The sequence below is a fragment of the Cetorhinus maximus genome, chromosome 13, assembly GCF_964194155.1.
Source record: "Cetorhinus maximus chromosome 13, sCetMax3.hap1.1, whole genome shotgun sequence".
Taxonomy (NCBI): domain Eukaryota; kingdom Metazoa; phylum Chordata; class Chondrichthyes; order Lamniformes; family Cetorhinidae; genus Cetorhinus; species Cetorhinus maximus.
The window spans coordinates 48238-192416 of record NC_135891.1 but is presented as its reverse complement, the minus strand read 5'-3'; the positions used below and the strand labels follow the sequence as shown (position 1 = coordinate 192416).

Sequence of the window (144179 nt, the reverse complement as noted above, 5' to 3'; positions counted from 1 at the left end):
GTTAACTCTGTTTACAGATGTTGCTGAGCTGTTGGATATTTCCAGCATTTTTTGGTTTTATTTCAGATTTCCAGCTCTTGCAGTAATAGTGAACAGTTACTTTTCAGACTAGAGCAGAGTATACAGTGCTAGACCTCAGAGGTGAACTTTAGGACACTTTTTAAAATGTATTATTGAATCATAAAATCGTACAACACTGAGTGTCAGCTTTTCTGAAGGGCAATCCAGTTAGTTCCAAATCCTCATCAGGGCTCATTCCCCATGTCCCTGCAATATTTTCATCTTCAAATGTTTATCCATTTAATTCCCTTTTGAAGGCTTCTATAAGGAACATAGGAAATAGAAGCAGGAATAGGTTATTCGCCCCCTCTAGTCTGCTGCACCATTCAGCTAGATCATGGCTGATGATCTACCTCAACACCATTTCCCGCACTATCCCCATATCTCTTGATATCTTCAATATCTAGAAATCTATTGATCTCTATCTTGAGCATACTCAGTAACTGAGCTTCCATAGCCCTCTTGGGTAGAGAATTCCAAAGATTCACCACCCTCTGAGTGAAGAAATTCCTCCTCATCTCAGTCCTATATGACCTGCCCCTTATCCTGAGACTGTGTCCCCTGGTTCTAGACCCCCCACCCCCGGCCATTGGAAACATCCTTCCTGCATCCACTCTGTTGAGTCCTGTAAAAAATCAATGAGGTCACTTCAATTCCTCTAAACTCTGGGGAATACAGGCCCAGTTTCCTCACTCTCCCCTCACAGGACAATCCCACCACCCCAGGGAACAGCCTGCTGAACCTCCATTGCAATCGGCCTATGGCAAGTATATCCTACCTTAGATAAGGAGACCAAAATTGTACACAATACTCCAGATGCGCTCTCACCAAGGCTGTATAAAATTGCAGCATGACATCTTTACTCCTGAATTCAAATCCTTTTGTGATGAAGGCCAACATTCCAGTTGATTTCCTAGTTGCTTTCTGCGGCTGCATGCTAGCTTTTAGTGATTGATGATCAAGGACACCCGGTCCCTTTGGACATCAACACTTCCCAGCCTCTCACCATTTAAGCAATACTCTGCACTTCTGTTTTTCCTACCAGAGTGAATAACTTCACATTTTTCCATGTTATATCCCATCTGCCATGTTCCTGTCTGCTTGCTTAGCCTGTCCAAATCCCCTTGAAGCCTCTTTGCATTCTCCTCACAACTCTCATTCCCACCTAGTTTTATGTCATCAGCAAACTTGGAAATATTACATTTGGTCCCCACATCCAAATCATTGACGTAGATTGTGAATAGCTGGGGCCCAAGCACTGACCCTTGTGGTGCCCCATTTGTCACAGTCTGCCAATCTGAGAATAATGCTTATCCTTACTCTCTGTTTTCTGTCCATTAACCATTTTTCAATCCATGCCAGTATATTACCGCTGATCTCGTGCTCTAATTTTGCTCTTGTGTGGGACCTTATTGAAAGCCTTCTGAAAATCCAAATACACCACATCCACTAGTTCCCCTTTACCTATTCTACAAGTGACATCCTCAAAAAACTACATAGGTTCATCAATAATGATGAACTTTCATAAATCCATGATGACTCTGCCCCAATTCTACCATTATTTTCTAACTGTCCAGTTATCCCATCCCTTACAATCTGGATCTGCTTCACTATCAGGCAGCACAGTCCAATTCCTGAGCATTGGTTGTGTAAAAAACTTTTCCTTATGCCACCTCTGGTTCTTGTACCAATCGCCTGAATTCTGTCCCCTTTGGTCATTGACACGTATGCTACTGAAAACAGATTTTCTTTATTTACCCTTTATGACTTTAATGATCTGTATCAAATCTCTAAACCTTCTCTGCTGTAAGGAGCAAAACTCCAGCTTCTCCAGTCACTCTACATCATTAATAACAAACAGAAAGCAAGTGAGTTCTATAGCCAAGAATTCAAGAGCAGAATTTAGCCGGAGCCTATTGTAAAGGGAGGTAATCGCTGGATAATGCACTGTCCTTGTCCCTCTGCCTCTGCTTATATAGACCACAGAATCATCGAATTGTTACAGTGCATAAGGAGGCCATTTGGTCCATCATGTCTGCACCAGCTCTCCATATGAGCATTGTGACTTAGTGCTATTGCTCTCCTTTTCCCCGTACCCTTGCACATCGCTCCTATTCAAATAATCATCTAATGCCATCTTGAATGCCTCGATTGAACCTGCCTCCACCACACTTCCAGGTAGTGCTTTCTAGACCCGAACCACTCGTTGTGTGAAAAAGCTCGATCTCATGTCACATTTGCTTCTTTTGTAAATCACTTTAAGTCTGTGCCCTCTTGTTCTCGATCCATTTTCAAATGAGATCAGTATCTCCCTCTCTACTCTGTCCAGCCCCCTCATGATTTTGAACACCTCCAACAAATCTCTTCATAGCTGCCTTCTCTCTAAGGAGAACAGTCCCAACCTCTCCTATCTATCTTCAAAACTGACGTTTCTCAACCCTGGAACTATTCTTGTAAACCTCTTCTGCACTCTCTCCAATATGTTCACATCCTTCCTATAATGTGGTGCCCAGAACTGTAAACAATATTCCAGCTGAGGTCTAACTAGTGTCTTATATAAGTTCAGCATAATCTCCTTGCTCTTGTACTCTATGCCCTTATTAATAAAGCTCAGGATACTGCATGCTTTATGAACTGCTCTCTCCACCTCTCCTGCCACCTTCAATGATCTATGCACATATACACCCAGTTCCCTCTGCTCCTGCATACCTTTTGGAGTTGTACCTATATTTAATATTGTCTCTCCCTGGTTCTAGAATCCCCAGCCAGGGGAAGCACCTTACCTGCATCTTACCCTGTCTATTCCTTTAAGTATTTTGTAGGTTTGAGTGAGATCACCTCTCATTCTTCGAAACTCTAGAGAATACAGGCCCAGTTTCCCCAGTCTCTCTTCATAGGACAGTCCCACCATCCCCGGAGCAAGTCTGGTGAATCTTCGTTTCACTCCCTCTATGGCAATAATACCCTTTCTGAGATAAGGGGGCCAAAACTGCACACACTACTCCAGGTGTGGTCTAACCAAGCTTTTATGCAATTGAAGCAAGACTTCGCTACTCCTGTACTCAAATCCTCTTGCGATAAAGGCTAACATTCCATTAGCTTCCTAATTCCCTGCTGCACCTGCATGTTAGCTTCCAGTGACTTATGGACAAGGACACCCAGGTCCCTTTGTACATCTACACTTTCTAAACTCTTACCATTTAGGAAATACTCTGCACATCTGTCACTTCTACCATAGTGGATAACTTCACATTTTTCCACATTATATTCCATCTGCCATGTTCTTGCCCACTCACTAAGTCTGTCCAAATCCTCCTGTAGCCGCTTTGCATCTTCCTCACAAAACACAATCCCGCTGAGCTTTGTATCATCCGCAAACTTGAAAACATTGCATTTGGTCCCCATGTCCGAATCATTGATATATATTGTGAACAGCTGGAGCCCAAGTACTGATCCTTGCGGTACCCCACTAGTCATAGCCTGCCAACAAGAGAATGACCCGTTTATTCCTACTCCCTGTTTTCTGCCTGTTAGCCAATCCTTAATCCATGCCAGTAAATTGCCTCCTATCCCATGTGCTTTTATTTTGCTAATCAACCTCCTGTGGGAGACTTTATCAAAAGCCTTCTGAAAATCCAAGTATACCACGTCCACCAATTCCCCTTTATCAATTCTGTTAGTAACATCCTCTTAAAAAAAACTCCCAACAAGTTCGTCAAACATGATTTCCCATTTGCAAATCCATGCAATCAGATCATGATCATCCAAGTATCCATTTATCACATCTTTTATAATATATTCTAGCATTTTCCCTACGACTGATGTAAGGCTAACGTGTCTGTAGTTCCCTGTTTTCACTCTCCTCCCCTTCTTAAATAGTGGGGTGACATTTGCTGCCTTCCAATCTTCTGGAACCATTCCAAAATCTATAGAATTTTGGAAGCTGATCACCAATGCATCCACTATCTCTATAGCAACCTCTTTCAACACTCTGGGTTGCAGAATATCAGGTCCTGGGGACTTACCAACTTTCAGTCCCATTAATTCCTCCAATACAAACTTCTTATAGCAATTTCCTTCAATTCCTCATTTTCCCTAGTCCCTTGGATCTCTAAATCTGGGAGATTTCCTGTATCTTCCTCAGTGAAAACAGACGCAAAGTAATCATTTAGCGCCTCTGCCATTTCTCTGTTCCCTGTTATGAATTCCCCTGGCCAGTCTTTCCTGATAATCCCTCTTCGCTTCTCTAATATGCTTTGTCACCTGCCCTTTGAACCTCCTGTATTCAGCGTGGTTTTCAATTGTATTTTCCACCTGACACCTTTCACAAGCACACTTTTTCTTCTTTATCTTAATTTCTATCTCCTTTTTCATCCAGGGAGCTCTGGATTTGTTTGCCCTACCTTCCCTGTTAAGAGAATATACCTTGATTGCGCCTGAACTGTTTCTTTTTTGATGGTAGCCCATTGTTCAGCTGCAGTTTCATACTCAGTTCTGTTGAAGGGTCATGTGGACTCGAAACGTCGACTCTTTTCTTCTCCACCGATGCTGCCAGACCTGCTGAGTTTTTCCAGGTAATTCTGTTTTTGTTCAGCTGCAGTGCTGCTTTGGGCTGCTTTGGAGTGCTTAACTTGGAGTTTGGTGAGAAAAGGACTTTTAAGGGTTAATTTCTATCTATCTTTAATTTAGCAACTAATTAAAAGTTGCTCTTTGGGTTGGGAGAAGGTGAGTCTTAGTCCAGCTTTAAAACAGGGGTTACACAGGCTCTGCTTGTAGCTACAGCTAGTTAAATAGATAGCTGGTTAAACAGGTTTTTAGAAGCTAGATTCAGACAGCATAAAAGCAAGCCATCAACAGTGCTGCTTTGGGCTGCATTAGAGTGCTTAAGTTGGAGTTTGGTGAGAGAGGGAGTTCGCTGAAGAGGGAAGGAGGGATCCCTTCATTTTCTACCTTTCCTTGGTAAGTTGGACTGGTTAGCATTTCTTCTGTCCTTAATATTCTCTAAACTAGAGGAAGTAAAAGTAAAGGGAGCAATTTAAGGGTAAATCATGGCAGGGCAGCTTGGCCAAGTGCAGTGCTGCTCCTGTGCGATGTGGGAATCCAGGGACACTTCCAATCTCCATGGTAACCACTTGTGCAGGAAGTGTATCCAGCTACAACTACTCGAAATCCGTGGTTTGGAGCAGGAGCTGTACCGGGAGTCACTCTGGAGCATCTGCAAGGATGAGATCTTCGGGGATAGCACGTACAGTGAAGCGGTCACACTGCAGGTAAAGAGTGCACAGGCAGAAAGGGAATGGGTGACTGCCAGACAGAGTAAAGGCACTAGGCAGGTAGAGGAGGAGACCCTGGCTCCATCTCCCTCTCTTAACAGACTTTTCTGTTTTGGATACTGCTGGGGGAGATGGTTTCTCAGGGGAATGCAGCTAGAGCCAAGTCCGTGGCACCACGATTGACTCAGCTACACAGAGGAGGGGAAAAAAGAGTGGTAGAGCAATAATGTTGGGGATTCTATTGTAAGGGGAACAGACAGATGTTTCTACGGCCTCAAACATGACACCAGGATAGTATGTTGCCTCCCTGGTGCCAGGGTCAAGGATGTCACTGAGAGGCTGCAGGACATTCTGAAGGGGGAGGGTGAACAGCTAGAAGTTGCAGTCCATATCAGTACCAATGACATAGGTACGTGGCATTAGGGAGCCCTAGCAAAACTGGAGTCAATGGAAACTGGGGGGAAATCTCTCCGCTGGTTGAAGTCATACCTAGCACAAAGGTTGTGGTTGTTGGAGGTCAGTCATCTCAGCTCCCGGATGTCACTGCAGGAATTCCTCAGGGTAGTGCCCTAGGCCCAACCATCTTCAATTGCTTCATCAATGACCTTCCTTCCATCATAAGGTCAGAAGTGGGGATGTTCACTGATGATTGCACAATATTCAGCACCATTCACCAACTCCTCATACTGAAGCAGCCCATGTCCAAATGCAGCAAGACCTGGTCAATATCCAGGCTTGGGCAGACAAGTGGCAAGTAACATTCGCGCCACACAAGTGCCAGGCAATGACCATCTCCAACAAGAGAGAATCTAACCATCGCCCCTTGACATTCAATGGCATTACCATTGCTGAATTCCCCACTATCAACATCCTCAGGGTTACCATTGATCAGAAACTGAACTGGACTAGCCATATAAATACTGTGGCTACAAGAGCAGGTCAGAGGCTGGGAATCCTGTGACGAGTAACCTATCTCCTGACTCCCCAAAGCCTGCTGACCATCTATCTACAAGGCACAAGTCAGGACTGCTGCTACTGTGCGTCGGTGGTGGAGGGAATGAATATTTGTGGATGTGGTGCCAATCAAGTGGGGCTGCTTTGTCCTGGAAGGGGTCAAGCTTCTGTTTTTAAAATTTATTTACGGGACGTGAGCTTCGCTGATTCTTGTTATCGCCTAAGGTACAGCCTCTAATGTGAAGATGTCCAGTTCGTTTCTACTTTCTGTCCATTAACCAACCCACAAGTCTTGCTAATATATTACCCCCCAATCCCACGAGTCCTAATTTTGTGTAATAACCTCTTGTGTGGCACCTTATCAAATATTTTTTTGAAAATCCAGATACACCACTAGTTCCCCCTTATCCTCCTTACTAATTGCATCCTCAAAATCTAACAAATTTGTCAAACAAGATTTCCCTTTCATAGATCGTGACTGAACCTGCTTAATCATTTGATATTCCATGTACCCCGTTATGACATCCCTAATAATAGATTCAAGCATTTTGCCTACAACTGATGTTGGGGTAACTGGGCCTATAGTTCCTCATTTTCTCTCTTCCTGTTTTCTGGATTGACCTCTCCACACCTAGAACTGTAAACTTTGGATCGTGTGTTGCTTGACTGGACGTAGCTGTAACATTTGAAGAAATGTAAACTTCCCAGTTTAACAGGAAGGAGAGGCACACAAGCTTGGCACTAAGACAGAGCAGTGGTTAAAAAAAAGTCTGTGTAAGGTCTATTCATAGATGTAAGGATAGACTGAACTTGAACTTGGCCGCAAAATGGCCTTGTGTCTTTGAAATGACATACACAAGGTTCAATAGGCCAGGCAAAAGGCAGAGAATTATTATTTTATTCATTCAAGGGATGTGGGCTTCACTGGCTAGGCCAGCATTTATTGCCCATCCCTAATTGCCCTTGAGAAGGTGTTGGTGAGCTACCTTCTTGAACCACTACAGTCCATGTGGTGTAGGTACACCCACAGTGCTGTTAGGGAGGGAGTTCCAGGATTTTGACCCAGCGACGGGTGAAGGAACGGCAATATATTTCCAAGTCAGGATGGTGAGTGGTTTGGAGAGGAACTTCCAGGTGGCAGTGTACCCATCTGCTGCCCTTGTCCTTCTAGATTGTAGCGGTCATGGGTTTGGAAGTTGCTGCCTAAGGAGCCTTGGTGAGTTTCTGCAGTGCATCTTCTAGATGGTACACACTGCTGCCACTGTGCGTCGGTGGAGAGAGTGAATGTTTGCGGATGTGGTACCAATCAAGCAGACTGCTTTGCCCTGGATGGTGTCAAGCTTCTTGAGTGTTGTTGGAGCTGCACTCACCTAGGCAAGCGGGGAGTGTTCTATCACACTCCTGACTGGTGTCTTGTAGATGGTGGACAGGCTTTGGGGAGTAAGGAGGTGAGACACCACAGGATTCCCAGCCTCTGACCTGCTCTTGTAGCCACAGTATTTATATGGCTAGTCCAGTTCAGTTTCTGGTCAATAGTAACCCCCAGGATGTTGATAGTGGGGGATAGAGCAATGGTAATGCCATTGAATGTCAAGGGGTGATGGTTAAATTCTCTCGCTGGAAATGGTCATTGCCTGGCACTTGTGTGGCATGAATGGTACTTGCCACTTGTCAGCCCAAGCCTGGATATTGTCCAGGTCTTGCTGCATTTGGACATGGACTGCTTCAGTATCTGAGGAGTTGCGAATGGTGCTGAACATTGTGCAATCATCAGCGAACATCCCCACTTCTGACCTTATGATGGAAGGAAGGTCATTGATGAAGCAACTGAAGATGGTTGGGCCTAGGGCACTACCCTGAGGAACTCCTGCAGTGATGTCCTGGAACTGAGAAGATTGACCTCCAACAACCACAACCATCTTCCTTTGTGCTAGGTATGACTCCAACCAGCGGAGAGCTTTCCTCCGATCCCCATTGACTCCAGTTTTGCTCGGGCTCCTTGATGCCACACGTGAGCAGGTTATTGCTGGGCAAGCGCTGCTTGATAGCACTGTTGATGACCCCTTCCATTACTTTACTGATGATTGAGAAGGTGGAGGGGCATGTTAGTGGGGTGGTGAAAAAGGCATATGGGACACTTGCCTTTATCAATCGAGGCATAGATTACAAAAGTAGGGAGGTCACGTTGGAGTTGTATAGAACCTTGGTGAGGCCACAGCTGGAGTACTGTGTGCAGTTCTGGTCGCCACATTATAGGAAGGATGTGATTACACTGGAGGGGGTGCAGAGGAGATTCACCAGGATGTTGCCTGGGATGAAATATTTAAGTTATGAAGAGAGGTTGGATAGACTTGGGTTGTTTTCGTTGGAGCAGAGAAGACTTAGGGGCGTCCTGATTGAGGTGTACAAGATTATGAGGGGCATGGATAGGGAGCAGCTGTTCCCCTTTGTTGAAGGGTCAGTCACGAGAGGACATAAGTTCAAGGTGAGGGGCAGGAGGTTTAGGGGGGATATGAGGAAAAACCTTTTTACCCAGAGGGTGGTGGCGGTCTGGAATGCGCTGCCTGGGAGGGTGGTGGAGGCAGGTTGCCTCACCTCCTTTAAAAAGTACATGGATGGGCACTTGGCACGTCATAACATTCAAGGCTATGGGCCAAGTGCTGGTAAATGGGATTGGGTAGGTAGGTCAGGTGTTTCTCACGTGTTGGTGCAGACTCGATATGCCGAAGGGCTTCTTCTGCTCTCTGAGTCTGTGAGAATAGACTGATCAGGTGGTAATTGGCCGAGTTGGATTTGCCCTGCTTTTTGTGTACAGGACATACCTGGGCAGTTTTCCGTATTGCTGGGTAGATGGTAGCGTTTGCAGGTTTGCAATGTGCTGTCAAAGGAGCCTTGGTGAGTGTGACCAATGCCCATTGAACTGGACCCCAGAGAGTGATCAGTGCCCAGCAGAGAGTCAGAATGTTTAGTGGAGGATTATACAGGAATGAATATCACTGCTACCCGAGTCCCAAGCTGTGTCCCAAGAAGATATTGGGAGCAGTGTGGAAGCTGAGAAGTCCATATTTTTGATGCCATGTTCAATGAAACTTTTCTATTGAAGGTTAGATATCATTCTTTTCCAGACAATAAACTTACAGCTGTCGCAGCTTTGGGTGATTGAGGACAGTTAGAGAAAGGGATTTGGCAATTTAAATAATCTCTGAAATCTGGGAATAACTCAACTCCTGTTGAAATCTCTCTGCTGTCTATAAGAGAGCAGTGCAAACTCAGTTCCTAGTGGAAGTGAATGGATCAAAACTGGCAGAAAATCAGCCATAATTTCATACTGTTTGCAATCTCACTTGTGCTAATAACAAGGGGGCTGAGATGTATGTGCCTGGATGCAGAATGAGGATCAGATAGGCTTTCTGTTCTTGACTGGCACCTTGTCCTTGATAGGTATCTATAGCTGGATAGGCAGAGCTCAACTGGTGCCTCAACTTAAAAGCAAAAAACTGCGGATGCTGGAAATCCAAAACTAAAATAAAAATACCTGGAAAAACTCAGCAGGTCTGGCAGCATCTGCGGAGAGGAACACAGGTAACGTTTCGAGTCTGAAAGACCCTTCGACAGAACTAAATAAAAATAGAAGAGAGGTGAAATATAAGCTGGTTTAAAGGGGGGTGGGACAAGAAGAGCTGGATAGAGGGCCAATGGTAGGTGGAGATAACATCTTTTGGCCCGCGGATGGGGCGCCAATCAAGCGGGCTGCTTTGTCCTGGATGGTGTCAAGCTTCTTGAGTGTTGTTGGAGCTGCACTCAGCCAGGCAATAGGCGAGTATTCCATCACACTCCTGACTTGTGCCTAGTAGATGGTGGATAGGATTTGGGGAATCAGAAAGTGAGTTAGTCTTCACAGAATTCCCAGTCTCTGACCTACTTGTGTATCCACAGTATTTATATGCCTGGTCCAGTTCAGTATCTGATCAATGGTAACCCATTGAAAGTGGGGAATTCAGCGATGATAATGCCATTGAACGTCATGCAAAGATGGTTAGATTCTCTCTTGTTGGAGATGGTCATTGCCTGGCACTTGTGTGGTGCGAATGTTACTTGCCACTTACCAGCCCAAGACTGAATATTTTCCAGGTCTTGCTGCATTTGGACATGGACTGCTTCAGTATCTGAGGAGTTGCGAATGGTGCTGAATGTTGCGCAATCATCAGCAAACATCCCCACTTCTGACCTTATGATGGAGGGAACATCAGTGCTGAAACCCCTGATTCCCATTGACATGAGTTTTGCTAGGGCTCCTTGATGTCAAGGGAAGTTATTCTTACCTCACCTCAGGAGTTTAGCTCGTTTGTTCGGACCAAGGCTATAATGAGGTCAGGAGCTGAATGGCTCTGGCGGAACCCAAACTCAGCACCAAAGAACAGGTTATTGCTAAGCCAGTGCCACTTGATAACACAGTCTGATTGAGAGTAGGCTGATGGGGCAGTAATTGGCTGGATTAGATTTGTCCTACTTTTAGTGTAAGGGCGTACCTGGGCAATTTTCCACATAGCTGAGTAGATGCCAGCTTTGTAGCTATACTGGAACAGCTTGGCTCGGGGTGAAGCAAGTTCTGGAACACAATTCAGAAATATTGCTGGAATATTGTCAAGGCCCATAGCCTTTGCGGTATCCTGTGCCTTCAGCAATTTCTTGATATCATGTGGAGTGAATCGAATTGGCTGAAGACTGGCATCTGTGATGCTGGGGACCTCCGGAGGAGGCTGAGATGGATCATCCACTTGGCACTTCTAGCTGAAGATTGTTGCGAATGCTTCAGCCTTATCTTTTGCACTGATGTGCTGGACTCCCCCATCATTGAGGATGGGGATGGATATGCGTGGAGCCTCCTCCTCCAGCGAGTTGTTTAATTGTCCACCACCATTCACGACTGGATGTGGCAGGACTGCAGAGCTTAGATCTGATCCGTTGGTTGTGGGATCGCTTAGCTCTGTCTATCACTTGCTGCTTATTCTTAGGCACGCAAGTAATCCTGTGTTATAGCTTCACCAGGTCAACACCTCATTTTTAGGTATGCCTGGTGTTGCTCCTGGCATGCTCTCCTGCACTCCTCATTGAACCAGGGTTGATCCCTTGGCTTGACAGTAATGGTAGAGTGGGGGATATGCCGGGCCATGAGGTTACAGATTGTGTTAGAGTACAATTCTGCTGCTGCTGATGGCCCACAGCACCTCATGGATGCCCAGTCTTGAGTTGCTAGATCTGTTTGAAATCTATCTCATTTAGCAAGGTGATTGTGCCATGATGGAGGGTGTCCTCAATGTGAAGGTGGGACTTTGTCTCCACAAGGATTGTGTGGTGGTCACTCCTACCGATACTGTCGTGGACAGATGCATCTGTGGGAGGCAGGTTGGTGAGGATGAGGTCAAGTATGTTTTTCCCTCTTGTTGGTTCCCTCACCACCTGCCGCAGACCCAGCCTAGCAGCTATGTCCTTTAGGACTCGGCCAGCTCGGTCATTAGTGGTGCTACCAAGCCACTCTTGGCGAAGGACCTTGTACATCAATGAGGACATTCTGCGCCCTTGCCACCCCCAGTATTTCCCCCAAGTGATGTTCAACATGGAGGAGCACTGATTCAGCAGCTGAGGGAGAGCGGTATGTGGTAATCAGCAGGAGGTTTCCTTGCCAATGTTTGACCCGATGCCATGAGACTTCATGGAGTCCAGAGTCGATGTTGAGGACTCCCAAGGCAACTCCCCCCTGATGTATACCACTGTGCTGCCACCTGTGCTGGGCCTGTCCTGCCGGTGGGACAGGACATACCCAGGGATGGTGATGGTGGAATCTGGGACATTACCTGTCAGGTATGATCCCCTAAGTCTGACAATGTCAGGCAGTTTCTTGACTAGCCTATGGGATGGCGCTCTCAATTTTGGCACAAGCCTCCAGATGTTAGTAAGGTGGACGTTGCAGGGTCCACAGGGATGTCTGTGGTGTTGTCATTTCTGGTGCCTAGGTCGATGCTGGGTGGTCTGTCCGATTTCATTCCTTAGACTTCCCATGCATCTACCACTCCATGCCCTTCTAGGCGGTTGAGGTCGGGGGTTTGGGAGGTGCTGTCTAAGGAGGCTAGGTGAGTTCCTGCAGTGCAGCATGTCGATGGTACACCATGCTGCCATAGTGCATCAGTGGTAGAGGGAGTGAATGCTTAACACCGTGGATGGGGTGCGAATCAAACAGGCTGCTTTGTCCTGGACGGTGTTGAGCTACTTGAGTGTTGTGGGAGCTGCACTCATCCAGTCAAGTGGAGAGTATTCCATCACACTCCTGACTTGTGCCTTGTAGATGGTGGACAGGCTTTGGGGAGTCAGGAGGTGAGTTACTCGCCGCAGGATTCCTAGCCTCTGACCTGCTCTTGTAGCCACAGTATTTATATGGCTGGTCCAGTTCAGTTTCTGGTCAATGGTAACCCCCAGGATGTTGATACTGGGGGATTCAGTGTTGGTAATGCCATTGAATGTCATGGGGAGATGGTTGGATTCTTTCTTGTTGGAGATGAGTGGCGCGAATGTTACTTGCCACTTGTCAGCCCAAGCCTGGATATTGTCCAGGTCTTGCTGCATTTGGACATGGACTACTTCAGCATCTGAGTAGTCTCGAATGGTGCTGAACATTGTGCAATCATCAGCGAACATCCCCACTTCTGACCTTGTGATGGAAGGAAGGTCATTGATGAGGCAGCTGAAGATGGTTGGGCCGAGGACACTATCCTCTTCCCAAGGAGAAAATTGGAGTAAAAAAGATATGGAGCTGGTACCGAGTTCCGTGTCTTTTCCAAAATCAGTCTCCATATTTCGGATTCTGTTTCAAGGATGTCAAACATGCTAAGGTTGATCACTCTGTGTGATGTACGAGAAAGGTTTTGATTCCAGTAAGCGCAACTCAAATTACTGAAGAGCCTGCTCTGGGGAATAGATTACATAATTCCGTCTGCGGATCGAAATGACTACATATCTTTCCTGGAAAAACCCAGCTCGAGCTGCAGTGATGCCAGATGTCAGTGTGATTCTTACTGTGTCTGGAAGTTTATCATTCTGCTACCTCTAGCATGGGGTGCACACTGGGTATAGCTTCACTAACACCCATACTCTCATTTGTTAGCCCAGAATGTGAACGAGGCTCCCTTACTGGCTCATTTATGTAGAGCTGATCCAGACAGACCATACTTGTCAGTCCTAGACTCCATCTTCAGTCTGTGCTCAGTTAACTGTCTTAGGGGAGAAACAGTGATGACAATTGGTCTAGGTGCCCTGGGTTAACGAATGTGTGCACAACAAGATCCCACATATAATTTAGGGGGAGATGGTGGCTTTGCAAGCCACTCAATTCAAGGGTAAGTAGGGATGGGCAACAAATGCTGGCCTTGCCAGTGACATCCACATCCCATGAAAGAATAAAAAGATGAATAGGCCATGAATCAGTATTGATTTAAGGATGTGTGTTGATTAAAAGATGGGGACAATTGCTTTATTATTCTTAGACATTTGTGTCTACCTGAACAGAATTAACAACTTCTGATAATGGAATGTAAATCCTACTGGCTAAAAATGTGGAAACAAATAAATCCTCAGGGGTGTCTGATCAGTGTCTCCCAGGGTTGGGTGGTCAGTGCACCTCAGAAGAGAGTGTCAGAGTGTGCTTCAAGGGAGGGTGGTCAGTCCGCTTCAGTATTGAAAGGATAAATTTGAGATTTGGATGAAGCTGAGACCATGATGAGTGCTGGGGTTCAGATTGGAAACTGCTGCTTTCCTTAAAGGTGAGTTGCTGCAGTGCATCTTGTAGATGGTAAACACACTGCTGCTACTGTACGTCGGTGGTGGAGGGAGTGAATGTTGAAGGTGACGGATGGGGTCAATCGAGCGGGCTGCTCCGACCTGAATGGTGTCAAGCTTCCCGAGTGTTTTTGGAGCTGCACTTATCCAGGAAAGTGGGGAGTATTCCATCACACTCCTGACTGGTGCCTTGTAGATGGTGGACAGGCTTTGGGGTGTCAGGAGGTGAGGTACTTACTGCAGAATTCAAAGCCTCTGACCTGTCCTTGTAGCCACAGTGCGGTGGATTTCAGCAGCTCATGGTCACTTAGTAACAGAGACCAACTTTTTATTTTCAGATCTGTTATAAATACAAAGTTTATAAGTTTGTTATTTTGGAATTGACTGTTTAAGGTAAAATGGATAATGAAGAGTGTCATATTACCTTCAAACCCTGCTTGACAACATGCCTGGATGGTGTGGTTGCTATGGGGACAGTGAGGCCCAGACTGATTTAGTGGGAAGAAGGTGCAAGAAGTTCACACCAGTAGACAATGCCAAGGGCATATGTGATGACTCTGGGTAGGCTGCTGGTCTCCAAAGTCTCATAGAGTGTTAGAAATGTCAGGTCGTGCAAACAGTTATACTTTAAACTTTTTAATTTCAAGATAGAATGGAGTTGGAGGCCTGAAGGATAGCTAATTAACATTTCTACCTGATACAAAGCCCATGCAATTCACATTGCCATGGAGGTTGGCTTTGAGAGGGAAAAGCCCATAGCAAGCCATTGTCATATTGCATCATATTGCATTCCAACAGAGGGCGCTGGTGAGAAGTGACTGAAGCATTCTGGGAGAAGTCATCGCAGCCACCGCGACTCAGGAGGGAATCGAGGAGAAGGACTCTTGCACTCAACAGGAGGAAGGGCATCCAACAGAGGGCGCTGGTGAGAAGTGATTGAAGCATTCTGGGAGAAGTCATCGCAGCCACCATGACTCAGGAGGGATTCGAGGAGGACGCACTGTCAAAGAACGGAATAGCCCCAAACATTACATTGCTGTAGTGTTTCCATCCCTCCCTCCTCAAACCTAAAAAAAAAAGAGAGCGAGGAAGAGGCAGTGCCTTCAGGAGTGCACCAGCCCTGCGAGGGACACTCTTCTGAAAGTGGATTTTGAAGAAAAAGTAGCTGATTGGTGAGTAAATCCTGGGAGCAGACTCGGAGGGAGGAGCACCGGAGCGGTGACCTCGGGGCACAGAGTAACTGAAGCCAAAACTGAAAAAATGACATCACAGGAAAGCTGTGACCTGATTGGTTGGTAGGAAATCTGCACCAAATTTGAAAAAAAAACACTGCAAAGCTAATTAATAAATTAATTAACTAAGTAGAGATGGCTGGGCAGGTGATATGCTGTAGCTGTATGATGTGGGAGCTGGCAGATCCCATTGCGAGCTGCAGTGACCACATCTGCAGCAAGTGTTGGTTGCTGGAGGAACTCCGGCTCAGAATTGATGAGCTGGAGTCCGAGCTCCGGACGCTGCGGCACATCCGGGAGGAGGAGAGTTACCTGGACGCTTTGTATCAGGAGGTGGTCACATCCGGTAAATTAAGTACCTCAAGTTCGGTCAGTGGTCAGGGTCAGCAGGGTGTGACTGCAAGTGAGGCAGGTAGAGGGATCCTGTGTTCAGGAACAGAGGAGCCTCAGCTCTTGACCTTGTCCAACAGGTACGAGGTACTTGCTCCCTGTGTGGATGAGGAACAGGGCTGTAGGGAGGATGAGCCAGCTGACCACGGCACCGTGGCACAGGAGGCCATTCAAGAGGGGGGGGGGGGAAGACAATTGGTAGTTGTAGGGGATTCTATAATTAGGGGAATTGATAGCTTCCTTTGTAAGCAGGATCAAGAGTCCCGCATGGTATGTTGCCTGCCCGGTGCCAGGGTGAGGGACATCTCTGACCAGCTTGAAAGGATATTGGAGAGGGAGGGGGAGGATCCAGTTGTTGTGGTCCACATCGGGACAAATAACATAGGTAAGACTAGGAAAGAGGACCTATTTGGGGATTATCAGGAACAAGGAACTAAATTAAAGAACAGGTCCTCAAGGGTTATAATCTCCGGATTACTACCTGAGCCACGTGCAAATTGGCATAGGGACACGAGAATAAGGGAAGTAAACACGTGGCTAAAGGAGTGGTGTGGGAAAGAGGGGTTCCATTTCGTGGGGCACTGGCATCAGTATTGGAACAGGAGGGATCTGTACCGTTGGGACGGTCTCCACCTGAACTGATCTGGGACCAATGTTCTAGCGAAAAGGGTAAATAGGGTGGTCAACAGGACTTTAAACTAGAAAGTGGGGGGGGGGAAGGGAAGGGTAAAACTCCAAGAAGTATGACTAATGGGAAACAAAGTAGCAGGTTAGCGTGTTGGGGGGTGGATTCAACTTCATGGAAAATTATGAAAAAACTGAAAAGAAAGGAGAGCCCAGGAGAGGCTATTAAAGTCTCCAGAACGCAAAATAGGACAGAGTGTTTGGAAAGGGCTAGGAATCTAACTTCAAGCACATCAGATAAAGGGACGACAATGAGAAAGGGGACGGGAAATACAGGACTGAAGGTGTTGTATCTGAATGCACGCAGTATACGAAATAAGGTAAATGAGCTTGTGGCGCAGATTGAAATTGGCAGGTATGATGTGGTGGGCATTACGGAGACATGGCTGCAAGGGGATCAGGACTGGGAGCTAAATATCCAAGGATATACATCCTATCGAAAAGATAGGTAGGTTGGCAGAGGGGGTGGGGTTGCTTTATTAGTAAGAAATGAAATTAAATCGATAGCAAGAAACAACGTAGGGTCAGATGATGTAGAATCTGTGTGGGTAGAGTTGAGGAACCGCAAAGGTAAAAAAACCATAATGGGAGTTATGTACAGGCCTCCGAACAGTAGTCAGGATGTGGGGCACAAGATACACCAGGAGATAGAAAAGGTGTGAAAGAAAGGCAAGGTTACAGTGATCATGGGGGATTTCAATATGCAGGTAGACTGGGAAAATCAGGTTGGTAGTGGATCCCAAGAAAAGGAATTTGTGGAATGTCTACGAGATGGCTTTTTGGAGCAGCTTGTGGTGGAGCCCACTAGGGAACAGGCAATTCTAGATTTAGTGATGTGTAATGAGGCAGATTTGATAAGGGAGCTTAAGGTGAAGGAACCCTTAGAAGGAAGTGATCATAATATGATAGAATTTACCCTGCAATTTGAGAGGAAAAAGCTGGAATCAGATGTAACGGTATTACAGTTGAATAAAGGCAACTACAGAGGCATGAGGGAGGAGCTGGCCAGAATTGACTGGGAGATGAGCCTAGCAGGAAAGACAGTGGAACAGCAATGGCAGGAGTTTCTGGGAGTAATTTGGGAGACACAGCAAAAATTCATCCCTAGGAAGAAGAAGCATACTAAAGGGAGGACGAGGCAACCATGGCTGACAAGGGAAGTCAGGGACAGCATAAAAGCTAAAGAGAAAGCATACAATGCGGCGAAGAGCAGTGGGAAACCAGGGGATTGGGAAGCCTACAAAGACCAACAGAGGACAACTAAAAAAGAAATAAGGAGGGAGAAATAAGGACGTGGGGAAGATGTTTCCATTAGTAGGAGAGACTAGGACCCGAGGGCACAGCCTCAGAGTAAAGAACAGAGATGAGGAGAAACTTCTTTAGCCAGAGAGTGGTGAATCTATGGAATTCATTGTCACAGAAGGCTGTGGAGGCCAGGTCATTGAGTGTATTTAAGACCGAGATAGATAGGTTCTTGATTGGTAAGGAGGTCAAAGGTTACGGGGAGAAGGCGGGAGAATGGGGTTGAGAAACTTATCAGCTATGATTGAATGTCGGAGCAGACTCGATGGGCCGAATGGCCTAATTTCTGCTCCTATGTCTTATGGTCTTATAGGGTTTTTCTTAAGATATCTCAACATCTCAGACACGGTCAGTCTGCAAGAATGAGAGAGAGAGATAGAGGCATCCAGTCTCTATTATTCAGCACACAAAATGCAAGAGGAGGCTTGCACTCAGATGGAAGAGACCAAGTTTGTGAAGATTTAAATGAGGCTGGATGATTCGCCTAGCTTTGGCTGGAAGGATGGATTCTTCAGGGTAAACATCACTGTGGAAATCAGTTTGGAGGTTAGAAGTTATCAAGCTGAGAAAGGAAGCAAGACATTGAGAGCTGAGAATCGCTTTGGACTGGTTCCTGGAGAATGAAGTGCCCACTTAAGGAACAGAGTAAACTATAACCATTGAAGGGGACTTTCAGATGTTTTAAAAGTTAATTGTGAAAACTTTTCAGTAGTTTAGAGTAGAAGCTGTTTTCTGAAATAGTGTTTAGTCACTGTTGCTTTTAGTTTCTTACATTAAAAGTTTTAAAACTTGAAATCTTGTGTGATCCTTCTCGTCAGCCATACCTTTCTGAAAGTTATCGGGCTCTACGGGGATCGTAACAAAACTGACGTTAAATTCTCTGCTGCCCACAATTTGCAATATTCTATACATTCCAAGTGGTGGACAGGGATGGGGAGCATGCAGCTAATCTGCTCTCAGGAGGCCGTGCAAGACTGTGGGGGAAAAATTTACTCTCCGAGTGGTGTCAGTTGTTAAGGAGGTTCTGTGCCTCTGTAAGGGTTTTTATTTTGAGCAAAGTGTCAGACATGTCTTCCTGGCCTTGGGGAAACCCAGCAGGTGGGAGTAGCTGAGAAGTGCCATCCACCAGGTAAGTGCCTTTCCAGCATTGCTTGTGGGCCAAGAGGATTAGAGTGCTACCCCACTGCCCCAATCCAACCTATTGCCAGCTTAATGATCCTCCCCCAAATATACACACTCACACCCCCCACCCTTGTGAACTCTTCCCTTCCCCCGCCAACAGTAGACTCCCCAACCAGATGCTCTCCCCCTCCAATATCTCCTTCCTGTAATCCCTACCCATTCCTACCTCCAAAGATGCCACCACCTCTCCCCCCACCACCACCGCCATACCCCTCTACCCACTCTCTATCTGGTCAGGTTGGTGTATGGGAAACCTACAGAAACAATTTCAGAGCTGTCATACAGGATGTCTGGGTTGTCCACTGGTGTCAGTGGGGAGGGGGCAAGAGTCAGAGATGGTGGTGTGGGGGAGGGGCAAAAGTCAGGGAACGGAGTGTGGGGGAGGGGCAAGAGTCAGGGAACGGGGTGTGGGGGAGGGGCAAGAGTCAGGGAACGGGGTGTGGGGGAGGGGCAAGAGTCAGGGAACGGAGTGTGGGGGAGGGGCAAGAGTCAGGGAACGGGGTGTGGGGGAGGGGCAAGAGTCAGGGAACGGGGTGTGGGGGAGGGGCAAGAGTCAGGGAACGGGGTGTGGGGGAGGGGCAAGAGTCAGGGAACGGGGTGTGGGGGAGGGGCAAGAGTCAGGGAACGGGGTGTGGGGGAGGGGCAAGAGTCAGGGGACGGGGTGTGGGGGAGGGGCAAGAGTCGGGACGGGGTGTGGGGGAGGGGCAAGAGTCAGGACGGAGTGTGGGGGAGGGGCAAGAGTCAGGGAACGGGGTGTGGGGGAGGGGCAAGAGTCGGGACGGGGTGTGGGGGAGGGGCAAGAGTCGGGACGGGGTGTGGGGGAGGGGCAAGAGTCGGGACGGGGTGTGGGGGAGGGGCAAGAGTCGGGACGGAGTGTGGGGGAGGGGCAAGAGTCAGGGAACGGGGTGTGGGGGAGGGGCAAGAGTCAGGGAACGGGGTGTGGGGGAGGGGCAAGAGTCAGGGAACGGGGTGTGGGGGAGGGGCAAGAGTCGGGACGGGGTGTGGGGGAGGGGCAAGAGTCAGGGAACGGGGTGTGGGGGAGGGGCAAGAGTCGGGACGGGGTGTGGGGGAGGGGCAAGAGTCAGGGAACGGGGTGTGGGGGAGGGGCAAGAGTCAGGGAACGGGGTGTGGGGGAGGGGCAAGAGTCAGGGATGTGAGGGAACAGTGAGAAATTGGGATGGTCATTAGTGAGAGGGAGAATTCAGCGGGAGGGGAGGAGGAAGAGGTCAGTTGTGGGGAGAGGTCAGCAGTGGGAGGACGAGGTTTGTGGCTGACGTAAATAAAGCTGGCTAATGATTGTCTAATGAATTTTTGCAATTTACTGACGTTTGTGATTTGATCTAACTCCCTGACAGACAATGGGTGGAGAACAGAGCAATGAACACACAGCAACAACTAAGCTGAGCCAGGAGGCAGTGGCAACAGAAAAGGAAGCAACTACTCCAGAATCAACTGCCTCTTCCAGTCAGCCAAGCCAGGCTGAAGACAGCAACATTCCCCAGATATCCCTCGGGGGCAAGATGGTGGATGACATGCGCTTCATGATAACTTGCACTAACTGGTACTGAGCCCTGGGATGCTGCAGGAGGTCATGGCGGGGGTGCATCAGGAAATGACAGAGTCCAAAGTATAAATGTCAAGAGTGGATTAGAGTTGGTCAACATCAAATTCCAGGACTGAAATCTTGCACCAGTTTGCACAGAGGAGGTTTCACATGAGGACTGGGGGCCGGGTGTACCAACAGTGTCATTTTCACCAGTGCCGTCACTCATAACTCTGACATCAGTCTACTTCCTAATATTTACATCAGCTTTTGCATTTGTAAATAAATGGGATGAAGGTTTGCTGTGTGATTTGATTGTCTTTTGGATGAAATGATCTGTCCCATGACTGAGATAACAGATTCTCTGCTCTCTAAATTAAAATTAAGATTTAACAGTGAAAAATGTGTCTTCTTCCCATTACCCTCCTTTCTTTTCGATAATCTAATTTCTCAATTGTACCTGCCTCCACCACACTCTCAGGCAGTGTATTCTAAATCCTAACCACTCGCTGTGTGAAAATGTTTTTCCTCATGTTTCCATTGCTTCTTTTGCCAATTATCTTAATTCTGTGCCCTCTGGTGCTCAATCCTTCCACTAGTGGGAACAGCTTTTCTGTATATATTCTGTTCAGACCCCTCATGATTTTGAACCCCTCTGTCAAATATCTCAATCTTCTTTTCTCCAAGGAAAACAGTCCCAACTTCTTCAATCTATCTAGGTAACTGAAGTTCCTTATCCCTGAAACCATTTTCATGAATCTTTTCCGCAGTCATTCTAATGCCTTTACATCCTTCCGAAAGTGTGGCACCCAGAACACTTGAGGCCACACCAGTGTTCTATACAGGTTTAACATAACCTCCTTGTTTTTGTACTCTATGACCCTTCTCATAAAAGGGATACTGTATGCTTTATTAACCGCGCAGTCACCTGTTCTGCTACCTTCAATGATTTATTTACAAATGCATGTAGTTCCCTCTGCTTCTGCAACCCCTTTAGAATTGTACATTTTACATTATCTGTCTGCAGTCTTCCTACCAAAATGAATCACTTCACGCATCTCTGCATTAAATTGCATCTGCCCATTCCACCAACCTGTCTATATCCTTTTTAAAATTTTACACATTATCCTCCTCACTCTTCACCGTGCTTCCAAGTTTCCTATGGCCTGGAAACTTGAAATTGTGTTCTGTACACCAAGGTCTAGATCATTACGAATAATCAGGGAGAATAGGGGTCCCAACGCTGATCCCTGGGGAACTCCATTACAAACCTTCCTCCAGTCCAAAAAACATCCATTAGTCACTACTGAGTTTCCTGTTATTCAGCGAATTTTGTAACCATGTTGCTACTGTCTCTTTTATTGCACAAGTAGACTTTGCTCACAAGTCTGTTGTGCAGCACTTTATCAAATGCCTTCTGGAAGTCCATTTACACCACATCAACAGCATTACCCACATCAACCCTCTCTGTTACTTCTGCAAAGAACTCCAGCAAATTAGTTAAACTTGATATTCCCTAAATAAATCCCTGTTGGCTTTCCTTAATAAACCCACATTTGCCTAAGTAACTATTAACTTTGCCCTGAATTATCATTTCTAGAAGCTTCCCCCACCACCAAAGTTAGACTGACTGGCTTGTAGTTGCTGGGCTTATCTTTACACCCTTTCTTGAACAAAGGTGTAAAGCCCAGTCCTCTGGCAACATCCCTGAGTCTACAGAAGTTTGGAAAATTATGGCCAGCGCCACTATCATTTCCCTCAGTATCCTTGGATGCATCAATTCCAGTCCTGGTGTTTTAAGTACAGATAGCCGATCCAGTACCACCGCCTTATCAATTTTAAACCCTTCAAGTATCTGAATTGCCTCCTCTTTAACAGCATCTTCCTTGGTAAAGACAGAGACAAAGTATTCATTTAATGCCTCAGCTATGCCCCATGCCTCCATGTGTAAATCCCCTTTTAGGTCAGTCCTTTTACTACCCCTTTACAATTTAGATACCTACAGGTTCTCTTGGATCTCCTTTTATGTTAGCTGCCAGTCTCTTTTCATGCTCTCTCTTTTTGCTTCTCTTATTTGCTTTTTCAATTCCCTTCTGAACATTGTATACTCAGCTTGTTTCTCGGTTGTATTACCTATCTGACATCTGTCATAAGCACACTTTTTCTTCTTTATCTTAATATCTATTCTTTTGTCATCCAGAGAGCTCTGGATTTGTTTGTCCTACTTCTCCATTTTCTGGGAATATACCTTGACTGTGCCCGAGCTCCTCTTTAAAGGCAGCTCATTGTTCAGCCATTGTTTTTCCTGCCAACCTTTGATTCCAATTTACCTGGGCCAAATCCATTCTTACCCCACTGAAGTTGGCTTTCCCCTAGTTAACTATACTTATTCTGGATTGCTAGTTGCCCTTTTCCATAATCAACTTAAACCTTATGAAACAACGATCACAGTCACCGACTGATGCTTGATCTACTTGGCCCACTTCATTCCCAAGAACCAGGCCTAGCATTGCCCCTTTCCCATTGGACTGGAAACATATTTTTTCGTTCAGTCATGGGTCATGGGCTTCGCTGGCAAGGCCAGCATTTATTATTATTGCCTGTCCCTAATTGCCCTTGAAGGTGGTGGTGAGCTACTTTCTTGAGCCGCTGCAGCCCATGTGGTGTAGGTACACCCACAGTGCTGTTAGGAAGGGAGTTCCAGGATTTTGACCCAGCGACAGTGAAGGAACAGCGATATATTTCCAAGTGAAGATGGTGAGTGGCTTGGAGGGGAACTTTCAGGTGGTGGTGTTCCCTTGTATCTGCTGCCCTTGTCCTTTTAGGTGGTAGTGGTTGTGGGTTTGGAAGGTGCTGCCTAAGGAGCCTTGGTGAATTCCTGCAGTGCATCTTGTCCATGGTACACACTACTGTCAATGCGTGTCAGTGGTGGAGGGAGTGAATGTTTGTGAATGTGGTGCCAGTCAAGCGGGGCTGCTTTGCCCTGCATGGTGTCAAGCCTCCTGGGTATTGTTAGAGCTGCATTCATCCAGGCAAGTGGGGAATATTCCATCACACTCTTAACTTGTGCCTCGTAGGTAGCGACCGGTTTTGGGGAGTCAGGACGTGAGTTACTTACCGCAGTATTCTGAGCCTCTGACCTGCTATTGTAGCCACAGTATTTATATGGTTAGTCCAGTTCAGTTTCTGGTCAATGGTAACACCCAGGATGTTGATACTGGGGGATTCAATTATGCCATTGAACATCAAGGGGCGATGGTTGGATGCTCTCTTGTTGAAGATGGTAATTGCCTGGCACTTGTGTGGTGCAAATGTTACTTGCCACTCGTCAGTCCAAGCCTGGATATTGTCCAGGTCTTGTTGCATTTGGATATGGACTGCTTCAGTATTTGAGGAGTCGCGAATGATGCTGAACATTGTGCAATCATCAGCGAACATCCCCACTTCTGACCTTATGATGGAGGGAAGGTCATTGATGAGGCAGCTGAAGATGGTTGGGCTGAGGACACTACCCTGAGGAACTCCGCAGTGATGTTCTGGAGCTGAGATGATTGACCTCCAACAACCACAACCATCTTCCTTTGTGCTAGGTATGACTCCAAGCAGTGGAGTGTTTTATCCTCATTCCCAATGACTCCAGTTTTGCTAGGGCTCCTTGATGCCACACTCCAAGTGCTGCCTTGATGTCGAGGTCAGTCACTCTCACCTCACCTCTGGAGTTCAGCTCTTTTGTCCATGTTTGAACCAAGGCTGTAACAAGACCAGGAGCTGAGTGACTCTGGCGAAACCCAAACTGAGCATCATTGAGCAGGTGATGCCTAATGATGCCTTCCATTACTTTACTGATGATCGAGAGCAGACTGATGGGGCAGTAATTGGCCTGGTTGGATTTGTCCTGCTTTTTGTGTACAGGACATATCTGGGCAACTTTCCACATAGCTGGGTAGATGCCAGTGTTGTAGCTGTACTGGAACAGCTTGGCTAGGGGTGCGGCAAGTTCTGGAGCACAAACCTTCAGTACTATTGCTGGAATATTTTCAGGACCCATAGTCTTTGCAGTATCCAGTGCCTTCAGCCATTTCTTGATATCACGTGGAGTGAATCGAATTGGCTGAAGACTGGCATCTGTAACACTGGGAACCTCCGAAGGAGGCTGAGATGGATCATCCACTTGGCACTTCTGGCCGAAGATTGTTGCAAATGCTTCAGCCTTATCTTTTGCACTGATGTGCTGGGCTCCCCCATCATTGAGGATGGGGATATTTGTGGAGCCTCCAGTGAGTTGTTTAATTGTCCACCACCATTCACGACTGGATGTAGCAGGACTGCAGAGTTTAGATCTGATCTGTTGATTGTGGAATCACTTAGCTCTATCACTTATACTGTTCGACATGCAAGTAGTCCTGTGTTGTAGCTTCACCGGATTGATGCCTCATTTTTAGGTATGCCTGGTGCTGCTCCCAGCATGCCCTCCTGCACACTTCATTGAACCAATGTTGATCCCCTGGCTTGATGGTAATGGTAGAGTGGGGGATATGCTGGACCATGAGGTTACGGATTGTAGTTGAGTACAATTCTGCTGCTGCTGATGGCCCACAGCACCTCATGATGCCCAGTCTTGAGTTGCTAGATCTGTTCGAAATCTATCACAACATGATGGAGGGTATCCTCAATGTGAAGATGGGACTTAATCTCCACAGGGACTGTGCAATGGTCACTCCTACTGATACTGTCATGCACAGATGCATCTGCAGCAGTCAGGTTGGTGAGGATGAGGTCAAGTATGTTTTTCCCTCTTGTTGGTTCCCTCACTACCTGCCGCAGACCCTGTTTAGCAGCTATGTCATTTAGGACTTGGCCAGCTCGATCAGTAGTATTGCTACCGAGCCACTCTTGGTGATGGACATTGAAGTCCCCCACCCAGAGTACATTCTGCTCCAATGCTACTCCCAATGCTTCCTCCAAGTGGTGTTCAACATGGAGGAGTACTGATTCATCAGCTGAGGGAGGGCGGTACATGGTAATCAGCAGGAGGTTTACCTGCCTATGTTTGACCTGATGACATGCGACTTCATGGGGTCGGGAGTCGATGTTGAGGACTCCCTCCTGACTGTATACCACGGTGCCGCCACCTCTGCTGGGCCTGTACTACCGGTGGGACAGGACATACCCAGGGATGGTGATGGTGGTGTCTGAGACATTATCTGTAAGGTATGATTCTGTGAGGATGACTAAGTCAGGCTGTTGCTTGACTAGTCTGTGAGACAGCTCTCCCAGTTTTGGCACTAGCCCCCAGCTGTTAGTAAGGAGGATTTTGCAGGGTCAACAGGGCTGAGTTTGCCGTTGTCATTTTGGATGCCTAGCTCAATGCCAGATGGACCGTCCAGTTTCATCCCTTTTAGACTGTTTGGCTGTTTGATACAACTGAGTGGCTTGCTCGGCCATTTCAGTGGGTATTAAGAGTCAAACACATTACTGTGGGTCTGGAGTCACGTGTAATCCTGACCAGGTAAGGACGGCAGATTTCCTTCCCTGAAGGACATTAGTGAACCAGATGGGTTTTTACCACAATTGACAATGGTTTCATGGTCATCATTAGATTTTTAATTCCATAGATACATTAAATTGGAGTCGGGAGTTAAAAAGGAGCGCGAGAGGAGTCGGGAATTGAAGAGGAGCGCGAGAGGAGTCGGGAATTGAAGAGGAGCGCGAGAGGAGTCGGGAATTGAAGAGGAGCGCGAGAGGAGTTGGGAGTTGAAGAGGAGCGCGAGAGGAGTCAGCAGTTGAAGAGGACCACGAGAGGATTTGGGAGTTGAAGAGGAGCGTGAGAGGAGTCGGGAGTTGAAGAGGAGCGCGAGAGGAGTTGGGAATTGAAGAGAAGCGCGAGAGGAGTCGGGAATTGAAGAGAAGCGTGAGAGGAGTCGGGAGTTGAAGAGGAGCGTGAGAGGAGTCGGGAGTTGAAGAGGAGCGCGAGAGGAGTCGGGAGTTGAAGAGGAGCGCGAGAGGAGTCGGGAATTGAAGAGCGCGAGAGGAGTCGGGAGTTGAAGAGGAGCGCGAGAGGAGTCGGGAATTGAAGAGGAGCGCGAGAGGAGTCGGGAGTTGAAGAGAAGCGCGAGAGGAGTCGGGAATTGAAGAGGAGCGCGAGAGGAGTCGGGAGTTGAAGAGGAGCGCGAGAGGAGTCGGGAATTGAAGAGCGCGAGAGGAGTCAGGAGTTGAAGAGAAGCGCGAGAGGAGTCGGGAGTTGAAGAGGAGCACGAGAGGAGTTGGGAGTTGAAGAGGAGCGCGAGAGGAGTCGGGAGTTGAAAAGAAGTGGCGAGAGGAGTTGGGAGTTGAAGAGGAGCGCGAGAGGAGTCGGGAGTTGAAGAGAAGCGCGAGAGGAGTTGGGAGTTGAAGAGGAGCGTGAGAGGAGTCAGGAATAGAAGAGTGTGAGAGGAGCCGGGAGTTGGAAAGGATCACGAGAGGAGCTGGGAGTCGAAGAGGAGCGCAAGAGGAGTCAGGAGTAGAAGAGTGTGAGAGGAGCTGGGAGTTGGAGAGGATCACGAGAGGAGCTGGGAGTTGAAGAGGAGCGCGAGAGGAGTTTGGAGTTGAAATGGAGCGCGAGAGGAGTCGGGAGTTGAAGAGGAGCGCGAGAGGAGTTTGGAGTTGAAATGGAGCGCGAGAGGAGTTGGGAGTTGAAGAGAAGCGTGAGAGGAACCGGGAGTTGAAATGGAGCTGGGAGAGCAGGGGTGACTGAGGGACTTCAGTGAGGAGGGAACGAGGTGATCCTTGGAGTACTGTGAGTACAGTCGGGTAAGTATTTACTACTTTTATCACTTGTAGTTTTTAAGGTCTTATTTTGTTGGCATCGTTTGTAAGGGCTATATTCTGTAACAACGAGGAGCAGGGAAGAAGGGCCCTAGAGTAATTGATATTATTTGATATTAAGTATCTTCCAAAAGGTTTAATTTAATTTAAAGGGGCAAGTCATGGCAGGAGAGCTCAAATCCATGGTGTGCTCCTCCTCCTCTATGTGGGAAGCCGGGAACATTTCCAGTGCCTGGGGCCAGCATGTGTGTGGGAAGTGTCTCCAGCTGCAGCTCCTGGAAGCCCGGGTTTCAGAGCTGAAGAGGTGGCTGGGGACACTGGAGCATCTGCGCAGCGGAGAGTATCGTGGATAGCATGTATAGAGAGGTGGTCACACCGCAGGCTAAGAGTCCACAGGCAGGAAGGGAATGGGTGACCACCAGGCAGAGCAAGAGGCCTAGGCAGGCAGTGCAGGAATCTCCTGTGGCTATTTCCCTGCAAAACAGATATACCACTTTGGATACTGTTGGGGGAATGGCCTCTCAGGGGAAAGCAGCAACAGCCAAATTTGTTGCACCGCGGTTGGCTCTGCTGCACAGGGGACAAGTAAAAAGTGTGGGAATGCAATAGTTATTGGGGATTCAATTGTAAGGGGAATAGATAGGCGTTTCTGTGGCCGCAAACGAGACTCCAGGATGGTATGTTGCCTCCCTGGTCCTCGGGTCAAGGATGTCTAAGAGCGGCTACAGGACATTCCGAAGGGGGAGGGTGAACAGCCAGTGGCAGTGGTACACATTGGTACAAACGACATAGGTAAAAAAAGGGATGAGGTCCTAAAAGCTGAATATAGGGAGTTAGGAAGTAAGTTGAAAAGTAGGAACTCAAAGGTAGTGATCTCAGGATTACTACCAGTGCCACGCGCTAGTCAGAGTAGAAATAACAGGATATATCGGATGAATACGTGGCTGAAGAGATGGTGTGAGGGGGAGGGTTTCAGATTCCTGGGACCGGTTCTGGGGGAGGTGGGACTAGTACAAACTGGACGGGTTACACCTGGGCAGGACCAGGATTGATGTCCGAGGGGGGATATATGCTAGAGTGGGGGAGGGTTTAAGCTAAAATGGCAGGGGGATGGGAACCTATGCACGGAGTCAGTGGAGGGGGAATCAGGGACAAGAACAAAAGACAGAAAGGGGAATAAGAAAACTGATAGGCAGAGGAATCAAGGGCAAGAATCAAACAGGGCCTCAGTGAAAAATAGTGGGAACAGGACAAGTAATGTTAAAAAGACAAGCCTTAAGGCTTTATGCCTTAACGTGAGGAACATTCGCAATAACGTGGATGAATTAACCGCGTAAATAGATGTAAACAGGTATGATATAGTCGGGATTACAGAGACATGGCTGCAGGGTGACCAGGGATGGGAACTGAACATCCAGGGGTATTCAGTATTTGGGAAGGATGGACAAAAAGGAAAAGATGGTGGACTTGCATTGCTGGTTAAAGAGGAAATTAACGCAATAGTGAGGAAAGATATTAGCTCCAACGGTGTGGAATCTGTATGGGTAGAGCTGAAAAACACTAAGGGGCAAAAAACGTTAGAGGGGGTTGTATATAGACCCCCACACTGTAGTGGTGATGTTGGGAATGGCATTAAACAGGAAATTAGAGACGCAAGTAATAAAGGAACATCTGTAATTATGGGTGACTTTAATCTGCATATAGATTGGGCAAATCAAATTAGTAACAATACCATAGAGGAGGAATTCCTGGAGTGTATACGGGATGGTTTTCTGGATCAATACGTTGAGGAACCAACTAGAGAACAGGCCATCCTAGACTGGGTATTGGGGAATGAGAAAGGAATAGTTGGCAGTCTAGTTGTGCGAGGCCCTTTGGGGATGAGCGACCATAATATGATAGAATTCTTCATCAAAATGGAGAGTGACATAGTTGGTTCTGAGACCAGGGTCCTGAATCTTAATAAAGGAAACTACGATGGTATGAGGCGTGAGTTGGCTATGATGGATTGGGAAACGTTACTTAAAGGGATGACGGTGGATAGACAATGGCAAACATTCAAAGAGCGCATGGGTGAACTGCAACAATTGTTTATTCCTGTCTGGTGCAAAAGTAAAGCAGGAAAGGTGGCCAAACCATGGCTTACAAGGGAAATTAGAGATAGTATTAGATCCAAGGAAGAGGCATACAAATTGGCCAGAAAAAACAACAGACCTGAGGATTGGGAGCAGTTTAGAATTCAGCAAAGGAGGACCAAGGGATTGATTAAAAAGGGGAAAATAGAGTACGAGAGTAAGCTTGTGGGGAACATAAAAACTGACTGTAAAAGTTTCTATAGGTATGTGAAGAGAAAAAGATTGGTGAAGACAAATGTAGGTCCCTTACAGTCAAAAACAGGGGAATTTATAATGGGGAACAAAGAAATGGCTGACCAACTAAATACACACTTTGGTTCTGTCTTCACAAAGGAAGACACAAATAACATACCAGAAATGTTGGGGAACACAGGGTTTAGTGAGAGGGAGGAACTGAAAGAAATCAGTATTATTAGGGAAATGGTGTTGGGGAAATTGATGGGATTGAAGGCCGATAAATCCCCAGGGCCTGATAATCTCCATCCCAGAGTACTTAAGGAAGTGGCCCTAGAAATAATGGATGCATTGGTGGTCATCTCCCAAGATTCTATAGACTCTGGAACAGTTCCTACAGATTGGAGGGTAGCTAATGTAAGCCCACTATTTAAAAAGGGAGGTAGAGAGAAAACAGGGAATTATAGACCAGTCAGCCTGATGTCGGTAGTGGGGAAAATTCTAGAGTCATTATAAAAGATTTAATAGCTGAGCACTTTGAAAACAGTGGCAGAATTGGACAGAGTCAGCATGGATTTACGAAAGGGAAATCATGCTTGACAAACCTACTGGAATTTTTTTGAGGATGTAACTAGTAGAGTTGATGAGGGGGAGCCAGTGGATGTGGTTTATTTGGACTTTCAGAAGGCTTTCGACAAAGTCCCACATAAAAGATTGGCATGTAAAATTAAAGCACAGAGATTGGGGGTAGTGTATTGAGATGGATAGAAAACTGGTTGGCAGACAGGAAACAAAGAGTAGAAATAAACGGGTCTTTTTCTGAATGGCAGGCAGTGACTAGTGGGGTACCGCAGGGATCGGTGCTGCAACCCCAGCTACTCACAATATATATTAATGATTTAGACGAGGTAACTAAATGTAATATCTCAAAATTTGCAGATGACACAAAGCTGGGTGGAAGGGTGAGCTGTGAGGAGGATGCAGAGATGCTTCAGTGTGATTTGGACAAGCTGAGTGAGTGGGCAAATGCATGGAAGATGCAGTATAATGTGGATAAATGTGAGGTTATCCACTTTGTTAGCAAAAACAGGAAGGCAGATTATTATCGGAATGGCTATAAATTGAGAGAGTGGAATGTGCAACGAGACCTGGGTGTCCTAGTACACCAGTCACTGAAGGTAAGCATGCAGGTGCAGCAGGCGGTAAAGAAGGCAAATGGTATGTTGGCCTTCATAGCGAGAGGATTCGAGTACAGGAGCAGGGATGTCTTGCTGCAATTATACAGGGCCTTGGTGAGACCACACCTGGAATATTGTGTGCAGTTTTGGTCTCCTTAGCTGAGGAAGGATGTTCTTGCTATAGAGGGAGTGCAGTGAAGGTTTACCAGACTGATTCCTGGGATGGCAGGACTGAAATATGAGGGGAGATTGAGTCGTTTAGGATTATATTCGCTGGAGTTCAGAAGAATGAGGGGGGATCTCATAGAAACCTATAAAATTCTAACAGGACTAGACAGGGTAGATGCAGGAAGGATGTTCCCGATGGTGGGGGAGTCCAGAGCCAGGGGTCACAATCTGAGGATACGGGGTTGACCATATAGGACTGAGATGAAGAGAAATTTCTTCACCCAGAGATTGGTGAGCCTGTGGAATTCGCTACCACAGAAAGTAGTTGAGGCCAAAACATTGTATGTTTTCAAGAAGGAATTAGATATAGCTCTTGGGGCGAAAGGGATCAAAAGATATGGGGAAAAGGCGGGAGCAGGCTATTGAGTTGGATGAGCAGAAATAATCATAATGAATGGTGGAGAAGGCTCGAAGGGCCGAATGGCCTACTCCTGATCTTATTTTCTATGTATGTTTCTATGTATGAATTTATATTCCACCATCTGCCAGAGGAGGCTGAGATGGATCTTCCATCTGCTATAGAAATTTTGCCTGAAGACACTCCAGGAACTCTTGTCCCTCTCTGCCCTTTACACTACCAGTATCTTAGTCTATATTTGGATAATTAAAGCACAAAGAGATGTACATTATGTAACTGTGTGCATAGCTCTGGTTGGACCCCATCTGGAGTAACTGCATTCCAATCTGGTCACTTCAGGAAGGATGGACTGGCCTTGGAGGTGGTGCAGCAGATTCCTCAGAATGACCCCAGGGCTGAAAGGATTAAACTGAGGACAGATTGTATTGATGACACGTGTCAAAGAATCATAGCATGAAAGAATACAGGGGGACGCAATGCACCCCATTATGTCTGTGTAATATCCAATTAATCCCACTGCCCCTGCTCTTTCCCCATAGCTGTAAATCTGTCCAATTCCCTTTGAAAGACTGAATCTGCCTCCACCACCCTCTCAGGTAGCACATTTCAAATCACAATTCACTGTGGAATCATCTCCCCCTCTGATTCTTTGACCAATTACCTTAAATCTTTTCCTCTGGTCACTAATCTTCGTACCACTGGAAACAGTTTCTCCTTACTTACTCTGTCAAAATGCCTGAATTAAATCTCCCCCTTAACATTCTCTGCTCTAAGGAGAACAATCCCAGCTTCTTCCATCTCTCCACGTAACTGAAGTTCCTCATCCCTGGGAACATTCTAGTAAATCTCCTCTGTACCCTCTCGAAGGCCTTGACATCCTTTGTAAAGTGTGGCGCCTAGGAATAGACACAATACTCCAGCTGGGGTCTAAACTGTTGTATGAAAGCTTAACATAACTTCCTTGCTTTTGTATTCTAATCCTTATTTAATAAAGCCAAGAACTAATATGCCTTTTAAATAGTGCTCTCAATGTGTCACTTTCAAAGTTTCTGTACATGCACTCCCTCATCTGTCTGTTCCTGCAGCCCATTAAAATGGTACCATTGAGTTTATATTGCCTCTCCTGATTCTGCTTGGTTTGTACGTACTGTGCAGTGCCTGTAACTAGTCTGTGTTTCACATCATTAAAACTATAAATCCTGAAATACACAGCAATCCATCACTGACTTTAATCTCCTTAATCCAAGCACTTTTAGAATAAGTATGTTTTTATTTTTAGTTATTCTGTCATGGGATGTGGGCATCGCTGGCAAGGCCAGCATTTGTTGCCCTAGTGACGTGTTAGGGCATTTGAGAGGTCAGTTAAGAGACAACCACATTACTGTGGGTCTGGAGTCACATGTAGGCCAGACCAGGTGAGGATGGCAGATTTCCTTCCCTAAAGGGCATTAGTGAACCAGATGGGTTTTTACAGCAATTGACAATAGTTTCATGATCATCATTACAGAGATTAGCTTTTTAGTTCCAGATTTTATGAATTGAATTTAAATTCCACCAGCTGTTATGGTGGGATTTGAACCCATGTCCCTGCAGTATTAGCCTGGGCCTCTAGATTACTAGTCCTGTGAATTCACCATTATGCATTTGTCTCACACAGAACCACAGAGTTCAGTCTGAAACTGCAAACTGCATCTCGCCAGACAACACTGCCCCAGAGATGAAAGGGTATTGAAACTGGAAACTGCAGGGGGTCAATCCTTGAACCAAAATGAAAAGGGACAATTTCATTTTTTTTAGTTTGTTCAGATTTGTGTTCCATTTCATAAGTCACCCATGTGTCAGTACTGAAATCTTTGGCTATCAGTTTAGATCTCCTGCCACATAGTTAATTATAGGTTCTTACATTTGTAAGAAAATGTAGTGGCCTTTGGATTAGGCTGAACCAGACATTTCACAGCCTTGGTGTCCGATTTGGCCCTGAGCTAGGCTTCTAATTCCATATCTTCACCATTCTCACCAGATTGCTTATTTTCGCCTCTGCAGTGTCATCTGTCTTCCCCCTCTGCTGCTGAAATCCTCAACCTTTGTTGACCACAATTTTAAAATTCTCATCCTCGTCTTCAAATCCTTCCATGGCCTCGCCCCTCCATATCTCTGCATCTCCTCCAGCCTCACAACCTTCCAAAATCTTTGCACTCCTCCAATTCTGGCTTCTTGACCATATCTGACGTGAATCGCTCCACCATTGGCAACTTTGCCTTCAGCTGCCTGGACCTTAAGCTCTGGAATTCCCTCCCTAAACCTCTCCACTTCCCCTTTAATATTCTCCTTTGACCAACTCTTTAATTACCAGTCTATTTTTCTCTCATTATGTTCCTGTGAAGCGTCTCGAGGCAGTTTTCTATATTAAAGCACTATATTAAAGGCACTATATGCAAGTTATTATTATTGAAGCTTACAGCACAAAAACATGCTTTTTTAAAATTTGTTCATGGGATGTGGGTCAGGCCAGTATTTATTGCCCATCCCTAATTGCCCTTGACAACTGAGTGACTTGCTAGGCCATTTAAGAATCAACCACATTGCTGTGGGTCTGGAGTCACATGTAGGCCAGACCAGGTAAGGACAGCAGATTTCCCTCCCTAAAGGACATTAGTGACCCAGATGGGTTTTTACAACAATTGTTCCATGGTCATTAGACTTTTTAATTCCAGGTTTTTTATATTAAATTCAAATTTAACTATCTGCCATAGTGGGATTTGAAACCAGAACCCCAGGAAATTACCCCGGATTAATAGTCCAGTGACAATAACACTACGCCATCACCTCCCAATTCAGTCCCGTGGCAGCTCTTTGAAAGAGCTATCCAATTAATCCCACTCTCCCCTGTCCTTTCCCAATATGCTGCAAACATTCCCCTTTCAAGTATTTATCCAATTCCCCTTTTGAAAGTCCCAATTGAATCCGTTTCCACCACCCTTTCAGGCAGCGCCTTCCAGATCACAGCTCCGTAAGGAAATGCTGCCCTCATGTCTCCTCTGACTGAGAAAACAATCACCTTCAATCTCTGTCCCTCTGGTTAGCGACACTTCTGCCACTGGAAACAGTTTCTCTTCATTTACTCGATCAAAATCAGTCATAATTCTGAACACCTCAGTCAAATCTTCCCCTCAACCGTCTCTGCTCTAAGGAGAACAATCTCAGCTTCTTTAGTCTCTTCACATAAATTAAGTCCCTCATCCCAGGTCCCTTACAAGTAAATCCCCTCTGCACTCTCTCCGAGGCCCTGACGTCTTTCCTAAAGTGCGGTGCCCAGAACTGGACGCAATACTCCAGCTCAGACCTAATCAGTGATTTATAAAGATTTAGCATAACTTCCTGGCTTTTGTAGTCTATTTACTTCTGTATTCCATTTGCTTTAATAGCCTCTCAGCTAATCCTGTTGCTTAATAGTAAGACTTAAGCTGTTAAACATCTTGCTGGCCTAGTCTGGCACCAAGCCCTCAGAGTAGCAAGTTCCTGAGTTTTATTCTTTAATGTTGTGGCCACTGCTGGAACCAAGTGCGTTGAGTTCAGGGGGAGAATTAGTCAATGCCTCCTATTGGGAAAGGACGGGGTGTGATGGGCTCAGCTTGGACTTTCTGCTATAAATACTTTCCCTCTGCTCACTGAGCACAAACACAGGGATCGGTCACTACTGAGCAGCTATGCCCCAGAGAATTGAGGCCAAAGATGAGGGGACAAAGTGGCTGGAGAAGTTAGTGAAGTGAAGTAAAAGGATGCTGTGCACAAAACTGTGGTTGGATGCAGGCTAAGCCAGGTATTGTCCAGCTTGTGGCTCTGAGCTGACTGGCCTTGCCGGGCATTACATAAGGTGAAGTGACTCATTCTTTCTAATAACAGCTGGAACATCAGCTGATTGTCCTTACCTCAAATATCATCAGACCAGAAGAGAACAACTCAGCACTCTCTCCAGCTGTCTCTCCACTGTCCATTCCCTCACTTATTGGAGAAGCAGCGATTAAAAGTCATCATTCATTTGAAAAGCTGCAGCCACTGCTCAATTTAATCAAACTCCACGGATAGCACAATTGCATTAAACTGAATTTTTTGCACCAACATTTATTGAAAGGTAATCTGCTGGTTTCACACTCACATTGACACAGGAAGGAGGTCACTGTTTTACACAACCTACTACCAACCCTTTCATCACTTCCTGTTTTGTGAAAAACTGTTTATTAACATTGAACAAAATCATTTCAATCACCTGAAAACATTACCGTGTTAGGTGTGAGTGTTCTCATCATGGCTCATGTGGTGATGCCTCTGTCACTTACTAACAAGAGAGAGACCACATTTTCACATGGGGAAAGTTTCAATCTCATTCAACAGTTTCAACAGCACATTCCAACCCCATCCTTCCAAACCCATAACCACTACCATCTAGAAGGACAAGGGCAGCAGGTAGATGGGAACACCACCACCTGGAAGTTCCCCTCCAAGCCACTCACCATCCTGACTTGGAAATATATCGCCGTTCCTTCACTGTCGCTGGGTCAAAATCCTGGAACTCCCTCCCTAACAGCACTGTGGGTGTACCTACACCACATGGACTGCAGTGGTTCAAGAAGGCAGCTCACCACCACCTTCTCAAGGGCAACTAGGGATGGGCAATAAATGCTGGCCCAGCCAGTGACACCCACATTCTGAGAATAAAGAAAACATGATAAAGAGTAGAACTGGTTGAATAAAATGGACACCAGTTTAAGATCAGCTTGACTGGTAGCACTCTTGTCATGAGGTGACAGTGCACTTAAGCCCATCATTAAGGCTGAACAGCAGTGTTCTCTTTCTGGTAAGGCATTAAACTGAGGCCCCTTCTGTGGGCTGAGGTGAATATAGAAGATCCCACAGTATTCTAGGAGTAGTGAGTTGTCCTAATAAAAATATTCCATCCTCAACTAATGTCACCAAGTACAGCTCTGTGGACGATGCTGTAGGTGGTGAAGTGGTTCTGGGAGACATTTTCTGAAGTGAGGTACTGAAACCCCAGCTGTTCGTGCCATTGCTTGAATGTTTTTCTGTTGGGCACATATCAATCAAATGGCCAACATTCTGTAAAGTTTATCCCAGCTTCAACTCATTCACAATCCGAGGATATTCTCTAATTGTCCATCCGACATTATCCATCCCAGCCCATCCATGTTCTCTGGAGTGGCTTTTCCATTTGATCATTACTTTCTGTACTCAATCCAGTCTTTCTAATTAAAGATGTCAATCCACAATATTGTTTTGTTTGCTGGGACTGGCATCCACACTCACTGAGCAGAATCACTTCCAGTACCAAGCCTGGTCTGGGATTCCTCTCCTGCCATTTGTTTGGTGTTCACAGCTCCAAGTTAAATACACTGTTGGCAGGCACTAAATACACAACACAGACCAACAACTTTGGCTGTTTTTGAAGGGTCAGTCAGAATAAGTCATCCCATCAACAACAGCTTAACATAAAACCTTTCATGTTGGGAGGCAATGTCCCAAGGAAAAGGAAAATGGACAATGAACCAAAGGAGAGTAAGTGACAAGCGCCTCCTGTCTGACTGACTGATTGTCAGGAGGTGTCCTGTTTACCCAGCCCTTCTCTGCTGCCAGCTGCCTCCTTCAACCCTCACCCCTCCTCCCCCAAATCACTGGCTTGAATTTCACACTCCACTGCCGGTGGGTTTTTAGGTGGGTGGGGGGGTGGGGGGGGGGGGGTGGGGGTGGTGGGGGGTGGTGGAGGGGGTGGGGGTTGGGGGGGGGGGGAGTATGAAATAGGAATAATGGGCTTCCCGCTGGGCTCCCACCTCTCAGCAATTTTACGCTGGGGTGGATGAAGCTTCAGATGGGCCGCCCGCCTTTGCCCCAATTGAGGCCCTTCGGCCTGTTCCTGCCCAGCCTTAATTTTTAGGCTGGTGGATGGATTTCCTGGGCACGGGGAACCCTAAAATGATCAGGTTTAGGCCTTAGGTGGGAAGCCGGGGAGGTGGGGGTGGGGTGGGGGTTTGCCTCCGTCAGAAGCCCCCTTCTAATGTCAGGCACTCCCCCTGGACCCCCCTCCCCACTGCCTCTCCCCCAACACCCCAATCACCCACTATCCACCCCCCCAGGCCTTCCCTACCCTCCCTGCCCTGAGACCCCAAAAAGCAACTTTCTGTCTAGTCCCGCGATTCAGGCTCTGATCTCTTCATGAAGTTCCTTTTCTGTCCACTGCAGAGACTAGACAGCTGCTGGCCAATCAGATTGGCCTGTGGCCAGTTGATGCTCTTTGGAGTGTGAAATGGCTGTGGGGCAGTCAGTGTTGGTGGGGTTGCATTCCCTCTCCACTCTTCAGATGGCAGGCTGGGAAACCCCCCCTGGCCACTCAATAACATGCCAGCAGCTCATGGAACTTGCAGTTCAAGATTGACACCATCTTTCCCCTGCTATCCCCCACCCACCTGCACCCTTAATCCCATTCCCAAGAAACAGTTGATCACCAGTTTCCAATTCCTGGCTCCTCTGCATCCCCAGAACTCCATGTTTCAATCACCACAATTGAGTTTCTGCTTCTTCCAGACAACCAGCCAGAGTCACTCATGACATCCTCTATAACGATAATCATTCCTTTTGACCTCTCTGCAACTTTTCAGATGATCAACCAGATAATTTTTCCCCCCATTATGCAGTTTGATGGGACTGCCTTTACTTGGTTCCACTCTTATCGATCCAATCACAGCTAGACATTTCCAGTTTCTCTTCCTGCTCCTGAGTTCTTACCTCTGGAGTCCTCTAAGGATCTACTTTCCGCTTCTGTCTCTACACTGTCCCTTGGTGATATTGTCTGTTGGCATTGGGTGAGGCTGCACGGAGATTCCCTGCTTAAACTCCTCCGACACTTCCTTAAAGCAACATCTTAAACACCAACATCTTTGACCATCAAGCTTTTATTCATCTCTCTCCTCCTGTGACATGTTCATTGCTCCTTGGGGTTCTAATGGAAAGAGCAAAGTTTCATCTTCACTGAATTGAGTTGGGTCTTCCAAACAGAAGCAATTCTGCAGGGGTTGACTATGTGGAATTGAGGAAGAAATTAAAGGAATGTTTCTTTAAAAAATTTGAGAATCTCAAATATTTTTGGTTCAGTTCATAACTAACAGATTAGTTCCTGTCCCAACGGCACAATTGAGTCTTTTTTAAAGAAAGAATTTGAACAGAATTCCTTACAGCCTATGCCTTATGTAATTTTGAAATCTGGTCAACTCAAAACCTATCTGAGACAATTATGAATATGAACTAATTTTTGGACAACTTTTCATCCCCAGGGGTAGCTCTTGTGACTCACCAAGTCAGTGAATAACTGTATCTAACCCCTACTTCCCTTAGCAATCTGGACCTGGTGACTTATCCACTCTAAACATGGGCAGCCTTTCCAGTCCATCCTACTTATCAGTTTTCTCCTGATCCATTACCTCGAACATCTCCACTTTGATCAATATTTTGTCAGCTTCCTCTCAGTAAACAACAAAATACTCATTAAGTATTCTAGCCTTGACCTGCACCTCTGAGCATCCATTACTTTCTTTGTCCCTAATAGGACTCATCCACCTCTTCCTACCCACTGATTATTCACATGCTGGTAGAAGATTTTTGGGGGCTCCCTTTTATGCTGATGATCATATTATTCTCATATTCTCACTTTGCCACTCTTATTTTCCTCTTCACTTCCACTCTTAACTTAGAAACATAGAAAATAGGAGCAGGAGTAGGTCATTCGGCCCCTCGAGCCTGCTCCGTCATTCATTATGATCATGGCTGATCCTCTATCTCAACGCCGTACTCCCACCCTCTCCCCATACCCTTGATGCCTTTGGAGTCCAGAAATCTATTTCCTTCTTAAATGTATTCAGTGACTTGGCCTCCACAACCTCTGTGGTAGAGAATTCCACAGGTTCACCACCCTCTGAATGGAGAAATTTCTCCTCGTCTTGGTCCTAAATGGTCTACCCCGTATCCTGAGATTGTGACCCCTTGTTCTAGACAGAGGAAACATCTTCCCTGAATCCAGTCTGTCCATTGCTGACAGAATTTTATATGTTTCAGTGAGACCCTCTTACTGTATTTGGCCTGGTTCCCACTTGAAGAATTTGCCTGACATGCATCATTCAGCCTTTTTTTTTGTTTCATCATATTCTCTATCTCCCTCATCATCCAAGAAGCCCTGGCTTTGGCTCCCCTATCTTTTATCCTGTACCTGAAAAATCTCATCAAGTATCACCCATTGTTGGATTACAGACTATCAGACTGTTTGTCCAACATGGTCTTGGCTGAGTCACAAATTTCCCTTTCTCAACCCTGGAGGACTAAGTCTCCCATCACACACTCAGTATCGTGGTACTAACTGAATCCAAGAGTAACCTCAGGTGTAGGCTTCTCGGAGTTCAGCCTGAGAACAGGAACCCAGCAACGTCTCTCATTTGCACCAACCTTAGAGAAGCTTTTATTGTATTGTAGACACCAATGCTTTGAGTGGTAGTGATGCAGGAAACTGCATCAAGTCCCTGATGAAGAAAACCAGGCAGGGAAAGATTGGGAGATTGGCTCCGCCCTTCATGAAGCAATTGGTGATAATGGGTGGGGTGGGGCTGTGCAATAGTGAGTGCCCCATTTTCCATTACCCAGGCCCCGAGGGTCCCGATATTTCACCCAGTGGTGGGACACGGAGTCCCCTGTTTCTCTCGCGCCATCAGCAGCAGCGAGTCCAGGTCTGCCAAAAGCTGCAGTAATCAGTGCTGAAACTCTGCACTCATTACCAGAAACTCCTGCCTCCCGCCTCTCTCAGCTGAGCCTGGCTGCAGCTGCATCGTATAACTCAGTCTTAGCATCTCCCGCCCGCAGAGAGTCAATATTAATTATAGCACAGAGGAGGATTGGCCCATCAAGTCACTTGGAGTGAATGAGTTCACTCTGGAAAGGACAAATAGCACAATGGAAATTGAGGGTCACTTTTTGCTGCCAGAAGTCACGGATACCAATTATATACTGAAATGACCGAAGTAGGAAGAATATTCAAGACATGTTTAATATGATATCAGATTTCATTTCTGTTTAAATGCAGGTTATTCATTTCAAATTTAAAATTGTCCAAATTGACAGTCGGAAACTGCAGTCCATTATATTAAGATGGAATGATTCAAGGATTCAGGGCTGTTCCCAAGTCCCACAAATCAAATCTAATCTGAACCAACAATGATGGCTTGAATTCTGATGTAAGATCGTTGACCTGACACATTGGCCTAGATTTTCATGGAGTCGAGGAGACTCCACAGGCCTTTGAAAAATGGTGGGTAGAACATGGACGTGGCGTCCCGTCCACCATTTCCAACAGGTCCAACTTTTGCCCTCGGGAGAAGGGGGCGGGTGTGACTCACACGAGGGAAACCCAAACTCAGCTGGGCCACTGGAACTCAGTGCTAAATTCGAACATTTGCTGCTGCTAAAGACTTAACCCACAGTGTCGCAGTCAAGAACATTCAGAGTAAAAGTAAATGGCATAGTGGTATTGTTGCTGGCCTAGCAATCCAGAAAATCAGAATAATGCTCTGGAGACCTGGGTTCAAATCCCGCCACAGCAGATGGTGGAATTAGAGTTTAAAAAAAAATCTGGAATTAAAAGTCCAATGGTGATCATGTAACAATTGTTGTAAGAACCCGTCTAGTTTACTAATGCCCTTTAGGGAAGGAAATCTGCTGTGCTTACCTGGTCTGGCCTACATGTGACTCCAAACCCACAACAATGTGGTTGACTCTTAACAAACAATTTGGGATGGGCAATAAATGCTTGCCTAGTCAGTGATGCCCATCCCATGAATGAAAATAACATTCTAGGAGGTTAAGCACTGTAGAACTGTCATGATCTGAAGTTATTTAAATCCAAACAGTTTATAAATTGAACAAAAATAGGCTGTGTCAGTGACAGTTGAAAAAACTGTTCTAGCAGTTACAATAGCAGTTTGTTGACATTTCCCCAAGGGTATCATAATGTCATTATGAATGCTTGGCTGCTTTTCATTAGCTATAATTTTCTCAGCAAGAAGGGTCTTAAGTTTACAGTTTTATTGACAGCGCAAAGAGGATATTAAAGGTTAAGCTGTCTTTGATGTGGGGTCATGAATAGGAGGTTGTTTGTTTTTATAAGGGATTAAGCAATTGAGGGGTTTTTAAAGTTATGAACGGACTTTCATAAATGGAGTTTTTTTTAATATAGTGAAGGTTGTGATAGATATTTAGACCTATATTTTATTTAATCTCAACATGGCTCCTGAGCTCTGCCCATGGTGGATATGGGTGATTTGGCATGGAAGGTGTAAAGGTCGAGGGTGCTGGGTAGGTAGGCATTGAGTTGGCCAAGGGCTTGGTGCTGGCATGGGGAGTAGGTGAGGGGTGATGAGGTTGAGGGGTGAGGGCTAGGGGGCTTAAAGTTTAACGAAACATGTGAACATAAGAACATAAGAAATAAGAGCAGGAATAGGCCATTCGGCCCCTCAAGCCTGCCCTGCCATTCATTAAAATGAAGCTCTTTTGAACTGCCTCCATTGCCAGTATATCCTTTCTTAAATACAGGGACCAAAACTGTACACAGTACTCCACATGTGGCCGCACCAACACCCTGTACAGTTGTAACAAGACTTCCTTATTTTTGAACTCCAACCCCCTAGCAATACAGGCCAAAATTCCATTTGCCTTCTTAATTACTTGCTGCACCTGCATGATAACCTTTTGTGTTTCATGCACAAGAACACCCAGATCCCTCTGTGCTGCACTTTTTTGGAGTCTCTCTCTATTTAAATAATAGTCTGCCCTTTTGATTCTTCCTACCAAAGTGCATGACCTCACACTTTCCTACATTAAACTCCATCTACCAAGTTTTTGCCCACTCAGCCTATCTATATCCCCTTGCAGATTCCTTATGTCCTCATCACAACATGCCCTCCCACCTATTTTTGTATTGTCAGCAAATTTGAGTACATTACACTGTGTCCCCTCCTCCAAGACATTAATATAGATAGTAAATAATTGAGGCTCTAGGACTGATCCTTGTGGCACTCCACTAGTTACGTCTTTCCAACCTGAAAAATCCCGACTCTCTGTCTTCTGCGTGTTAACCAATCCTCAATCCATGCTGATACATTACCCCCAATACCGTGAGCTCCTATCTTGTGCAATAACCTTTTATGTGGCATTTTATTAAAAGCCTTCTAGAAATCCAAATACACCACATCTACTGGTTCCCCTTTATCAACTCTGCTTGTTATATCCTCAAAGAACTGTAGCAAGTTTGTCAAACTTGATTTCCCTTTCACAAAACCATGTTGACGCTGTTTGATTGTGTTAAGCTTTTCTAAATGCCCTGCTATTTCTTCCTTAAGAATGGACTCTAGCATTTTCCCAATGACAGATGTTAGGCTGACTGGCCTATAGTGTCTTGCTTTTTGTCTCCCTCCCTTCTTGAACAGGGGCGTCACATTAGCGGTTTTCCTACAGTGAGGCAACTTTTCGGGGGCCTATAGACGACTCCCACTCGTGACTTCTTCCCCCTGCTATTATTCCTTATTTCCACCCAGACTGATTCCACATCACCATATCTATTGCACTTATATCACTACTCACCACTGCACTGATCCCTTCCTTTATTAACAAACTACCCACCTCCTTTTCCTTTTTGCTAATTTCTCCGGAATGTTGAATGCCCTTCAATATTGAGTTCCCAGTCTTGGTCACCCTGCAACCATGTCTCTAATAGCTATCAAGTCATATTCATTTATTTCTAATTGTGCTGTCAACTCATCTCTCTTGTTACAAATGCTGCGTGTATTCAGATAAAGAGCCTTAAGCTTTGACTTTTTACCATTATTACTCATTCTGGTTCTAATTTCTGCTGCACTCTTCCTGTCACACTTTGATTATCGTTCACCTCTTCATTGCCCTGCACCTCTGCTCTCTCGTTTCTTTTTGATTTTTTAAACTTCCGTTCAGTTGACCCCTCCCCCCCCAAAAACTGGGTCAAAGTCCCAGAGAACTGAGGTGGGCTCTTTCACCAGCCTGCCTTGGCAATCGGGCACCTCTGATCCGCTTTCAGGGGTGGCTGGCCCAACTCCATCCCACCCCGCTCCTCTGGATCAAAAATGAGGTCCGGCAGGCACTTTCTAGCGAGGCAGATCATCGAGTTGAGAAATTTCATGACCTGAACTATCCACCTCGGTGGCAAAAATCTGGCCCATTAACTCTGTTTCTCTCCACATTTGTGCCAGACTTGTTCAGTATTTCTAGCATTTTCCAAATTTAACTTTAATGCTAATTGGCTCCTACTAAAAACTTCTCAAGTGTGAGACTTCTGCAAATGGACAGATGCCGTTTGGATTGGGTGGAGGGACAAGTTGAAGCAAGGATCTCTGCATCCAGTCAGGTTTTGGCTCTCGCACTGTAAGTACTGCTCACTAAGGGTGAGAACAGAGATTAGAGGTTTTCACTCCCATTGAAGCTGGAGATTTCTACAATCTATTCCGCTTCCTCACCAAAAACAGCAAAATAAATTACCCAAAGATTTCAGAATTTCAAAATTACAAAAATGAGCCCAAAATGTCTGGATTTCCATTTTCTCTCCAAGGAAAGTAGAGCCTTGCATCATTGTCAGACTCTTTAACATTCCTACTACCCAATAACAAGGACTGGAAAATCGAGGGGAAAAAAAACCATGACAATCTTAAGTGAAAATTTCCATGATTTTTGTTAAACTTTGCAAAGAATTCCTACATTGTCTTTTCCCAGCATTTGCATCAATCTGTATAAGCCTTAGGCTCAGCTCAGACACTCAATGTTTCTAGTGGGGCACAAAACAGCAGATTCCATCGAACATCACCAAGAAATCAGATTCCATCAACACAAACTAACTTTAGGCCAAACCCCATGTTGATTGATGCAGCAGCTTTTGCAGCCAGTTTTAGTGCAATAGTGGCTGCGACGAGAGTGTGTGGAATGTTTAAAACAGGAAACATGAATGGATTTAACCAATAAGCACTTAAAAATTTAATAATTTGAAGTTTAAAATTCAGCTACAGCTGATCCCACCTATTCTGCAATACCTGAAGGCTGGTCTGTGAAACCAAACAGTGAGAAAATGAGAACACTCAGTGTTGCTGGAGTGCTCAAAATGAATTGAGAAGTTGTGGAAAGATTGAGCTGTCTGTGCCTCTTGACCACATAGGACAGCAACAATTGAAATGGTCCCTTGTGTAGCTGCTAACATATTTACTGTTACAGAGGAAGACAAGAGGTCAGAGGAATGGAGACCATTTACAAAATAAAAGAATAATCAGTTAATATTTAAACCTTCCAAGTGCTTATTAATGGTTGCAGCTTCAATCTGCAGCAAGACTCTGATTCAGTCACTGTCATGTACACCAGACCGTGGTAACATTATATTTGTACAATCAATTTTCACGTAAGCAATTACCTTAAACACTTTCATAAGAAGATGCATAAATTCATCCCAAAACTTACAAAAATCAAAGGGCATCTTTGATCCACAGTTTGTCTGTGTTTTGTTGAGGCATTGTTTAAAAACTCAATGAAGGGAATCAATGCAGAGTTTAAAAACATTGGACAATATCTTCAAGTGTCATAAGGTGATGGATGAGTAACCTTGGTTACCTCTGACAAAATGGCTGGCACCTCTCACTCGATCTGCACTTCCCGACAGCCCCAGTAAAAGATCATCAGTTGCAGTTTGAGTCTGTGAGAGACTAGGAAATTTTAAATGAGCCAGATAACAACTGACAACCATGGCAAAATGGTTGCTAGTCAACAATGGGTTAATGGCCAGCCATTTTACCATCAAGTGTGTTCTTATTGGAGGGTGAGAGCAGTCAGTCAGTCACAATGTGTTTCTGTGGTGCCAATCCACATAAACCAATCCTTCCAGCCCCGAAGAAACACTGTCTAAACTGCATGCCCAGTTCCAATGAGCTAATCGAAAATTTGGTCATGAAAACAAGCTCTACAATGTGTGATGCAAAACATTTCCTTTGCTTTCCCAAATATTTTAAATCTAGATTAAAAAAAACTTTCTATGAAATGGTGAACCTGTTTAGTAAAAGATTGACTGTACATCAGAACTTTTAAACGCTTTTGATTAATATCCTATTGCAAACCTCTGAAAAAACATCTGTCTCCATCAGTATCAGTGCATTGAATCGTGACTGACAGTCAATAGCAACAGCAGCTCAACTACACAAACTTTAACTACTGGTAAAGGAGCTTAATTCATCTGGAATCCTGTTTGATTGCTCTATCTATATTACGTCATTAACTGACTGTCAGTCACTCCAGTCAATTTTAACACAGATTAAGTGGTTTCTGTATAATACTGTGACTCAGCTCAGACATCATACGTCATTTCCAAGCCATTGTTCTCTTTCAGGTTCTCCAACTTCCCGCCGGTAAACCATCAAATGGCACTTCTGTTTGTTCAATGACCAAGGACGCTGGATGTGTGGCACCATCGGGTCTGGATCTACCAGTACACTAGGCAGGTATTGCTAACACTGACTGCTTAGCATGCTAGGCCTGATTAGGCCTGAATGTAATGAGGCCTCTGTTGCCATAGTCGCAGTTTCATTAATGACATACTGATGAAGGTTCACAAGGACTCGTTAATGTTGACATTCAAAGACTTGACCAAACAACTAACAAAAGAAAATGTTTTAAGGCTGTTTAACTATTGTAGGTATTTTGGCCCCCACTTATTTCAAAATACATTGAAATTTGTTAAATCCTCTGTGGATTCGTGAATCCACATTTTCTCTTTTTCCTATTGTTCCAGTTAATGTGTAATAAAATTACGCTCCCATTTTAAGAGTCAAAATCTCTGTTCAAGTAGCATTATATTTTCTCTAATCATGACCAGCAAATTCTTTTCTCATTCAACATTTCTTTCTTTGATGTTATTCGTTTTCCAGGAATATTTTGTGGTGTAAGTCTATCCCAAACAAGAAAACTTCCAACTCCACCGAAGATGTTGATTTGCAGAATGAAGAACTAAAGAGACGGAGTTTATCCTAATTTCTCCTGTGGTGTTTTCCCTCTTCACCAGAGAAGGTCCATCCAACCATGTGTCAAAACACGTGCAGACTGGCCTACACAAAATGGCACACCAAAAAACATGAATGAGGCATTGTAGTAAAGATGTGATGTGTGTGTTGCAGGGAGGATCCCAGTTCCCTGTCTGTTCCCTTGTTTAGCAGGTTAGAAACACCACAAATACCCCAAGGTTCAGAGATTGTCGGCTCTCGAGTCATCTTTCCCACGGTCAGAAGACCCTGCCTCATTCACAATTAGCCCTCATGTGAACCAATGACATTTTTAAAAGGCCTGTCCTTTTTTGCTCAGATCTTCATACCCACTCTTGCACTGAGCGTTTACAGGACACCAGGTTCTGCTGTGACCCTTTCTGTTTGAACTGAAAGATGGTGTAGACCAACACCAGGATACAGAGGGACAGGATACAAGGGATGACTACAGCGATAGCATTTACTGTACTGGGTACGTCATTGATCTGGACCATGATGTCCACGTCATCATTGGGCCGATGGCGGTCTTTGCTCGTGTTGACATCTTTGTGATTGCATCCCATCCAATCCTTGACGATTGAGCGGGGATATCCTGGCTCCACAAGTAACTTCTGGTTGTCAAACTTCCAGTACTGCTTCCCTTTGTAAAAATATGTGTAGGCTAATTGAAAAAAATAGAAAGAAAATTCAAACAGTAGGAAGATCCTTTGTATCTGCAACTTCCAATTTTTAATGCTATTTGTTGGAGTATGGCATCTTTTGTCACAGGGAATGGTTGAGACAGAGACAGCATTGCAGAGGAAGGTATAAGGCTACAGGGAGAGTAAGGCACAGTGGGATTAACTTTGGATTGCTCTAGCAAAGGGCTAGTACAGACACAATAGGTGAAAATGGCCTCAGGTGCTGCATATGTCTCTCTGGATCATTGCCATTAACTTTGCTTCTTTTTGCCATAGAATCATAGAATAGCTACAGCACAGGAGGCCATTCGGCCTGTCTTGTCCTAGCTGGCTCTCTGCATGAGCAGCTCAGTGAGTGCCATTCTCCCACCCCTTCCCTGTAGCCTGGCAAATTTCCCATCAGATAATGATCCAATTCCCTTGTGAAAGCCACAAATGACCCTGCCTCCAGCACACACTCAAGCAGAATGTTCCAGATCCTAAACACTTGCCATTGCTTCTTTTGCCAATCAGCTTAAATATAGAAGACTTTGGGATTCTATTTTATGTTAGCTGCCAGTCTCTTTTCATACTCTCGCTTTGTTGCTCCTATTTGCTTTTTCACCTCCTCTCTGAACCTTCTGTATTCAGCCTGGATCTCAGTTGTATTTTCTACCTGATACCTGTCATAAGCACATTTTTTCTTCTTTATCTTCATTTCTATCTCTATTGTCATCCGGGGAGCTCTGGATTTGTTTGTCCTACCCTTCCCTTTTGAGGGAATGTACCTTGACTGTGCCCAAACTCTCTCTTCTTTGAAGGCAGCCCATTGTTCAGTTACAGCTTCTCCTGCTAGTCTTTGATTCTAATTATCTGAGTCAGATCCATGGATAGATTGGAATTAAAGAACAGCTGACAAAACTAACTGGACAATGGGTTGCCTTTCCCCCAGTTAATTATTCTCACTCCGGGTTGCTCCTTATCCTTTTGCATAGCCAACCTAAACCTTATGATACAAAGATCACTTTCTCCTAAATGTTCTCTTCCTGATCTGCTTGGCCCGCCTCACTCTCGAGAACCAGGTCCAGCAGTGCATCCTTTCTCATTGGAAACATAGGGGAGGATTTTTAGGTCGGTGTGTGGGTGTGATTGGTGGGCCCGGGAGTGGCCGTGGAATGGACAGCTGACTGTGGTCAGCCCCCGGCTGCAATTTCACCCTGGCTGGCCAATTAACAGCCAGCCAGCATGGTGCACGCGCTGAAATGCTCAGCGCTGCTGGGGTGGTGGTGGGAGGAGGGCAGGCGCTGATGTAAGTGCGGGCGCGGGGCGAGTACAGAATGAAAGCTCCCTGAAGGCCGACAGCTGCCTCAGGGGGGCTGAAGGCTTCAAAACAATTAAACAAAGATCTAAAAATCACAAAAAAAATGTCCACGCATCAGAATCAGTCACCTGAACATACACATGATGAAAATTCTGTCCATACATTTTTAAAAATTTAATAACGGAAACCTCATCCCAACCTTGGATGAAGTTTCATCAAAAATGCAAAGTCTGCCTGACAGATTCACCCGTCCGCCAACCGTAAGACTGGATGGACCACGAAAAATCAGGAGCAATTGGAACATTAATGGGCTTAATTGCCCTCTTGCAGCATCGGTGGAGATCTTCTCCACCGATGCTGCCAGACCTGCTGAGTTTTTCCAGGTAATTCTGTTTTTGTTTTGGATTTCCAGCATCCGCAGTAGTTTTTTGTTTTTAATTGCCCTCTTAATTGTCAATGGGCAGGCTTCCAACTATTGTGCACGCCCACCGTCCGAAATATCGATCGAGTGTGGAATGATGTCGGGACGCTCACCTGATGTCACCACGCGGTATTTTACGTTCGAGCGGGTTGGACGTGTGCCTGCACACCGAACTAAAACTTCTGCCCATACTGCTGTAGAAAATTCTCCTGAACACCCTTCCTCTCTGTCTTCTACACTAGAACTATCTTAGTTTATAATCAGCTAATTAAAGTCTCTCATTATAACTTTTCTATCGCTTTTGCACCTCTGTAATTTCCCTGTAAATTTATTCCTCCATATCTCTCCCACGAGTTGGATGTCTAGAGTCTACGCCCGGTAGTCTAATGGCACTGCTATTGTTTCTTAAACAACAGAATCCTCAGTGCAGCAATTAATTGCAGAAATCAGCTCTCTGCACCTCTCCTTCCTTCAGACAGCCTCAAGCTTTCACTCCTTGGGAGACAGATATGACTGAATAAAATTTACTGCTACCCTAGAGATTGGCAGCTGATCAATGTTGGCACTCACTGACACAACCGCCCTCTGTTTTCATCACAATCATTTGTTTTTGTTCTGGTGACAGGGACAAGATTCTATAGCCTCGGCCTGATAGAAGTTGATGTCAGGATTTCTGGGTTACTGTTGAAGGCCAGAACAGATGTAGCCAACACGCCGACGCCAGACCGGTAGGAACACTGCAGATTCTCTACTACATACTCACTTCCTTCCTTGCTCACAAATGCACCCTGAGGTGCCTCTGGGATTCCCTTCCATATGGTGATGGGTTTTGGGTATCCGGGATCTGATGTCTGCTTCTCCTCGTTATACCTCCAGTACCTGTCAAACAAAAAACAGCATCATCTCACCATCCCCTCCACTGGATATGCATCAATAACATTCCTCCACAAACCACAGAAAACAAGGTGAATGAATGTCACACTCCCGATGGGACTGTACTACTGGTGGCAGGACAGCGTCATTTACACCAGGGAGGCTACAAGATTACAATGTAGGCTGTTCTGAGTTCATTGATGCCCATTTGGGCAGCTGTTGTGTTGCTACAACTGACTTCAACACATACCTAGCACAAAGGAAGATGGTTGTGGTTGTTGGAGGTCAATCATCTCAGTTCCAGGGCATCACTGTAGGAGTTCCTCAGGATAGTGTCCTCGGCCCAACCATCTTCAGCTGCTTAATCAATGACCTTCCTTCCATCATAAGGTCAGAAGTGGGGATGTTCGCTGATGATTGCACAATGTTCAGCACCATTTGCGACTCCTCAGATACTGAAGCAGTCCATGTCCAACTGCAGCAAGACCTGGACAATATCCAGGCTTGGGCTGACAAGTGGTAAGTAGCATCCACGAGATGCAAATGGCAGGCAATGACCATCTCCAACAAGAGAGAATCTAACCATCTTTGCATGACCCTCAATGGCATTACCATCGCTGGCACACTATAGGGAGGATGTGAAGCCATTAGAGACGGTGCAGAACAGATTTATGAAAATGGTTCCAGGGATGAGGAACTTCAGTTACATAGACAGATTGGAGAAGTTGGGGCTGTTGAGAGGACATTTGATGGAGGTGTTCAAAATCATGAGGGGTCTGGGCAGCGTAGGCAGAGGGAGAAACTGTTCCCATTGCCAGAAAGATCGAGAACCAGAGGGCGCAGATTTAAGGTGATTGGCAAAAGAAGCAATGGAGACATGAGGGGAAATTTTTTCACACAGCGAGTGGTTAGAATCTACAATGTGCTGCCTGAGAGTGTGGTGGAGGCAGGGTTAATCAAGGCTTTCAAAAGGGAATTGGATAATTATCTGTAAAGGAAAAATTTGCTTGGTTACAGGGAGAAAATGGGGGAGTGGGACTAGGTGAAATGTCCTTTCAGAGGGCTAACACAGACATGATGGGCTGAAAGATCTCCTCTGTGTTGTTACCATTGGTGAATCCCCCACTATCAACATCCTGGGGGTTACCATTGACCAGAAACTGAACTGGACTAACCTTATAAATACTGTGGCTACAAGAACAGGTCAGAGGCTGGGAATTCTGCAGTGAGTAACTCACCTCCTGACTCCCCAAAGCCTGTCCACCATCTACAAGGCACAAGTCAGGAGTGTGATGGAATACTCCCCACTTCCTGGATGAGTGCAGCTCCCACAACACTCAAGAAGCTCGACACCATCCAGGACAAAGCAGCCTGTTTGATTGGCACCACATCCACAAACATTCACTCCCACTACCACCGACGCACAGTAGCAGCAGTGTGTACCATCTACAAGATTCACTGCAGGAATTCACCAAGGCTCCTTAGACAGCTCCTTCCAAACCCACGACTACTACCATCTAGAAGGACAAGGGCAGCAGGTAGATTGGAACACCATCACCTGGAAGTTCCCCTCCAAGACACTCACCATCCTGACTTGGAAATATATTGCCATTGCTTCACTGTTGCTGGGTCAAAATCCTGGAACTCTCTCCCTAACCGCACTGTGGGTGTACCTACACCACATGGACTGCAGCAGTTCAAGAAGGCAGCTCACCACCACCTTCTCAAGGGCAACTAAGGATGGGCAATAAATGCTGGCCCAGCCAGCGAAGCCCACGCCCTGTGAATGAATGATTTGGAGGGTGTGTTAGTCTATGGCCCTGCACCTACTGGTGATGGCTTTCACTGCAGTGTTTCCAAAGCTGTGAATACTCTAAGTGGAGAGATCAGTATTGAACAAAAAGAGGATGTTAAATGTACTAAAACAATGATGACCAGATGACTGTCCAGGCAAATCAATATAATCCCACAAATCAGACACTGATACCCTGTCATCTTCTAATAGGACTAACCTGCATTTCTATAGCATCTTATCAGGTTTCTCAGATATGTCTCAAAGTGCTAACACAGAATAAATTAGTAGCTGTTCTCTGGCCAGCAATACTGTGCATAGCAAGATCCCACAAATAACAATGAGATCTGTCCGTGGTTGTTTTGATTGAGGCTGGAAGGTTGGCCTGGAAATTGGGAGAAACTCCCTGATCTTCAAAATGATCCCATGGCCGTGAGCATTGGGGCAGGCAGAAATCAGCAGAGTCACGTGTGGCAAAGCAGCCCTCCTGCAGTGCTGCACTGGAGTGTGAGCTGAGATTGGGAGCTCAAACTCTACAGTAGGAGGGTTAAACTTTCAACTTTAACCTTTCACCTTCTGACTCAGAGGCAAGGTTGCTACCAGCTGACCCCAGCTGAGACCAAAACTACAATGTAAGGTAATATATCTCCATGAATAACTAAACATAACATGAATATTGCTGGCGTTGTACATTGCACTTTTAGAACAGTCTAGTTCCAAAACTATTGTAGTTACTGAACGTAAACAAATTGAGATTACTTGTTTCCTTTGAAGAAATAGGTTTTTCCCACTGGTTCCCAACGCAAGGCCATGTCGATTCCTTCTCGTGGGAGTCCTTTCCCCAACTGCACCAAGGCATGGGGATATCCAGGCTCTGCAGTCACCTCCTTGAACACCCAGTACTTATCTCCTGCAAACCAATAACACCAAAGGTTAGACCATTCGTTTTAACAAAAGCAAAGATGATTCATTAATTGTTTCATTCCTTGCTTTATCATCTAGCACAAAGGAAAGCTCACCCTATACCATCCTGCTGCAATGCCCCACCCCAGGACCTGGAGGCATGTTTAATCTGGCTCGGGATGGTGCTACAGTTGGCTTCGGTGCCCTGGGTTAGTGAAAGGAGAGAGTCTGAATGTTGGACAGGACAGGAGGTGTCCCTGTTACACTCGCCACCCAGTCTGGCACCTGAAGAATGGAGATGTCAACCATGTGTCAGAGGGGGCAAACTGGATTGTGAGTTCCCCCACACTGTGCCCAGTGCTGTCAATGCCTAGTGCGGCCAGCTGACAGGTCCAGCCATTTCCATCGCATTCCCAATTCGGATTGGGAGAATGGAGACAATCCCATCCCACACTGGCCAAGAATGTAAAATAACTGAAATTAAAATAGAAAATGCTGGAAAAACTCAGCAGGTCTGGCAGCAACTGTGGAGAGAGAAACAGAATCATATGGATTCAAAACATTAACCCTGTCTCTCTCTCTCTCCACAGATGCTGCCAGACCTGCTGAGCTTTTCCAGCATTTTCTGTTTTTATTTCAGGTTTCCAACAGCTGCAGTATTTTGCTCTTATCTTGATGTAAAGTAACTGCTTGGGTGAAGGCCACATCACTTCCACCAACCCCAGGGTGGTGTGAGACTGCGCCAGATCAGAGCTGAGGAATCCGATCGTGCTAGCACCTTGTGTTAGGGGCATGTCTAGCCTATCGAGGGGGCTGTGCACCCCCACCTGCCCAGCGGCAGCCACCCTCCTTGGCATGGGGCTGAGAGACTCTGGTGTAGTTGGTCTTTGTGCAGCCAGTAAGTGCCCCAGGCTAAAAGAAATCAGGTCCAATGTCTCTGTTTTTAAAGGTACAGGGTAAGGTTTGAACCAGAAGAGGATAAAGTGCTCTCTGCTGCCTCATTGGTTGAGGAATAGCAGGTTTGTGTGTGAGTCCATCATTGTCCCACCAGCTAGGGAATGATGGAAACACCCGACTACTCCCCCTTTCTGTCATATTGACCTTGATCATGAAAAGCATAATCCCAATGACCAAATCTTCCACCAAACTGTGTGGCCCCACATATCGAGCCTATTGCTCTGAACTCCCACATTATACATTTGCTCCCAAATTAATCCCATATTCCTGGTCACAGCATTCACCAGGTTCCAGGTCACTGCACTGAGATATATTTGAGCTGCTGTAACTGGCAAAAGGAAGCAGCAAAAGATTCTAATTCTGCTCAATCCACAGATGAACCAAAGGTGACCCATCCACACAGAACAGACAGCGACTCTGTGATGGCACAGCCGATGGTAAATGCCGAGCTCTTCAAATCCCAGAGGGAAACCTGAAACAACTGTCACAACTAATTTTCAATTTGGATAAATTTCGAGATGTGTGCCTTGAATTCAGTAGTAATAAGACCACTAAGTCTTATAGGTTTCTATAAAACTAGATTAAACATTTATTAATAAGAGAAATGATTTTAAACACATACATAGATCTACAAATTACTATGATAATTTCTAAATCCCCTACTCAATTTAATCCCAGTTACAGGCAACAGTAACACATCGATTTTAAAAGGCCCAGGCAAAGAAACATGACCCTGAACAAGTCAAACTGCAAGTGAGTTTTCTCAACTTCAGTCCTTTGAAGGCAGCACCTTGAGGCATAGATGCTGAAGGCTTTTCACACTTGTAAGATCTTAAAATGCCGTCCCTTACACACATTCCTTGCTCCTTCTTTATACATATCTTCCTCTTTGATTGCAAATACCCATTGTTTCACCGTGGCCAGGATTTTTCACTGAGCGGGCAGCCATGCGCCTGACCTGCTTGAGTGTAAAATGACGCGTGATGACATCGGGTGAGCTCCCGACATCATCGCGTACTCACGCAATATTTCGGTCAGAGTGCATGTGCGAGAATTGGCTGCGCGCCCGCTGACAATCAAAAGGCCTATTAAGGCCATTAAAAGTCCAATTAATTTAAATTTTTCACTGCTCGTCCAACCTTATGGTCAGTGGACAGGTGAGAAGGCCAGGCGGCCTTTGCATTTTTTGCGAAACCTCATCCACGGGTGGGATGAGGTTTCAATCCGCCATTAAAAAATTAAAAAAAAAATGTCATCCTAATTTCTAACATGTCTCTGCTCATGTGACAAAAACGTCTTTATTTTTTATTTTGCAAACTCTTCATCCCCCTGAGGCAGCTTTCCCAGCGCACACCCACACGCATGCGTGAAGTTCATGCTCGCTCTCCTCCCCCCCCACACACAGGCAGTGCCGTGCGCTGCAGCACACCATTCATGCTGGGCTGGCTTTAATTGGCCTGCCAGTGTGAAACTGCGGTCCGGCCCCGATCGCGGGCAGCGGTCAGTTTCCCAATCGCCCCCGTGCTCCCCGCCCATCTCGGGCCAAATTCTGCCCAATGCCTTTGGACTTTATCTCCCTGATAATAAAACCCTTTAATAGCACTCAGTTTTACCAGTAACCTTTGGGAAAAATAAACACACTGATTCTAAACTTCACCTGACTAGGTGACACATTTCACCCCTCCTTTGAAAACAATCGAGTCTGGTTTATTTCAAAATGCAAATGTTCCCATTGACACCTATGTTTCTAAACTTGCCCATGTTTATCTAATTAATATTTCAAACCTAACCTCTCTTCTTAGGTCAAGGCACCCAGACTAATTCAATTAAGTCTTACACACACACACATATAGACACAGACCCCACTATTACTCTATTTTCCAATAAATTCCAATAACATTGAGAATTATCATATCTGCTTGACAACTCAGCCTGATGGGTGATTAAACAAACTGGCTCCTGCAGATAGATGAATGGGAAATGGTTTTTCTGGCTTTCTCCCTCTCTGCTTATTTCACATCTATAATTCTGCATTCTGGTTAATCAATTCTTATTTCAAAGTTAATAGATTTTAATGATCTTCACCATTCCTGCTCACAATTACCATCAGTAAAGATTGGAGCCAACAAGTTAGCACAGACTGACCGGCCAAATGGGCCACAATTGTGCTGAATTTCCTGATTACAAATATATCTTACCTTTAAAGAAAACAAATTTGCCATCTGATCTTTCATAAGCAGCATCAATCCTGGTGGGAAGTCCTTTCCAGAACTGTTCAATCTGCATCGGGTAACCCTCCTGCACACGGTTATTGCGGAGACGCCAAAACCAACGGTCCTGTGATTACAAACTCCGATTACAATCTTCTATTACACCCTTATCTTAAGAATGCGCTGAGAAGCCTTTACCTAATGATCCACTGATGAACTCCGAGACGCTCAGTGTCAGTCTGCCTATATTCAGGAGACTCCATATTGGGAACTCACAGTCACTGTGTTCACCTGTACAAAACCCATTCACCCCCCAAGCTCATCAAAGTATCGGGTCAATCCCATACCCGCCCACACCTCAAAAAATCAATCTCTTTAAACTCCATCTCCCATGGGAGATCAGCCCAATCGATTCTCACCCAACTCCAAATCCATGCTTTTACTCCTCAAATCAGGAACTAGTCACACTGTGGGTGGGAGGGGAGCCAAGGCAGGAGGAGGTGAGGGTAGGGTGGGGGGGGTTGTTGGGGGGGTGGAGAGCGGAGTGGGGGGGTGAGGGGAAGGGTGCAAGGGGAGGGGGCTGAGGGGAGGGGGTCAAGGGGAGGGGGTGAGGGAAGGGGCAAGGGGAGGGGATGAGGGGAGTGGGCGAGGGCAGGGGTTTGAGGGCAGAGGGTGGAGGGATTGGGGTGAGGGATAGGCTGGAGGAGAGGGGCTGAGGTGGAGGAGGGACAGGGATCAGGGGTCGGGATGAGGGGTGGTGAGAGGGTCACTCTGCTCTCGAGAGGAAAAGGCCAAGTCTGAGGCTCCAGTCCCAGTTTAGATGCAAAATTCCTCCAGTTCTAACTGAAACTCAGTTTATCTTATTAATATTCAGCAGCATTCACCTTGAAAACAAACATTTCCCCTCGGAACAACGCCACTGTGTTGAAATGTCCATCGCAGATGTTGGGTTTGGAGCCAGGATAGGAGGGTCTCTCCCCAGAGGGGGGTCGAGGAGGCCGGGACTGACGGTCGTGTTTCCTCTCAGAGGTGGAGTGGATCCTGCGGGCGGAGAGGGTGGGCAGGGGCCGAGTGGGTTCCAGGACTTCGGTCGGGGGACCTGCGGAAAGACAGAATGATTGATGGGCTCCCAACCTGTAGTAATTATGATTTTGTTAAACGTTGGACTGTACCTTTAAGAATAGTCCTGTGATGTAAGATCACATGACCTGTGTAAACATTGTGTTAGTAGCGCCGGCTACCTCCACAGGCAGTGTAGGGCTAGAGATGGGGTTGAAAACACACGTGTAGTTGCTGCTGGCTGTATTGTAAATAAACCTAATGTTTCCACTTAGAAAGTTATCTGCAGATCAGCTCAATTACAAATAGGCGACTCAGCCATGCTACAACATAAGGACGTACGAAATAGGAACAGGAGTAGACCATTCGGCCTCTCGAGCCTGCTCCACCATTCAATAAGATTATGGCTGATCATCTTGTGTTTCGATTTCCACATTCCCATCTACCCCCGATAACCTTTGATCTCCTTGCCTAACAAGAATCTATCTACATCCGTCTTAAAAATATTCAATGACCCCGTCTCCACCACCTTCTGAGGCAGAGAATTCCAAAGTCGCACAACCCTCTGAGAGAAAAAAATTCTCCTCATCTCTGTCCCAAAAGGACGACCCCTAATTTTAAAACAGTGTCCCCTAGTTCTGGACTCACCCACAAGAGGAAACATCCTTTCCACGTCCACCTTGTCAAGGCCGTTCAGGATCTTGTAAACTTCAATCAAATCACCCCTCACTCTTCTAAACTCCAGTGGAAACAAGCCCAGTCTGTCCAACCTTTCCTCATAAGACATCTCACTCATTCCAGGTATCAATCTAGTAAACCTCCTCTGAACCGTCTCCAATGCATTTACATCCTTCCTTAAATAAGGAGACCAAAACTGCACACAGTATTCGAGGTGCGGTCTCACCAATGCCCTGTATAACTGAAGCATAACATCCTTACTTTTATGTTCAATCCCTTTCGTATTAAAGGATAACATTCCATTAACCTTCTTAATTACTTGCTGTACCTGCATACTAACTTTTTGTGACTCATGTACTAGAACACCTGGATCCCTCTGCACCTCAGAATTATGCAGCCGTTCTCCATTTAAGTAATACTCTGCTTTTTTGTTCTTCCTGCCAAAGTGAACAACTTCACATTTTCCCACATTAAACTCCATTTGCCAGATCTTTGCCCACACACTCAGCCTATTTATATCCATTTGCAACCTCCTCATGTCCTCTTCACAACATACTTTCCTACCTATCATTGTGTCGTCTGCAAATTTAGCTTCACGTCTTCACTCCCCTCATCTAAGTCAGTGATATAAATCATAAAAAGTTGAGGCCTCAGTACAGGCCCCTGTGGGACTCCACTCGTCACATCCTGACAATCCGAAAAAGACCCATTTATGCATACTCTCTGCTTTCTGCCAATCTTCTATCCATGCAAATATGTTACCCACTACACCATGTGCTTTTATTTTCCGTAATAACCTTTGATGTGGCACCTTATCAAATGCCTCCTGGAAATCTACATACAGCACGTCTACAGGCTCCCCTTTATCCACTGCGCATGTTACTCCTTCAAAAAACTCCAATAAATTGGTTAAACATAATCCTTTCACAAAACTATGCTGACTCTTCCCTATTGCCTTGAGCTCCACACTCCAACACAACCCACATAGGATAAGGTAACGGTCAGTCGCCCAGGCCCCCAGCCCAGGCCCCGAGCCCAGGCACCAAGCCCTGGTCCCCAGCCCTGGCCCCCAGCCCAGGCCCCCAGCCCAGGCCCCCAGCTCAGGCCCCTAGCCCTGGCCCCCAGCCCTGGCCCCGAGCCCAAGCCCCCAGCGCAGGCCCCCAGCCCAGGCCCCCAGCCCAGGCCCCGAGCCCTGGCCCCCAGCCCTGGCCCCCAGCCGAGGCATTGAGCCCAGACCCCCAGCCCAGGCCCCCAGCCCTGGCCCCCAGCCCAGGCCCCCAGCCCAGGCCCAATTCATTTCCTGGAGCAGCTGAAACCAAACTGACAGAGAGGAATGAGATTAAAATGGCCGTTTGGGAGTTTTCAGACCTACCAACGCTCTCAGGGTGGAAATTCAGGAGCCACCAGGGAGACACAGACTCAAATCTCTCCACCCAGCATAAATCCCCCCCTCCGTGTACGGACCCTCCCCCTCACCAAGTACAGACCCTCTCACCGCCCCCCCCCGGGTACAGACCACCCCCTTCCTTCACTCCAGCTCCTGCAGCTCCCCCCCCACCACCACCACACTGGCACTGCCCCTCCCTTCCCCACAAGGTAGCGACACCCCCTCCCCCAAGGCACAGACTCTGTCTGCCCACCCCCATCATTCCACCCCCTCCCTCAGCCCCCACCACCTTCCCCCCCATCACCTCCCATTCTGGCACAGAGAGCCCTCTCACTCCCACCCGGCTGAAATTCTTTAGCTCCTACTCCCTCCCTCAGGCACCGATGATAAATTGTCTTTTCTTTTCATTCTAGTTAAGGCGATTAAGAAAAGGAGAGTATATGGAATTAGATCACAGATCAACCTGATATTATTGAAATACAGAACAGCTTGAGGGGCTGAATGCCCTCCCCCTGTTCCTGGACTCTTTCTAAACTGCTTTGGGGAATCTGAAGTATTCCTTCACCTTGAACAGAGAGTGGGGCAACAGGGAGATTTTATTTTATTCTTTCATGGGATGTGGGCATCACTGGCAAGGCCAGCATTTGGTGCCCATCCCTAATTGCCCTTAAACTGACTTTGCTAGGGTCATTTCAGAGGCCAGTTAAGAGTCAACCACATTTGCTGTGGGTCTGGAGTCACATGTAGGCCAGGCCAGGTAAGGACGGCAGATTTCCTTCCCTAAAGGGACATTAGTGAACCAGATGGGTTTTTACAACAGTCGATGATAGTTTCATGGTCACCATCACTGGGACTAACTTTATATTCCAGATGTTATTAATTGAATTTCAATCCCAGCAGATATGGTGGGATTTGAACCCATGTTCCCAGAGCATTAGCCTGGGTCTGTGGATTACTAGCCCAGTGAATGGGTCCAGACTGAACGATTTACACAGGGAATGGATTTCCAGCCAGAGGGAAAAGATCAGAATGCCATGTTTGGGAATGGACAGGATTTTTCCATCTGCACATTCCTGAATCTGCACATTCCTGTATTTACACATTCCTGTATCTACACATTCCTGAATCTGCACATTCCTGAATCTGCACATTCCTGTATCTGCACATCCTGAATCTGCACATTCCTATATCTGCACATCCTGTATCTGCACATTCCTGTATCTGTACATTCCTGTATCTGCACATCCTGAATCTGCACATTCCTGTATCTGCACATTCCTGAATCTGCACATTCCTGCATCTGCACATTCCTGCATCTGCACATTCCTGTATCTGCACATCCTGAATCTGCACATTCCTGTATCTGCACATCCTGAATCTGCACATTCCTGTATCTGCACATTCCTGTATCTGCACATCCTGAATCTGCACATTCCTGAATCTGCACATTCCTGTATCTGCACATCCTGAATCTGCACATTCCTGTATCTGCACATTCCTGTATCTGCACATCCTGAATCTGCACATTCCTGTATCTGCACATCCTGAATCTGCACATTCCTGTATCTGCACATTCCTGTATCTGCACATCCTGAATCTGCACATTCCTGTATCTGCACATCCTGAATCTGCACATTCCTGAATCTGCACATTCCTGAATCTGCACATTCCTGTATCTGCACATTCCTGAATCTGCACATTCCTGACTTGAGAATCTGATCTCAGAAGAATCTGAGCCATAGACTCGATTTTCATTACAGAATTGAGAGGAAACCAGTTATACTGGAGCTTCCTCTGTGATGCCTCCCAAAGCCAGCAGGACAGGGACAGTCAGTCCCCTACGCAGCTATGGGGTGTCACAGGGGATTGGGGGAATTAGGGATAAGAGCTTATATACAGACTGGTTGAGAGAAATGGAAAGGTGAATGTTTAGAATACAAACCGTAGATCTTCTGGATGCCTTGTAAATCATCCTGTGGTAGTTTGAAGTTTTCTGTGTCCATATATTGATAAAAAGGAGCCATGATGGCACTGGGGTCATTGGAGTGCTCGAGCCCTAGGGCATGGCCTAGTTCATGAACAGCAACCAAGAACAGGTCGTTCCCTGGTAAGAAAAGAAAAGCAGAATTGAGCCAAGACTGAGAATCCAATTGCTTTTCCAAACTTACCCAACCTTCCAAACAGATGCTCTGCAAAACAGTCACAACATTTCTCATTGTCTCAGGTCCCAAACATTCCTGCTGGGTGAAGCAGTGATTTATTTATACTTTCAATTTACTATATTGTATTTGTTACTGACAATCTGATCTCTACCTCGAGGTCTCTCCAAATACAGACCGGGTGATCGCTTTGTGGAACATTTCCTTTCAGTCCCCAAGCATGTGCTGAGCTTCCTGTGGCTGCATGTCCACTCTGCACTTTGCTTTCACGCTGACCCTGGCCTCTGCAATGTTCCAGTGAAACCCAACGTAACCTTGAGGAACGGCACCTCATCTTCCGATTAGGCACTTTACAGCCTTCCGGACTTAACATTGAGTTCAACAACTTCAGACCATAATCTCTGCCCCTGTTTTTTTTGGATGACCATTAGGTGATGATTCAGCTTTTCCAATTTACACCTCCCCATGACCTACTTTTTGTCTTTTTCCCTTGTCCCATTATCATCTGCTTTTGCCTCGCACCATCATCCCTTTTGTCATTTAATCTCTCCTGTCTTCTAGCCCATCATAGACTTTCCACCTGGTCCTGTCCCCCTCTCCCTGTCTCTGCTTAACATTCGTTACGCCTCTTAACTTTCCAAATTCTGCTGAAAGGTCATTGACCTGTATCAATAACTCAGTTTCTCTCCCCACAGGAAAAGAACAATTGTAGCGAGAGGGGAGCAAGAGAGAGAGAGAGAGAGAACGATACAGTGGAAAAAGGAGGGGAGATGTGAAGAAGATTCTGTGCATTTAACAGGATTGAAGAATTAACGGTAAGACCCTAAAGAAATGATTCAAACTGTAAGAGTCACATCATAACAGTGACCATGGTGGAGCTTGACCAGCGAGGGGTCTGCACCCCAGGTCAAGAGGGTCATGGGAGGAAATGAATTTTATTTTGCCTCATGTTCTGATGTTTTTCCTTTTCAGACAATGTGGAAGGAGGAACACAAACAACACAACAGAAATAAACATGACCTCATATTCCTCCAACGAGATAGCAATGTGCCAGCTCTCTGGGTATCTCCCAATGTAAGATAAACACCTGAGCTTATGTGTGAGATTTGCTGTAACCAGGATCATCGTCAAAACAAGACAGGAAGGACTGAGTAAAGAGCTGAAGTTCTCCTTGCAGCCCAGCAGTGAGTGAGGTTTGATCGGACACAGGACTAGCTGGAAATGAAGAACTGATAATGTGGAGCTGAGGCCCAGGCAGACTGACATGTTCAGCTGAAGGCCAAGAGCTCATCAAAACCCCACTGGCCAGGCACAAAAACAATAGGTGGAAGGGCCCCCGAACCCCATCAGCTCCGCCATTGCTCTACCCTAATATAACCCGCAACCCACCCATTCATTCCCCTCCCACAGCCCCATGTACACTCTCCCCATCACCCAATCTACCCACCCATTCACTCCCCTCCCACGGCCCCATGTACACTCTCCCCATCACCCAATCTACCCACCCATTCACTCCCCTCCCACGGCCCCATGTACACTCTCCCCATCACCCAATCTACCCACCCATTCACTCTCCTCAGAAACTGGTGCAAAGTTTTCCTCATTATCACCCTCTCCTCTGTAAGCAGAATAGCAGTATGCCCATTTCATTTTACATCCTGCTCTAGTGCCCTGACATTCCCATGGCTCCAGCAATTTGGGAAGCTTTTCCCAAGATGTTTAGGGTAAGAAGAGCCCATGACCCTTTCACCTTCAACCTCCCAAAGGTTCTGAATTCAGACGCCTGGTACACATGCTAGCCTAGCTTCTGCCCTGACCAATGCCTCTGGCCCCACAACAGGAAATGACATTCATGGACTGGACACTTTGGGTTATTCCCAGTGCAGCATCAGGGCAGAGTGCAAATGGAAAACCAACCCCACCTCTGTGACAAAGACAGGATTTGATAAACAAAGTCTTGGTTGAGGGTCTCTCTGTGACAGTGGGGCTCTGCGACTAAGCTGGTCTGGTAGAAATGGTGTTTTGGCAGGGAGATGTAAACTGAGATGAACAGGCATCCTGAGATAAAACTGTCCCTGGGCTGGAGTGGATGTGCTTGATGTGAATGCTGAAAGCTGACGAGAATGAGTAACCCATTAAGCTGGGGGAATGACAGCCCATCGATATCCAACAGGCAGCTGACAATGTGTGGGAGATTGGCTGGATTTGGATCCCGTACACATGGACAATATTAGCAAGGGAAGGGGCATAAATGATGGAGCAGGGGGTTCAAAGGGTGGAGCCCTGACTACACCGGGTACAGTGTGACCAACAGTGTAAGGTACAGGGTTGGATTTTTCAATCTCCAGTCAGAAGTGGGAGACCTCACCAATGGCAGTGAGAAGTCGGAAGCTCTGGTGGTTTCCTGAATAGGACACTGAATGGAATGTGTTCCATCCACTGCTGACAGCGCCAGAGAAGAGAACAAGGATCAGGAAAGTGACTGTGAGCCCAGGAAACCAAGAGCAAAGACAATTCCTGAATTGGCCAATCAACAATGAGAATAACTGCGGGAAGAGGTCAGATTGAAGGAAGGAAGATGTTAGGCAAATGGTTTATAAAACTTCCAACATTTCCTAAGGGCTGCTGAGTCCTAGAGCAACCCTTCAATTCTTCACTAATTAGGAAAGTCGCCTCTCAGTATTTAGCTGCATATGGTTAGATTCCTCTCCATCACTGAAAACTGCATTTTATCATCATCGGAACTTTGCTTATTCTCCATTAACTCCGAATCAAATCCTGTCCATTGATTTTCCAGAGTTGAATATCTGTTTTGCAGTGGTCACTGATAATCAAAGGAAAGGGATTGAGAGCTGCATCAGGCAGTGTGTCGACACCATGTGTGAGGGACAGGCAGTACCAGAGATTTCAGCACCAGCATTCTTCCTGTGTTTATCATTCACACATTCAATTCAGCTGCTCCTCCAATGATGTCATCGTCACTTGCAACTTAAACAAAAATATTCCATAAAGACACTAATGGAACAACAGAAATAAATAAGGACTTTAAATTTGACCAGAATTCACAGCAACTTTTTGATGTTTGTTTTTTACATTTTTTTTAAGGGGATAATGCTGGGTGACAACATTAAAAATAATGCACCTTCCCTCAGCACCAATTCAGTCTCCACAGAAACACATGGGTAGCTGCTGAGTGACTGAACCTTGCCACATGCCACTCCCGGACGTAAACATCTAACAGGTTCCTCACGGTCTCCCCTGATTCAAGGAACACACAGTGAACCAACCACCCACTGACCCTTAAGGCACAGTGGGTTTATATTGTCCAGCTGGTCTTATATAAGGTTATAACCATCAGCAAAGATTGAACAGGCTGAAGTTCTGTTTGTCCATAAAACAGAAGCTGAGGGGTGACCTGATAAAGATGTTTAAAATTATGAAGAGGTTTGATAGGGTGGATGTGGAAAAAACATTTCTACCCGTTGGCAGTGTAAATCTAGGGGCCATCGATATAAGATAGTCACTAATAAATCCAATCGGGAACTTAGGAAAAGTGGTGGGAATGTGGAACTGTCTACCTCAGCGAATGGTTGGGATGAATAGTATCGATACAGTTAAGGGGAAGCTGGATAAAAACATGAGGGAGAGAGGAATTGAAGGATATGGTGATGGGGTGAAGAAGGATATGGTGTTGGGGTGAAGAAGGATATGGTGATGGGGTGAAGAAGGATATGGTGATGAGGTGAAGAAGGATATGGTGATGGGGTGAAGAAGGATATGGTGATGGGGTGAAGAAGGATATGGTGATGGGGTGAAGAAGGATATGGTGATGAGGTGAAGAAGGATATGGTGATGGGGTGAAGAAGGATATGGTGATGGGGTGAAGAAGGATATGGTGATGGGGTGAAGAAGGATATGGTGATGAGGTAAAGAAGGATATGGTGATGGGGTGAAGAAGGATATGGTGATAGGGTGAAGAAGGATATGGTGATGGGGTGAAGAAGGATATGGTGATGGGGTGAAGAAGGATATGGTGATGGGGTGAAGAAGGATATGGTGATGGGGTGAAGAAGGATATGGTGATGGGGTGAAGAAGGATATGGTGATGGGGTGAAGAAGGATATGGTGATGGGGTGAAGAAGGATATGGTGATGGGGTGAAGAAGGATATGGTGATGGGGTGAAGAAGGATATGGTGATGGGGTGAAGAAGGATATGGTGATGGGGTGAAGAAGGATATGGTGATGGGGTGAAGAAGGATATGGTGATGGGGTGAAGAAGGATGTGAAGAGGCTTGTGATGAACATCAACACTCGTTTAGACCCATTGGATGGAAAGGGTTGTTTTGTTGTAACTCAATGTCTTACACTGCCTGGAAATTGTTAGAATATAAATTAGAGATAAAGATTCAGACTTGGTTTGAGTTTGCATGTGATGGAGTGGTGTGAATGAGGATGGTGGGGGTTGGGGGGAGTCAGGAAGGGAAAAGATTTCCCCCAATTTCTGACAGAGAGGAGGTAGGTCCTGCAGCTGTGGTAAGGCCAGAGCGACAGAGTTACAACAGGCAGTAGTATGTATAAATATAACCCATCTTCCAGAGAACTGCAACCTGCCCAGTCCTGTCCCTCTCTGCCCGAGTCGACTCCGCTTTCTATGTCCTAGGGGCCAGACATTTCTGGCTGTGGTTCAGGGAGACTGAACTCAATAGGATCTCTGCTGGGGCCAGTGGCTACTCCATCGCACTGGAGCAGTGATGGGTGCCACTCCCCACGGCACCCCAATACAGCTTGGCAAGTTCCCAGTAAAATTCCTGCCTTGATGGCGAGGAAAGTCCTGTTTTATAGCCTAAATCTACCTATCACTCCCTCACTTCTGCTTTCCAGAACATGGAGCTGGTAGGAATTATTTAAAGAAAGTTTTCACTTAATCATCATTAGTGAAGCATGTCTCAGAACCCTGCCCCTCAACTCCCCTTCCTGCCCTCCCTGGGCATCGAGTCTGAACTTTAGCAAACATTGGGTCAGTTCTACAAGACATGATGGGATTGAGGAAGTTCCTCAGTTCAATCAGGTTTGACTTGGTGGCTATGACAAGGAAGGATTTGGAGCTTCTGGCATTTCCCAAAGAAAGAAAATTAATTTTAAGATATCCTGTCACAAAGACAAAGGCTGAGGAAAGTCTTCACTACACATCAGACGGATTTATCTGGACAGCCCCTTCATATCCTTTGGTGAAGATCTTGATGTCTTCACTTCTCAGATCTTTTGTAATTTGTCGACCATTGTAACTCAATTACTTTGATGTAACAATGAGCGAAGTGGATGTTTTCTAACCATCGTGATTGGAATTTCCCAACGTCCAGGGTTCATCTGAGTCAAAATGAGTATCGCCCCCAATTCCTGGTCCAGGGAAGTATGCATGTGCCAAAAAACCACCTTCTCCATCGAAAGGGGAGCTGTCACCATGGAAACCCGAGGCAAAGAAAATCATAATGTCCGCTTCCTTTCTGTCACTCTTAATCTCATGATAAGGAATTTCCTCAAAAGTCAATGGAGTGACTTTCTGCCAAACATCAAACGCTCGGCGAATGGCTCGGCGAGTTTCATATTCCCCCACCTTCGGAGTGTAGTTGTGTATACTATTGGAGAAAAGAATAAAAGATTCATTGTAAGCAAATCGCACAGTTTAAAAAACAATGAATCTGTCACAAAGCTGATTTCGCCATCATAATCCAGGTAGAATCAGCCCAGCCACAGCAACCAGCAGGAAGAGAGAGTGAGGCAGTAACAGAAACTGGTTACTGTTCCCTCAGAGGGTTGTTAATCTTTGGAATTCTTTATGCAGACAGCAATAGAAGCTGGGTCATTCTCTAACCCAGCCTTGAATACATTCAGATTTTTCATAGACAAGGGAGTCAAAGCTAATGGAGGGGGAGGTTTGGGGAACAGACGGGAAAGTGGAACTGAGGCCACAACCAGTTCAGCCATGATCTTATTGATTGGTGGAGCAGGCTCAAGGGGCTGAATGGCCTCCTTCTGCTCCTGTTTCTTATGTTCATATGTTAGTTGAAAATAGGTGAATTCAGTGATGGAGTGGATATGGGGTCAGAAGCTCATCTCAGGGTCAAATAGGACGTTGAACTGTCTGGTTGAGTCTCTGACCAGGGAGGGGGATGGAGTCAGTGTTGAGGGAATGGAGTTTGTGGCAAAGACTGAAGACAATATTACCAATGAACACACATAAAGCTAAAGTCAGCGAGGTTCAAGAGAAATCCATCTTGGCTGGAGTCACAGCTGAAATAAAGGAAGATGGCAATGATTTTCCTCATTGGAACCTAAGGACATTTGTGAGTGCCAGGAAATGGTTCCCACAGTGAGAGGAACACCCTTGGAAATATATCGCCGTTCCTTCACTGTCGCTGGATCCAAATCCTGGAACTCCCTTCCTAACAGCACTGTGGGTGTACCTACACCACATGGACTGCAGCGGTTCAAGAAGGCAGCTCACCACCACCTTCTCAAGGGCAACTAGGGATGGGTAATAAAGTTGGCCCAGCCAGTGACTCCCAGGCATGAATGAATTAAAAAACGACATAACATTACAATCGAAGGACAGCATCACCAGTAATTACACCCCAAACAAACCAATGAATTATCAGAAATAAGTAATCTCCATATTGATTGACTGAAAGGCTTTCTTGAGTTAATCACAGTGGCTACAACAAAGGATTTCACTTTAATTTTCTACCTTTCCAACAAGCTGATAGGACTCTATGGATTGACTCATATTTGATTCTTGTTATTAAAACCTTTGTCTGTCTCTGTCACAGTGAAACCAGCTGAGCAGAGCTGTTATAACACAAGGGAACCTCCCTGCGGAGAACTTGCAGAATGAACCCCAACCATCTGACCACATCTGCTCTAGCATCAAGATACATCAAGCCCCTCAACAGCACTGAGCTGTGTTGGACTGTACCTGTATGTAATATGTTTCTGTCTCCACTTCTGGCCTGTTAGTGCATAGCGTTTTCTCCTCTGTCTGTGAGTGACCCGGGGTTGATCAGGGACTCCACACCGAGGCTTTTTCATCCACCTAACAGAAAGTAAACAAAATCAGCACAGAATCGTCCATCAAACCAACATCTCCCACAAGGATTTACTCACTCACTCACTGATTTCCAAACTGATGCATAGGTTTCCTGCTCAAAGATTTCTCCAGTGTTTGGGATTGACACAGAGGCTGTCCCATAACCTCACCACTGACCTGCCGCCTTCCCCAGCCCTCGCCAACAACAGCATTCAAACCCCTGGCAGCCGCCCCACAGAGAACCTGCCCCCCTGCGAGAAACCCCCCCCCCCCACAGGGAACACTCCCCTCACAGAGAAACCCCCCCCCCCACAGAGAAATCCCCCCACAGAGAAACCCCCCCACAGAGAAACCCCCCCAACAGAGAAACCCCCCCACACAGAGAACCCCCCACAGAGAAACACCCCCCACAGAGAAACCCCCCCCACAGAGAAACCCCCCCCACAGAGAAACCCCCCCCACAGAGAAACTCCCTCACAAAGAAACCCCCCCCACACAGAGAACCCCCCACAGAGAAACACCCCCCACAGAGAGAACCCCCCACAGAGAGAACCCCCCACAGAGAAACCCCCCCACAGAGAAACCCCCCCACAGAGAAATCCCCCCACAGAGAAACCCCCCCACAGAGAAATCCCCCCACAGAGAAACCCCCCCCACAGAGAAACCCCCCCACAGAGAAACCCCCCCCACACAGAGAAACCCCCCCACAGAGAAACCCCCCCCACACAGAGAAACCCCCCCCACACAGAGAAACCCCCCCACAGAGAAACCCCCTCACAGAGAAACCCCCCCCACACAGAGAACCCCCCACAGAGAAACCCCCCACAGAGAAACACCCCCTGCAAAGAGACCCCCCCACAGAGAAACCCCCCCACAGAGAAACCCCCTCACAGAGAAACCCCCCCCACACAGAGAACCCCCCACAGAGAATCCCCCCACAGAGAAACCCCCCACAGAGAACCCCCCCCAAGAGATCCCTCCCCACAGAGAAACCCCCCACAGAAAAACCCCCGCCACAGAGAAACCCCCCCACAGAGAATCCCCCCACAGAGAAACACCCCCTGCAAAGAGACCCCCCCACAGAGAAACACCCCCCACAGAGAAACCCCCCCCAGAGAAACACCCCCTGCAAAGAGACCCCCCCACAGAGAAACCCCCCCCAGAGAAACACCCCCTGCAAAGAGACCCCCCCACAGAGAAACACCCCCCACAGAGAAACCCCCCACAGAGAACCCCCCCACAGAGAAACCCCCCCACAGAGAATCCCCCCACAGAGAAACCCCCCCCAGAGAAACCCCCCACAGAAAAACCCCCGCCACAGAGAAACCCCCCACAGAGAAACCCCCCCACAGAGAAACCCCTCCACAGAGAATCCCCCCACAGAGAACCCCCCCCCACAGAGAAACCCCCCACAGAGAACCCCCCCACAGAGAAACCCCCCCACAGAGAATCCCCCCACAGAGAAACCCCCCCCAGAGAAACCCCCCACAGAAAAACCCCCGCCACAGAGAAACCCCCCACAGAGAAACCCCCCCACAGAGAAACCCCTCCACAGAGAATCCCCCCACAGAGAACCCCCCACAGAGAAACCCCCCACAGAGAAACCCCCCACAGAGAAACCCCCCCACAGAGAAACCCCCCCACAGAGAAATCCCCCCACAGAGAAACCCCCCCCACAGAGAAATCCCCCCACAGAGAAACCCCCCCCACAGAGAAACCCCCCCACAGAGAAACCCCCCCCACACAGAGAAACCCCCCCCACACAGAGAACCCCCCACAGAGAAACCCCCCCCCCCACAGAGAAACCCCCCCACAGAGAAACCCCCCCCACACAGAGAAACCCCCCCCACAGAGAAACCCCCCCACAGAGAAACCCCCCCCACACAGAGAAACCCCCCCCACACAGAGAACCCCCCACAGAGAAACCCCCCACAGAGAAACACCCCCTGCAAAGAGACCCCCCCACAGAGAATCCCCCCACAGAGAAACCCCCCACAGAGAACCCCCCCCAAGAGATCCCTCCCCACAGAGAAACCCCCCACAGAAAAACCCCCGCCACAGAGAAACCCCCCCACAGAGAATCCCCCCACAGAGAAACACCCCCTGCAAAGAGACCCCCCCACAGAGAAACACCCCCCACAGAGAAACCCCCCCCAGAGAAACACCCCCTGCAAAGAGACCCCCCCACAGAGAAACCCCCCCCAGAGAAACACCCCCTGCAAAGAGACCCCCCCACAGAGAAACACCCCCCACAGAGAAACCCCCCACAGAGAACCCCCCCACAGAGAAACCCCCCCACAGAGAATCCCCCCACAGAGAAACCCCCCCCAGAGAAACCCCCCACAGAAAAACCCCCGCCACAGAGAAACCCCCCACAGAGAAACCCCCCCACAGAGAAACCCCTCCACAGAGAATCCCCCCACAGAGAACCCCCCCCCACAGAGAAACCCCCCACAGAGAACCCCCCCACAGAGAAACCCCCCCACAGAGAATCCCCCCACAGAGAAACCCCCCCCAGAGAAACCCCCCACAGAAAAACCCCCGCCACAGAGAAACCCCCCACAGAGAAACCCCCCCACAGAGAAACCCCTCCACAGAGAATCCCCCCACAGAGAAACCCCCCACAGAGAAACCCCCGCCACAGAGAAACCCCCCACAGAGAAACCCCCCACAGAGAAACCCCCCCACAGAGAAACCCCCCCCAAGAGATCCCTCCCCACAGAGAAACCCCCCACAGAGAAACCCCTCACAGAGAACCCACACAGAGAACCCCCCCACAGAGAACCCCCCCAGAGAAACCCCTCACAGAGAACCCCCCCACAGAGAACCCCCCCACAGAGAACCCCCCCAGAGAAACCCCTCACAGAGAACCCCCCCAGAGAAACCCCCCACAGAGAAACCCCCACAGAGAAACCCCCCCCACAGAGAACCCCCCCCACAGAGAAACCCCCCACAGAGAAACCCCCCACAGAGAACCCCCCCACAGAGAACCCCTCCCACAGAGAAACCCCCCACAGAGAAACCCCCCACAGAGAAACCCCCCCACAGAGAACCCCCCACAGAGAAACCCCCCACAGAGAACCCCCCTACAGAGAACCCCCCCACAGAGAAACCCCCCACAGAGAAACCCCCCCACAGAGAAAACCCCACAACAGAGTAAACTCCCCCCACCCCACGCAGACAAACACCCTGCCCCCTCCTGTGCCTAACCTCTGCATGGTGACTCCCCCACCCAATCACAGCCTCACTAATTGTTGGTGTTTCTTTCCCGGTTTTAAGGGGCGAAACAGGATTTTTTGATTGGTTGTCTGTCAGCTAAAGAGACAATAATTTGAGAAATCTCTCATGATTTAATATCAGACAGATATTTACATTCAATTCATTTGCATCCAAACACCTCTCGAGGAAGAGCCACAGTTCCCAGGAATGAACAATAGCATCTCTGTCCCTTACAGTGCTGGTGGCCATTCGGCCCCTTGTGTCTGTGCTGGCTCTCTCCTACCCTGTAACTTCCTCTACCACAAATATTTACCCAATTTTCCCTCAAACAACGCGACCAACTCTCCCTCAAGCAGTCCCTGTGGTAAACATTCTGTGACCCAACAATCTTGTGGAAGAAAATTTCTGCTAATCCCCTTCCTTACTCAAAGTATTTGAAACTGATCATCTCTCGTTACTGACCCCCTCTCTCCAGAAGAAACTCTCTTTCCATCTCGACTCTATTAGAAGCCTTCAGAATGTTACAAATCTTGACTGAATTTCCATGCTCCAGTGTGAACTGAACCAACTCTCACCTCCTCACTACAGATTCCCGTTTCTGGAATGATCCTGGCTGAGCCCGTCAGTCTGGGAATATCAGGGGTCCCGTGAAATCCTCAAGGCAGAGATCAGTTGATGGAGTTAGTGACAGGCAACAGGGGATATGGAGGAAAGGTAGGCAAATGAAATGATTTAATCGCATGGTGGAACAGACTCAAAGGGCTGAATGGCCTCCTCCTATTCCTATACTCCACAGGGGATTCCCTCGGAAAGAGTTCAGCCCAGTGACTGATCAGCTCAGATTCTGCTGATGTTTTTCAGAACCATTTCTTATTCCACAATTCACTTTACTAATTGTTCCATCATCTCTTCTCGTACATCTGCACCATCAACTATTAAATATATCTATCTTCATCCTTCATTTGGCCTTGCTCTTTCAGGCTCACCACCAGCTCTCAAGGACAATTTGGCATGGAGAATAAATGCTGGCCTAGCCATGTGACTGTCTTACCCAATGGCTGTGTAGCACGGGCTACAGTGTTAATCAGTAGTTTAGAATAGGGTCAGGCTACAGAAGCACACATTGTGTTAGCACTCTGTTACTTGTGTTAATAAACAGCATGTGCTTCATCTTACATTAGTCTCTGTGTCTGCAATGTCTCGTTTACCAACTCACTCACCAGTAGATAGGTGTGTAACCGTGTTCGCTGAGCAAAGCGACCCGACAGAAGGAACATAACAACTGGCGATGAGGCAAAATACGACCAGTCGACGACACTAAAGAAAGCCGCAGAAATTCAACAGAAGTAAATCAGCCATACCTTGCAAGGTGCCTTTAAGTACAGCCTTCATCACAGTTGTCTAGTTATCTCCCTCCAGTCTGCCACAGTTTGGCTGTATCGAGCCGTTTGATCAGACCACCGATCAACGGTCACATTATATTGAACGCCTCACATTCTTCTTTTTGGCCAACAACATATTGGGGGAGGAGAAGAGGCGAGCGATCCTCTTATCGACGTGTGACAGTAAAACATACGGCCTAATTCATAGTCTAACAGCCCCCAACGCCCCAGATTCCAAGAGCTTTGATGAGTTGGTGAATCTTGTGAAAAGCCACTTCCAGCTGAAACCCTCAGTAACAACGCAGCGATTTAAATTTAATTCGAGGTGTCGTGCCCCTGGAGAGACAGTCGCTTGCTATTAGCTGCCTTAAAACAACTGACAGAGCACTGAGAGTTCGGGAAGTCGATTAACGACATGTTAAGAGACCGATTACTATATGGAATTAATGAAGACACCATTCAAAAAAGGTTGTTGTCAGAAACAGATTGAGAGTTCTGCAAGGTGCTGGAGTTGGTGCTCGCAATGGAGATGCAGTCAGGGACTCAGAAGCAATCAAGGGAGCACAAAATGGGGCCGTCCTTCACAGCGGGAGGGAGGCACCGGTTAGAAATGGCGCAGAAACACAGGGCTGCGCAGAAAGGTGAGAAACAGCCGCCATTTACAGACCAGCATAAAGCAATGGTTTAACAGAGAAAACCCACAATAATGACGGCAGAAATTAATAACAGCCTGCAAACGAACAATTTAAAAGAATCGAGTGTTTCTACTGCCATCATAATGGGCACATTATGCGATATTGTAAAGACAGATTAAGACAAACTTTAAGCAGAAAGGTAGAATTTGTGAAATCCACATAATAGAGGAACCAGAAGAAACAGAGTCAGGTATTTACTCACTACACAACTTAAAAATGGGTAAAACAGAACCAATCTACGTGACAGGGAAAGTCAATGGAAAACCCATCCGAATGGAGGTGGGTACAGGGGCATCCATGACAGTCATCAGGGAACATACTTTCAAATATCTGAATGGGGGAGACCACCCATTACAGCTGGAAAATTCAGATGCTAAATTAAAGACATATACTGGTGAAGACATACAAGTAAGAGGTATATGCAAGGTTCCAGTATAGTGTGGAAATCAGTCTGTTAATTTACCCCTGATAGTGGTAGCAGGGGAGGGTCCAAGTCTACTTGGCTAGAACTGGCTGAAGGAAATAAAGTTGGAGTGGACTACGATTTTTCAACTCAGAATGAAAGATCTGCAAGTGCTATTACAGAAATATGCTTCCGTTTTCAGGGAAGAGCTCGGGAAGATTCAGGGGCTGCAAGTGAAAATCCGCCTGGATCCCAGGGTGACCCCCAGATTCTTGAGGGCGAGGCCTGTTCCCTTTGCACTGGGAGAGAAAGATGATGTCGAATTAGACAGGCTGGAAAGGTTGGCAGTCTTACAACCTGTACAATTTTCCAAATGGGCAGTACCTGTGGGGGAGGTGAGACGATGGTATTGTCGCTGGACTCATCATCCAGAGACCCAGGGTGATGCTCTGGGGACCCGGTTCGAATCCTGCCACAGCAGATGGTGGAATTGGAATTCAATAAAAATCTGGGAACTGAAAGTCTGATGACAACCATGAAACCAATGTCGATTGTTGTAAAAACTCATCTGGTTCACTAACGTCCTTTAGGGAAGGAAATCTGTTGTCCTTACCTGGTGACTCCAGACCAGACCCACAGCAATGTGGTTGACTCTGAAAAGGCCGAGCCAGACACTCAGCTACAATAAGGTCACAAAAAAGGAATGAAACTGGATGGACTACCCGGCATCAACTAGAGACACTGGAAACGACAATGGCAATCTCAGCCCTGTCGCCCCTATAAAGTCCTCCTTCCTAACATCTGGGGGCTTGTGCCAAAATTGGGAGAGCTGTCTCACAGAATAGTCAAGCAACAGCCTGACATAGTCATCCTAACAGAATCATACCTTACAGATAATGCCCTAGATTCCACCATCACCATCCCTGGGTATGTCCTGTCGACCCAGCAGAGGTGGCTATACAATTGGGAGGGAGTTGCTCTGGGAGTCCTCAACATTGATTCTGGACCCCATGAAGTCTCATGGCATCAGGTCAAACATAGGCAAGGAAACCTCCTGCTGATTACCATGTACTGCCCTCCCTCAGCTGATGAATCAGTGCTCCTCCATGTTGAACATCACTTGGAGGAGGCACTGAGAGTGGCAAGGGCACACAATGTACTCTGGATGGGGGACTTCAATGTCCATCACCAAGAGTGGCTTGGTAGCACCACCGCTGGCCGAGTTCTTAAAGGACATAGCTGCTAAGCTGGGCCTGCAGTAGGTGGTGAGGGTACCAACAAGAGGGAAAAACATACTTGACCTCATCCTCACCAACCTGCCTGCTGCAGATGCATCTGTCCATGACAGTATCGGTAGGAGTGACCACCACACAGTCGTTGTGGAGACAAAGTCCCATCTTCACATTGAGATCCTCCATTGTGTTGTGTGGCACTACCACTCTGCTAAATGGGGTAGATTTCGAACACATCTAGCTACTCAAGACTGGGCATCCATGAGGTGCTGTGGGCCATCAGCAGCAGCAGAATTGTACTTGAACACAATCTGTAACCTAATGTCCTGGCATTTCCCCCATTCTACCATTACCATGAAGCCAGGGGATCAACCCTGGTTCAATCAGGAGGGCATGTCAGGAGCAGCACCTAAAACTGAGGTGTCAACCTGGTGAAGCTACAACACAGGGCTACTTGCGTGCCAAACAGTGAAAGCAGCAAGTGATAGACAGAGCTAAGCGATCCCACAACCAGTGGATCAGATCTAAGCTCTGCAGTCCTGCCACATCCAGTCGTGAATGGTGGTGGACAGTTAAACAACTCACTGCAGGAGGAGGCTCCACAAATATCCCCATCCTCAATGATGGAGGAACCCGGTGCAGAAGATAAGGCTGAAGCATTCGCAACAATCATCAGCTAGAAGTGCCGAGTGGATGATCCATCTCAGCCTCCTCCAGAGGTCCCCAGCATCACAGATGCCAGGCTTCAGCCAATTCAATTCACTCCAAGTGATATCAAGAAACGGCCGAAGGCACTGGCTACTGCAAAGGCTATGGGCCCTGACAATATTCCGGCAATAGTACTGAAGACTTGTGCTCCAGAACTTGCTGTGTCCCTAGCCAAGCTGTTCCAGTACAGCTACAACACTGGCATCTACCCGGCTATGTGGAAAATTGCCCAGGTATGTCCTGTACACAAAAAGCAGGACAAATCCAACCCGGCCAATTACCGTCCCATCAGTCTACTCTCCATCATCAGTAAAGTATTGGAAGAGGTGACAAACAGCACTATCAAGCAGCACTTGCTTAGCAATAACCTGCTCACTGACACCCAGTTTGGGTTCCACCAGGGCCACTCAGCTCCTGACCTCATTACAGCCTTGGTTCAAACATGGACAAGAGAGCTGAACTCCCGAGGTGAAGTGAGAGTGACTGCCCTTGACATCAAGGCAACATTTGACAGAGTGTGGCATCAAGGAGACCTAGCAAAACTGGAGTCAATGGGAATTAGGGGGAAAACTCTCCGCTGGTTGGAGTCATACCTAGCACAAAGGAAGATGGTTGTGGTTGTTGGAGGTCAATCATCTCAGCTCCAGGACATCACTGCAGGAGTTCCTCAGGGTAGTGTCCTCAGCCCAACCATCTTCAGCTGCTTCATTAATGATCTTCCTTCCATCATAAGGTTGGAAGTGGGGATGTTCGCTGATGATTGCACAATGTTCCTCAGACACTGAAGCAGCCCATGTCCAAATGCAGCAAGACCTGGTCAATATCCAGGCTAGGGATGACAATTGGCAAATAACATTCACACCACACAAGTGCCAGGCAATGATCATCTCTAACAAGAGAGAATCCAACCATCCCCCCTTGATGTTCAATGGCATTACCATCACTGAATTCCCCACTATCAACATCTTGGGGCTACCATTGACCAGAAACTGAACTGGACTGGCCATATAAATAATGTGGCTACAAGAGCAGGTCAGAGGCTAGGAATCGTGCAACGAGTAACTCAGCTCCAGACTCCCCAAAGCCTGTCCACCATCTACTAGGCACAAGTCAGGAGTGTGATGGAATACTCCCCACTTGCCTGGATGAGTGCAGCTCCAACAACACACAAGAAGCTTGACACCATCCAGGACAAAGCAGCCCGCTTGATTGGCACCACATCCACAAACATTCACTCCCTCCACCACCAATGCACAGGAGCAGCAGTGTGTACAATCTACGAGATGCACTGCAGGAATTCACCAAGGATCCTTAGGCAACACCTTCCAAACCCACGACCACTACCACCTAGAAGAACAAGGGCAGCAGATACATGGGAACACCAGCACCTGGAAGTTCCTCTCCAAGCCACTCCCCCTCCTGACTTGGAAATATATCACCGTTCCTTCACTGTCACTGGGCCAAAATCCTGGAACTCCCTCCCTAACAGCACTGTGGGTGTACCTACCCCACATGGACTGCAGCGGTTCAAGAAGGCAGCTCACCACCACCTGCTCAAGGGCAATTAGGGATGGGCAATAAACGCTGGCCCAGCCAGTAAAGCCCACATCCCGTGAATGAATTAAAAAAAGTTGTAGTACTAAAGCTTGACCAGAGTATGTGAATATGCGGGGATTGCAAGTTGACCGTTAACAAAGTGGCCAGACTAGACAGACATCCCATACCGAAAATTGATGAATCATACTTCAAGCCGACAGGGGGAACCGCGTATACGAAGCTCAACGTGAGCCACACTTACCAGCAAGTCGAGCTAGAAAAGGCCTCTTGGGACTTTGTGACTATCAACACACATACTGGGATAGACCAGTATACCCGCTTACCCCTCGGAGCCTCATCAGCGTGTGTCATTTTCCAATGGACAATGGAAAATTTGCTTCAAGGTTTGCCCCATGTTGTGGTTTATCTCGATGATGTCCTAGTAACAGGCCTGACTAATGAAGGACACCAGGCTAACCTGGAAGAGGTGTTGAAGCATTTCTCATAAACCAGAGTACGTTTGAAAAGAGCCGATTACCTCTAAAAGACGGCAATGTGAATGTCCCAATTCCCCAAGAACTTGTCTTGTTATTAAACTTTCTGGATTCGTCACCAGGACATGCCAAATAAATAAGAGTGGACAGACCACGATCCTGTTTTGTCTCACGTGAGGGAACAAGTCTTACAGGGATGGTCTAATGAACCAAAGTCTGATGAAATGAAGCCCTATTTTAATAGGAGATATGAGCTAACCTGACAGGATGGCATCTTGCTGTGTGGGGGGAGGTGAGAGTCATTTTGTCTCCGAGACGAAGGAAGCCATTGTTGACCGAATTGCACAGCGCTCACCCCAGCATCTCTAAAATGAAAATGTTGGCGCATGGCTACTTATGGTGGCCCGGGATGGATATGGAAATCAAAAACTTAGTCAAGAGCTGCATACAGTGCCAACAGGTATAGAAATTGCCCCTTTCGGCTCCATTGCATCCCTGGGAATGGCCTGGAAGGTCATGGGTCCACCTCCACGTTGACTACATGGAGCTGTTTTTGGGCACAATGTTCCTCTTGATTATAGACGCTCAGTCAAAGTGGATGGATGTCTATGAGGTGAGATCACCCACATCTGCCACCACCATAGACAGATTGCATCAGAGTTTTGTGATACACGGTTTACCAGAGATAATAGTGTCTGATGATGGAATAGCATTCACCAGCGGGGAATTCCAAAGATTTGCGAGTCTCAATGGCATAACACATGTTAAGACCTCGCCATAACACCCTGCGTCCAATGGTGCGGCCGAGAGGGCAGTCCAGACCTTCAAGTCTGAAATGAAAAAACTGGATGGAGACTCTATTGCAACTCGATTATCACATTTCCTACTCAGCTATAGGACTACGCCACACACGACCACCGGTATCGCCCCCGCAGAGTTATTGATGAAGAAATGTCTCTAGACACGTTTGAGTCTCATAAGGCCAAATTTATTGGGGAGGGTAGAGAGAAGTCAGGAGGCCCATAAAAATGGACACGATGACCACAGTCATGAAAGAAACTTCACTGTTGGAGACACAGTTTTTGCAAAGAATTTTGGAGATGGGCCCAAATGGCTATCAGGTGAGGTTAGTGCAGTCACAGGACCCCTTTCCTGTCACATATCAGCCAAAGGTCAGATAATTAGGAGACACGTAGATCACCTCAGGAAAAGGGAAACAGATCTACAAGAAAGGATCCACCAAGCATTCCCGTTGGAGTCTACACCACATGTGGGAGGAACTCCACTTGGTTTGGAAATACCTGTAGGATCCACTGAGCCTGAGAGAGTCGAAGAAACAAACTTACAGGTTCCTGCTGGAGAGCCAAGTGGACAATAACTCCTGAGAGGGAGGCATTGGATAAACCAGCCGAAGTTGTAGAACTACAACATTCGACACCTTTGAAGAAGCCTCCAGAGAGACTGAATTTGTAAATAGTTTATATGTTGTGAAGGTTGTAAATTGTACTTTCGAGTATTGGGGGAGGGGTGTGGTAATCTGAGGTGCAATGCACCTTTAAGAGGATGTGAGCAGATTGACCACGTGACTGTATTACCCAATGGCTGTGTAGCGCAGGCTACAATGTTAATCAGTGGTTTCGAATAGGGTCTGGTTGGAGAAGTACACATTGTGTCAGTGCTCTGTGACTTGTGTTAATAAACAGTATGTGCTTCATCTTACATTGGTCTCTACGTCTGCAGTATTTTGTTTACCAACTCATTCACCAGTACAGGTGTGTAACCGTGTTCACTGAGCAAAGCGACCCGACAGAAGGAATATAGCATGCATGAGGATAGAAGATTTTTAATAAGATAGATTTTTAGCCTTTGCTTTTATCGTCTATTTCTTTTTAAAGTTTCCTAAATTACAACAGTGACTACACTTCAAAAAAGCACAAAATTGATTAAAGCTCTCTGGGACATTCTGGTCTTGTGAAAGGCTCTAAGTCTTTCTTTTTGAGATTCAATTTAGTTTCAGAACTCTCTCCTGTTCACCTTCTGGGAATTCAATACTCCAACCATTCATCTGATTATATTTTTTATGTGTTCTTCGGATGTGCACGTCACTGGCAAGATTCTGAGGTGGTGCTTATAGCATTTGGGTGTTCAGGGCTGAGAGAGTTAATGTGTGAGATTGGAGAAACAGTACCGCCCACATGATGATGTAAGAGAGTCACATGACTAGGAGTCCAGTTGGGGAAAGCTCATGGTTTAGACTGAGTAATACCTGCAGTCTTGTATACCTGTAAACAGCCATTGTTCAGACATCTATGTCACTGAACCTGTTTCTTAGCCAATTACAACCAACACACAGTGGTGCTTAGCCTGATCAAATGGACGAATAAATAAAGTTTGAGAAATTATGACTCACTTGGTCACCCGGGAGATTGCTAAGAGTTAGTGTTGTGTGTGTTTGTGAGTGAAATCAGGGAGAAGAACAGCTTCTCTTCCCCAAAGAACATCAGTTAACTTGTTGGGTTTTTAGAAGCTGCTCCTTTCTTTTGATGTAAGATTTATTAAATCCAATTTCATAACTTGGCCTAGTGAGAAATAAAAATTCAACTCACAACCTGATCAAGTTCTTTGAAGTAACAGGGAGGGTTGGTGAGGGGAGTGAGGTTGATGTTGTGCTGATGGACTTTCAAAAGGCATTTGATAAAAGTATCACAAAATAGGCTCATTAGCAAAACTGAAGCCCACGGGATTAAAAGGACAGAGGCTTTGTGGATATGAAATTGGCCGAGTGACAGAAAGCAGTTTTGCAGACTGAAGGGAGGTATAGAGTGGTTTTCTCATGAGTTGGTGTTACCACCACTGCTCTTTCTGTTATATGTTAGTGACCTAGAATTGGGCAGACAGGGCATCATTTCAAAGTTTGCAGATGATAACAAAATTCCAAAATGTAGTAAACAGTGAGGAGATAGTAACAGACTCAGGAGATAGACAGACCAGTAAATGGGCAGATACATGGCAGATGGAATTTAACAAAGAGAAGTGTGAAGTGGTTCATTTTGCTAGGGAGAATGAAGAAGACAATATAAATTAAATGGTACAATTTTAAAGAGGTTGCAGAGAGAGAGACCTGGGGATATATTTACACAAATCATTGAAGGCGGAGGACAAGTTGAGAAGTTGTTAAAAAAGGCTTATAGGATCCTTAAATTTATAACGAGGGGCATCGAGTATAAGAGGGAGACAGTGGTTAGCAGTAATATCACCGGACTAGTAATCCAGAGACTCAGGCGAATGACCTGAGGGCATGAGTACAAATCCCCCAAGGCACCTCGTGGTATTTAAATTCAATTAATAAAATCTGGAATATAAAGTTAGTCTTAGTGATGAGGACCATGAGTGACTATCGCTGATTGTCATAAAAACCCATCTGGTTCATTGACGTCTTTTAGAGAAGGAAATCTGCTGTCCTTACCTGGTCTGGCCTACATGTGACTCCAGACCCACAGCAATGTGGCTGGCTCTTAACTGTTCTCCAAAATGGCCTAGCAAGCCACTCAGTTCAAGGAAAATTAACGATGGGCAACAGTAACACCCACATCCCATTAAAGAACAACAAAAAAGCAAGGAAATAATCCTAAATCATTATAAACACTAGTTAGGCCAGTGGCCAACTCTGGGCTCCACACTTTAGAAAGGATGTCAAGGGCTTGAAGAGGTGAGGAGGAGATTTAATCGAATGGTACCTGAGAAGAGGGAGCTCAGTTAATCTGGGGAAACTGGGATTCTTCTTCTTAAAGCTGACAAGGTTAAGGGAGATTTAACAAAGGTGTTAAAAACCACAAATGGTTTTGATGAGTTTTCACTGGCAGGAGAGTTGGTGACCAGAGCGACACAGATTTGAGGGAATTGGCAAAAGAATCAGAAACACAATGAGAATTTTTTTTAGTCAGTGAGTTATTACGATGTGAAAGGGCAGAGGAAACAGATTCAAAGGGCAATTGGGTAAATATTTGAAGGGGAAACATTTACAGGGCTATGGGGAAAGAGCTGGGGGAGTGGGACAAATTGGAAAACTCTTACACAGAACTGACACAGACACAATGTCCTCCTTCTGTACTGTAGTTATCTATGACCTAAACTGCTTTATCCATTGGCAAGTCAGCACCATCCATATGTTAATTTTCTGTTCTGTTAATTTGGACCAGGTCTTGTCAGTTCACTGAACTTCGACTTTAGTCCAGTCCCTTCATCTTTGACTCTTTTGTACTTTATCATTTCTTAACTGATTCCAGCTACCTTGTGGTCTCAATTTTCCAACTTTCCTTCATGTCTCAGTTATTGTCCCACATCATTTCCCAGAAATATGCACAAAACATTAATACACAAGATAAGATCACATGGAGTTAGGGGTAATATATCAGCTTGGATAGAGGATTGGCTAACCAACAGAAAGCAGAGAGTCAGGATAAATGGGTCTTTTTCTGGATGGCAAGCTGTAACTAGTGGGGTGCCACAGGGTTCGGTCCTTGGGCCCCAACTATTTACAATCTATATTAATGACTTGGATTCAGGGATAGAAGGCACTATAGCTAAATTTGCAGATTACACCAAAATAGGTGGGAAAGTAAGTTGCAATGAAGAAATAAGAAATTTACAAATGGTATGGACAGGTTAGGTGAATGGGCCAAAATTTGGCAGATGGAGTTTAACGTGGATAAGTGAGAGGTTATCCATTTTGGTTGGAAGAATAAAAAAGCGACTTATTATTTAAATAGAGAGAAACTTCAGAATGCTTCAGTGCAGAGGGATCTGGGTGTCCTCGTGCATGAATCGCTGAAAGCTAGTATGCAGGTACTACAGGTAATAAGGAAGGCAAATGGAATTTTGGCATTTATTGCTAAAGGAATAGAGTATAAAAATAGGGAAGTGTTGTTGCGACTGTACAAGGTATTGGTGAGACCGCACCTGGAGTACTGTGCATAGTTTTGGCCCCCTTACTTGAGGAAGGATGTAGTTACATTGGAGGCGGATCAGAGGAGGTTCACTAGATTGATTCCAGAGATGCGAGGCTTGTCTTATGAGGAGAGATTGAGCAGTTTAGGCCTATACTCGCTAGAGTTTAGAAGGATGAGAGGAGATCTAATTGAGGTATATACAATGCTAAAGGGGGTAGATAAAGTAGACGTGGAGCAGATGTTTCCCCTTGTGGGGTATTCTAGAACGAGAGGCCATAGTTTTAGGCTAGGGGGTGGTAGATTTAAATCAGAGATGAGGAGGAATTACTTTTCTCAAAGGGTCGTGAATCTGTGGAATTCACTACCTCAGAGTGCAGTGGATGCCGGGACGCTGCATAAATTTAAGGAGGAGATAGACAGATTTTTAATTAGTAATGGGTTGAAAGGTTATGTGGAGAGGGCGGGAAATTGGAGTTGAGGCTGAAATGAGGTCAGCCATGATCATAATGAATGGCGGGGCAGGCTCGAGGGGCTGAATTACCTACTCCTGCTCCTAGTTCTTATGTTCTTAAATTAAGCCATGCTCCTTTCATCATTCAATTCGAAACAGACTGAGCTACAACAGCTCTGGATGAATATGTACAACTGTATCACTTTTATTCCAGTCTATCCTGGGATAGTTCAAATCACTCAATATTACTACTCATTGTTTTTGCATCTCTTGAACTGCCTGTTGAGCTCATCCTCGATCCCATCTCCAGTGTTCAGCCTGTAATCCACACCCAGAATGATACCATTTCGTTAATTGTGTATTAATACAGCTCCATCATGAGAATATCCTTGCTTTCTAATATTGAGACAGCCTCCAGCATCCTTCTTCAATGCCATCACCTTACCTCCAATTTTCTCTTTGGCTTCAGAAAATGTTCTGACCAGGAATACCAAGTTCACAAGATTTTTAAAACAGTTTTTCAGATCAAAAATCCATTAACATTTACAGCATGGGAGCTCATTCAGCCCATTGATATAGAATATAAAAGCCTGCATGATGGGTAAATGTAATCATGACAATCGCATGGAGGACAAATGCCAGCATGACACTTTGGGCCAAATGGCCTGTTCCATATTGCCATATTTAAGCATGTGAGATTGCAGTCGTCTGTCTTTCCTCTGGATTGAGGGTAGCGAAAGGCCACAAACTCCATGGAGGGTTTGCATGAAGGCTCTGTACATTGGCTTAACTCTTCCCGCTTTCTAACTGAACATGGTACACTTGTCTAACTCGCCAGGGCTAGACAGGTAGGAAATCTGTCAGACTTACTCCACAGTGGTCTCGTCCAGCACTCCGGTGACTGGGATTCTGTAGAATCGCTGCATTGCTGCAATGGCAGCCTGCATAGAATGAGAGGAACGCATGGCTGATGTACGGATATCATTCGGCAGTAGGTATCCATAAGTCTTCAACCAATTCTGCAAAGAAATAAAAACGTTATCTAAACATTTTCTTTATCAAACTTGAGCCAAGGAGCAGAGTTTTAATCCATGTCTGAAGATGCTACTGAATAGTCACTCGGTTGTACAGAACGTGAGTACTGCTGAAAAAAAAAGACATCCTGTTGAAGCTTTTTGTCTTGCACTCATCAGGACAAATGCAAGAGTGCCCAATTCAAAGGCAGCAACAATTTATACTGCATGAGAAAAGGAGGTGCTGATTGGTTGGCCAGTCGGCTCTGATTGGTCGAGATGTTGCCATGGCAAATGCACCAGGGACCTATTGTCCCCCATGTTTTTATTTATTCAAAAAAAAAGAGCCACATATATTCATAGGCAGGGACCAGTCCTCTGCAGGCAAAAGGAATATGTCCAGACATTGCAACTTTTTTGAACACTATTTTGTCTTGTAGAGGTCAGCACACAATAAGTTAAAATAGATTTCGGTTCTGTTCAACAGGAATGCTTTGTGAAGCAGGCCTAAGGCAAGCCTGAGGGACTGAAGGAATGGGAAGGCCACTCATTCATGTCTCGAGGATCTGGGACATATTGTTTGGTTGCTGTTTATAGTAATAAAGTAATTGAAGAGCTTAAGTGGGCCATGTAACCATGGTAACAGAATCATAGGGAGAAACTGAGATGAACATAAGTGTATCTTCTTGGCTCCATGTTATCTGTCTGTCTTTTGACGTATTGTAATTTAGCGTTACCGTGCTTGGAATGTAGAGATCAAAAGTAGAACTGGTGTTTTAAGTAAACTGCTATTTGTTGTAGTCAGGCTAGAATTGTGAAGCGTGACATTTGAGTTCTCAGAACGAATCATAAACTCAATGAGAAAGAATTATACCAGACAATACAATATGAAAATGTGTCGGAATACTCGTATCGGATTGTGTAACACGAGCTTGTTAAAGACAAAGATCTGATTCTGCGGTCGTTACAACTAAAGCCCGTGTTTGAAGTTATGCAAGAATATAGAACAGGGAAGCAGCCAATCAGCTACAGTGACACACACACACAGAAACACACATGTACAAACTGTCACACACTTCCTGCTCACACTGCCCACGTTACTCACACATTCATCTATCTAACGGTCACTCTGAACACTGGCCACATTGAGATAATGAATGTTGTAGCTGGAAGGTTGACCTGGATGGGGGCAGGATTGAATGGAAGGATGCACTGGTTGCTGGATGTTTTGTGAGGGGTGATGGGTCACTGCTTGGACACAGCAAGGCCAGGCACAGGACACAATGTGACCAGTGTCCAGAGGTGCTGAATCTGTTGTCTTTGCCTTTCGACTGACTCTGGGACTTTGCTCATTCCTCTGCATTTCCTCTCTATTCTGTGGTTTCTAGGGAGATTCTTTTTTTATTCATTCATGGGATGTGGGCTTCGCTGGCTAGGTCAGCATTCATTGCCCTTCCCTATTTGCCCTTGAGAAGGTGGTGGTGAGCTGCCTTCTTGGACCGCTGCAGTCCATGTGGTGTAGGTACACCCACAGTGCTGTTAGGGATTTTGACCCAGCGACAGTGAAGGAACAGCGATATATTTCCAAGTCAGGATGGTGAGTGGCTTGGAGGGGAACTCGCAGGGGTTGTAGCTGGACACAGCAGTGTGTTTAATGGGGGTTCTGAGCTGTCTGAGATGTAAGGATTTACATAATGAAGATAAAAAGAATTACATTTAAAAATGATTAATTTGAATTAGTGCAACAGGAAACTAATGGAACAGCAAAAATTTTTAAAATCAAGAGACCAATCCAGAAGCAGCAAAACAGGAACCAACCCCGCTCTGGGAATTATTGTAGCCACGAGGTCAGCCTGAGCTAACGTCTAAGATCAGGAACAAACCAGGTGCTGTTAAGCCCTGAATAGCTGAGCTGTGCAATCCCTGTGAGGGTCGATACAAAGCCTGTTCCCCTAACTCCCTGTCCCCTCTGCTGCATGTCCTCATGTTAACCTGGTTGCTTCCTGTCACAGCTGAGGCTGTGAGGTGAAAATCCAATATCCCGGCCATCACAGCCCACATTCCTGAACAGCTTCTGTAAGTGTTGGAAACTCTGGATCAATGAGTCTCACACCAAAACTACACAGAGCTGCTTCTGTCCACAGAATTGAGAGTTTTTAAATTTCAGCCCTCGTGTGAAGCTGCCAGTTTTTTGTTGCAGTAAAGCAGCTCTTGTTACTTTTCTTGGAAAGCAATTTTCTGTTTTTAGAAACGGTGATCTTCCTACTCCAAACACAACTTAACAGTTTCACAGCTTTTTGCAGCGTCTGGTGATCCTGAGTGAATATAAATTAACCAGAGAAAGATTGGCAGAGACACAGCCCTCAACTCAACACCAGATACTGACCTCTGCAAAATACTGACCCCCCACCAAATAGCGACACTCGCCAAATATTGATCCTGCCACCCTCCCAAATACTGACCTCTGCAAAATACTGACCCCCGCTACCCTCCCAAATACTGACCCCTGCCAACTACTGACTCCGCCATCCTCCTAAATACTGACCCTGGCCAAATACTGACCCCAGTCAAGTACTGATCCCCACCAAGAACTGACCCCTGCCAAGTGCTGACCCAGGCCAAGTACTGACCCAGGCCAAGTTGTGACTCACGCCAATTACTGATCCCCACCAAGTACTGACCCCCGCCAAATACTGACACCTTCCACTCTCCCAAAGACTGACCCTGGCTAAATACTGATCCCCGCCAAATACTGTCCCTGACCAAACACTGACCCCCACCAAATACTGACACCCTCCACCCTCCCAAATACTGATCCTGCCAAATATCATTCCCGCCAAATACTGACCCTGCCAAATACTGACCCCCGCCAAATACCGTTCCTGCCTAATACTGCTCCTGCCAAATATTGATACCGCCAAATACTGATCCTAAAACTGCCAAATGCTGAGCACACCAAATACTGACCTCACCACAATACAGACCCTCCTCAATTACTGTCCCCACTGTAATACTGAAACCCCCAATATGGGGCATCACTACCTGCATCCTCAAACACCCCCAACCCCACTCCCACAAATACTGGGCACCCACAATATCCTTGCACATGCAAGAGGAAGATTGCAGGAATCATTGAGGAGCTGAGCTCCACTCTGTCACTGTGACACTGCGCTCAGGATGGGACATATTGACCAATGGGAACTCTGGGAGCTCTGTCTCAGTGACGATTAGAGAGAAACTGGTTAAACAACAGAGTTCCAAGTAAACTCTCCGAAATCCCATTGCAAATTATAATGTGGACACAAATCTGAAATCAGTGTGAGTGAATCCTTACTGACCAGAGTTATACTGTCAGACATGTTTCCTGGATTTAGAAGCAATTCCAAAGCCAGTTTCTGACTTCAGAACATGAACAAACTTGGGATATTGACTTCACAAACTGGATACCAGCAAAACTTGAAAGTGAAAATTAAGATTAATATGTAAGAACAATTCACAAAACAGAGACAGAATTTCAATATTCTCCACTGCTGATTATTGGACAGTCATTCAATGGCCTTAAATATAAAACTGAACCTCCAAAAACCCAAACACTGCCTCTTGATATAAAGAAAAGGCTGAAGGCACAGGATACAGTACAGGCTATGTAAAGGGACCTGACAACAGCCTAGCTGTACTACTGACAACTTATGCTCCAGAACTTGCTGTAATCCTAGCCAAGCTGTTCCACCCCAGCTATAACACTGGCATCCTCAGCCTAACCATCTTCAGTTGCTTCATCAATGACCTTCCTTCCATCATAAGGTCAGAAGTGGGGATGTTCGCTGATGATTGCACAATGTTCAGCACCATTCGCGACTCCTCAGATATTGAAGCAGCCCATGTCCAAATGCAGCAAGACCTGGACAATATCCAGGCTTGGGCTGGTAAGAGGCAAGTAACATTCGTGCCACACAAGTGTCAGGCAATGGTCATCTCCAACAAGAGAGAATCTAACCATCGCCCCTTGATATTCAATGGCATTACCATCACTGAATCCTCCACTATCAACATTCTGGGGGTTACCATTGACCAGAAGCTGAACTGGACTAGCCATATAAATACTGTGGCTACAAGAGCAGGTCAGAGGCTGGGAATCCTGCGATGAGTAACTCACCTCCTGACTCCTCAAAGCCTGTCCACCATCTACAAGGCACAAGTCAGGAGTGCGATGGGATACTCACCACTTGCCTGGATGAGTGCAGCTCCCACAACATGGGGGAAAGGAACAGAGGAATCTGGGAGTACAGATGCACAAATCACTAAAATTGGCGATGCAGGTTAATAAGACCATTATAAAAAGCCTACAAAGCATTGAGGTTACTACTTTCTAGAGGGATATAATTGAAAAGCAGAAGGTCTGGTTTCCATATTACAAAAAGAATATAGCGGCATTGGAAAAGATGAAAAAAAGATTTTTGAGGATAAGCTGGAGGCTGTCAGAAAAGACTGAGCAGGTTGAGAATCATTTCTCTAGAAGGCTGAGGGATGACCTGATTGTGGGTCTCTAAAATTATGAAAGGGTTTGATAGGGTAGACATGGCGAAGATGTTTCCACTTATGAAAGGAGCTGAACTTCAGGCCAGAAATGTAGATGGTCACCAATAAATTCAATGGAGAATTCAGGAGCAGCTTCTTTGACCAGGTGAGATTGTGAACTTGCTATTACATGGAGTGGTTGAGGCAAATAGTATAGATGCATATAAGGAGTAGATGGATAAATACATGAGGGAGAAAGGAATAGAAGGATATGTTGATAGGGGGAGATGAAGGGGGCGGGAAGGGGCTGATTGGCCTGTTTCTATGCTGGAAATCCTACGTAATCCTCTGTAAAACTCTAACTAAACTGCTGCCCTGAAGCTGCAAAAGCGTTTATTGCCCATTCCTAATTGTCCAACCCTAACTGCCCTTGAGAAGGTGGCGGTGAGCCGCCTTCTTGAGCTGCTGTAGTCCCTGTGGTGTATCTACATCACACGGCCAGCAAAGCCGACATCCTGTGAATGAATAAAAAGGAAATAAGCTTCTTGCTGTGTTCCACGATTGGACTTGGCTTTCCTAGCTGCTCTCCTACCTCAGGCTTTTAGTGACAGTAAATCATTATCTCCTCACTGAACTTTGACTGATCTTCAGTTCTAACATTTATGGCAGCCCACAGAATCCTCACTTCATGTTTACATTTGCCAAGATTGGTTTTCCCGATGGAAGAGCAACAATCCCATGCAGAGAGTCCACTCCTGCTAAATCCTGTCCCACTACCTCTAATGATCGCAGTGATTCCTGAATCCAGCTCTGAGCTAAATCCCATTTCAGTGTGGTTTCAAAATGGTTCACTTCCCCCAAAGGGGCAATTTCTTTATGAAAAGTAATTCATACATTTATACAGCAGCTACAGTATGGAGAAATATCCTCAGCTTTAACATATACACTGAGCTGGTAGAGGACAATGGGGGGGGGGTGGTATGGGGGAGGGAGTGGGGGGCAGTGGAGTGAAAATCATAGAGAGAGAATCATACAGAGAGAGAGAGAATCATACAGAGAGAGAGAGAATCATACAGAGAGAGAGAGAATCATACAGAGAAACAGAGAGTCATACAGAGAGAGATAGAATCATACAGAGAGAGAGAGAATCATACAGAGAAACAGAGAGTCATTCAGAGAGAGAGAGAATCATACAGAGAGAGAATATTACAGAGAGAGAATCAGAGAGAGAGATTCACACAGAGAGTTTGAGAATCATACAGAGAGAATCATAGAGAGAGAGAGAGAATCATACAGAGAGAGAGAGAATCATACAGAGAGAGAGAGAATCATACAGAGAAACAGAGAGTCATACAGAGAGAGAGAGAATCATACAGAGAGAGAGAGAATCATACAGAGAGAGAGAGAATCATAGAGAGAGAGAGAGAATCATACAGAGAGAGAGAGAATCATACAGAGAGAGTGAGAATCATACAGAGAGAGAGAGAATCATAGAGAGAGAGAGAGAATCATACAGAGAGAGAGAGAATCATACAGAGAGAGAATCATACAGAGAAACAGAGAGTCATACAGAGAGAGAGAGAATCATACAGAGAGAGAGAGAATCATACAGAGAGAGAGAGAATCATACAGAGAAACAGAGAGTCATTCAGAGAGAGAGAGAATCATACAGAGAGAGATAGAATCATACAGAGAGAGAATATTACAGAGAGAGAATCAGAGAGAGAGATTCACACAGAGAGTTTGAGAATCATACAGAGAGAATCATAGAGAGAGAGAGAGAGAGAATTATAGAGAGAATCATACAGAGAGAAAATCATATATAGAGAGGGAGAATCATATGGAGAGAGAGAACCATAGAGAGAGAGAAAGAGAATCATACAGAGAGGGAGAATCATACAGTGAGAAAGAGAGATAATAATGCAGAGAGAGAGATAATCATACAGAGATTGAGAGAATGATACAGAGAGAGAGAGAATCATATATAGAGAGAATCAAACAGAGAAAGCATCATATAGAGAGAGAGGGAGAATGATAGAGAGCGAGAGACATACAGAGAGGTGGAATCACACAGACTCAGACAGAGAGAGAGAGAGAATCATACAGAGAGAGAAAATCAAACAGAGAGAGAGAATCAGAGAGAGAGAGAAACAGAGATACTCACACAGAGAGAGAGAGAGAGAATCATACAGAAATGGAGAAAATCATACACAGAGAGAGAGAGAGAGAGAATGATACAGAGAGAGAGATAGAATCATACAAATAGAGAAAGTATCATACAGAGAGGGAGGGATTCACAGAGAGAGAGAATGATACAGAGAGAGAGGGAATGATACAGAGAGAGATAGAATGATACAGAGAGAGAGAATGATAGAGAGAGAGAGAATGATACAGAGAGAGATAGAATGATACAGAGAGAGAGAATGATACAGAGAGAGATAGAATGATACAGAGAGGGAATGATACAGAGAGAGATAGAATGATACAGAGAGAGAGAATGATACAGAGAGAGATAGAATGATACAGAGAGAGAGAATGATACAGAGAGAGATAGAATGATACAGAGAGGGAATGATACAGAGAGAGATAGAATGATACAGAGAGAGAGAATGATACAGAGAGAGATAGAATGATACAGAGAGAGAGAATGATACAGAGAGAGAATGATACAGAGAGAGATAGAATGATACAGAGAGAGAGAATGATACAGAGAGAGATAGAATGATACAGAGAGGGAATGATACAGAGAGAGATAGAATGATACAGAGAGAGAGAATGATACAGAGAGAGATAGAATGATACAGAGAGAGAGAATGATACAGAGAGAGATAGAATGATACAGAGAGGGAATGATACAGAGAGAGATAGAATGATACAGAGAGATAGAATGATAGAGAGAGAGATAGAATGATACAGAGAGAGATAGAATGATACAGAGAGAGAGGGAATGATACAGAGAGAGAGGGAATGATACAGAGAGAGATAGAATGATACAGAGAGAGAGAATGATACAGAGAGAGAGAGAATGATACAGAGAGAGAGGGAATGATACAGAGAGATAGAATGATACAGAGAGAGAGAATGATACAGAGAGAGATAGAATGATACAGAGAGAGATAGAATGATACAGAGAGAGAGGGAATGATACAGAGAGAGATAGAATGATACAGAGAGAGAGAATGATACAGAGAGAGATAGAATGATACAGAGAGAGATAGAATGATACAGAGAGGGAATGATACAGAGAGAGAGGGAATGATACAGAGAGAGAGAGAATGATACAGAGAGAGATAGAATGATACAGAGAGAGAGGGAATGATACAGAGAGAGATAGAATGATACAGAGAGAGAGAATGATACAGAGAGAGATAGAATGATACAGAGAGAGATAGAATGATACAGAGAGAGAGGGAATGATACAGAGAGAGAGGGAATGATACAGAGAGAGAGAGAATGATACAGAGAGAGAGAGAATCATACAGAGAGAGGGAATGATACAGAGAGAGAGAGAATGATACAGAGAGAGAGAGAGAATGATACAGAGAGAGAGAGAATGATACAGAGAGAGATAGAATCATACAGAGAGAGAGAGAATCATACAGAGAGAGAGAGAATGATACAGAGATAGAATGATACAGAGAGAGAGAGAATGATACAGAGAGAGATAGAACGATACAGAGAGAGGGAATGATACAGAACCTTCAGCCTCTGGCAGAAATGATCCCATTTCATCATGAAGCCCATCCCCTCCCTCACTGGCCCAGGTAAGTCACGCTGGATAATAGAGACAGTCTAGATGTGGAATTGATAAGAATGTGACTGAGAACTCACAGGGGAGTGAGAGGATGAGGTGTTGGAGGGGGAACGTGATGTGCTTGACTGGAGCTTAAGAGGTGTCAGATACTGGCAGACTCTGATCTCGGGGGAACAAGTGCTTCCCGAATATCAGCAGCACAGGAATACCTGGGACAGGATTGGAGGGATCACAGTCTAAAGCCAAGCTTTGCAGCTCCATCAGTGAATTCTTGTACATTGCAGAGCATCTGGGAGCTCCAGGCAACTGTCCACATGGCCCTCAAGGTGCAGACCTCCCCAGACAGAACCCCAGGGATACACTGAGGTATGATCTTTGGGTTGTATACTTGGCAGTATCTGGACATCCTGGAATTCCTGTCTTACCAGACTATATCCAATAAGCAATGAGGATGGGCATCACATGGTGGAATGTCAAATGGCAAACACTCCTTCATTTTTAGGGAATTTCCTCAAAGAAGAAACAGGCTTCAGGTTTTCCAAATAATCCCGATGAAACTTTAACTAACGTCCAATGCAAAGTGAAAATTGGAGCCTTGAATAAAGAAATCCAACAATTCACTATTCAGATCCCAACATCCACTTTCGTCAGCTACCACCCCTCTTATCCTCCTCTCATCACAACATCACCAGATCCAGGGCGCAAATACCAGAATTTGAGACTAATCACTTCTCGTGTTGACATCTCCCGATCAAGAGGCTGGAATTACACAAAACGATCTCACCATGTCCCAAAGCAGCTTACAGAGAGTCAAATACGTTTGGATGTAGTCAATGTTGCAGAAAATACAACAGCCAATTTGAGCACAGCAAGATCCCATAAACAGCAACAAAATAAATGATCAGCTAAAATCAGCTGATGAACTGATAAAGATTGAGTCCTGGACACAAAACAGAACCTCCATGTGCTGCTTCAAATAATGGTGATGAGATCTTGGAGAGATCCTGAGGGGGCAGATAGAATTTTGGTCCAAAGTTTCATCCAAAAGACAGAATCTTCAACAGTGCGGCACTCCCTCAGTACTGACCCTCCAACAGTACGGCATCCCTCAGTACTGACCCTCTAACTGTGCAGCGCTCCCTCAGTACTGACCCTCCGACAGTGCAGCACTCCCTCAGTACTGACCCTCTGACAGTGCGGCACTTCCTCAGTACTGACCCTCCGACAGTGCAGCACTCCCTCATTACTGACCCTCTCTCAGTGCGGCACTCCCTCAGCATTGACCCTCTGACAGTGCAGCACTCCCTCAGTGCTGACCCTTCGACAGTGCGGCACTTCCTCAGTACAGACCCTCCAACAGTGCAGCACTCCCTCAGTACTGACCCTCTGACAGTGCGGCACTCCCTCAGTACTGACCCTCCGACAGTGCGGCACTCCCTCAGTACTGACCCTCTGACAGTGCGGCACTTCCTCAGTACTGACCCACTGACAGTGCAGCACTCCCTCAGTACTGACCCTCCGACAGTGCAGCACTCCCTCAGTACTGACTCTCTCTCAGTGCGGCACTCCCTCAGTACTGACCCTCTGACAGTGCGGCACTTCCTCAGTACTGACCCACTGACAGTGCAGCACTCCCTCAGTACTGACCCTCTGACAGTGCGGCACTCCCTCAGTACTGACCCTCCGACAGTGCGGCACTCCCTCAGTACTGACCCTCTGACAGTGCGGCACTTCCTCAGTACTGACCCACTGACAGTGCAGCATTCCCTCAGTACTGACCCTACGATTTGGCACAGACGCTGGCTGTGTGGTGTGGGATGGACGTGGAGGGGAGGTGGGTAAATTAGGTAAACTCGCTGAATTATATTCTGCTGCTGTAGATTGGGCTCCTCAAAGAAACAGGAAGCTGATCAGAACCTGCTCTGGATGACAGTGAGAAGCACATTGATCTCCTGGACTAGGACATCATCTGTCAGTTTCAATGGGTTGCTCCTAATCTCATGAGGGCTCCCTCCAACCCCTTCTTCGCTCCTCCCCATCCCTTCTCTTATAAGAACATATGAAATAGGAGTAGGCCATTCGGCCTCTTGAGCTGCTTCTTCATTCAATAAAATCATGGCTGATCTTGGCCTTCAACTCCACATTCCTGCCCACTCCCACTTAATTCCCTGAAAGATCAAAAATCTGTCCATTTTGGTCTTGAATATACTCAACGACTGAACACCACAGCTCCCTGGGCTACAAAATTGCAAAGATTCACAATCCTTTGAGTGACTCTCTCATCTCAGTCCTCATTGGACAATCTTTCATTTGAAGCCTGTGTTCCTGTGTTCCAGTTTCCCCCAGCCAGGAGAAACATTCTCTCAGCATTTACCCTGTCAAGGTCCTTAGGAATTTTATGCTTTTCAATTAGATCACATCCCATTCCTCTAAAGTCCAGACAGCACAGACTCATTCTACTCAATTTCTCTTCATCCCAGAAATCTATCAAGTGAGCATCCCCCTTAAAACAAGTCTACCCTTCTTTAGGTAAGGAGACTAAGACTGTATGTAGTACTCTGGGCGAGCTCTCACAAGCACCCTGTACAATTGCAGCAAGTTTTCATTACTGTTATACTCCATCCCCCTTGCAATAAAGGTCATGTTATCTTTCTGTGCTGCATGTACACAAGGACACCCAGATCCTTCTGAATCCCAACATTTTATAGTTTCTCGCCATATAAAAGAAAATTATGCTTTTCCATTGTTCCTACTGAAGTGAATAAACTCCCACTTCCCCACATTATACTCCATCTGCAACCTTGTTGCCCACTCACTTAACCCGACTATAACCCTTGGCAGCCTCTTTGTGTCCTCCTCACAGCTTACCTTCCCACCTAAATTTACAAGATCAGCAAACTTGGATATGTTACACTTCTTCCTTTCACAAGTGTCATTAATGTAGATTGTAAATAGCTGAGGTCCCAGCACTGACCCTTGTGGCCCTCCACTAGTCACAGGCTGCCAATTTGAAAATGCCTCCACTTCTGTTTTCTGTCCATTAACCAATCCTCAGTCCATGTTAATATATAACCTCCCAATGAGCCCCAATGTTGTGTAATAACCTCTTGTGCTTTTTGAAAATCCAAATCCACTGCATTCACTGGCTCCCTCGTATCTACTTAGTTACAAACTCAAAAAACTAACAGATTTGTCAAACACTAATTCCCTTCCAACTTTGCCAAATTCTGTTTTGATTTTCCAAATGCCCCCAATAATAAAATCTCGCATTTTTCCTATGGTCTGGTCTGTAGATCCCCGTTTATGTCTCTCCCTCCTTTCTCAAACTGATTTTCTTTTCGTTTAAAGAGCTGTGGATTTTCAGCATCACCCAGTTGGTCCAAGCAACACAAGATGATGTATCAGAGGTGAACTCAGACTGTGACCCTGTGGGAGGAGATCCTCAGACCACAATCTCCAACAATAAAAACTCTGGGTAACTACTGCCTATATTCATCAACTTGCATTTGCTGCCTTCCTCCCTGTCGCTATGGAAACACTCTGCCCAATTTATTGCATCACATTTACATTAATTTTCAGTTCAACCTCTCTCCAGATGGTATCACTCTGACAAACTGCAACAGACAGATAAGGCAGCATGTATCTGGATCGCACCGAGATCTGGCAAAGCTGCGATTCCCCTCCTGAAGGTACAGGCTCACATTGTTCTATGGTTAGAACGACAGTTTACCAGTCTCTGCGCAGTGACAGCGAGGATAAGGTGGTTAACTGATGAAACTGAAGCTGGCTTTCACTCATTAAAACTCTCCTCTTCCAATCATTGATCCCAGGACAGTGATCCTGCTACCTAGCCCAGGGAGAGCTGTGACCACTTACACATCTCCACGTGTTTCACAAACGTCTCTCAGCAAAGTCAGAACCTCATCCGTTTGGCTCCTTGTAATTCTGGCCAACATCAATACATCTTGGGACTTCTTATTTCAATCAAGATTCTCAAATCCTCCAGGTTTTACCTTTCATGATGTTGTATCTTTACTGAATTTATCACTTCTTTATAGGAAACATTACAATGCGAGAAATTCATTTTTTTCAACCGGTTTCTATCTTTAGGCGCTATGTTCAGCAGAGACTCCTTTATCAGGAAGAATGAGGCGCTTCCTTAACTAAATCCACCGCAACACAAATCATTCCAGAACACAGAGACAAACAGGCTTAACTAGATACAAAGACACTCAAGCAGCTAGTTGGTGTTAACTTGCCCTCTATCTCACATATTGTTCAATCCTTCCTGAAACACATTCACTTGGCCCAAGCCCCTCTAAACTCTCCGTCTCAAAAACTTTCCCTAATCATTTATTGAATAAAATTTTCCAACTCAGCTGAAATGATTTATGGAAGAAAATAATTCCACGCAGTGTGTGAAAGGTGCTTTTGAGCGAGGACAGGTAACCTTCCTCAATTGCATTCATCATGACCAGACCTGCAATCATCACTATATCCCAGTTCAGGTCCCAATGCTGTAAACTCCATTTTAAAGAAGCTGTTTTAACTTGGGAGAAAGCTCAATGCTGCAGCTTGGACAATGTTTTGTGATGCTTTTAAACTGTGTGTAATTCCTCTGCTCCTCCCCCACCCGAGGGCAGGCTCTGCCCTCACAATGCCCCAACTAATACCCCTAATACTCCTTTCTGCTGGGTGACAGTGGGTGGGGATGGGGAGCTGTTGCAGTAACTGATTTAGGTGTTGCAGGAGGAATGTGGAGCAAGAATGAAAGCATTGTAAATTTTTGGAGGATATATATATATACGTGCAGTCAGCAATCACCTACAGAATATGTGTTCCTAAAACACCTTGAGGGTATGAACACACGAGCTCTGTGTCTCTGTGTTTGTCATCTGTGTCTGCATGTGTGTGCCTGTGAATGTAGTGTGCACATGCCTGAGCGCCTGTTTGTGTGTGTGTGTCTGAGTGAGACAGCCTGTGTGAATGTGAGCCTGGGTACATGAGCCTGTGCATAAGGCTGTGGTCACTCTGCTGCCAGAACAGCCTGTGGTTCTCATCTTCCCTCTGCAGTAAAATGAACTGAGCCCAATCTCAGCAGCTCCTCCCAACCTTCCCGGACTCCGAGAGGGAAGTGACCTTGAAAAGGACATAACCACAGGGCCAGGGCTTGCTTGCTGCCTTCGGTTACACCTGGTGGCAAATATGTTTATAATAAGATTTTTTGTTGCATTAATATTGGAAGATTAACAAATCAATTGCTCTCCCCATAGAATCTCTAAGTGAATAAATCTGCTTCTCTTGTTCTTTCTGGTAATTTAATGTAGTAGCTGAATTGAGAAAATCTGGTCATTTCATTTGCTCAATCATCCAATCACAAACTAGATCCCAACCTATCCAAAGATTGGGAAGGAAGTGGCATTTGGCTCCAAGTCGTGGAGACTGAGAGAGACCCCACCAAAGACCCCACGGCCCTATCTGAACAGCAGGGGAGTTTCTCCTCAGTGCCCTGGTCAATATTTTTCCCCCAACAAACATCACGACCCTATCTATTTTTCCTTAGTTCTGATGGAGAGTCATTCGGACTCGAAACGTTAACTGTGTTCCTCTCCGCAGATGCTGCCAGACCTGCTGAGTTTTTCCAGCGATTTTTGTTTTTGCTCTAGATTTCCAGCATCCGCAGTATTTTGCTTTTATCACAACCTATCACTGGATTGTGATCAAAATCCTGGAACTCCCTTCCTAACAGCACTGTGGGTGTACCTACACCACAGGGACTGCAGCGGTTCAAGAAGGCAGCTCACCACCACCTTCTCAAGGGCAACTAGGGATGGGCAATAAATGCTGGCCCAGCCAGTGACGCCCACATCCTGTGAACATATAAAAACAAACTAATTGAGATTATTTGGTCATTATCATATTGCTGTTTGTGGGATCTTGCTGTGTGTAAATTGGCTGCCATTTGCTACATTTCAACAGTGACTACACTTCAAAGTATTTCACTGGCTTTAGAGCACTTTGGGACATCTGAAGGTCATGAAAGGTGCTACAGAAATTCAAATCTTTCTTTTTTCTCATTCCTATCTTAGCCATTATCAGAAATAAATGACTTATCCTGTTTTTGGGATCTTACTGTGCATGTATAAGCTGCTGCAATCATCTATGGAACCAGAATCGATGTAGCCCCGTGTTAGTGATGTGTCTGACACACCGACAGGTTTTGGAGACTGGCTGAGGTCTTGTATCGATGGAGGAACTTTTTTGTGACTGTTGCCCTCAGTTTCTGCACTACTTCACCACCCCCCCGAACACCCACCCCCCTGACCCCCCACCTCCGCCCACCCCCCTGACCCCCCACCCGCCTAACCCCCCACCCACCCCCTGAGCCCCCACCCCGCCTGACCCCCCACCACCCGCCCCACCCCCCTGACCCCCTACCCCTGCCCCCGCCCCCGCCCACCCCGACCCCCCACCCAACTCCCTGAACCCCCCACCCCGCCCACTCCCGAGCCCCCACCCCCCACCCCTCACCCCCCTGACGCTCCACCCCTGCCCACCCCCTGACCCCCCCCGCCCACACCCCGACCCTACCCGCCCCCCTGAACACCCACCCCTGCCAACCCCCCGACACCTCCGCCCCCACCTCCCCCCCACCCCTGCCCACCCCCCTGAACCCCCACCCCCCCTGACCCCCCATGCCCACGCACCCCCCTGCTCCCCACTCCCCCACACCCCCGCCCACCCCACTGACCCCCCCACATCCCTGACCCTCCAGCCCCTGACCCCCCAATGCCCCAGACCCGCCCACCCCCCTGACCCCCCTCCCCCACTTCCCCCCCACCCCAGCCCACCCCGCTGACCCTCCCAACCCCCGCCCACCCCCCTGACCCCCCCAGCTCCCCCTGACACCCCTCCCCCCCACCCCCACTGACCCCGCTCCCCCCCACCCACCCCCCCTGACCCCCCTCCCCCCCACCACCCCCTGACCCCCCCCACCCCCACCTCCCCCGCCGGTCTCAACTTCTGAGAATAATGCAGCCTAATTGAAAGGGTTAACAACCTTCGCGACTCCACCAACACAACTCCCTGCGCACAGACTGAAGGAGATTGTTTGATGGGATCAGTTATTTATTGTGGGTTTATCCGATGTTAGTGTGAACGGGGGGGACACTGTCCTGTGAGAATCCAGAAACTTCCCCCTCGCTTTGTGTGAATGAAATAAACACAGGATTAAGCAGCGTTTACAAATCTATATCTTGAGTAAAATTACCCACAGTCAAACACAAACATTAATCGAATTGAAGATTCTTCGAATCCTCCAGGATTGGTCTGGATCCTCCAGGAATCGAAGATCAATCTCCAGGACATTGGGACCCTGGAGAGAAATCATCGGGACAGTAAAATATATTGGGGGTGTTTTTTTGTCATTTCCTTTGAACATTTCTATTTACCAGAGATAAAAATATTGAAAATGGGATAAAGTTTATTTGGCCGACAGTCAAGCAGTGTCCAGTTGGGTAATGAGTCTTTTTGTTTCCCAGTTGGTGTAGGAAGGGCCGTGAGTCACAGGGATGGACGTGTTGGTCACTAATGGCTGCAGAAATCAGGTGGTGAAACGTCCCGGATACAGTGAATCACAGTTGGCACCTACCCCTCCACTGACCCTCCTACCCCTCCACTGACCCTCCTACCCCCTCCACTGACCCTCCTACCCCCTCCCCACTGACCCTCCTACATCCTCCACTGACCCTCCTACCCCCTCCACTGACCCTCCTACCCCCTCCCCACTGACCCTCCTACCCCCTCCACTGACACTCCTACCCCCTCCACTGACCCTCCTACCCCCTCCACTGACCCTCCTACCCCCTCCACTGTCCCTCCTACCCCCTCCACTGACACTCCTACCCCCTCCACTGACCCTCCTACGCCCTCCACTGACCCTCCTACCCCCTCCCCACTGACCCTCCTGCCCCCTCCCCACTGAAACCCCCACCCTAATGACCAACCCCACCTCCACCCCACAGACACCCTGCCCCTCCCCTCCCCACTGGCCCCCCCCGCCTCCACCCAACTGACACCCGCCTTCCCCCTCCCCACTAACACCCCACCCTAAAAACCAACCCCGCCTCCACTCCACAGATACCTCCCTTCCCCCTCCCCCTCCCCACTGACCCCCCCCCCCAATGACCACTCTGTCCTCTCCCCTTCCCGTTGACCTCCCTGAATTTTTAGGTCAGTGGGTGGGTGTGATTGGTGGGCCTGGGAGCAGGCGGGGAAGGGACCGCTGAGCGTGATTGGCCCCCAGCCGCGAGCTGGAGCTGGCCGGCCAATTAACGGGCAGCCAGCATGAAACACAGGATGAGAAGCTCAGCGGTGCTGGGGTGGGAGAGGGAGGAGGGCAGGCGCTGATGACAATGTGGGCGGGTCAGCGCTGGGAGAAAGTGCCCCAACGCCCGGGAGATGCCTCAGGCAGCCGAATGTCTGAAAAATCAAAAACAAAGGTTTCAGGAGCTGAAAGTGTCTGCGCACCAGAATAAATCACCTGAAAACATGTGACTGAAAATGCTGCGCACAGAAATTTATTTATATTTCATTTCATCGCAGAAACCTAACCCCACCCGTGGATGAGGCTCTGTGAAAAATGTAAAGGCCGCCTGGCCGATTTGCCCGTCCGCTAATCGTGAGGTCGGACCGGCCACAAAAATCAGTTGCTCCGTGAATGGGTTTTTATTGTCAGCGGATGTGCTTCTGACTTCTGTGCGCGCCCACCGACCGAAATATGGCGTAAGCGCAGGCTGACGTCGGGATGCTTGTTCGATGTTAACTCGCGCGATTTCACGCTGGACCTGGTCGGGGGGGGGGCCCTGCCCACCGAGCTCAGGCCTGAGGTGACGCACACACACACTCTGCGGCCGACTGAATGGCCTTGGTCACTTCAGAAACACAGGCTTTTCATCTCTTTTCTCTTTAATTCATTGATCAAAATCAATATTACCAACAACCAAATTCATACAAAATCTCTTAATAACAAATCTGCAATCTGCTGTCTCAGCAGGGAGCTGTACAAGGTGCAACAGAATTAATTCAGCCCTCTCTCCACAACTTGGGACTGTTTTCTTTATCAACATGCTGCACCAAAACCATTCTGAAATTTCTCCCAAACCGTGCAAATTCCCAGGGCTGCTGCCTCTTCTCCCTCAACAGTTCCTCTCTCTGGGCAGGGACAGGGAGCTGTGCACAGTTACAGAGGGACATGGGTGAGTGGGTCAAACCTTGGGGAATGGGGTCAAGCGAGGTCACCTGCTTAGGACTCAAGAAAAATAATCCGAATATTTCCTAAATGCTGAGAAGTCAGGAGCCACGGAGGAGCCGTGAGATTTGGGAAACCAAGTACAAAAGTTATTTAAAGTTAGTGGACAGTTAAAAAAAATCAAATCCAAAGTCTAACGTTGGCCTTTACCTGAACTGGACTGAAATACAAAGAGTGCGCGGTTTCACTTTGGGTACACAGAGCTCTGCTCAGAACCCACCCGGAGTAACTGGGTTCAGCTCCGGGCTCCGCACCTCAGGAAGGAGAGACTGGCCTTGACAGGGCACAGCTCGGAGTCACCCAGAATGATACCAGGGCTGAAAGGGTTAAGTTGTGAGCAGAGGTTTTGCTGAGTTTAGCCTTGTGCTCCCTGGAGTAGAGAAGGATAAAGGGTGAGATCTAATCGGTGCGTTTAAGGTGATTAAAGGGTTCGATAGGGTCGACAGAGAGAAACTGTTCTCGCTGGCAGTGGTGGGGTGGGGGGGATTGTGGGGGTGGGGATGAGGGGGATTGTGGGGTGGGGGGTTGGGGGGGATTGTGGGGGTGGGGTGGATTGTGGGGGTGGGGGGGGTGGGGGATTGTGGGGTGTGGGGGTGGGGGATTGTGGGGTGGTGGGGTGGGGGGGATTGTGGGGGTGGGGGGGTGGGGGATTGTGGGGTGGGGGGGTGGGGGGGTGGGGGGGATTGTGGGGGTGGGGGGTGGGAGGAGAGCCCAGGACAAGGGAGCAGGACCATAAATTCGAGTCAGGCCATTCAGGGGAGATGTCAGGAAGTATTTCTTCACATTGGAAATCTGGAATTCTCTCCCACAAACACCTGCAGGTGCTGCGGGTAACTGAAGTTTTCGGGACCGAGATGGTTAGAGTTTTGTTTGTGTTGGGGACAGAGTGTAGATGTTTAAAGCGAGTAGATGGAGTTAGGATATGGATCAGCTGTGATGTAATTGAATGACCTCCTGTCGGTAACGCTCCTGAATCAGGATCCATTTCCAGACGCCTCACTCTGACACACCAGTTCCTGTGACCTCTCCGTCCCTAACCGGGTACCATCTAAACACTCGCTTCCCTCTTGTTGCTACAATGAGTTTCTCAGCATAAAAAAGAAAAAAAAAACAATATTTTCTCAGATAGCTTTCTCTGTAAAGTGACATATTGCACCCGAAAGGAGAGGGCGAGTTTTCACTGAAATTAAATTTGGAATTAGAAACTCAGCCTCAAATTCGTACAGGTTGTGGAATGACATCATCATGGCCCACACTGGTGCTGAAAATCTGCCGAGTTTTCCACTGGAATTCCTGCAGGGGATCGGGGAAACCCAAAGGATTCCAGCCAGAACACTACTTCCCTGGGATAAAAACAGAAAATGCTGGAAAAACTCAGCAGGTCCGGCAGCATCTGTGGAGAGAGAAACAGAGTTAACATTTCGAGTCCGGATGACCCTTCTCAACTTCCCTGGGATTGGCCCAAGCCATGGAAACTGGGAGAATCCCCACAATCCCAGGATATTTACAAACTGCAGGACTTGCCTACAAAGATGACATAGTCTACATCCCATAATAACCACAGCCCATTCAAGCACAATAACTGCTGCATTTATATAGCACCTTGTACATAGTAAAATATCCCAAAGTGCTTCCGAGAAGCGATTATCACACAATTTACACCAAACCACCAAAGGAGATATTAGGACAAATGGCAAAAGCTTGGTGAAAGGGGTGGGTTATAAGGAGCATCTTAAAGGAGGAGAGATGTCGAGAGACAGAGAGGGTATTAGGGAGGGTATTCAAAAGCTTTTTTTTTATTCAATGGGATGCAGGCGTCACTGGCTAGGCCAGCATTTATTGCCCATCCCTAACTGCCCTTGTTCAGAGGGCAGATAAGTCAACCACATTGCTGAGGGTCTGGACAGACCAGGTAAAGACAACAGGTTTCCTTCCCTAAAGGACATTAGTGAACCAGATGGGTTTTTACACCAATCGGCAATGGTTTTGTGGTTGTCATCAGGCTTTTAATTCCATTGTTTATTGAATTCAAATTCTACCATCTGCCAGGGCAGGATTTGAATCTGGAGCCACCAGAGCGTTATCCTAGATCTCGGGATTACTAGTCCCACGACAACACCACTAGACCAGTGTCTCCACACAGCTGACAGCATGGTCACCAATGTTGCAATAATTAAAATTAGGGATGTACAAGAGGCCAGAATTCGAGGTCTCGGAGGATCGAGGGGCTAGGGGAGATCACAGAGATAGGGAGGGGTGAGGCCACGCAGGAATTTGAAAACAAGGCCAGTGAGCACAGGGGTGACAGGGGAAGGTGACTCAGTGCGAGTTAAGGCACAGGCAGCAGAGTTTTGGATGAGCTGAAGTTTAGAGAGGGTAGAATGTGGGAGAGCAGCCAGGAGTGAATTGGAATAATCGAGTCTGGACGTAACAAAGGCTGGATGACGGTTTCAGCAGTGGATGAGCTGAGATGGGGTGAAGTCAGGCAATGTTACAATAATGGAAACAGGTGGTCCTAGCGATGGCACAGAGATGTGGTCGGAAGTTCATCTTGGGGTGAAACATGACTCCAATTCTGTGAACAGTCTGCTTCAGCCTCAGATACAGGGAGAGGTGGCAATAACTTCAGTTTTCCCAATATTTAACTCAGTACCTCCAAGGGTATCATTTATGAGTTTAATAAGTGCTGAAGAGGAATAGATATCAATGGGGCTGCCCTCCTGGTTTGATGTACTCCTGGAGGTTTGATCCTGCCAACTTGCCCAGTATATTCCTACTTAGCAGTGGCCAGATTAGAATGTTCCACTTTTTGCTTTGTAGAAACAGTAATTTCAGGGTGATAATTTTGACCAGAAATGATCAAAGCGTGTCTGGATAACCCATTTCCTAAGCTCTAGTTCTCGGCCTAGAGGGAACCTTCAACTCTTCAAAATCTTTCTACCCAAAGGTTTTTACAGTATAGGAGAGGCTCACTGTGTCCATGCCAGCTCTCTCTTCAACTTAGTTCTCCTCCCGCTTTCTCAATGCCTCTCCAGTCATGTGTCCCAGATTTCCGGGAGTGTTTCCCAGATTTCCGGTCATGAGTCCCAGATTTCCGGGAGTGTTTCCCAGATTTCCGGTCATGTGTCCCAGATTTCCAGGAGTGTTTCCCAGATTTCCGGTCATGTGTCCCAGTTTTCTGGGATCACGTCCCAGATTTTCGGAAGTGTTTCCTAGATTTCCGGTCATGTGTCCCAGATTTCCGGGAGTGTTTCCCAGATTTCCGGTCGTGTCCCAGATTTCCGGGAGTGTGTCCCAGATTTCCGGGAGTGTCTCCCAGATTTCTGGGAGTGTGTCCCAGATTTACGGTCATGTGTCCCAGATTTCCGGGAGTGTTTCCCAGATTTCCGGGAGTGTTTCCCAGATTTCCAGTCGTGTCCCAGATTTCCGGTCGTGTGTCCCAGATTTCCGGGAGTGTGTCCCAGATTTCCGGTCGTGTCCCAGATTTCCGGTCGTGTCCCAGATTTCCGGGAGTGTGTCCCAGATTTTCGGTCGTGTCCCAGATTTCCGGTCGTGTCCCCCAGATTTCCGGTCGTGTCCCAGATTTCCGGTCGTGTCCCAGATTTCCGGGAGTGCGTCCCAGATTTCCGGGAATGCGTCCCAGATTTCCGGGAGTGGGTCCCAGATTTCCGGGAGTGCGTCCCAGATTTCCGGGAGTGCGTCCCAGATTTCCAGGAGTGTTTCCCAGACTTCCGGGAGTGCGTCCCAGATTTCCGGGAGTGCGTCCCAGATTTCCGGGAGTGCGTCCCAGATTTCTGGGAGTGCGTCCCAGATTTCCGGGAGTGTTTCCCAGATTTCCAGGAGTGTGTCCCAGATTTCCGGGAGTGCGTCCCAGGTCACAATCACCTTCTGGGTGAAGAGATTTTCAGTTCCCCTCGAATTCTTTTGTCAATTATTTCAAATCTCAAACCTCTGCTCGGTGACCTACTGGCCAGTGGAAAGTTTTCCCTCCTTGTTCTCGCAAAACTCCTCATAAATTTAAAATCTCCCCCTAACATGTTTTGCTCCCAGGAAAACAATCCCAGCTTCTCCAACCTCTCCTCATAACTCAAATCCCTCAACCCGGTCACCATCCCAAGGTAAATCTCCTCTGCACACTCTCTGAGGCTGGACATACTTTCCAAAATGTGGGGCCCAGAATTGGACATGATACTCCAGCTGGGGTCTAATCAGAGACCTGGAAAGGTTTAGTGCGACTGCTTTGTTCTTGTATTCCGATCGATATTCCAAGATATGAATCCAAGTACGCCATTAGCTGCCTTAAATACCTTATCAACCAGCTCAGCTGTCTTCAAAGATTTGTCAATATGCACCCCCTGGTCCCTCTGCCCTTGCCCCTCTCTGAATATTATCAGGGCTCCCATATCAGCAGCTCATGCCTGTTTTGGCTAATGCCAACCATATGAATGTTGGCAGAGTACGGATGTTAGTCTGTGATGCTGACACAGCTAAAGCAGAAGAATGATTGATGCACTGTTGGAGGGTCAGTACTGAGGGAGTGCTGCCCTGTCGGAGGGTCAGAGGATCAGTACTGAGGGAGTGCTGCACTGTCAGAGGGTCAGTACTGAGGGAGCACCGCACTGTCGGAGGGTCAGTACTGAGGGAGTGCTGCACTGTCGGAGGGTCAGTACTGAGGGTGTGCTGCACTGTCGGAGGGTCAGTGCTGAGGGAGTGCCGCACTGTCAGAGGGTCTGCATTGAGGGAGTGCTGCCCTGTTGGAGGGTCAGAGGGGATAAGTGGGTCCTTCTCAGGATGGCTGCCGGTGACAAGTGGAGTTCCGCAGGGGTCAGTGTTGGGACCACAACTTTTCACTTTAATGATCTAGATGAAGGAACTGAGGGCATCCTGGCTAAGTTTGCAGATGATACAAAGATAGGTGGAGGGACAGGTAGTATTGAGGAGGCGGGGAGGCTGCAGAAGGATTTGGACAGGTTAGGAGAATGGGCAAAGAAGTGGCAGGTGGAATATAACGTGGGGAAGTGTGAGGTCATGCACTTTGGTAGGAAGAATAAAGGCATAGACTAGTTTCTAAATGGGGAGAGAATTCAGAAATCTGGAGTGCAAAGGGACTTGGGAGTCCTAGTCCAGGATTCTCTTAAGGTTAACTTGTAGGTTGAGTCGGTAGTTAGGAAGGCAAATGCAATGTTGGCATTTATTTCGAGAGGACTAGAATATAAAAGCAGGGATGTGCTGCTGAGGCTTTATAAGGCTCTGGTCAGACCACATTTAGAATATTGTGAGCAATTTTGGGCCCGGTATCTCAGGAAGGATGTGCTGGCCCTGGAGAGGGTCCAGAGGAGGTTCACGAGAACGATCCCAGGAATGAAAGGCTTAACCTATGAGGTACGTTTGAGGACTCTGGGTCTATACTCGATGGAGTTTAGAAGGATGAGGGGGGATCTGATTGAAACTTACAGAATATTGAAAGGCCTGGATAGAGTGGACGTGGGGAAGATGTTTCCATTAGTAGGAGAGACTAGGACCCGATGGCACAGCCTCAGAGTAAAGGGAAGACCTTTTAGAACAGAGATAAGAAGAAACTTCTTTAGCCAGAGAGTGGTGAATCTATGGAATTCATTGCCACAGAAGGCTGTGGAGGCCAGGTCATTGAGTGTATTTAAGTCCGAGATAGATAGGTTCTTGATTGGTAAGGGGATCAAAGGTTACAGGGAGAAGGCGGGAGAATGGGGTTGAAAAACTTATCAGCCATGATTGAATGGCGGAGCAGACTCGATGGGCCAAATGGCCTAATTTCTGCTCCTATGTCTTATGGTCTTATGATCTTATGGTCAGTACTGAGGGAGTGCCGCACTGTCAGAGGTTAGTACTGTGGGAGCGCTGCACTGTCAGAGGGTCAGTATTGAGGGAGTGCTGCCCTGTTGGAGGGTCAGAGGGTCAGTACTGAGGGAGTGCCGCACTGTCAGGGGGTCAGTACTGAGGGAACGCTGCACTGTCAGAGGGTCAGTACTGAGGGAGTACTGCACTGTCAGGGGGTCAGTACTGAGGGAGTGCTGCACTGTCAGAGGGTCAGTACTGAGGGAGCACCGCACTGTCGGAGGGTCAGTACTGAGGGTGTGCTGCACTGTCAGAGGTTAGTACTGTGGGAGCGCTGCACTGTCAGAGGGTCAGTATTGAGGGAGTGCTGCCCTGTTGGAGGGTCAGAGGGTCAGTACTGAGGGAGTGCCGCACTGTCAAGGGGTCAGTACTGAGGGAACGCTGCACTGTCAGAGGGTCAGTACTGAGGGAGTACTGCACTGTCAGGGGGTCAGTACTGAGGGAGTGCTGCACTGTCAGAGGGTCAGTACTGAGGGAGTGCCGCACTGTCAGAGGGTCAGTACTGAGGGAGCGCCACACTGTTGGAAGATCAGTACTGAGTGAGTACTGCAATGTTGGACGGTCAGTACTGAGGGAGTGCTGCACTGTCAGAGGGTCACTACTAAGGGAGTGCTGCACTGTCGGAATGTCAGGGTTATGGGAGTACTGCACTGTCAGAGGGTTTGTATTGAGGGAGTGCTGCCCTGTTAGAGGGTCAGTCCTGAGGGAATGCTGCACTGCCGGAGGTTCAGTACTGAGGGAGCACTGCACTGTCAGAGGGTCAGTACTGAGGGAGTGCGGCACTGTCAGAGGGTTAGTACCGAGGGAGTGCTGCACTGTCAGTGGTGTCATCTTTCAGATGAGACAATAAACTGAGGCTCTTCTTCTTGAGTCCATGTAAAATATTCCATGGCTGCTCTTTTGAAGAAGAGTGGGGGAGTTTTGTTCGGTGTCCTGGTTAATCCCTCAATCAACATCACAAAAACATATTATCTTGTCATTATCACATTGCTGTTTGTGGGATCTTGCTGTGCATAGATTGTTTGCTGCGTTTCATATGTTATAACAGTGACTACACTCCAAAAGTACTTTATTGGTTATTATGACACAGCTGATGGTAAAGTCCGAGTTGTTCAAATCCCAGAGAGAAACTTGAAACAACTGTCATAACCCATTTTTGCAATTTGTATGTGTTGGCATTGAATTCAGTAGTAATAAGACCACCAAGGCTTAAGAGGTTTTTTTCATAAATCTGAATTAAACATTTATTCATGCAAGAAAGATTGTAAACACATAGATATGTCGACAAAATTACTACCATGATAACTAAAAAAACCCCCCAATTAATTTGACTCTCAGTTACACCCCCGTTAAGGCAACAGTAAAATCATATAGATTTAAACAGACACCTGGCAAAGCGCAGCCTGGACAGTCCGTGTGATTTCACGCTCATCGCACAGGCAAAACGGGCAGGCGGGCAGTCAACAATTTCAAAAACCCCATCCACAGGCGATATAAAAATGTTCAGCAGCATGGCCGGTGTGAGGAGTGAGGAGTTTAGGAGATAGTTTGCTGCTGGTGGCTTATTGGTACTTGGCAGCTTCATCTCACTTCGGGGCTTCATTCTGAGCATTTCCCGGCTTCATTTCAGGCTCATTGGTGTCTGCCAGGCCCCCGGAGGATTCAGACCGTGTGGACCCTTCCGGGTATCAGACAGCCTCCCGTTACCCTGGGAATGGGGATTGTGGTCTCTGCTGGAGGTTCCTCCTCTGAGGAGGAAGAGAGGGGCAGAAGGGAGAGGAGGCCAGGTGTCCCAATGCAGCCTCCAGGGGAGGGACTTGTGGGAAGAGAGGCGCAGACACAAGGGGCACAGGGTCAGCAGGTAGTCAAAGGCGGAAGGGGCCACAGAAGACGCCACTATCCTGCTGCCTGGGTTTACAGGCGGCGATGCAGCTACCTCAATATGTCTGAGGTGCAATGCCGAAGGAGGCTCCGCCTCTCCAGGGAGACCATGACCTCCATTTGTCAGATGATTGGGCCTGAGATCAGCCCCGACTGTGTGGGTGGACACCCCATGCCAGTGGCTCTGAAGGTCACAGTGGCCTCAACTTCTATACCTCCGGCTCTTTCCAGAGGTCAGTGAGAATCTGTGTGGAGTCTCCCAATCCGCTGTCCACAGTTGAGTCAAGCTGGTGACAGAAGCTCTGTTCAGGTGGGTACTGACCGTTATTCTTTACCGTATGGACGAGGCCAGCCAGGCTGAGCGAGCCAGAGGCTTTGCAGCGATTGCTGGCTTCCCCCGTGTCCGGGGTGCTATAGACTGTACACATGTGGCCATCAAGGCGCCAGCGGGTGAGCCCGGTGCCTTTGTCAACAGGAAGGGCTCCCACTCCATGAACGTGCAGATAGTGTGTGATCACAGGATGCTGATTCTACAAGTCTGTGCAAGGTACCCAGGCAACTCCCATGATACTTACATCCTGAGACACTCCCAGGTGCCGGGGCTCTTCAGTGCTCCAGCCTGATTGGATGGATGGCTGCTGGGTGACAAGAGCTATCCATTGAAGATGTGACTCATGACGCCTCTCCATCACCCAAGAACAGAGGCAGAGCAGCGGTACAATAGGAGCCTCCACAAGGACAGCGGCAGAGGGGACCATAGGTCTTCTCAAGATGCACTTCCGATACCTGGGCCGTTCAGGGGGAGCAACTACAATTCCCCCCAGAGTGGGTGTCACTGACAGTGGTTGCAGGCTGCACTCTCCCAAACTGGCACTGGCAAGGGGGGTCCCACTGGAGGAAGAGGATCTTGATGCAGCTCCACAGGCCGTGGATTGAATCCAGTAGTGAGTCGGAAGAGGAGCACGGGGAGGAGAACACTGAGGGTGTGGAGCCAGACCTCAGTAACCTGCAGGGAGGCAGGGACACCAGGGACACCTTGATCCAACGCTCCTTCAGCTGGGCTGCCAATGATCAGCTTCAACCACAGGCCAGGGCTGCTGCCTCCATCCCGGGTATCTGAAATACCCCTGTCACATGAACCCAAAGTCCACTCAGTGCCTGTGCAATAAGGTTCAGAGGTACTTACGTCCAGCATTACAGACTGGCGTACCCTGCACCAATAAGATAAAAAGGTGAAGCACATTCAGGCCATGACGACAAAAACAAAATCTATCTCATTTTGACAATTCCAAACTATTTACATAAACTTCTCTGGTCTTCGTTCCCAGACCAGTGTAGATAAAGTTAACATAAATGAACATAAAATCACCCGTGACCTGTCCCTCTTGTGCTCATGGGGCCTTTAACTTACATTTGCGAGCGCTACATCTCGGTGCCCCCACCCTCACTGGCACCGGCATTGGAGACAGCTGCTGACTCTGCTGTCCTGTCGGCCTTGATGGTCGTCCTCTGGCCAGTGGAGCCTGTGCTGGCCCCGCCTGGGAGGGAGTGGCCAGTGCCATGGCTGGCATCTCCCCAATCGCCGCAGCCTCATCAGATGCCAGGGTCACTGGCAGAGGGGCGGAGGAGCTGCTGCCATCATCCAGAGCGTCCTGAGAGGAGCCACAGAGACAACAAGCAGCTCGTGCGCCAACATGAGCTCACTCTGGACCCCCCTGCTCACCATTGATGGACGGGCACCTAGCTGGGATACTGGGTGCCCAATCCATCTCCCACACGGACACTGACCACCTGAGCTCAGTGCCAGTGTGAGGGCTGCAGGTCCAAGCGCAGCCCCAGGAAGCCCTGATTCTGTCCCTGGAGCTGCCTCTCCATGAGAGTCACCACTGTCCCAATGGAGGAGGCAGTGTGCTCGGCCATGAGGGTCAACACAGTGCTCACGCTCCACATGGACTCCTCCATCATAGAGACCATGGCACGCAGACCCTCACGGATCTCCACCAGATCCTCCCACACATCCCACTGGACACCCAGCGTCTGCTGCCTAATGGACGACTCCAGAGGCTCATCATCAGCCTTTGACTCAGCATCGTCCTGGTCTCCAGCATTCCTCCGACTGCCGGCGCCCTGGGCACTCTCTGCCTCCTCCTGCACCTCAAGCGAGTGTGAAGTGCCCTCACTAATGTGCACTGAGATACTAGCCACCACTCTAATGCCCACCGAGGTGCTGGTATCTGTGCTGGTGCCTGGTTCAGAGAGCGGGTGTGATGCAGGTGCATGTGAAGCCTGGTGGTCCTCTGGCGTCTGGTGGTCCTCTTCGGGGCCCTGTGAAAGACGCCTGCTGGCGAATCTAAGGGAGAAGAAGGACACATCATTAGTTAAAGTCCTCACACTGTCACTGTGCATGCCAGGCACCCTGGTGAGACAATGGAGATCTGCATCATGGTGCCATCGTCTTCCAATGATCAATGGGGAATCCAGGTTCGAGGCTCCTGTCAATGAAGAGTCTGCACAAAAATGTTTGCTCCATCCGAAACTCTCACCTCTGTGCACCGCACTCTCGCCTTCGCCTGGCACCCCTGCCTCTCCACGCCCGGTTGCACGGGGAGCATGCCGACTCTCTAGCTCCAGGGAGCCCTGCTCGAGCCTGCTGAGCAGCAGGAGGTTGGGTGGGTCTCCGCCTGGACCTCTCTGCTTGAAGGGCCACCCCTAACACCAGAGGACCACCAGGCGTCATGTGCACCTGTGTCACACCCGTTCTCTGAACCAGGCACCAGCGCAGATACCAGCACCTCGATCTTCTCCTGAAAGGACAGAGGAGTATCGATTAGTCCACTCTCTACCTGCAGCGCCATTGCAGCCTGGCCAATCCCAGCTGAGGAACACCTCACAGGGCACAGCCGATTCGTGGCCCTCGAGCTGCAAGACACTCAGTCCAAGCAGCCAGCTCTGGCATCATTGACAGTTGGCACTCAGACTGTAACACCATTGAGGTACACAGGGACTGGCGAGGAGGGGCACAGCTTAACACTTCTGCACACGGACTCATGCCAACATGGTACTCACCCTTCCTGAGCACAACAGGTCACTGAACCCATGTGTGATGCACCACATCACGGCTGCTCACCAGCGCTGCAGCCTCCTCCCATGCCCTGTTGGTGAGGTGTGGTGGCCTCCTTCTCCCATCCCTGGGGACATGGGTGTCCCTCCTGACAGCCCCCTCCTCCAGGGGGACGGCGATAGCTATAGTATCTTCTATCCCTGAATCCAAGTCATTAATATAGATTGTAAATAGTTGGGGCCCAAGGACTGAACCCTGTGGCACCCCACTAGTTACAGCTTGCCATCCAGAAAAAGACCCATTTATCCCGACTCTCTGCTTTCTGTTGGTTAGCCAATCCTCTATCCAAGCTGATATATTACCCCTAACTCCGTGTGATCTTATATTTTGTATTAATCTTTTGTGCGGCACCTTATCAAAGGCCTTCTGGAAGTCCAGATATACTACATCTACAGGATCCCCATTATCCACTTTGCTTGTCACATCTTCAAAGAAATGACAATCTAGTAGTTTCTTGATCATTATTATTGGGCTAACATTTTATTCTAGATTTATTGCTAACTTGAGTTAAAATCCCCCCAGCTGCTGTTGTGAGATTTGGACACAAGTTGCTGGAGCTTTAATCCATCTCTCTGCATTTCTAGCCCAGTAGCATTACCACGATATTACTGACTCGCTATTCCCCTCACATTCCCAGTTTTACCCTGTCACTTTTTCCCTGCTGCCTCTGTTGGCCATTATCTTGGCTCCGCCTCTGTACAAGTCAGTTATTCCAGGCCCATGTGACCAATCTGGACCAATCCCCTTCTCAGGACTCGACAGGTAAAGTGAGGGGAGAATGGGATTGATCCAGGTTTGTGCTTCAGCTTTGAATTTCTGGGGTTAGTGGATGAGCCTGTGACAAAATTTCCTGGGTCACTCCTGGTGGGATCCACACAGAAGCCTGGAGTCACTCTGCAAAGTCCACCTGGTTGAGGGTGGACCCGGACAGTCCTTCCTTACCTTTGCTCATTAGTAACTCTGCTCATGATGCAAGAGCAACTTGTGTTTGTCAGGCATGGATTGCTTCATTATCTGTGGCAATTTCATAATATTTTGGTTTGTTTGACTGATTCAAAGCAGGTTTGGAGTAGCTTGTGGCTGACTGCTTCTGTTTTTCCGCTACTTGTGTTTATAATTTCATTACTACACGTTACCCAAGAGATGTCCACATTCAGTTCACTATAAACAGTCAGGAGTTATTTAACATGCATTCCATTACTGCTCAATGAATAGACCAACATTTACTGCTGCAGCCACCACCATCCTCTCTCCCCTCTCCCCTCCCACCACCTCCCTCTCCTCCTAGCCTCCAGGTTCGTCCCTAGCTGCCTGAAGCTGGACTTAGTTCTGTTGCTCCCAACTAACTGATTGGCTAATTATGTCCACAGTCTTTCCTCTACTTGCACACCCTGCAATTGCAAACAACCTCACAGGAACATTTCTAACTGCGACCCAGTAAATGTTACACTTTTCCTACCAATCACTCTCACAGCCCCTCTGTGGGGCCCCAGTTTACAACAACAACTAACATTATAATGAGGTTCCATATCTGCATCACTGTAACTAAGCCCTTTTTCCAATCTCGATCACTATGTTGCTACACAAAGTGGCCCAAAATGACCTGAAACTCTGCATCATATTAATGCGCATTTGCCGAGATTTATTGCCCATCCCTAATTGCCCTTGAGAAGGTGGTGGTGAGCTGCCTTCTTGAACCGCTGCAGTCACTGTGGTGTAGGTAAACCCACAGTGCTGTTAGGAAGGGAGTTCCAGGGTTTTGACCCAGTGACAGTGAAAGAACGGCGATATATTTCCAAGTCGGGATGGTGAGAAAAGGGAAATTTCAGATGCTGCTGTTCCCATGGCCAATGGTATTTCATCTCCATTCACCGTGGCTGCAAATCCATCCATCATAGTCTTGAATTTTACAATTGATCCCCAATATTCACAGCTTCTCCTGGGAGAGAGTTACAGATTCCGACTGCCCTTTGAATGAGGAAGTGCTTCCTAATTTAGTTTCTCTGTATTTACTTTATCAAATCCATTAAATTATGTTAAATACATTGATTAAACCTCCTCAACCTTCTAAACTGAAGTGAGAACAAGCCAAGTTGATGTGGCCCAGTCCTCATAGTTTTACCATTTAAGACATGGTATTGTTCTGGTGAATTTGAGTTGTCCCCTGTTCAAGGCCAATCTCACATTCCTGATGTGTGGTGTCCAGAACTGAGTCCAATTACTCCAAAAGGCATATAATCTAGGGTCTGAAGCCCCTTGAGACAACATCCCATTCGCCTTTTCCATTACTCTTTATACTTTTAGTGATGTGTATTTGGACACCACACCCACCTCTTTGTTCCTCCACAGTTCCTGGTCTCACACCATTAGGAATGTGAGATATTCTGATGTCTTTCTTATGTCTAAAGTGGATTAGCTCTCACATGTCCACAGTGAACTCCACATGTCCCTTTGTAATATCCCGGACCCATCCACATTTATTGTGCTATTGTGCCTCCTAACTAAGTGCCATCTGGAAACTCTCTATTCCTCCATCCAAGTATTTTGCATGATTAAAATCTGATTTATAGATTTTTTTCCCATCAAACTTCACAAAGAACTTGTGCCTTGTAGATGGTGGAAAAGAATTGGGGAGTCAGGAGGTGAGTTACTCAGTGCATAATGTCCAGCCTGTGGCCTGTTCTTAAATACTGTGGCTAGAGGTGTCTGGAGCACTTCAGTTTCTGGTCAGTGGTAACCCCCAGGATGTTGATAGTGGGGGATTCAGTGATGGTAATGCCATTGATTGTCAAGGGGCGATGGTTAGATTCTCTCTAGTTGGAGATGGTCATTCTTGCCACACCAGTGCCAGGCAATGTTACTTGCCACACACATTGTCCAGGTCTGTCCCTGTGAGCTTTGATGGCTATAAACTATCAGCCAATTTGATTGACCTTCTAGCTGAAACTTCCCATAGACTGAAAGTGCTGCATCAGGAGGAGTGACTATTACTCATTTTGGTTAAAAAAATTGTGAAATGAAAGCAGAAAATACTCAGCAGCTCAGGCAGCATCTGTGGGAGGTGTGATGACCCATGTGTCGGGAAGGCTTGAATTTTCTTTTGTGCGATATCCCTTTAAGACCAATGTGGGCTGGGGAGTATTCTGAGAGAGGGCTAATTGATTTCCTGATTATGACATAGTTAGTTTCCAAGAAATGCCCATGTGATCTGAGGTTACCATGGGGATGAACAGCTAAGAAGCAAAGGGCAAATAGAAAGATAATTGCAGTGGGGTGTGTTAGCCTGTGTTTTCTGTTTGGCAGTTCAAGCCACACTGAGAATTTGTGTAAAGAGGAAACAAGCAAGGTTCTCTCTGAATGGAAGTTTTCTGTTTGGCAGTCTTCAACAGATCCTGCTGTTGAAGCAGGTCTCTGAGAATAGAGCACAGACTGTGCTACCCTCTGTGTGGGCCAGTATTTATTGCCCATCCCTAGTTGCCCTTGAGAAGGTTTTGAAAAGAGGGCTGAGGATATAAAGGGGAATGGATTGTGGATTGGGTAATATCCATTGCTGCTGTTTCAGTATTATCAAAGCCCAGTCGGCTATTTAAAAGGGTTGAAGAAGGGAGTCTCTGGGGATTTTTAAAAAATTCATTCATGGGATGTGGGGCATCACTGGCTAGGCCAGCATTTATTACCCATCCCTAATAGACCTTGTTCAGAGCCCATTTAAGAGTCAACCACATTGCTGTGGCTGAGTCACATGTTCACAAGAATAGCAGATTTCCTTCCCTAAAGGACATTAGTGAAACAGATGGATTCTTACAAAAATCAACAATGGTTTCATGGTTATCATTAGAGTTTGAATTAATTCAAATTCCACCATCTGCCATGGTAGGATTCAAACCCAGGTTTGCAGAATCTTGCAACACCTGCCCCTTTACTTCCCCCCTCCTCACCGTCCAAGGGCCCAAACACTCCTTTCAGGTGAAGCAGCATTTCACTTGTACTTCCCTCAATCTGGTCTACTGCATTCGCTGCTCCCAATGCGGTTTCCTCTACATTGGAGAGACCAAACGCAGACTGGGTGACCGCTTTGCTGAACACCTTCGGTCTGTCCGCAAGCATGACCCAGACCTCCCTGTCGCTTGCCATTTCAACACACCACCCTGCTCTCATGCCCACATGTCCGTCCTTGGCCTGCTGCATTGTTCCAGTGAAGCTCAACGCAAACTGGAGGAACAGCACCTCATCTTCCGACTAGGCACTTTACAGCCTTCCGGACTGAATATTGAGTTCAACAACTTCAGACCATGAACTCTCTCCTCCATCCCCACCCCCTTTCCGATCCCCCTTATTCCATTAATTTATAATTTTAAAAAATATATATTTTTCTTTTCCCACCTATTTTTAAATTTATTTCGATCCATTGTTTTATCTCCACCCTTTAGCCAATTTCGATCCATTCCCCCCACCCCACCCCCACTAGGGCCATCTGCCACTAGCTTGTCCTGCTTCCTACCCTTAATGTCACCATTAGCACATTCCTTAGATAATATCACCACCGTCAACACCTCTTTGTCCTTTTGTCTATGACATCCTTGGCAATCTCTTCTTTGCCTCCACCTATCACTGTCCCTCTATCCAGCTCTACCTGTCCCACCCACCCCCTTAAACCAGCTTATATTACACCTCATTTCTCTATTTCCTTAGTTCTGATGAAGAGCCATTCGGACTCGAAACGTTAACTGTGTTCCTCTCCGCAGATGCTGTCAGACCTGCTGAGTTTTTCCAGGTATTTTTGTTTTTGTTTTTGCAGAATATTACCCTGCCTCTCTTGTCAAGCAACAATGCCACTACGCCATCGCTTCCCCTTAATTTGGATTCTGAGCTATCAGGGCTGTCATGTCCCAAGTGAGAGAGGGTTCCTAGACATGTGTCGTATCCATGGTAACCGTGTCCACGGGCTTTGGATGGAACCCAGCCGACTCAAAGGCTGAAATGATTAAACGGGGAGCGAGTAGTCATACAGAGCAGAGGCCGGGTTGGAAAGACAGAGGTTGCACGTGGTCCCAAGTTTGTGCAGAAAATAATGTGCAGGTTTGTAATGATGTGAGGGGTATCTTTGTTGTATTGAGTATTTTAAGTGAAATTTATCTTTTCATTTGAAAAATCCTCCACCTTTTTTTTATTCATCTACAGGATGTGGGTTTCACTGGCTGGGCCAGCATTTATTGCCCATCCCTAGTTGCACTTGAGAAGGTGGTGGTGAGCTGCCTTCTTGAACCCTGCAGTCCATGTGGTGTAGGTACATCCACAGTGCTGTTAGGGAGGGAGTTCCAGGATTTTGACCCAGCGACAGTGAAGGAATGGCGATATATTTCCAAGTCAGGAAGGTGAGTGACTCGGAGGGGAACTTCCAGGTGGTGGTGTTCCCATCTATCTGCTGCCCTTGTCCTTCTAGATGGTAGTGGTTGTGGGTTTGGAAGATGCTGTCTAAGGAGCCTTGGTGAATTCCTGCAGTGCATCTTGTAGATGGTACACACTGCTGCTACTGTGCGTCGGTGGTGGAGGGAGTGAATGTTTGTGGATGTGGTGCCAATCAAGTGGGCTGCTTTGTCCTGGATGGTGTCACAATTCTTGAGTATTGTGGGAGCTGCACTCATCCAGACAAGTGTGAAATATTCCATCACACTCCTGACTTGTGCCTTGTAGATGGTGGACAGGCTTTGGGGAGTCAGGAGGTGAGTTACTCGCTGCGGGATTCCCAGCCTCTGACCTGCTCTTGTAGTCACAGTATTTATATGGCTAGTCTAGTTCAGTTTCTGGTCAATAGTAACCCCCAGGAATTTGATAGTGGGGGATTCAGTGATAGTAATTTCATTGAATGTCAAGGGGCAACAGTTAGATTTTCTCTTGTTGGAGATGGTCATTGCCTGGCACTTGTGTGGCACGAATATTACTTGCTACTTGTCAGCCCAAGCCTGGATATTGTCCAGGTCTTGCTGCATTTGGACATGGACTGCTTCAGTATCTGAGGAATTGCGAATGGTGCTGAACACTGTGCAATCATCAGCGAACATCCCCACTTCTGACCTTATGATGGAAGGAAGGTCATTGATGAAGCAGCTGAAGATGGTTGGGCTGAGGACACTATCCTGAGGAACTCCTGCACTGATGTCCTGGAGCTGAGATGATTGACCTTCAACAACCACAACCATCTTCCTTTGTGCTAGGTATGACTCCAACCAGCGGAGAGTTTTCCCCGATTCCCAATTTTGTTAGGGCTCCTTGATGCCACACTCGATCAAATGCGTCCATGATGTCAAGGGCAGTCACTCTCACCTCACCTCGGGAGTTCAGCTCCTTTGTCCATGTTTGAACCAAGGCTGTAATGAGGTCAGGAGCTGAGTGGCCCTGGCAGAACCCAAACTGGGCATCAGCGAGCAGGTTATTGCTAAGCAAGTGTTGCTTGATAGTACTGTTGATGGCCCCTTCCATCATTTTACTGATGATGGAGAGTAGGCAGATGGGGCGGTAATTGGTTGCCTTAGATTCATCCTGCTTTTTGTGTACAGGACATACCTGGGCAATTTTCCACATAGCCGGGTAGATGCCAGTGTTGTACCTGCACTGGAGCAGCTTGGCTAGGGGTGCGGCAAGTTCTGGAGCACAAGTCTTCAGTACTATTGCCGGAATATTGTCATGGCCCATAATCTTTGCAGTATCTAGTGCCTTCAGCCATTTCTTGATATCACGTGGAGTGAATCGAATTGGCTGAAGACTGGCATCTGTGATGCTGGGGCCCTCTGGAGGAGGCCGAGATGGATCATCCACTCAGCACTTCTGGCTGAAGATTGTTGTAAATGCTTCAGCCTTATCTTTTGCACTGATGTGCTGGGCTCCTCCATCATTGAGGATGGGGATATTTGTGGAGCCTCCTCCTCCAGTGAGTTGTTTAATTGTCCACTACCATTCATGACTGGATGTGGCAGGACTGCAGAGCTTAGATCTGATCTGTTGGTTGTGGGATCGCTTAGCTCTGTCTATCACTTGCTGCTTATACTGTTTGGCATGCAAGTAGTCCTGTGTTGTAGCTTCAGCACGTTGACACCTCATTTTTAGGTATGCCTGGTGCTGCTCCTGGCATGCCCTCCTGCACCCTTGATTGAACCAGGGTTGATCTCCTGGCTTGATGGTAATGGTAGAGTGGGGGATATGCTGGACCATGAGGTTACAGATTGTGTTTGAGTACAATTCTGCTGCTGCTGATGGCCCACAGCGCCTCATGGATGCCCAGTCTTGAGCTGCTAGATCTGTTTGAAATCTATCCCATTTAGCACGGTGGTAGTGCCACACAACACGATGGAGGGTATCCTCAATGTAAAGGCGGGACTTCATCTCCACAATGACTGTGCGGTGGTCACTCCTACCGATACTGTCATGGACAGATGCATCTGCGGCAGGCAGGCTGGTGAGGATGAGGTCAAGTATGTTTTTCCCTCTTGCTGGTTCCCTCACCACCTTCCGCAGACCCAGTCTAGCAGCTATGTCATTTAGAACTTAGCCAGTTCGGTCAGTAGTGGTGCTACTGAACCACTCTTGGTGATGGACATTGAAGTCCTCCACCCAGAGTACATTCTGTGCCCTTGGCACCCTCAGTGCTTCCTCCAAGTGGTGTCAACATGGAGGAGGCACTGATTCACCAGCTGAGGGAGGGCGGAACATGGTAATCAACAGGAGGTTTCCTTGCCCATGTTTGACCTGATGCCATGAGACTTCATGGGTCTAGAGACCGTGTTGAGGACTCCCAGGGCAACTCCCTCCTGACTGTATACCACTGTGCCACCACCTCTGCTGGGTGTGTTCTGCTGGTGAGACAGGATGTACCCAGGGATGGTGATGGTGGAGTCTGGGACCTTTAATTAATGTTTGAATGTGTTGGTTTTAGTTGGTTTGTTAAAGTAAAAGTTTTCAGAAGAGAAATTTTGCCCAGAGGTTTTCTTTCAGTTGGTGTGGGATTTGTTTCTGTTTAACAAGCGGGTTCATCTCGACATGGATTGTAACAGGGGAGAAATAGAGCGACCTTTTCAGGTCGATGACCTTTTATCAGGACTGGTAAAGGGGAAGTGTGTGACGGGGTGAAAGGTGGGAGAGGTTAAATGGCGAAAGGGATGATGGTGCGAGGCAAAAGGAGATGGTAATGGCACAAGCAAAGAAAGAAAAGATTTGTTTTGAGGAGGTGTAAATGGGAAAAGCTGAATCATTACCTACGAGGAAAGGGCTGGAGGTTATGATCTGAAATTGGTGAATTCAACGTTGAGTAAAGTAACTTATCAAAAGAGAGGAGCTTCCGTTCCTCGAGCTTCAGTTGAGTTGGATTGGATCAGTCTAGGAGGCTGAGGTCAGAGAGGTCAGAGTGAGAGTGGGGCCGGGAGTTAATATTACAGGCGATTAGAAGCTCAGGGTTACCATGACTAAACGGAGATGTTCTGCACAGTGGTTATCCAGTCTCTGTTTACTCTCCCCAATGGAAAGGAGACTGTATTGTGAGCACACAGGATACTAAATTGAAAGAAATACACTTAAATCACTGTTTCGCCTTGGATGGTGAGAAGGGCATCGATAAAAGGGCAGATGTTGCATTTCCTATATTTGTTTGGAAAGTTGCTGTTGGGAAGGGGTGGGAGTGAAGCCACCAGACATCTCCCCCGCCCGACCCCCTCCCATTCCAGCTTCTGACTGGGTCTGTTCCCTCCCTGACCCTGGTCTATTCCTGAACCATCTCCAACTCCCCTCTCCTTCCTTTCCTTGGCCTACTCCAGTGCCCCAACAAAGCTCAGTGTAATCTCGGGGAACAGCACCTCATCTTCCGATTCAGAACTTAACAACTTCCAGACTCAACAGCGAGTTCCACAATCTCTGACCCCATTTTTGTGGACAGCCACTGTTGGTGATGTGTTTCCCATTCAAACCTCCTCTAGACACAGCTTTTGTTTCTTTACCTCCGCCCACTCCCGTCTGCCTGTACCATCATCCCTTTTGTTATTTATTCTGTCTGTTTTCCACCCTGTCACAGGCATCCCCCTTTTCCCAGTTCAGATGAAAGATCATGACTGAAACGTGAACTGTTTCTCTCTCCACAGATGCTGTCAGATCTGCTGGGTACTTCCAGCATTTTCTGTTTTGATTTCGGATATCCAGCACCCACAATATTTTGCTTTTGGACTATTTTTGGTGAACGTCATTGTTAAAAATAGATGTCGTTTTGTTTTGGTTAAACAGGTTCAGCTCCATTACATCAGCCGTTCAGGGAGATGGTAAGAATGACATTAGTGATGTTGACAGTTTTGGTAGTGATTACCTCACCAATTGAAAGCTCACTGAGCACAGAGTTTCCAGACTCTAAGTCACTCCCTGGTTATCTATTATTTATTATTTTAAATCTGATGAGCTGTGTTTGTACCTGAGGTCACAGCCAGTGGCTGAGACAATGCTTTATTCTTAGCGTGTTACAGGGTTGTGAGGAGAGCTGAGGTCAGTGCGTGTATCAGCATCTTAAGATCCAATTTGTTATGCAAATTTCTGCCCAAAACATTTCTCCTTCAGGATTGGGGTGGGGTCAACTCCATGGGCACCGATCTTCATTTAGTTACCTACCTTGGAGGCAACATGGAATTATCGACTCTTTCAACAGAGAAGGAGGTCACTTGGTCAATCCTGTCTGTGCTGACTCTCTGTAAGTGCTGTCCAATTAGCCCCATCCACACCCCAACCCCCCCATTCAACTTTCCATCAGGTGCCACTAATTTTTCCCTGAAAGTTTCTAACAGATAAATAAACCCTGGAGTGGCAGCAGAGAGTCAGGAACATCTTACACTCAGCACCCAAAGTACAGAATCACCTCCAATCCACGTTCACCATGAGGACAGATGGAGACCATTCAGCATCTTCAGCCTGTTCCACTACTCAGTTGCATCACTGGCTGATCTGGATCTAACTCTATTTATTCTCCTCGGTTTTGTAACTCTTCATATCATTGATAGGTTTTTGTTAGGCAATCTCAGTTTTGAAATTTTCAATTGACCCCCCAGCCACAGAAGGGGGCCATTCAGTCCATCATGTCCATGCTACCCAACAAGTAGTCATCCAGCCTACTCCCACGTACCAGCTCCATCTATGTAGCCCTGTAGATTCAGGCAGTTCAAATGCATATCCAGGAATTTTTTCAATGTTATTAGGTTTTCTGCCCCTCCAACCCTTCCAGGGAGTGAGTTCTGGATCCTCACCAATCTCTGCATGAAATAAATTTCCTCTCGAATCCCCTCTAAACCTCCAACTTCAGCCATGGCACACTCGCCTCTGGATCACTAAGTTCCTGGTTTAAGTCCCACTCCAGGGTCTGAGCACAAAGTCGAGGCTGACACTCCAGTGCGGTACTGAGGGAGTGCTGCATTGTAGGAGGTGCCGTTTCTCGGGTTAGATGTCAATCCGAGGGCCCATTTGCTTGCTCGAATGGATGCAAAAGATCCCATGGCACTATTCTGAAGAAGAGCAGGGGGATCTCCTTGATGTCCTGGTCAGTAAATATCCCACAATCAACATTACAAAAATATTAATTATCTGGCCATTTTTCTTTATTCATCTACGGGATGTGGGTTTCACTGGCTGGGCCCAGCATTTATTGCCCATCCCTAATTGCCCTTGAGAAGGTGGTGGTGAGCTGCCTTCTTGAACCGCTGCAGTCCATGTAGTGTAGGTACACCCACGGTGCTGTTAGGGAGGGAGTTCCAGGGTTTTGACCCAGCGACAGTGAAGGAACGGCCGATATATTTCCAAGTCAGGATGGTGAGTGACTTGGAAGGGAACTTCCAGGTGGTGATGTTCCCATCTACCTGCTGCCCTTGTCCTTCTAGTTGGTAGTGGTTGTAGGTTTGGAAGGTGCTGTCTAAGGAACCTTGGTGAGTTTCTGCAGTGCATCTTGTAGATGGCACACACTGCTGCTACTGTGCGTCAGTAGTGGAGGGAATGAATGTTTGTGGGTGTGGTGCCAATCAAGCGGCTGCTTTGGTGCTGAACATTGTGCAATCATCAGCGAACATCCCCACTTCTGACCTTATGATGGAAGGAAGGTCATTGATGAAGCGACTGAAGATGGTTGGGACAAGGACACTACCCTGAGGAACTCCTGCAGTGATGTCCTGGAACTGAGATGACTGACCTCCAACAACCACAACCATCTTCCTTTGTGCTATGTGTGACTCCAACCAGTGGAGAGTTTTCCCCCTGATTCCTATTGACTCCAGTTTTGCTACGGCTCCTTGATGCCACACTCTGTCAAATGCTGCTTTGATGTCAAGGGCAGTCACTCTCACCTCACCTCGGGAGTTCAGCTCTTTTGTCCATGTTTGAACCAAGGCTGTAATGAGGTCACGAGCTGAGTGGCCCTGGCGGAACCCAAACTGAGCATCAGTGAACAGGTTATTGCTAAGCAAGTGCCGCTTGATAGCACTGTTAATGACCCCTTCCATTACTTTACTGATGATCAAGAGTAGACTGATGGGGTGGTAATTGGCCAGGTTGGATTTGTCCTGCTTTTTGTGTACAGGACATACCTGGGCGATTTTCCACATTGCCGGGTAGATGCCAGTGTTGTAGCTGTACTGGAACAGCTTGGCTAGGGGCACGGCAAGTTCTGGAGCACAAGTCTTCAGTACTATTGCCGGAATATTGTCAGGGCCCATAGCCTTTGCACTATCCAGTGCCTTCAGCCGTTTCTTCATATCAAGTGGAGTGAATCAAATTGGCTGAAAACTGGCATCTGTGATGCTGGGGACCTCTGGAGGAGGCCGAGATGGATCATCCACTCGGCATTTCTGGCTGAAGATTGTTGTAAATGCTTCAGCCTTATCTTTTGCACTGATGTGCTGGAATCCTCCATCATTGAGGATGGGGATATTTGTGGAGCCTCCTCCTCCAGTGAGTTGTTTACTTGTCCACCACCATTCACGACTGGATGTGGCAGGACTGCAGAGTTTAGATCTGATCCATTGGTTGTGGGATCACTTAGCTCTGTCTATCATTTGCTGCTTGTGCTGTTTGGCACGCAGGTAGTCCTGTGTTGTAGCTTCACCAGGTTGACACCTCATTTTTAAGGTATGTCTAATGCTCGACTGCACTCTTCCTGATCACATTGCTGTTTATGGCAGTTTGCTGAGCGCAAGTTGACTATCTGGTTTCCTCAGGTGACTTCAACAAGTACAACAATTTGGGATGTCCAGTGATCATGAAAAGTGAAAAGGCAAGTTTTGTTTCTTTTTTAAAACTGATTATGGACCCTTCAATCATAGAAATAGGGCTTTCATGTAGGACAGCAGATTTCCTTCTCTAAAGGACATTAGTGAACCAGGTGGGTTTTTACAACAATGCTCAATGGTTTTGTGGTCACCATTAGAATTTTAATTCAAATTCTACCACCTGCTTTGGTGGGATTTGAACCCAGGTTTTCTAGAACATTATCCTGGGTTTCTGGAATACTAGTCCAGTAACAATACCACTACATCACCACCTCCCCCTGATCCATTGCCTCCCCTAAATGCATTACCTCACATTTGTCCAGACTGAACTCCATTTGCCACTGTTCTGTCCACCTGACCAGCCCATTGGTATCTTCCTGCAGTTTACAGCTTTCTTCTTCATTACCAACATCACTGCCAATTTCTGTTTTTCTGTATTTTTATATTTCTGAAAACTTCTTAATCATACCCTCTACGTTCAAGCCCAAATTTATACCACAAGCAGCTAGTGAGTCAGCACTGAGTCTTGAGGACCCTCACTGGAAACAAGGCTTTATATTTTACTCCAGCGTGGGGTCTAACCAGAGCCACAGTGACCCTGAAATCCTTTGATCAACAGGTTGCATCAGCCGACTGCATGTCACCTCGCTGGATGAGCTGGAAGTTTAGCTGACAGGACTATACAGGCGGAGAGAGGGGGGAGGGGTGCGGAGCACATCTCAAAATTTTATACTTCTTTTTCTATGAGACAAAAATCTAAAGGAGAATAATCTAAAGGGGAAGAATCGAAAGGAGAAGAATAGAAAGGGGAAGAATCTAAAGGGGAAGAATCGAAAGGGGAAGAATCTAAAGGGGAAGAATCTAAAGGAGAAGAATCTAATAGAGAATAATCGAAAGGGGAAGAATCGAAAGGAAAATAATTGAAAGGGAAAGAATCGAAAGGAGAATAATCTAAAGGAGAATAATCTAAAGGAGAAGAATCTAAAGGGGAATGCTGCAGCTGTATTGATGAATGTTGCTGCATTGTTGAAGGTTCCAGCCAAATTTGCAGGATTTTACTGGGTACTTGTGACAGATCAACTTACCTCCTCGTGCCCTCTGATCAGTGCTTCACCTCATGTGACTCAGTGACAACACTGCTGACCAAGCCCTGAAGGGCAAAGTGGCCAGACTGGGTCTGCAGCAGGTGGTGAGGGAACAAACAAGAGGGAAAAACATACTTGACCTCATCCTCACCAACCTGCCTGCCACAGATGCATCTGTCCATGACAGTATCGGTAGGAGTGACCACCGCACAGTCATTGTGGAGACAAAATCCCGTCTTCACATTGAGGGTACCCTCCATCGTGTTGTGTGACTCTACCATTGTGCTAAATGGGATAGATTTCGAACAGATCTAGCAACTCAAGACTGGGCATCCATGAGGCGCTGTGGGCCATCAGCAGCAGCAGAATTGTACTCAAACACAATCTGTAACCTCATGGCCCGGCATATCCCTCACTCTACCATTACTATCAAGCCAGGGGATCAACCCTGGTTCAGTGAAGAGTGCAGGAGGGCATGCCAGGAGCAGCACCAGCCAACATTCCAGTGATCTGCTGTTTTCTGGTGACATTCTCGTGCAGGCTGAGGGCACGGCTGAAAAACTAAATGAGAACTTTGCATTTGTCTGACGAAGGAAGAGGGCGTCTGTCAATGAAGAACTTGTCCTGGAGATATTGGATAAAATGGATAAATAGGAACCACTGAAACAGTTGGCAGTGGTCAGTTGAAAAGTTACCGGTCCAGTCAGATGCTTCCTTGGCTACTGACGAGAATGGAAATTGTGAAGTGTCAGGTCAATATGGAACTCGTTGGATGATAGCATTATACATCACAGGAAGAGGCCATTTGGCCCATTGTGTCTATACTATTATAAAAGCAAAATACTGCGGATGCTGGAAATCTGAAACAAAAACAAAAATACCTGGAAAAACTCGGCAGGTCTGACAGCATCTGCGGAGAGGAACATAGTTAACGTTTCGAGTCCGTATGACTCTTCATCAGAACTAAGGAAAAATAGAAATGAGGTGAAATATAAGCTGGTTGAGGAGGGAGGTGGGACAGGTGGAGCTGGATAGAGGGCCAGTGATAGGTGGAGGCAAAGAAGAGATTGCCAAAGATGCCATAGACAAAAGGACAAAGAGGTGTTGAAGGTGGTGATATTATCTAAGGGATGTGCTAATGGTGACATTAAGGGTAGAAAGCAGGACGAGCAAGGGACAGATAGCCCTGGTGGGGGTGGGGTGGGGGGAAGGGATCGAAATAGACTAAAAGGTGGAGATAAAACGATAGATCGAAATAAATTGAAAAATATATGGGAAAAGAAAAATATATTTTAAAAATGATAAATTATTGGAAAAAGGGGGATCGGAAAGGGGGTGGGATGGAGGAGAGAGTTCATGATCTGAAGTTGTTGAACTCAATATTCAGTCCGGAAGGCTGTAAAGTGCCTAGTCGGAAGATGAGGTGCTGTTCCTCCAGTTTGTGTTGGGCTTCACTGGAACATTGCAGTTGGCCTATCCTGCTGGTTCTTTTACCAATTACCTTTAATCTGTGTGCCCTGAACACTGAAGCTTCTTCCCCATGAAACAGTTTCTTTGTACTTAATGTATTAAAACCAAGCGAGATTTTGAACACTCTAACATTCGCTGCTCTGACAGCAATCCCAATTTCTTCACATTAATTGAAGCTCCTCATCCCTGGGACCAGTCTAGTAAATCTCTTGTGTACCCTCTCCAACACCTCGACATCCTCCTGAAAGTCTGGAGCCCAGAAATAAGGTGCCACACTCAGGCCTGGCTAGGTTTTCAGAAAGGTTAAGCCTAACTCTCTTGCTCTTGTCCCCATTGCTTCTATGTAAAAAAAACTAAGGGTTCCAAAGGCTTTTTATTTAAAAAATACAGCATTCTTAACTTGTCCCCCCACCTTCAAATATTTGTTTGCATACACCCCCAGATCTCTCTGTCCTTCCACCTCTCGAAATTTGTGCCATTTAACGTTGCCTCTCCTCATTCTTCTGGGTCCCACAGCAGGAAATTACACCTCCTGAGTGTCTGCCAATTTCACCCTCTGATGGTAACTCTGGCCGATCAGTCTCATGTCAACCCATTCCGATGAAGGGTCACTGAGCTGAAAAGTTAACTCGGTTTCTCTCTCTACAGGTAGTGCCTGACCTTGTCCTGCTGAGTATTTCCAGTATTTCTGTGGTTAGTTCAGAGTTCCTGCACCTGCTGTATTTTGTGTAGTTGTGCCTGATATCGATGATGGGGAAAGTTTTTAGAGACATTCACCTGAGACAAAATTAATTGACATTTAGAGAAGTATGGATTAATAAATGGAAGCCAGCGTGTTAAAGTTAAATCATAATATTTTGATAAAGTAATGGAGAACATTGTTCATGCAATGTGGGCATTACTGACTAGGCCAGCATTTATTGCCCATCCCTAACTGCCCTCGAGCAGGTGCTGCTGAGCTGCCTTGAACCTTCCAAAAGGCACCTCAGAGGATCTGCATTTTAGATTTTGTTTGCAAAATTGAAGCCTGTGGGATTGAAAGACACATGAGCCAGGATTTTATGGCACCTGCCACAGTGTGTCTCCCCGCCCCGGCGGATGGGGTGAGCCACCTAAATCTCCATTCAGTTCAGCAGGACTGTACTATTCGGCCAAACGGGAGGGGGCACAAAATCCTGGCCATGGATACATAATTGGCTAAGGGACAGATACCAGGAAATAATGGTGAATGGTTGTTTCTCGGAGGTATAGTGGGGTGTTCCCCAGAGGTTGGTATTAGGACCACTGCTCTTTTTGGTTATATATTAATGGCCTGGGTTTACAGGGCATAACTTCAAAGTTTGCAGATGGCACAAAACCCTGAAATGCAGTAAACAGCGAGGAGGGTAGTAACAGATTTCAGGTGGATACAGTCAGACCGGGGAAATGGGCATCTGCCTGGGAGATGAAATTTATTTCAGAGAAGTGCTGAGCCAATCATTTTGGTAGGAAGAATGAGGAGAGGCTACATAAATTCAATGGGGTAATTTTAAAGAGTGGGCAGGAGGAGAGAGACCTGGGGCATTTGTAGAGAAACCTTTGAAGACAGCAGAACAAGTTCAGAAGGCTTTTCAAAAAAAGGCAAATAAAACCAGACTTTATAAACAGAGGCAAAGAGTATAAAAGCAAGGAGAGTATGCTGAGCCTTTGGAAGGGACTGTGTGTGTGTGTGTGTGTGTGTGTGTGTCTCTCTCTCTCTGTCTGTCTGTATGTCTGTCTGTGTGTGTGTGTGTGTGTGTGTCTGTGTGTGTGTGTGTGTGTCTGTCTGTGTGTGTGTGTGTGTGTGTCTGTCTGTGTGTGTGTATCTGTGTGTGTGTCTGTCTGTGTGTGTGTGTCTGTGCCTGTGAGTGTGTGTCTGTCTGTCTGTCTGTGTGTGTCTGTGCCTGTGAGTGTGTGTCTATGTGTATGTTTGTGTCTACGTGTGTGTGTCTCACGGACAATGGGGGTTGATGGACGATGGTTCTGGCTCTTGCTGTGTTTATAGGGAGTTGGGTGGGGTTCTGGTACAGGTTCTGCTGGATTCAGTTCCCATGACCTCTGGCGGGGTCTCATTCCTTCAGACCTGAGCTTAGACTTAGATTCCCAGCAGACTGCTGGATCCTGTGGTTCATTCCTATCCTAATCCGACATGGACAACTTGTTCCGATTAAGGAGCAGGAAAAATATATGGTTTCTGCTTCCTAACTGGGAACACTGAAAGGGACTATTACAGCTCACAGGGTTTACCATGACTGAAATCAGCACCTGTCCCAGCCAGGGTTTAACTTGTGACCCAGGCCAGTCAGGTGGCCTGTCCCACAGTCGACACTGCGATGATCACCTGAGCCATCAAGGGAGCTACCAGCTACCGCTGACTTTCAGTAAATTTCAGTCATGACAGCTCGTATTTATACAGCATCTTTAACAGAATGCAATGTTGGTGCTTCACAGGAACATTATAAAACAGAATATGACACCGAGACACATTAAGTGACATTAGGCCAGATGGCCAAAAGCCTGGTCAAGGAGGTAAGTTTTTTAGGGCCATCTTAGAGGAGGAAGGCAGAGTGAAAGGCTGAGAGATTCAGGAATTTGGGGCCCTGGCAGCTGGAGGCAAAGCAGCCAATGGGGTTGCAATAAAAAGGGAGGAAGTTTGAGAGGCCAGGATTAGAGGAACGCAGAGGGATCTCAGAGAAATGGGGCTGGAAGAGATCACAGAGGTAGGGAGGGGGGGAGGGCCATGGAGGGATTTGAAAACAAGAGTGAGAATCTTTTAATCAAGGCATTGCTCAACCCAGAGCCAATGTAGGCTGGCGAACACAGGGGTGATAGGGGAATGGAATTTGCTGTGTGTTAGAACACAGACAGCAGAGTTTTGGATCACCTCAAGTTTATAAAGGGTAGAATTCAATTTTTAAAAATCTGGAATTAAAAGTCTGATGATAACAAAGCCGTTGTCGATTATTGTAAAAACCCATCTGGGTCACTAATGCCCTTTAGGGAAGGAAATCTGCTGTCCTTACCTGGTCTGGCCTACATGTGACTCCAGACCCACAGCAATGTGGTTGACTCTTCACTGTCCCTCTGGACATGAGCAATTAGGGGAATGGGCCATAAGTGCTGACCCAGCCAGTGATGCCCACATCCTGTGAATGAATAAAAAAAACAGAATGTGGGAGAGCAGCCATTGTGTGTGTTTGAATAGTTGAGTCCAGAGGTACCAAAGGCCTGGGTGAGGGTTTCAGCAGCAGGTGAGGAGGGTCAGGGTGAATTTGGGTGATGTTATGGAGTTGGGAGTTGACAGTTTTAGCAATGGTGTGAATGTGAGGTTGGACGCTCATGTCAGAGTGATATGTGACACTAAGATTGTAAACATCTGGTTCAGCCTCAGACAGTTGCCAGGAGACCATAAGACCATAAACATAGGAGCAGAAATTAGGCCATTTGGCCCATTGAGCCTGCTCTGCCATTCAATCATGGCTGATAAGTTTCTCAACCCCATTCTCCCGCCTTCTCCCCGTAATCTTTGATCCCCTTACCAATCAAGAACCTATCTATCTCGGTCTTAAATACACTCAATGACCTGGCCTCCACAGCCTTCTGTGGCAATGAATTCCATAGATTCACCACTCTCTGGCTAAAGAAGTTTCTCCTCATCTCTGTTCTAAAAGGTCTTCCCTTTACTCTGAGGCTGTGCCCTCAGGTCCTAGTCTCTCCTACTAATGGAAACATCTTCCCCACGTCCACTCTATCCAGGCCTTTCAGTATTCTGTAAGTTTCAATCAGATCCCCCCTCATCCTTCTAAACTCCATGGAGTATAGACCCAGAGTCCTCAAACGTTCCTCATATGTTCAGCCTTTCATTCCTGGGATCATTCTCGTGAACCTCCTCTGGACCCTCTCCAGGGCCAGCACATCCTTCCTGAGATACGGGGCCCAAAATTGCTCACAATATTCTAAATGTGGTCTGACCAGAGCCTTATAAAGCCTCAGCAACACATCCCTGCTTTTATATTCTAGTCCTCTCGAAATAAATGCCAACATTGCATTTACCTTCCTAACTACCGACTCAACCTGCAAGTTAACCTTAAGAGAATCCTGGACTTGGACTCCCAAGTCCCTTTGCACTCCAGATTTCTGAATTCTCTCCCCATTTAGAAAATAGTCTATGTCTCTATTCTACCTACCAAAGTGCATGACCTCACACTTCCCCACGTTGTATTCCATCTGCCACTTCTTTGCCCATTCTCCTAACCTGTCCAAATCCTTCTGCAGCCTCCCCACCTCCTCAATACTACCTGTCCCTCCACCTATCTTTGTATCATCTGCAAACTTAGCCAGGATGCCCTCAGTTCCTTCATCTAGATCATTAATGTATAAAGTGAAAAGTTGTGGTCCTAACACTGACCCCTGCGGAACTCCACTAGTCACCGGCCGCCATCCTGAGAAGGACCCCCTTAACCCCACTCTCTGCCTCCTGCCAGACAGCCAATCTTCTATCCATGCTAGTACCTTGCCTCTAACACCATGGGGTCTTATCTTACTGAGCAGCCTCCTGTGCGGCACCTTGTCAAAGGCCTTCTGGAAGTCCAAGTAGATAACATCCATTGGCTCTCCTTTGTCTAACCTACTCGTTACCTCCTCAAAGAATTCTAACAGCTTTGTCAGGCATGACCTCCCCTTGATGAAACCATGCTGACTTTGCCTGATTTTACCATGCACTTCCAAGTATTCTGAAATCTCATCCTTAATAATGGGCTCAGGAAGAGGAATGGAGTCAGTAGCTCAGGAACTGAATTTGTGGTGGACCTTCACCCTCCTTAACGTTTAATTGAAGGAAATTTCTGCTCATTCAGAAGTGGATATCAGATAAACAGTCTGATAATTTGGAGACAGTGGAGGAGTCGAGAGAGGTGGTGGTGGTGAGGTAGAGCTGGGTGTTGTCAGTGTACACGTGAAAACTAATGCTGTGCTTTTGGATGATGTCACTGAGGGGCAGCAGGTAGATGAGGAATAGGAGGGGCCAAGAATCGATCCTTGGGGATAGCAGAGGTAACGGTGCGGGGGCAGGGAGAGAAACCATTGCAGGTGATTCTCTAGTAATGGTTGGGTAGATAAGAACGGAAGCAGGTGAGAGCACTCACACCCAGCTGGACCACAGCAGAGAGGCGCTGGGGGAGGATGGTGTGGTCAACCAGGTCACAGGATGAGAAGGGATAATAACTGATTCCAATATCATATGGTGCTAGTGTTTTGCTCATGTGTTCTTGAGATATGAGCATCTCTGAGGCCATCATTTATTGCCCATCCCTAGTTGCCCTTGAGAAGGTGGTGGTGAGCTGCCTTCTTGAACCGCTGCAGTCCATGTGGTGTAGGTACACCCACAGTGCTGTTAGGGAGGGAGTTCCAGGATTTTGACCCAGAGACAGTGAAGGAACGGCGATATATTTCCAAGTCAGGATGGTGAGTGGCTTGGAGGGGAACTCTGGGTGCTGGTGTTCCCATCTATCTGCTGCCCTTGTCCTTCTAGATGGTAGTGGCTGTGGGTTTGGAATGTGCTGTAACTCTTTCGAGCACATTCACAGTTCTTGACTTTTTTTTTTCCGGAGTGGGACATGAACCCACAACCTTCTGACTCAAAGGTGAGGGTGCTATGAACTGAGGCACAGCTGACAACTCTGGAATGTGCTGTAGAATCACCAAGGTCAAACCTGGTTCAGTTGTAGAGGTCACCTGGTCTAGGTTCCATTTCCCACAAGGACACTCCCATTAACTGGTCACCGGGACAACACTACCATGGCCCAGAGACTGTCAGACAGGTGAATTAGAATTAATACCCAATCATTCCCGGCAAAGCCAGGAATAGCTCCACCGTGAATTCATCCCCAGGGTTCGCATTCCCGGCGATGGGACATCTCGTCATCATAAACAGGAACACGCAGCCATTGTAAAACAAGCGACACACGGCACAGGAAGTGACTAATGCATCAGTTTGCTAACCATTTAAGAACCATCTATTGTACAAAACGAGGACAGTGCACAGCATTAACCTGCAAAATGCAGCAGTTTCTGTTTGAATGGACGGAATCCATTGCCATGAGCAGCACCAGGATATTTAATCTAACCAGGCGGTGACTGGGAGAGTGCTTTGTTTTCAGAGCTGAACACAGTTCCTGTCCTGGATTAAACCAGGACTGTTTGTGCAATCGGTTCACACGCTCTCTCCCAGCACCTTTCATTCACAGAATCGTCACATTCCCTCACAAATTCGGCTTATGAGAAAAGCATCAAAATGTGCAAAATCATCTCGAGACAGAACAAGGTCCCATTCACTGTCTCCCTCATTGTACTATTTATAGCCGCTTCCTGAATGTCTTTTATCCAGAGGCTAAAACACATCTGCAATTTCTCCGGATTTAAAACTGCAGCACAGCCCGCAAATCCCAAAGAATCTGCAAAACACTGAAATGCAAACATTGCCACTCCCATCCCGGGCTCAGTCACATAACACAGAGTGCAAACCCTCTCCCCCACCTCCCCCAAATAATCCTGCCTAACCCCAAACCCAATCCCAAAACCCCAAACTCAACCCCAAAACCCCAAACCCAACCCCAATCCCAAAACCCCAAACCCAATTCCCAAAACCCAATCCCCAAACCCCAAACCCAACCCCAAAACCCTAATCCCCAATCCCAAAACCCCAATCCCCAATTCCAAAACCCCAAACCCAGTTCCCAAAACCCAATCCCCAAACCCCCAATTCCAAAACCCCAAACCCAATTCCCAAAACCCAATCCCCAATCCGCAAACCCAATCCCCAATCCGCAAACCCAATCCCAAAACCCCAAACCCCAAACCCCCAATCTCAAAATCCAACCCCAACCTTAAAACCCAAAACCCCATCCCAACCCCAAACCCAATCCCAAAACCCAATCCCAATCCCCCCAAAAATCCCAATCCCCAATCAGCGCTGAGGCTGTTAGATCCTCTGGACCGGGATTGCCCGAAAACAGCGCAGCAAAATCCCGCGGCCCCACCGCCGGAGCAGCGCCCGTTCCGCCCGGGGCCGGGGCCGGGGCCGGGGCCGGGGCCGGGGCCGGGGCCGGGGCCGGGGCCGGAGTGGAACCCCCTCACCCTCTTCCCCTCCCTCTCTCCCCCTCCCTCCTCTCCTCTCCCTCCCTATCTCCCTCCCCCCCTCTCTCCCTCTCCCCCCCTCCCTCTCCCTCCCTCTCCCCCCCCACCTCCCTCCCTCTCCCCCCCCACCTCCCTCCCTCTCCCTCTCCTACCTCCACAATGAAGGTTCTTTCCTCTCCGCAGACCGAGAGCAGCCAGAGCAGCGCCTGTAGGTAGCAGGTTCTCCAGGAAAGCAGGATCGCTCCTCTCCCCCTCGCTCTGCTTCTCCTCCTCGGATCCCCGGCTCCTGCCATCGCCCCGGGCTCCGGCTCAGCTCCTGCTGCCGCTTCCAGCTCCGCTTCTTCTCCGCTTTGATTTCTCCGCAGAGTCTGGGTCTCCGCTCCGGGCTCTGCGCAAACTCCCGTCTTAAAGCGAGACTGTGTCAGCCTCTGGGACTCACATCGCTCAGAGTCTCCCTGTCTCCCTGTCCCTCTGTCCCTGTCCCTCTGTGTCCCTGTCTCCCTGTGTCCATGTCCCTGTGTCCCTGTCCCTTGGTGTGTCCCTGTCTCTCACTGTCTCTGTCTCCTCCCCTCTCTCTCTCTCTCTCTGCTACGATTCACATTCAATCAGTAAACCTGCCTTCGCTATTCTGCTCGGATCCATTCAGCTAAAGCCCTCCCTCCTGCTGATAAACTCCAGGAGACAGGATTAGTGCACTTCACCTCTGCTCATTCCCACCCAGCACCTGTTACTGAACAGCGAAGACCACCTAAGGACAGGATGGAAGTAGTGAGTGGTCGTCCTCACCACACTGTACCCTGTCTCCTACCCCACTCTGCCCTCTGACCCCCTCACCCCTCTCCCCATTCCCCACACTCCTTCCTCGTTCCCCAGACACCCCCCATTCCCCCTGTCACTGCCCCCACCCCCCGACTCTGTCACAAGCCTATTTTCCACACTTTGTATTTTTATCTGATCCCCACATCTTTGTCTCTTTACTGCAAATATTCTGCTGTTTGTAGAGTTTGTGTTGATCCAATGAACAGCTGCTTGAGAAGGAATTTTGTGAATATTCCCATCACTAAGAACTTGCAATCTGATGACACTGGAATTTGCTCCATTGCTCATCCTGTGGTAGATTGTGTAAATTTAAAATCTGATTGTCTAAATCTAAGAAAGTCTTCTTCAGCAGCCCTTCAGAATTCATCCAGATTTCACACCTAATAGTCCTCTCGCTGACCCCCATTGTGAGGGATTGATGCATCTCTCCAGACCAACCTTATCCCTAGTTTGGTGCTGGGGGCATTAAAGGAAAGCTCACCCTCTATAACTCAGACCTTGCATTAGGATTCAAGGACAAGGTGTCTCAGGCTGAGAACTGAACCAATGGGCACTGGACATTGGGCACTGGGACATTGGGCACCGGAACATTGAGCACTGGAACATTGAGCACTGGGACATTGGGCACTGGAACATCAAGCACTGGGACATTGGGCACTGGAACATCGAGCACTGGAACATTGGGCCCTGGGCATTGAGAACTGGGTATTGGGCACTGGACGTGAGCATTGGAACATTGAACACTGGAATATTGGGCACTGGAACATTGGACACGGGAACACTGAGCACTGGAAATTGGGCACTGGGGCATTGTGCACTGGGCATTGGGCCTTGGACACTGGGAACTAGAAAATTGGGCACTGGAACTCTGAGCACTGGTTTTGAGAAATGGGCACAAGACATTGGGCATTGAGCACTGGACATTGGTCACTGGAACATTTGGCACTGGAACATTAAGCGTTGGGAACTGGAACATTGAGCACTGGAATGTTGAGCACTCGGCATGGGCACTGAAACATTGAGCACTGGAACATTGAACAGTGAAACACTGGACACTAGGAATTGGACTTTGGGCATTAGGTAGTGGGCATTGAACACCGGGCACTGGAGCATTGAGCACTGGGCATTGGGCACTTGAAGATTGAGCAATGCACATTGGGACTGGAACATTGAGCACTGGAAGATTGGCACTGAAACATTGAGCACTGGAACATTGAGCACTGGGCATTGGGCACTGGAACATTGGGCACTGAAACATTGAGCAGTGGAGCATTAAGCACTGGAACACTGGAGCGTTGAAATGGGGCATTGTGAACTGAAACATTGAACACTTGGCATTGTGCACTGGAATATTGAGCACTGGAACATTGAGCACTGGAACATTGGCACTGGTCATTGGGCACTGGAGCATTGAGCACTGGAACATTGGGTGCTGGGCATTGAGCACTGGAGTATTGGACACTGGAGCATTGGACACTGGGCATTGGGCATGGGCACATTGGGCACCAGAACACCAAGTGCTGGAACACTGGGCACTGGATAAACGAGCACTGGACATTGGCACTGAAACATTGGGTGCTAGGCATTGAACAGTGGAACATTGTGCACTGGAATATTGAGCACTGGAACATTGAGCATTGGACATTGAGCATTGGACATTGCGCACTGGAACATCTAACACTGGAACGTTGGCTAATGAAACATTGGACATGGGAACATTGGGCACTGGAACATTGACACTGGGCATTAGGCACCAGAACATTAAGTGCTGGAACATTGGGTGCTGGGCATTGAGCATTGAAACATTGGTTGTTAGGCATTGAACATTGGACACTGGAATATTGAGCATTGGAACATTAAGCACTGGAACGTTGCGCACTGAAACATTGAGTAGTGAAACATTGGTGCTAGGCATTGAACACTGGAACATTGTGCACTGGAACACCTAGCACTGGAATATTGGGCACTGAAACATTGAGCACTGGAATATCGGGCACAGGATCATTGAGCACTGGACATTGGGCACTGAAACATTGAGCACAGGAACATTGGGCACTGGAACATTTACACTGGGCATTGGGCACTGGAACATTGGGCACTGAAACATCGAGCACAGGACCATTGAGCATTGGAACATTGGGCACTGGTACATTGAGCACTGGAACATTGGGCACGGGTACATTGAGCACTGGAACATTGGCACTGGTCACTGTGCACTGGAACAGTGAGCACTGGAACATTGCACGCTGGGTCTGAGCATTGGAACATTGAGCACTGGAACACCGAGCCCCAGAACATTGGACACCGGAACATTGGGCACTGGGCATTGTGCACTAGAACATCGAGCACTGGAATATTGACGCTGGAAAATTGAGCAGTGGAACATTGCACACTGGGCCTGAGCATGGGAACATTGATCACTGGAACACCGACCACCGGAACATTATGCACTGGAACATTATGCACTGGGCATTGTGCACTGGAACATCGAGCACTGGGACATTGGCACTGGAAAATTGAGCAGTGGAACATTGCACACTAGGCCTGAGCACTGGGACATTGAGCACTGGAACATTCAGTGCTGGACAGTGAGCACTGAAACATTGAACACCAGCATGTTGGGCACTGGCACATTAAGCACAGGAATATTGGGTACTGGAATATTGAGCACAGTAACATTGCCACCGGAGCACTGGGCACTGGAATATTGAGCACTGGTACACCGAGCACTGGAACATTGAGCACTGTAATTTTGGGCTCTGGAACATTGAACACGGGAACATTGGCACTGGGCATCGTAGCACTGGAACATTGAACATTGAAACACTGTGCACTGTAACATTGATCATTGGAATATTGTGCACTTGAATATTGAGCACTGGGCACGGAAACATCAGGCACAAGAACACTGAGCACTGGAACATTGGGCACTGGATTATCGAGCACTGGAACATTTACACTGGGGCACTGGGCACTGAAATATTCAGCAACGGATCACTGTACATGGGAACACTGTGCGTAGGAACATTGAACATTGGGGCACTGAGCACTGGAACATTGTTCACTGGCCGTGAGCATCCGAACACCGAGTACTGGAACATTGGGTACGGAATAAATGAGCACTGGAACACTGCCCAATGGAACACTGGGCATTGGAACATTGGCGCTGGGCACTGGGCATTGAACACGGAATATTGGGCACTGAAACAGTGAACATTGGGCACTGGAACATCGAGTGCTGGAATATTCAGACCTGGAACATGGAGCACTGGACATTGGGCGCTGGAACATTGGCTAATGAAACATTGAGCACTGGAGATTGGACACCGGAACACTGAGCACTGGAATGCTGGGCACTGGATCATTGAGCACTGGAACATTGGCACTGGAGCATTGGGCACTGATATACTGAACAATGGAACACTGAGCAATGGAACATTGGGTACTGGAATATTGAACACAGAGGCGCTGAGCACTGTAACATTGCAGACTGGGTGTGAACATCGGAACATTGAGCATCAGAACGTTGGGTACTGAAACATTGAGCATTGGAACATTGGACAGTGCAACACTGCCCACTGGAACATTGGCACTGGACATTGGGCACTGGATCATGGAGCACTAGGTATTGAGCACCGGAACATTGGGCACTGGGCAATGAGCACTGGAACATTGGGCACTGAAACATTGAGCAGTGGGCATTGGTCACTGGAAAATTGAACACTGGAATATTGAGCAGTGGAACATTGGCACTGGGGGGGGGGGGTGGAGGGGGCACTGAGCACTGGAACATTGCACACTGGACGTGAGCATTGGAACGTTGAGCACTGGAACATTGGGTACTAAATCATTGAGCACAGGAGCATGGAGCAATGGGACATTGGCACTGGAACATTGGGCGCTGGTGATTGTGAACTGGAATATTGGGCCCCCAGAGTATTGGACACTGGAACACTGACGACTGGACCATTGAACATTGGATCATTGGCGCTGGGCACCGGGACACTGGATCATTCAGCACTGAAACATTGGGTGTTGGGCATTGAGCACTGTAACATTGTGCATTGGAACATTGGGCATGGGAACACTGAGCACTGGAACATTGGGCACTGGAATATTGAACAGTGGAACATTGGCACTGGGCATTGGGCACCAGAACATTGAACAATGGGGCACTGGGCATTGAGCACTGGAACACTGAGCATCAGAACGTTGAGCATTGGAACGATGGGCACTGGAACACTGGTCACTGAAATATTGAGCAATGGAACACTGGACACTGGAACATTGAACACAGGGAGGATGGAGCACTGGAACATTGCACACTGGACGTGAGCACTGGAACATTGACACCTGGCATTGGACACTGGAACATTGAGTACTGGAACATTCTGTGCTGGTCATGAGCACTGGAACGTTTAACACCAGGATGTTAAGCACTGGTACATTAAGTACAGGAACATTAGGCACCAGAACACTGAGCACGGGAACATTGAGCACTATAACATTGCCACCGGAGCACTGGGCACTGAAATAGTGAGCACTGGAACATTGGGCGCCGGAACATTGGCTAATGAAACATCGAGCAAGGGAACATTGAATACTGGAACATTGAGCACTGCAGATTGGGCACCGGAACACTGAGCACTGGATCATTGAGCACTGGAACATTGGCACTGGAGCACTGGGCACTGAAATATTTAAAAATTGAACACTGAGCACTGGAACATTGGATACTGGAACATTAAACACAGGGGCGCTGAAGACTAGAACATTGCACACTGGGCGTGAGCATCAGAATATTGAGTACTGGGACATTGGACACTGGAACACTGCCCACTGGAACATCAGCACTGGACATTGGGCACTGGAACATAGAGTACTGGGGCGCTGAGCACGGGAACATAGAACACTGGGTGTGAGCATTGGAGCATTGAGCACCAGAACATTGGAGAGTGGAACACTACTCACCGGAACATTGGCACTCGACATTGGGCACTGGATCATGGAGCACTAGGCAATGGGCATTGGAACACTGAGCCCTGGAACACCAGACACTGGACATTGTTCACTGGAACACTGGGCACCGGAATATTGAACAGTGGAACATTGACACTGGGCATTGGGCACGGGAACATTGGACACCAGAACATTGAGCAATGGGGCACTGGACATTGAGCACTGGAACACTGGGCATCAGCACATTGAGCATTGGAACAATGGGCACTGGAACATTGGACTCTGGAACACTAAGCATTGGAACATTAGGCACCGGAACACTGGTCACTGAAATATCAAGCAATGGAATACTGGGCACTGGAACATTACACATCGGATGTGCACATTTGGACATTGAGCACTGGAATATTGGGTACTGCATCACTGAGCACTGGAACATGGAGCAATGGAGCATTGGCACTGGGCACTGGACCATTGGGCACTGGGAATTGTGCACTGGAATATTGAGCCCCAGAACTTTGGGCACTAGATCACTGACCACTGGAACATTGGGCACTGGAACATTGAAGATTGGATCATTGGCACTGGATACCGAAACACTGGATCATTCAGCACTGAAACATTGGATGCTGAGCGTTGAGCACTGGAACATTGGGAACTAGAACACTGAGCATCGGGGCATTAGGCACTGGAACATTGAGTATCAGAACATTGAACACTGGAATATTGAGTAATGGAACATTGAACATTGGGCACCGGAAAATCGAACACTGGAACATTGAGCAATGGGGCACTGGAACATTGGGCACAAGAACATTGAGCATTGGGCACTGGAACAGTGGGTGCTGGGCATTGAGCACCGGCACAGTGGGCACTGGAAGATTGAGTGCCGGAATATTGAGCATTGGAGCATTGAACATTAAGCACTGGAACAGTGGGCACTGGGTATTGAGCACTGGAACATTGAGCACTGGAACATTGGATACTGAAACAATGAGAACTGGGCATTGGACACTGGAACACTGAGCATTGGAACATTGGGCACTGGAAGTTTGAACACAGGAACATTGGCACTGGGCATTGGGAACTGAAACATTGAACACTGGAACACCGAGCACTGGAATATTAGACACTAGAACATCGAACACGGACATTGGCATGGGGAATTGGGCACTGGATCACTGGGCACAGAAACATTGGGTGATGGGCATTGAGCACTGGGGCATTGAATACTGGAGTATTGGGTACTGGAACATTGAGCACTGGGCATTGGGCAATGTCACACTGGGCACCATAACATTGGTCACTGGATCACCGAACATGGGAACATTGGCACTAGAGTACTGGTCACTGAAATATTGAGCAACGGAACACTGGGCACTGGAACATTGAACACTGGAATATTGCACACTGGATGCGAGCATTGGGACATTGAGCACTGGAACATTGGGGTACTGAATAATTGAGCACTGGAACATGGAGCAATGGGACATTGGCACTGAGCATGGGAACATTGTGCACTGGGCATTGTGCACTGGAACATTGAGCCCCAGAACATTGGACACTGAAACACTGACCACTAGAACATTGGGCACTTGAACATTGGATCATTGGCACTGGGCCTCAGAACACTGGATCATTGAGCACTGAAGCATTAGGTGCTGGGCATTGAGCACTGGAACATTGAGCACTGGAATGTTGAGCACCAGAACATTGGAAACTGGAACATTGAGCACAGGACATTGGGCACTGGAACATTGAGCACTGGAACATTGGACACTGGAACATAAAGCACGGGAAAATTGAGCACTGGAACATTGGCACTGGAGAACTGGGCACTGAAATATTCAGCAATGGAACACTGTGCACTGGAACATTGGGCACTGAAACATTGAACATTAGGGAACTGAGCACTGGAACATTGTACACTGGATGTGAGTATTGGAACATCGAGCACGGCAACATTGGGTATAGAAACATTGAACACTGGAACACTGGGCTCTGGAACACTGCCCAATGGAACATGGGCACTGGGGCATTAGGCACTTGAACACTGAGCACTGGAACGTTGGACACTGAAACATTGAGCACAGGAATATTAAGCACTGGGACATTGGCCACTGGAATGTTGTGCACTGCAACATTGGGTACTGGAATATTGGCTAATGAAACATTGCGCATGGGAACATTGGACACTGGAACATCAAACATTGAGACATTGGTTGCTGGGCATTGAGCACCGGAATGTTGGGCACTGGAACCTTGGGCACAGGAACATATGGCACAGGGACATTGGGCACCATAACTCTGAGCACTGGATCATTTGGGCACTGGAACACCGAGCACTGGAACATTGGCACTGGAGCACTGGGCACTGAAATATTGAGCAATGGAACACTGAGCACTGGAATATTGAACACTGGGCTTGAGCAAAAGAACATTGAGCACCGGAACATTGGACACTGGAACAATGCCCACTGAAGCATTGGCACTGGACATTGGGCACTGGATCATGAAGCACTGGGCATTGAGCATGGAAACATTGAGCACTGGGCATTGGGCACTGGGACATTGAACAGTGGAACATTGGCACTGGGCATTGGACACTGGAACATTGAGCATTGGAACATTGGGCAATGGAACACTAGGCACTGGGCATTAGACACTGTGCATAGAGCACTGGAATATTGGCACCATGATGCAGATCTCCATGGTCTCACCAGGGTGCCTGGCATGCACAGTGACAGTGTGAGGACTTTAACTAATGACATGTCCTTCTTCTCCCTTTTAGATTCATCAGAAAGTGTTCAACCTTCGGATCCTGAAGGGCCCCCCTGACACTGGAGGACCACCAGGCATCATTTGCATCACACCCTCTGAACCAGGCACCAGCACAGATACCAGCAGCTCGGTGGGCATTAGAGTGGCGGCTAGTATCTCAGTGCACATTAGCGAGGGCACTTCACACTCGCTTGAGGTGCAGGAGGAGGCAGAGAGTGCCCAGGGCGCCGGCAGTCGGAGGAATGCTGGAGACCAGGACGATGCTGAGTCGAAGGCTGATGTTGAGCCTGTGGAGTCGTCCATTAGGCAGCAGATGCTGGGTGTCCAGCCGGATGTGTGGGAGGATCTGGCAGAGATCCATGAGGGTCTGCGTGCCATGGTCTCTATGATGGAGGAGTCCATGTGGAGCGTGAGCACTGCGTTGACCCTCATGGCCGAGCACACTGCCTCCTCCATTGGGACAGTGGTGACTCTCATGGAGAGGCAGCTCCAGGGACAGAATCAGGGCTTCCTGGGGCTGCGCTTGGACCTGCAGCCCTCACACTGGCACTGAGCTCAGCTGGTCAGTGTCAGTGTGGGAGATGGATTGGGCACCCAGTATCCCAGCTAGGTGCCTGTCCATCAATGGTGAGCAGGGAGGTCCAGAGCGACCTCACGTTGGCGCACGAGCTGCTTGTTGTCTCTGTGGCTCCTCTCAGGGCGCTCTGGATGATGGCAGCAGCTCCTCTGCCCCTCTGCCAGTGACCCTGGCATCTGATGAGGCTGCGGCGATTGGGGAGATGCCAGCCATGGCACTGGCCACTCCCTCCCAGGCGGGGCCAGCACAGGCTCCACTGGCCAGAGGACGACCATCAAGGCCGACAGGACAGCAGAGTCAGCAGCTGTCTCCAATGCCGGTGCCAGTGAGGGGGGAGGCACCGAGATGTAGCGCTCGCAAATGTAAGTTAAAGGCCCCATGAGCACAAGAGGGACAGGTCACGGGTGATTTTATGTTTATTTTTGTTAATGTTATGTATACTGATGTTGAACACCAGAAACATTTCTGTTAACATTATTGAATTGTCAGAATGACATACATTTTGTTTTTGTCTTCATGACCTGAGTGTGCTTCACATTTATATTTC

At 47.1% G+C, this 144179-nt stretch overlaps 1 protein-coding gene and 1 long non-coding RNA gene across 3 annotated transcripts; one reads left to right on the top strand and one right to left on the bottom strand.

Annotated features, from left to right (window-relative positions):
* Positions 1–4860: 4860 nt before the first annotated feature.
* LOC144688342 (uncharacterized) lies at positions 4861–22622 on the top strand. Of its 2 annotated transcripts, XR_013578397.1 has the most exons (3): positions 4861–5330; positions 14916–15289; positions 20263–22622. It is a non-coding gene; the product is annotated as an uncharacterized LOC144688342 (long non-coding RNA). The 2 variants fall into 2 exon arrangements; XR_013578396.1 differs by lacking the exon at positions 4861–5330 and having other exon boundaries at positions 14024–15289; positions 20263–21542.
* A 21785-nt stretch (positions 22623–44407) lies between these two features.
* On the bottom strand, positions 44408–134885 carry LOC144688331 (matrix metalloproteinase-24-like). The gene is made up of 10 exons (XM_078554761.1): positions 134649–134885; positions 83914–84062; positions 67864–67980; positions 66222–66526; positions 60673–60834; positions 56491–56705; positions 55595–55733; positions 52296–52446; positions 49635–49750; positions 44408–47131 (listed from the first exon to the last, which is right to left on the bottom strand). Exons 1-10 carry the CDS (start codon positions 134787–134789, stop codon positions 46794–46796), a joined length of 1833 nt encoding a protein of 610 aa, XP_078410887.1. The 5' UTR covers positions 134790–134885; the 3' UTR covers positions 44408–46793.
* Between the last annotated feature and the right edge of the window lie 9294 nt (positions 134886–144179).

What these genes read in the sequence shown, in the direction of transcription:
- LOC144688331 (XM_078554761.1), bottom strand. Translation starts at nt 134,789, where the DNA reads ATGGCAGGAGCCGGGGATCCGAGGAGGAGAAGCAGAGCGAGGGGGAGA. An exon ending in AAAGAACCTTCATTGTGGAG is followed by an intron (nt 84,063 to 134,648) that starts GTAGGAGAGGGA and finishes ATTTCTTTGCAG; the next exon opens with AATTGGTTGAAGACTTATGG. An exon ending in CTGGACGAGACCACTGTGGA is followed by an intron (nt 67,981 to 83,913) that starts GTAAGTCTGACA and finishes ACTTTCTGTTAG; the next exon opens with GTGGATGAAAAAGCCTCGGT.